Below are 144,179 nucleotides of genomic sequence, written 5' to 3' on the forward strand. Positions count from 1 at the left end.
GAATATCTCAATCTTTCCTTGGAACTCGTTGCAATGAACGTGACCATATCTTTTAAGGTCACCGATATAAAACCTGCTCATACCATCACAATCTGAATTCATAAATGCAACTTGAATGGGACAACTTGATTGCTGTATCGAATCGATCAAGGCGTGCGTGCGTGCGTGTATATGTATGTATGTATGTGTATATATATATATATATATATATAAAAACGTGGAATATTTTTAACAGCTCCGAAGGCAGAATCGGCATGGGCCAAACATTATGATTCGAAGAATCCCCCAGTAATCATTGTCGATTGGCAACTATAAATGACCGAATACACGCTTAAAGACAGTCTTCTATGTAGATACAGCTCTACATCCTCTACATAAAAATCCAATAAATAGCATTCTTACAAAATGTACAATCCAGGCCGTAAATTGACGATCAAAAGACCGCGTTCTCTCAACTACAGACACGATCATTCTTGGAATTCATCGTCTCAAAAAAAGAGACAGAGAATCCCGTCCAAAACTTTATCGTCTTAATCTGAAGCACTTCATCCTTCTAATTGTGTACTTATATCAAAAAAAAAAAAGCAATAGTACATAAAAGGGGAAAATATTCCTTCGGGGGGAAAATGATATTGCGGTTTTAGGAAATGAAAAGGAAATCAGCGAATCTTTCAAGACAAAGACTTGGTGAAAAGAATTTGATATAAGGAAAAATATCGGTTTCGAATTAACGGAACTTACAGAATTAATTCCCGGTATCAAGTGAATGACGTTATTAACGAGGGATAATTTTTTTTTTTCGTTTATCCCCCATAAGGCTATTTTTCACGACCAGAATCCTTTTCTTTGAACCTTATTATTCGTATCTACCTTTTGTTTTGAGCTTCGGTTATCTGAGGTCAGCATCTTTCATTAAGAACTGATTATTAGAAATTTTTTTTGCTTCAAGTGCATTTATTACAAAGGTATGCCCTAGGGAGAAAAATATGTTTTCCCTGTCATTATATATATATACTAGGGGGGCTTTGCCCCCCTAACGCCTACGGCGTCCAACCCCCCTCCCCAACTCCTCCAATGGAGCTAACTACTCGTCACATCTTATTTAATTATAAAGCAAAATATTCCTCAAGCACTGCAAATGCCTGCGAAATAGTTATTCATTGCCAGTTTCCAATTCTGACTTCGATAAGCAATGCAATGCCATCATAAATACAACAGAATACTCGATGCACCGCAATACATACGTGATACACCACGATAGGCAATACAGCACAATAAGTAATGCACCACTATATGCAATGCACCACCATATCAGCAATACAGCAAATTAAGTAGTGATTCACTATATACGGTGCATCACAACACGCAAAGCACCACTATCGGCAATAAAGCACAATACTCAATCCACCACTATATGCAGTGCACCACAATACAGCACAAAACGCAACGTACCAGCATCAGCAATGCAGCAATAAGCAATGTACCACTATATGCAATGCACCAACATCAGCAATACTGCAAAATAAGTAGTGTACCATGATAAGGAATGCACCACAATACGCAATAGAACGCAACATGCGATGCATCGCATTAGGCAAAGTACCATATTATGTACCACAATACATCGTAAGCACTGCATTACAATAAGCAATACAGCACAGTACGCAATGTATCGCACTGAACAAAACACAATAATACGCAATGCACCACAATACGCAATAAGCACTGCGTTGCAATAATAAGCAATACAGCACGCGATGCATTACAATATGGAATGCACCACTATTTGCAGTACGCCGCAATAAGCAATACACCCCAATATGCAATACAGCACGCGATGCACTACAGTACGCAATGCATGATAATCAGTAATGCACTACCATTTGCAGTGCACCACAATAAGCAATACAGTATAATATGCAATCCACCACAATACGCAAACGCGATGTACCGCATCAAGCAAAGCAGAATAATACGCAATGCACCTCAATACGCAATAAGAACTGCATTACAATAAGCAATACAGAACGTTATGCACTACACTACGTAATGCATAACAGTACAAATGAACAACCAGCAAAATCAGCAATGCACTGCAATCAGCGAAACATCGCAATAAGTAATTTACCCCAATACGCAATACAGACTGCATTATAATAAGCAATACAGCGTGCGATGCACTAAAATCAGTATTGTATTGGCAGTGTACCACAATAAGCAATGCAGCACAATAGCAATAACCACTGCATTAGATTAAGTAATACACTACACTACGCAATGCATTACAATAAGCAATACAGCACAATACGCAATGCATTACAATAAGCAATACAGCACAATACGCAATGCATTAAAATAAGCAATACAGCAGAATACGCAATGCATTACAATAAGGAATGCAGCAGAATACGCAATGTATTACAATAAGTAATACAGCACAATACACAATGTACCACAATACGGAATAAGCACTGCATTATAATAAGCAATACAGCATGCAATGCAATGCACTACAATACGTGATGCACCACAATACGCAATACACCACAATCAGCAATGCACTACAATAAGGCCTACAGCACAATAAGCAGTAGACACGGCATTATAATAAGCAATACGGAACACGATGTACTACGTAATACATACAATACGCAATGCACCACAATCAGCGGTGCACCACAATACGTAATTTACCATACAATGCGTATACTGCATTGATGCATAACAATACGCGATGCACCACATTCGCCATATTGCAGTGCACCACAATAAGCAGTAGACACGACATTATAATAAGCAATACGGCACACGATGTACGTACAACACGCAATGTAGCACAAAACGCAATACACCACAATACGTACTGCATTATAAAAAGCAATACAGTATGCGATGCACTACAACACGTAATGCATAACAATACGCAATACACACCATAATAAGCAATACAGCTCACTACGCAATAAAACACTTCACATTGCAATGAGCACCACAATACGCCATAACCACTGAAACACAATAAGCAAGCGATACCCTATAATCAGCAATGCACTATAATCAGCGATGCACAACTATTTGCAGTACACCACAATAAGCAATACAGCCAATACGCAATGCGCCACAATAAGCAATACAGCTCAATACGCAATAAGCACTGCATTGCAATGAGAAATACAGTACGCGATACAGTATAATGCATAACAATTAGCAATGCACCACAATAAGCAATACAGCACGCGATGCACCACAATACATATAACTGTATGCAATACAGTACAATACGCGATGCACAAAAGCAAAGCACCATAATAAGCAATGCATTAGAATAAGCAATACAGCACGCGATGCATTACAATACGCAATGCACCAAAAATAGCAATGTACCACTATTTACAGTGCCCCGCAATACAGCATAAAACGTAATGCACCACAATACGCGATGTATCGCAATAAGCGAAGCACCATAATATACGCAAAAAGTACTGTATTACACAGTAAGCAATATATCACGCGATGCGCTGCAATGCTACACCATCGGCGATTCGGTGCAATAAGCAATGCAGCACAATAAGTAGTGCAGCCTTATATTAAAGGCACCACAAAAAAACAATGCACCACTATATTAGAGCACCACAAAAAAAGAATGCATTACCATATTAGGGCACCACATTAAGCAATACAGCACAATACTTATTGCACCACATTAAGCAATACAGCACAATACTCATTGCAGCACCATCGGCAATACAGAACAGTGCTTATTGCACCACCACCATCGGCAATACAGCACTAAAACAAATACACCACCACCGTAGGCAATACAGCACAATAAGCAATGCACCACAATACGCAATGAACCATAATACACCATAAGCACTGCATTAGAATAAGCAATATGGCACGTGATTCACTAAAATACGTAATGCATAACAATGCGCAATTGGACAATATTTACAGTGCACTACAATAAGCAATGCAGCACAATACCTCATGCACCGCAATACCGCATAATATGCGATGCACCCACTAAACAAAGCACCATAATACGCAATGAGCCACAATAATCCATAAGCACTGCATTACAATAAGCAATGCAGCACTCAGTGCACTACAACACATAAAGTATCACAATCAGTAATATTAAGCACCACAAATAAGCAATGCAGCATAGTATGTAATGCATCGCAATAAGCAAAGCACTATAGTACGCAATACACCACAATACGCATTAAACGCGGCATTACAATAAGCAATACAGCACGCGATGCACTACAATATGCAATGCACCGCAATCAGTAATGCACCATTATTTTTGCAGTGCTACAATAAGCAATGCAACACAATGCGCAATGAGAAGCAAGTATTCATCCTCGACTCAAAATGAAACCTGTCAATTTCCCCATAAAGAGATCTGTCCAATGCCCCGCCCTGGGTACCCGGACCCTGTGTGTTGGTAGCACTGGTGATGTATACATACCTCTGGGTACATGCACAAAACTTGATCCCTACAGGTCAAGCGGTTCCCGATGTCCTCAGGAGTTAAATGAAAACTCGACCCAAAAACGTAACCGACTTCCGTAACACAAAAGCGTAACAGATTTCCGTCACTCATTTTCGTAACATAAAATCGTCAATAATTTCGGTTGCTTAGAAACAGGCCCTTTTTGAGTTTGTGATTTTATATTATAGAATAGATATAGCCAGAGTGACCTAGGGCAGGCTAACACTGAGGGGGAGGGGGATAGCCCAGGGTTAATCCCCAACCAAAATATTAGGAATTAGCAATAAAAAAAAATATATTTGCTTCGAAACATGGCTAAAAAAGGCGGCAAAATCGAGTTTTTCCTCTTCTGAGGAAATTCTAGTTGGGCTCTGAGGATGATCATTGTTTTGATATTAAAAAAAACGCACGCACGCACACCTAGTATATCCCATAGAGTATTCTTTACTTAGACAAGTTGCACGACCAATGTCTTTTTCTTTACATTGATTTTGATTTCAAGGAGTCCGTGAGCTTGGATGGCAAAACAATTATTTTTACATAATAAAACATGAATATTCTTCCATGAAGGGTTCCCGGGGGAGCGAGTTTATTTTATTGGCAAAGGTGTCCAGGGAACACAAAAGATAAAGAGCCCCTGGTCAATAATTTTCAGATTATTTCTGTCAGTACGTAATATGCGGGAATTTTAAACATTGTCGACACGATTGCCTTCTGTGCGGAGCAAGATATCTCAGCTCTGAGTGAGTGGAAGAAAGCTCGCTCCCCCTTCCTTCCTTGTATATTAACAGAAACACAAGATTTGGAGATTTATTTCTGGTACTTGAATTTAGATCCTCCAAATTTGTTGCTATAATCCTTTACAAGTGAAGGAATAGGCTCACATTCGCTCATAGAAGTTGGAAACCCACCGGCAATTCACCCGTCGATTTGTTGCTTCCGAATCCAACAGACAGATGGCAGCACATATCGAACACATTTCACGCATTTCTCCAAAGCAGTGGTTCTCAAACTTTTTTGACTCGCGGAGCCCTTTTCGGTCTATAATTTCTATGGCGGAGACATGCTTGACTCGAGGAGCCCTTTTTGTGAATAGTTTTTATGATGGACCCTGTAAGCCTCTTTTTTATATGTACTTATCAAATTTTCTAATTTATTTTATTTCCCTGGAGTGGTCGCGGAGCTCCTGGGAATTGCACACGGAGCCCCAAGGGCTCAGCGGAGCACCGGTTGAGAACTGCTGCTCCAAAGCAATTAATTATCTTTATAGCCCCGTTTACATGGGGAAATAAATTATCCCGGGAAGTTACCGGTAATAGGGATTTTCGCTACAACCCGTTTACATGGCCTTTAGTTTATACCGGTATCCCCCCCCTTTTCCGGAAGTCGTCACTGGTCACGTTGGTTGAACAGAAGTGGCTGGCTGAAGATGCTGACAAAGGAGCTAATAGAGTTTTCGCGGCGCAAAAGAGAGAAGGTCGGAGTCACCCACCATTATTCCGCAACAAAGATGGGCCTCTTGACGGATCTTCCTCTCACCTTCCCCCCCCCCCCCACGAGAAAAAAAGTTGCCACGCAGATAATAATCATTAAAGCAACCCCCAATCCAATCTTGCGCATGTAAACGGGGCTCATGTAAGGTACACAACACAAGGCACTTTCCAACATGCAACAATTCATTAGAAATTCCTCACAGGAATGTTTATGAGGTGCATGTACGGACTAGCTGTATTAGCACCAAAGGAAAAAGAAGAGATATATCACATTTCTCACTTCGGTTTATAAATGATGCAGAAAAGACACTGTATTAATTCCGGATGACAACACGATGGAGAGATCCAACATCCCTGTCTCCGTTCATAAATATTTACTGCTCGGCTCCTACGACGTGGTGAAACTACATCAGATAATTCCAGTAGAATTTACGCTCCTATAAATATGTGCTTTTAAAAAAAATGACACATCTGCGAGAAGTACACAGTGTATATTTCTTGAAATCGATACATCAGAAGCTACAATGCTCAGACTATTCTTGGTCATTTCCATGAAATTGACTGGCGACAAACTCCAGTCTAATGTGATGTATTCATTCCATATGTGAGAAATACCCTATATATCCTCCTCGCTCTAGAGGAACACATTATATCTTGTATTAACAAGTGGAGAGCGACATTCATGTCATATATATAGCCCTCTGGTGGCTCGTCGTCCATGAGCTATTAGCTGATCGGTTTCACCGTCCATTGCACGGTTCCGTTCGGCATATATACGCTCTAGCGAAGGAAAAATCTCTATCTCCTCTGTAGCTTGGTGGTTAGAGCACTCGTCCGGCAATCGAGGGACCCGGGTTCGACTCCCGGTAGAAGCAGAGATGAGTTTTTTCCTTCCTTAAAAAGTTAACATCTCAAACAATAAATATCTTCACAACATCCAGTCTTCTGTATATCTTGTATTAACAAGTGGAGAGCGACATTCATGTCATACATATATATGTGCCTCATTTTTAATGGTTTTAGATAGCTTTTACAATAAATCGTTTTTTCTAGTTAAAACCTGTACTACACAAACAGTCGGCACCGCTTAATCGGATATCAGAGATTCCAGAACATAATATTCGATTAAGCAGAGTAATCGATTGCACGGGGAACAAAAAATTAAACTGTTGTTCTAAACCGTTAGTATAGTTTGCATATTTGAAACTGATGTGAAGGATCAATATTAATACAGCTTCCCGAAAAAAAAAATTAGACATCAGAAATGAAATGAAAAGTAAATTCAATTACAATGATTGCAATACCCAAGATTTTTACTTTCGATAAGGGAAGTTAGCGCCCTCTATTAAATGTACGTATTGAAGACAACTTGAATACTTGGAGAGGCTAGTATCTACTCTCAAATCATTTTTCTTTTAAAGGACATTCTGACGTATAATAAACACAAATGAATCAAAAACATTTTTTTTAAACAGTCAGTTTTGGCTTAGGTGTGAAGAAGATACAGGTGGTATTATTATCTTTAGCACGCAAGTTATCACAGTTTAAATAATAATAATAACGAAGGAATATTAATCGTGGGAAAGAGGATTATCGATATCATCGGCATCCAGATCGGCAGACCAAGGCCACTGCATAGAGTTATTGCTTTTCAGAGGTTCGCGGCCATCGGGAACCGAGTTTTGGAGCCTCTGCCATCTCGATGGAGGCCACACGATGTGAGACGCCTTCGCCGTTATCAGACCGACGGAAACCTGCAGAAATGAATTAAAGGAGTGAGAAAAATTTTTCAACCGATCAACTTAATTGGTAATTTTTTTTTATGCAGATGAAAACTTACCGGTCCGAAAAAATTACTATCCATGCTCTGAGCCCGGTGGTCGCCTTCGACCCAACAGTGACCAGTTGGCACCTTAACGTATCGGAAACGGTTGGATGATCTGTAAAAAGAAACGCTCTGAAGTAATTTGAACAAAACAAATTAACAATTTAACTATCAACATAATTACAGGATATACAGGTTCATCGAAACTTGACTTCCTCAGCAATGAGGAAGAGCAATTAATTTCACAATTAAAAAAAAAATAGTGCAAAAATTTGCCAGTGGGTGGCAACTGCCTCTTGAAAAGTCACTCCGCTCATGTTCAATATGTCCCTTTTAATCACGGGTGCACAACATTTCCAGTCAGAGGTGCCAGAAACTGGCATATGCGTTACTGCAAAAGCCCGAAATCTGCCAGTTCGCAAATTGGAAAATTTCGTTGTAAATTGACTTGGAATTTCGGGTTTTCGCCAGAAAATTCAGGAAGTGGCTGGAGATCCCTGGCCAAAGTCCGAAAAGAAAAGAGATCCCCCCTTTTTTTTTCTCTCGGAGAAGCTAATCGAATACAGCTACCATATATAACAATGTATCACACGTTAGGGATGAAAAAAAATAGATGTGAGGCCTACCGGACTGTCTTATCACATCAGCACATGGCAAGATGTGATAAGGGAAGGGATTTCCAGCTAATTCGGGTTTTGCCAGTAACTTATATAAGGTATGACCCATATTTTACGGGACATTCTTATAATTTTGGTCGTCCCGACTTTTTTAGAATTGTTTTACTAATTCAGCAGCCCTTATCTGATTGAAGCTTAGAGGACCTCTTCCTACAGAGTATCTATCACCAGCCGCAGAATCAATAATATTTCGATGAAACTGTTCATTCATGTAACATCAAATTTCAGTGGATTTAAATTTGCAATTGAAATTGTGATGTAAAATAAAATATATCAGGAAACACGTAAAGCAAAAACAAGTTTATAGGAAGGGCAATCACGCAAAGGATTGATGTTTTGTATTTTGTCAGAACTTCCGAAGAGAACATCAGAACAATTAGAAAAATCTTTTACACTTTTTGGAAACTTTGTTGAGACTCATTTTTCTAAAATGTTACTGAATTCATTGCTGAAAAAAAAATTTTTTACTTAACGCATAAACATTTTAGGTTAAAAACATTTGCCAATGGATGCAGATAAGTTGCCAACATGATTGAAATAAATTACTCTAATACGTACTGAATTATGTCTCCCTCTACAGCGATAATCCGTTTGATTAACTTCTGATCAGGATTTTTTGGGCAACTGTGGAAAATTGAAAAAGATGTACATAAATAATTTTCGTATATCAAATTTTCTAAAACAACAGAAAACAAAACACTGCATTTATATACATACGGTGAATCCTGCTTATAACGTTTTTCAAAAAACCGTCATGGAAAAACTCTGTAACCGGGAGAACACTTTGAACAGGAAATCTTAATGAGAATTACTTACAGTTTAGACTAAGAAAATAAGCCGTACTAAGCGGGAAAACATTATTATCGGGAACGTTATAAGCAGGATCGACTGTATTCATTGCAAATAACATAACAGTGAAAAGTCTTAGTCATAAAGGCCGAGATCTCATTTTTTCGCTATCTGTGGTCTTGATTTTTGAAAGAAGGCCTGCCGTTGTAAGAGGTAAATTGTTTTAAAGAAGTTCTTCACCTCAGCGGTCAAGGCTTCTCTCTGTAACTTCACAGGTGGATTTTGCAGGTGGGTAGGTTGCACAAACAATCTACAGGTTCGGACTGTAGGAAAAGTGTTCCAACACTTTACAACTAAATTCGATGAGGAGGTTCGTTTCAAAAAAAGCAACGCCCCAAAATGGAGATTGCAGAGCATTCTTTAACAATAGTCCTTAAGGAGCGCCACCGAGTGCCTGTTGAGGTTGATCTGTGCTCATACAAGGCAATCAGCACCTTGGTATTCAATCGCATTCCCATTATGTCTGAGATCTATCAATAAAAACATTCATTTTCAAAAAACAGACCTCGCCCATAACTTAACACTTAGACTACCGGCAAATTTCTATGCCTCTCAGTACCGATCGGGACCCACACTGAATATTTACATATTTTCCTCAATTTACTACGCAAAGATGTATGAAAATGATTTAGAAAGAATAATAAACCGAATAGCAGTTGAGATGACATTCATTTATCAATACAATGGGGTTTTTAATTAATGAAATTGCAATATGTATTACATAGTCTTTATATGACTAACGCCCTTCATACAAAACCTCGGTTTTTCTGGAAAAAAACACAGGTTTATACCGTTTGAAACAAGTTCTGAGGTCCATTTCAATTACTTTTCAGCAATGCAGTCGAATATCGTTATAGCGAAAATCTTGTTTTAACGAACAATTTTCTAGTCCCCCCATATCAGCTTACAAAGGAGCAATGCAAAAATCTGATATTCCTTTATAACAAAATTTCGTTATAACCAAGTGGTTCCTCCGGTCATTGGAGTTCGTTATAGCGGGATTCGATCATTTCAATATGCTCAGTACATATGTGAGCATTACATTTCTTGCAACGGGTTCTTATCTTGCAGCTCTTTTTGATGAACACATTCCACGTCGAGCTTTCTTCTTAGGTGGCTCATCATCATCACCATCGTGGCTGTCTGATGGAGCGTCTTCGAAAACTGTCAATTGTTTTCCAAGTGAAATCAGAAAGCATTTTTGTGTTTCTGAGATTCATTTGCACTACCTTCTTGAAATGATAGTCAATCGATGTATGCGTTGAGACTACTCACATCGACTACGTATCATTGGTCACATTTTTGTCTTTCTATAGCATCGAGTCGTTTGATTCATGGTATGTATCTACACAAAATTTTGTTTTGTTGTAATGCAGGATTATATGTGACTTTTCTTCTTTGTGGTGTTGAATTTTCCATCTCGGTTTGACTGCGCATTGTTCTCAGAAGAGTGACCGTTTCATTTTTCTTCGGACAGCTGACCGTTGCATTTGGACCAACTACCATTGAATCTTTTGCATGTTGAGCCGTAGCAAGTGGCCCAGAATTTTGTACCATAATTTTTCTCGTTTATTGGGTATGTATTGCCTAAAAGGACAACGCCCTTTGAATGTAGATAGATAGAACCGCTCACAACCCCGTACTGATGCAAAGCAACTTACTTCCGTTACTAGTTGCCTTTGAATGTAACCAACTGCTCGTCCTCCATTCCGTTATAGTTGAAATTCCTCGGAGTTTTTCATTGGAAAGACCACCACGTGTCATTATCTGCAATGCAGAGAACGAAGTACCATTCCTATACTCTCGCAACTATTTTCAAAAACCTTGCTTTGAACAAGCACCAAATGTAGCCTTGTCCACTTGATTATTTGACTTGCCTCGGTGGCACCATCTACATTTTTGCTATGCAAGAGTGGGAAATAAGGATTTGGACAGGGAGACGAAAAATTGTGCTATCTGTGTGGTGAAAAATCAGATCTTCCATTGTTTTTTTTCATAAAATCCCCATAAGGGTCCAATGGACCCTATTGGTATTGAAAGCTACAAGTTTGAATAAGTTAGGCTTAATTGAAAAAAAGGATGAATGCCCATTAAAAAAGAACGAAAAATAGAAAAAGTCAGTGAAGCTTGGATCTTGGAAACGCACAGTTTACTCACAAATTGAGTTTTAATACATGAGGTTTATCCAATGGACCCCCATCGGTAATCTAAGGGTTAAACCCTTTAAATAAATCCTTCATCCATTCACGCCACGACCAACAGCCGCTATGCGGATCTGAGCATCGCGAGATCCCTGGTTCCATCCCCACAGACGCCACAATGAAGTTGGTTTTCTGCGGTTTTCCAACTTCCAGGCCGCAAATTCGTGCCGGTCCCACATTTAAAGAGTCTCTGCACTGAGGGCAGGAATATCTTCAACATGACACTAAAATAAAATACGAAAATTCAGGCACCTGCTTCTTTCACTCGAGGAACACAAATGACAGCAGTTTTATTGAAATTTTCTTTTGGAATATGGACTGGGCCGTCGTTCGGTTGGCGAGCACTTCTCGAACACAGAACACGAATAACTTCGGTATCTTAACTACGTTAGTGCCCCACATGTACATACACAGAACTTTTCGGCGAGCACCACAATTCATTAGAAATTCCCCAGAGGAATGTATACGAGGTGCATGTACGTTTTAGTGGTAGTATTACCGACAACCTTCAATAAAAAATCCATAAATATTAATCTGATTACACAGGACCTATGCGTTCTTAGACCGTAAAAAACTTAAAAACAAAGCGAAAATAACAGAAATTGTTTCGAAAGTTCTTTCCCAACGTTAATTACTTCGCTAATCATTCCTTTAATTAATTAAGACAGCTCAGTGGATACATTAACAGGGGCAATGATTCTCTTCCCCCCCCCCCCCGCAGCACCGTGAAATAATTTAGAGTAATTCCCTTAAGATGACGACGACGGCGGTGATGACCTTATACACATACTGAAAAAAAGCATACGGATAAACGATAAGATTAATTATCACCTCAATAACCGAATTCCATCAGCTTGTGGACGCAAAAGAACACAATCTTGAAGCTCATAACGATGCGTAACCGGTGGAGCGTAGAATAAAAAAAAATGTTTTTGCCATCATAAAATTGTAAATTTTTATTCGATTTCCCTTCCGGAAATACATATTATAAATCTTCTCAAGACGTGACGTTTCTATCAAGCGTAGAATTTTTTTTTTACAATTGAATTCCTCGAAAATGATAGAGAGTGAGAATTCCCTTCCATATCTTTAACATGAACGTCGCTCGAAGTTACTTGAATTTGATAAAAGCGCTTTGAAAACCGCAATCGCAACTTCCAGAAATGCCAGCCAGCTCAACGTTTGCATATTGTGTGTGATGCACATTTTTTTTTCCCCCAATTTGAAATATAAAAAACGGAACAGTTATTTTCGAGAAATCGCACTGATTTGTAAATTCGGCAAAATACTGGCTGAACCCCACCATCATTAACGAAGTCAGAATTGGCAAAGCAGTGACAAAGAAAGAAATTTGTCTCAGGCGATGACAAATCTGGAAATAAGTCTTTAGCGGAAGAGAAGAAAGAACAGTGTTTCCCAATGTGAGCAACATCGCCCGTTGGGGAACGATGCAACATGATATAATACGCCACAGATGTAACATGAGATCTTATGGGATGGCTTAACACTGTGGGGGGGGGGGGGAATTCTGAGAAGAAAAGTTGAGGCAAATAATTTAGGGAGATCATAATCCACGCCGGTCATCCACTGGAAGAGACTTGAAGCGATAAACAAGTCGCACGCTATTGCCTGTATTCGCAAGACTGAGCCCAATGCACAGAAATTAAGGGAAAGTTGCCCACAAGAAACGATCGTGAGCGAGTGACTTCTGGCGACATCAGCAAACGCCCGACCAAATCCACAACAAGTGGCATTTTACGAGTCTTGCCTTATCTGCTTACTATTTTTCCCCCTCTCCTTTTTGGTCTCTCTTTTCCCGCTTAAACACGGAAACTAAAAAAATTGATAATTGCCTTCCATGGGTTGCGATGGTATAAGTAGTAATCGATTAAATATAATTTGTTTACTATCAACACGAACGCCTTTTTGGGGAGTTTATGTGCCAAAAATGCCTCATTAATAAATGCATTTCCTAAGGCTCCATTTCCCAAAAAAATTAGTTTTTCAATATTTACTCAAGATTATAAACGAACACACTCGTCTTCACGAAGTGCAGTCGTGAACTGCGAGCGTATTAGGGTCGATTTCAGACGACGTCAGACACCTCTAGTCGTGTGACTCAATGTCAGTTGTTGTCGTCAGCGTTGCTTGCCGCGTGTTGTCGCTTCCAGTGGGCGACCAGCTTCAAAGTTCATTCTCGCTCCCCAGAATACTAGAAATCCTTCAAAGATATAAATCCTTCAAACTTTAACATATGATATAAGACACCTAAACAAGCATTTTTGGGCATAGACTGTGTAGTCGAATGGCAATAGCAAAAGCGGTAGAGATTATTTTTAGAGAGTGTAAAACAAGCACGTTATATACTTAAAAGCAAATACTTTATCATATTTTTCCGACGGATTTGTTGCGATATTTGCTACCAACCATTCGAGGGTACAAGGGGTTGTAATGTGGTTGCACCACATTAAGTTAGCCAATATTAATCACAAAGTCAATATATCACAAGTCATTGCTTGCCACAGCATGACGTTGATGGTTCTCGCACCAATAGAAACCAAACTCCAAATGGAATTTTTAGTACTGCCATATACTACTACTGGTAGCAGTAGTACTGCTATCTATTTTCCAAACTACGAATAAAGTGTACTAACAATATTTGTACTGTTATACGTCTGTTGCTTTCTGTGGCGAGAACTTTTAAAGCGAAGATTGGCTCGCATTCACACCTCGAAGTTCGGAACCACAGAAGTCAACTTGAGCCGACCAGCAACTGTGCCACCGGTGGGATTCGAAGCTGGTCCTCGCGATGCGAGTCCGTTGCTATGATCATTCGACCGCACAGCGGCACTAAAATTTATTGCCGAGCGTCTCTCTCCGCTTATATACATCACCAATTTCACTGTTAATAACAACATAGTTTAGCCGAAAATATCGTTCTGCCTTCGATATTGGGCACTCTCTTTTTCAGAAGAAAAGACACGAATTAATAGCAATAAGATGTAAGAAAATAAAAAGGAAACATCTCACGCTACACACACACGGAAGAGAGAAGTGACAAAGACGGATGTGAGAATTCTTAATAAAGAGAGACCTACAGAAGAAACTACTCAGCGTGGAAGTAAATACCGGAAATTACAAGGATATCGCGACGAGACTTCCTCTCAAACACAAAGGACAATTAAGAGATTCAGGACCGAGACATGAACATGTCAGCAGCTTTCAACACACACACACAAGAGCAGCCCGGTTCTCCATACATCTTACCAGATGGAGAGATCAAGCGAGAGTCTCTTCTTTTCGTGTGGACACTCACCAACATACAAACTTCCTTTCTGTTTCGTGTTGATATACAGTTCGTACTTTTTTTTTTGTTCACTTCAAAACATGAGTGATGAAACGGAGAACTTTCTTTGACATTTTCGCCCCATTTCCGAACACTCGAACGGCAGACGGGAAGTTCGATAATAACACCAAGTTTCTCTCCGAGAAGCTTTTCCGATTCTGAACCAATTTTTCCTTACTTTCTTTTTAACAGAGTGTTTTGAAAAACGTGAGCCAAGCCGATATCTCATAGGGTGAACGGAAAATGAGTACGAAACTTTGAAGGTGAAAGAACGATTACAGGTAGAAATGCATTGTTTTGTTGCATTTTCATATTTTCATGGGGGTGGGGCAGTAAATCTTGACCGTCATTGAACATTCGAATTAGTTGCAAATTTTGCTGACAAACGATATGTGTGGCCCTAACGCATACATGCTCAACCAACGGCCCACTACCTCCAACATAATTTCGTAAAAATGAACTAAGCGGCATATATAAACAGATCTCTCAAGAGTGACCCGCGGCATATTTACATATCAAAACTTGAGTGACATGCGGTACAGTTCCAGAGCACTAAAGTTCGCCGCAACGTATTTCTAAATCACTAATTGACATTCGAAACATTTCCAGATTACTCAAGTGACCCGTGACACATTCATAAATCACTTGCGACTTGCGGCGCTGTTCCAGATCACTGAAGTGTTGGTATGCAAGCAAAGTCAATCTACAAACTCCTGGGCTAGAATCCGTAAAGGTAGGATGTCGATATCTCAACGTCATGGGCCTCAGACAGTCATTTTGGGACCTCGTACATTTAGCTAGAAGTCGCATATATTTACATATTCACTCTCGAAAATCATAGTACCATATCTCATCATGGATGGGGCCAATGTGTTAAGATGGTCCTGATTGTGTAGGCAATTCTATTGGACACAATCATTATTTTTCCCCAATATATTTTACTTCGAAGCTTCATTTCTTAACATCTGAATTTTTTTTTTCTTTCACAGCTATAACAGTGGCTCCCTTTCCCTTTGTTTTCCCCGCACCCTTTTAGAATATCCGAGAACCTCAAAGGAGAGCCATATCACCTCAGGTTGAAGGTTAACCACTACTACTTTACCGCACACCAACTCCGGTTATATATAGCCGTACGGCAATTTCCAACCAGTGGAGTTGAGTGAGAAATGAAGGTCATCCCAAGCTCGGTAGGTAAAGAACTTGTTTCTGATTTTCTTTGCCTGGATTCGAACCCGTGGTCCTTGACGGTAACCTTCATAGTGGGAGACGAGGATGTTACCACTGCGTCACTCGGGCGCTACTGCTGCATAACTGCACATGCACCTAATACAAACTCCTCTAGAATTTCAAATGAATAGATAGACAATAACCAAGAGACACATGCCAAAAACCTTTGTGTGTATGTATATGCGTGAACCTAACGTATTTATGTTGTCAGAGCTTTTTTTCGTGTTCTTGTTAGTGCTGTCATCTTCTTCAATATTTTTAAGGGTTGAGAACCACTGTTGTAACTAATGTAATTTAGTTCGAGAGTAATAACCATTTATCACTTTTTCATTCTTTTTTAGCTAGCCCTCGCATTTTTAACATGTGACATCATGAACACGCCCACAAGAAAAAACCATAAGAAGAAAACTTCTGAAAAAAGACTGTCTTTGTTTCATTTGAACAATGCTTATTCATCCTACGTGTACATAGTAAAGTATTAAAACCTATTCATTCTGTTCTATCCAATAACAGCAGCACCGCATATGACTCGCAACTATTTTCTACCTTAATTACTTTTTCTCCAACCTACCTAATTCCTCTTTCACCTATAAACAGTACATACATACACACACAAATATATATATAATTCAGCTCGCTCGGAGCACACAAATCACTATGCTACGGATTCAGAATCTTTAATTTTCGAGAAATAGTAATTCTAAGGGGAGTTCCCACCATTTCTCAAGAGACATTAAAACCTAGAGGAAGCAGGTAAAATAGGTCTTCAAAAAAATTTTTCTGTAAAGGAAATTAAGGTTTTGTGTGTGAGAAATGAAATTTCGGAAGAGAAATGGTGATCCCGGAAAGAGCGGCTCCCTCTATTTTGCTCGAGAGAGAGAAACGGAGAGAAAAAAAGAGCCTTTTTCTTCAGGGAGAGAGAGAGAGAGAGAGGTACGCAAATTAGTTCTAACTGGAAGAGACAAGATTGTGTATGCATCTTCCTCTTTCTTAATGCCATTATTATTCATGGCAGAATTTTTCCTTACGGGACCCTCCTCTTTTCATAGCACGAAAATTCTCTCATAAATTGAACAATAAATAGGCACGTGTTAGGAAATTAATGTTGACCGATTCTTCACGTAAAGAGCTCTTCAATTAAGTCCGAAACGATCTCTTTGTTAAAGAGTTGGGACGAGAGAGAGAGAGAGAGAGTTTTTTTTTTCTCCTCTATATTCTTCTCCAAACGCCTCTGACACGTGCTGAATTTACTTTAAGATGCGAAAGAAATAAAAATAGAGCTCCCTCTTTTTTTCTGTGTTAAGTTTAAAACAAATTAAACGACCATCGAAGAAATTACCGATTCTTTTATAAGGAGGTATGGACGACGACGACGGCTGCTTTTGAAACCGAGCGCGACGCAGAGAACAGCAGTTTGTCATCTACAACTCATATTTTAAGGATCCCACTGTTATTATTTACAGCTTTTGTAGCCTTCATATTCTTCTGTATATTGCGAACTACAGGGTTTCCTACGAATTCGTAAATAGTTTAAAAATTCATAAAAACTGAAGGAATTGGTACGTATTTGAATGTGGTTTGTGAAAAAGTTATTGTAACGAAGGTGGATTCAAATTTTTGCCAACGGAAGGCGCTGCACGAGAGCAAATCATTGGAAATATGCAAATCAGTCATAAAATGCCGGGGTGTACGATTAACCCGTCCAATGTTTCTGACGAAACATTACGTCGGAAGTTCTATGGAAGAAATACAAGTCATTATTTTTCACTTGCCTAGGTATGTGCGTCGATTTGAGTACATAGTTACCGAGTACACTATCAAATCAGAAATTATATCAATTACAATATGCAACAGCGAAAAGTTATTTAAAATATTGGAAAGGCTCACACAAATACTGTGAGGCTTAGTTTTAAAAACTCTCGTTTAAAAGGGGGCAACAATAAGAAACCACGACGCTTGGACGAACGAGGAACGAATGCAAATATAAATACTCGTTCTTCGGCCGAAAATCGCTACCTACTGTAATGACTAGAGCCCGGATTATATGCACTAAAAAAGGGGTAAAATATGCTCTAAAGATATGCAAAAATATGCACTTAAAAATTTTAAAAATGCAAAAATATGCACTTAAAAATGCTATAATACAAATAGTGCACTTAAAAATGCTATAATACAAATAGTGCACTTAAAAATGCTATAATACAAATAGTGCACTTAAAATGCCAATATATGTATTAAACACCCCAGAATATGCACTAAAAATCTTGAAAAGTCAAAAATTTCGAAATATGAACAGAAAATGAGAAAATATGCATTAAAAACATTACCATGCAAAAAAAGCAGATGCAATTTTTAAAATGCATCTTATATGTATTCATTTACAAACAAATATCTCATATATATATATATATATATATATATATATATACCGCATATGCAAATAACTTTATTCAGGCATTTTGTAGTTTTTAGTTTGTTGTAGCTGCTGAATAACGAAAATACCAGTAACAAAAGAATTTTGACACTATTTTCTAAAAAAAAATTAACACTTTGACATATCTCTAGAAATAGCCTTACAATAAAACGGTTAATATTCGTAAAATACTTGATAAATATGAATTAATTCACTAAATTTCACCTGCGGGAAAAAAATCGATGTTATGAAAATATTACGAACAATATTTACTTGAAAAATTATTTAAAAAATTGAGTGAGCTTAAATAAACCTTAATCACAAATATGCTTCAAAAATATGCACTTATACTGAAAATTCTTTGATTTTATGCATTTATATGCATTAATGCTAAAAAAGGACAAAATATGCAAATGCATATGCATATAATCCGGGCTCTAGTAATGACGAATATGCACACACACATCCCCCTTCTCCGTTTAAACAGGGTTTTCCGAGGAGTAGGATTTCTGCGTCGTGTGCAGCGTGAAGGAGGGGATTGGTCTGGACCTGAAATTCAGGTTTTTTAACCAATCAACGTTTTCACGCTGCACGCAGCGAAGATAACCTGCTCCTAGGAAAACCCGGCTTTAGTAAAACCGTCTCGAAATCCTGTTCCGACACCAAGAATGTATTTGAAAAAAAAAATCTAAGCAGAATGATCTCTTTTTTCCCCTCGGTTTTTTCGATATGATCGTGAATTTTCCACTCTTGGCGAATCTTTACTAGAGAAAGAAAAAAAAAAATGCGTTTCACTATAAAAGGAGGAGAAAACAAAAAACCATTCTAGGGGTTTAACAGATCATTTCTGAATTCTCCTGTTACTACTTCGCCACACACCAACTCCGGTCACATCACCATACAGCGAATTCTCCTATTACTGGGGCTCACATAAGTTTTTCATTGTGATGTTCACATTGGTGGATAAATTCGTGTTTTTTTTTTTTTTTTTTACTTCAACCACGAATTGCCGGCTAAAGCTTTACGTACGTTTCGGTCGCAGAAGAGATTCAAGAAAGGTTCTGATCCAATTACTCCTGCCGGGAGGGTTTTAGCGCCCTCTATCAACAAAAATTTGAACTATTTTCTGTAAAATTTTTCGTTTTCGCAATGCGCATTCAAATGTTCCAATTCCTCGAATTTTTTAAAATAATTACAACCTTATAATAGAGAGACTACTATTTCCCTTGTGCAGTTTTAGTATTTGTTTTGTAAACTATGTCGCCATACACATGCCCTCTATGACCGGCCGGGACAGCCCCCCCCCCGCATGAATTATACGTTGTTTGTTTTATTTTGTGAACTTGGTGTATGTAAAGTGTCGTCGCCGTTAATTGCTGTTTTATAACTACCGCTATGTATGTGGTATGCACATGGACAGTGCAGTTTTCCCGAATCAGCCCCCCCCCCCCATAACTGCGTGGTGGTCGGCTGAATTTGGTTTTCTGTGATTTTCTAGCACGAGCCGACCCCCTTCCCCAACGATAGAAAGTCTCGCCTCATTCATAATTTGAAATACAGATGACAGCATCATAAGCAACACTGGATACCCATAAAGACTGTTACGTACACTTCCGGTTAAAGCTTACTAACCCCTGAAAGGGAATAAAGTGGTAGTAAATTGCTCAGTGACGATAGATCGGAGTTGTGTTCGGTTTAGAGCAAGCCTCCCGCAACTGGGGCAATGGTCCAAATTTGCTATTGTCGATAGAGCCTGGGGGACGGGGGGTGTACGGCTCAAAATTAAAAACTTGTTTTTTTGAAAGTTAGCCTGAAATGAGCTTTTGAAAATGTCACTCACCTTAGACTGTCAAAGATTTACACATGTTTATACTGAGTGTACACTGATGAGCCAAACAATTATGTCCACCGCATTCTTATAGCAATTAGACGGAGACAGAATAACGGGAGAGGCATGTGTGCTACATGAAGTTTAGGAGAAACTTGATTGCAGGGTTGATATTTGCAGAATCAGTAAAGGAACACAGAGTACTTGTAGTATGCCAAAAAAAAACTTTGCGAGTTCTTCTGTGTATAACAAACTCCGCCATAACGCTCCGGGATTTTTAACTCCTTTACGTACACGCTTTTGGCAACAAATTTGGACAATTTCCATTTGCCGATCGGCGATGATAAAAAAATGTTTCATTGTTCGGGCATGTTAGAAAAGGTAAGAAGAAGGGGGGAGGAGGAGAAATAGAATGGAAAACGAAGCGTAGATAAGCGGGTACTCTTCTGCCCTCACTCTCTCTCAACTTCCCTGTGTACGTGTTTTTTCTCTCTCTCTCTACCTTATATACAATATATATAGCAGAAAGATACATTATTTGTGGGAGAGGGGATCACCAAACACACAGGAGTGTGTAATGAACAGGGAGGAAACAAATAACTTACGTTCATAGCGTTACAATGAAGCGTCGTGATGATGAAAACGAGGTAAAAAAACGGAGAGAGATGGAATAAATTTCTTCCACTCGCATTGGGACGAAAAACCTCGTCCGTGATCGTTAAAGGGGGTTAACGAACGAAAGTTTCAGTCATTCCCCATTTCTTATTAGATCAAGTATAGTGTAAAATCCGTCCCTTGGAGTTAGTGATAGTGATTTTAAAAACTGCATTATCATTGGTCAAATAATACGCCTAAAATAGAATTTCGATGGAATCACAAACATTGGCTCCTTCAACACGATTTTCGAGCATAAACAGCAATTGTGAAGAGAGAACCCCACTTTTTTTTTCCTTCCTCATCCACACCTTCATCCTTTTTTCATATGTGAATGATTAGGCTTTACATATTTACGTTTTCTTAGTGCGGAGGAACCTAATTAGGGACGAGAAAAAGGGGGGGGGGAAATATATATATATATAATCAGTAGCATCAACAAAGTAATGAAGTAGCGACGCGAAAACGAAAAGTTGCGCGAAAGGAACGCGATGACGTCACCTAATAACGCGAGTAGTACCAGCTACTAGATGGATAGGATATTCAGCTGGGAAAAACACACACCGTACTTAATAGACGTACAGAAAAAGAAATACCACGGCTTATAGAAATAAGTCATAGCCTTTCTTCCAGCAGTAGGTCTCGGGATCGATTCTTTCTGCACAAGAGTGAGGTAAAAAAAAATAAATAAATGAAGACCTCCAGGGAGAAGATTTCTCTCTAGTTTTTTCTTTCCACTTTCATCTTTCGTAAGAGAAGTTCGTGGGGAGAAGAAAAAAAATGTTCATGAAAACATATAACGATTCTGTCAGACTCAGATGATCCGAACAAGCAGAAAAAATGCACGATGAAAAAAAAAAACAAAATGATAGCATAAGAAACTGTTTCCAGAGTTTCTTCTTCAAAAAGAAAGATGTTTCATCTCTTATAATACTGTATATCCAGTCAACAGAAAAATGCAACTATTCTTATTCTATCTTTGATTCAAGAAGACGTTACTTGAGGAACCCTGAATTGAAAATAAGGAAGGAATACACCTGTACAAAAAATGTTCCGGACTTGATCTTGTAACATACAGGGATGTCTAAAGTTGGCGTGTTCCAAGCTATCCATCAGAAAACAACAAAATAAAACTATGAAACTTTAGGAGAGTCTTAATGAAAGAATACAAAATAGACATTAAGAGCAGAAAGAAAGAAAGGAAAAAAAATCACTTCTTCAGAGTGTTTCTATGTAAATTTTAGTGCCCAAGCTAATTATCGGCAAACATGTATAACCAAACTACTCAAGCTTCGTGCAGTGGTATCCGAACATATTTAGCAGAGACATTCACTAAAGCCAAGGGTGCACAACCTCCGGCCAGCGAAGTATGTTCCGGTAGAAAAGTATCCATGCACACAACACGATAACTAGGCCAACCATAATTCAATCATAACACATCACTCACTTCACTTCTGAAATATAGGTAGCTTATATTTCAAAAACTTCTGAAAATAGATAGATAGCAGCACTGAAAAATCAAACACAACACTAAATACGCACTCAGACTGTTAGGTACACACACTTCCGGCACAGCTCACTAGGTAGTAAATTGCCCATAGATGGTGATAGATCTGAGTTGTGCTCGGTTTGAAAAAAATAAAAGAAAGAAAGAAAACTGTGCTCGAAATCCATACGTGATATCACCAATTATCGCGAAAAATTACAACCAATTACAACCAAAAATAATTGTCAAAGGCAAGTAGAGTTGCAAATGTATGACAAAATAATTGTCAAAGACAAGTAGAGTTGCCAATGTAAGCCAAAATAATTGTTAAAGACAAGTAGAGTTGCTAATGTATTAACAAAGCATTGTCAAAGACAAAGTAACGCTGATAATTGCAGCCAAAAAAAAAACATTAATACATAAGTCACAAAACGATCTCTATTCTTGATTTAAACAATTAAAGCAAGCTTAGTTGAAAATAAGGGGGAAAATGGGATATTTTATGAAGTTGGGACGACTAAAATTATGGGGCAATATGTCCCGTAAAAGTCCATACAAGTCATATGGTCAGCATATATATATATATATATACACACACACACACACACAAGTTTCTGGCCTGCGAACACAGACGGTTGTTCACCCCTGACTAAAGCTGTGTTTTTTCAATCTGGGGTTCGCGAGTACTTTGTAATACGTTGGAGGGATCATTTCGTTCACTTCTATTGCGTATGGCACATTTAGTGCCGCGAAATTGTAATTTTTCTTCAATTCTCATGATATGCAAATTGAAAAAAAGAAGAGAAAAACATTGCGTATTAGACTTTAAGGAGGGGTGGGGGGAGGAGAAAAGCTTCGAAATTGACCTGCAGGGATTGCGCGTTGCCTCAACTTTCATTACAGGGGGTCCGCGACATAAAGAAGTTTGAGAAACGCAGCATTAAAGAGTATAAAGCAAGGGTGCTCAATATTTAGGAGAGTCATTTCATTGGTTTAAAAACGTATCGCTAGTCCCTCGAGTGGTCTGTAAATGTGTCGCGGGCCACCGAAGTCACGTGGAAGTGTGCCGTAGTCCGCTAGAGTGATCTGAAACTGTGCCGTGGGTAACTTGAGTGATGTGGAACTGCAAAGCGCGGGAGACTAAACTGCTCTGTAACCTTACCTTACATGTCAGTGATCTGTAAATATATCACGAATCACTTGTGCGATCTGTAAATGGGCTACGAGTCACTCAAGTGATCTGGAAATGTGTCGCAAGCCTCTTGAGTGACATGAAACAGTAAACGGGCCACTTCAGTGCTCTGTAACTGTTTAGCGGGTCACTTCATGATATGTAAATATGCCGTGCGTCACCCAGGTGATCTGAAAATGCGTCGAGAGTCACTAAAGTGATCGGTAAATGTGCCACTTGGCTCATTTTTTCAAAATCAAGTTTGAGGTCACGGGCCACATCAGATGACTCCAAGGGCACATTTGGCTAGCCGCCATGAGTTGAGCACATATGGTCTGAAGAAGAGTATGGTGTGTAGTTCACAAGAACGTGCTTTACTGGTGATGCTCTTTTACGAACACATTGGTTTTCTCCAAACACCTTGTGGACAGTTCCTAAAAAAAGTTAAAGCTGTAGACAGCTCAGAAAAAAAAAATACGCAAACTTTAACTTATTGTTTTTTCAAAAACGTTTGCGGCAAATAATATCGAGAAAAGAAAGGAACAATAACTTATAACGTTGTGCAAACAAGATAATACGAATAGTTGGGGCTTAGATGAACATTTATAGTATTCACAAACATAGATTTTCAATAGATGGAAAAACCAAAGGGGCCAACAGAAATTTATGAATAACTTCTCGTACAGACGTTGTACTGTATAACGTTTATTGCTATTCTTCGCAAAGGATCAAATTGGAAACATTTAGTTTAAAGCCACTTTACGATCACGGGCGTAATATTACGTCCAAACACCAACGGAATAAATTCAAGCAAATTCTCTTTGTTTTCTTTCCTTTCTCTTCACCTTCGTGAAGTTTTACAGCAACCCTATTATCTACGAAAGTTTTTTCTTTCCCTCCTTTTTATACAATGTATCTTCCTACTATATACGCGTAAGATTGAAAGAATTCAGGTGGGATGAGTTTGAGAAGAGGACTTGCAAAATAAACTCTTTTGTATCTACCTTATTTATCATATTTTTTCCCTTTATATTTTTTTTTCTTCACCTTTCTTCCTTTTTCTAACGTTCGGTTAGGTTAGGACAAGGTTACCATATTTATCGCTGATTATTTAAATAGAGATAATCCAAATTTCTTTTGCCAAAACCTTGTGCGTGAAGTGGTTAATGTCTAGGGGGGGGGGAAGAGGAAAGCTAAGAAAATAAAAGACCGTCGATCATGGGATTCGAACAAAGGTTCGAATCCCATCGATGAGCTGACGTGACTACTATTATAACTAAAACGTCAACAGGAATTATAACAGATTCTAGTCCCGTTTCGTAAGAAAGACGGCGAACCCATTGTCGATAAGAGAGATTCTCGACAATCCCCGCAACATACAAAGACACAGACAGTCTATATAAAGCATAGTATTGGTACGTGTACGTAATGCAGCAGCAAGCACACTCAAAATGGACGGTGACAAGTGATGGGAAACAACCAACACAATGGTTGCAAGATCTTCAAAGAGAGCGGGGAGATGAAAAGTAAGGAAAGAGAAGAACGAGCCCATCACCGAAATCTCTTCGTGAAATTCGAGAACAAATAACCATTGGGCAGAGATCCAGTAAGAAAAAAATAAAAATGTCTCTTTTCTCTTGAAGTGCTCACAATGGAAGGCCTGTTCAGCAATATACGACAATACATCCTAAAAAAAGGAGGAGGGGGGGGGGAAATAGCTAAAACTCGAGAGGAAATAATACCACGGAAAAGAAATAAATACATAAATAAAACATACGGAGGACATGAAGAAAAATAGAGATCATCTTCCTCCTGTAATAAAGGCCGCATCATCTGTCACGGCTGGAAAAAAATGTGTACAACTTGGAATAGAGAATGAAAGGGGTGGGAAACAAAAAGTAAAATAAAATAAGAGAAAATCGTACGAATTTTTGTAGCCCCGAGTGGCTGCCGAATATTGCGGTCGATTAATCACCGCAAAGCTGAATTATTATCCTCATCGTCCTCTCATAACATTCCGAAATTATTCGTTACGCAACCGAAACAGCTTATTAAATGAACATAACGGAGGTTTTCAAAAAAATGTTTTCTCTCGGCTCAGGACACCGAAATCATCGTTGATGCCCCTGAAACCAGTGGTGCAACAGACGGATTTACAAGTGGATTTGTGCGACCCATGCCACCACCACCTGACAAGAACATGACTCCCACTTTGTCCCCAAAGGGAATATAAGCAGTTAAGAAGTCATGGTGCAAAAGCCTTTCAGCATCCAGGCTGGGAGAGCCACCACACAGAGGTCGCAACAGTAGTAACCAAGCCCCAGAGCAATCAGAAAAGCCAGCACAAAGTGACGTCTGACATCACTTCTCTAGGGGAAGAAAGAAAAAAAACATATTATATGACATATTGCTACAAAAATCTGCGACCCATGTCAAAAGCACAAAGGTTAACGCTTTAGCTCCCCCCCCCCTTCAAACCGACAACACTCCGGTCTATCGCATTGTCCAATTTACTACCGAAAGAGTTCTGCCGGAAGTGTGCGTGTATTCCTAACACCCCGCGTGCGTATCTAGTGTTCCACGCAAATTTTTAGCACTACCATCTACGTTTCAAATTGTGAATGAAGTGCAATGATCGAATACAGAGTCGTCCCCACTTAAACAGATAAAATCCCCCGGCACCAAAATTTTTTCAAAACATCATTTGATCATTTTTGTCGCACCACCGTCATTTTTTATACACGAGGGCTAATTAGACCGGGACCTACAATTTATTGCCGATTCCGAACGGCAGGCTTGTTTTTTATACCCATCGAGAGGTTGGTGCGCTAACCCCTCGATGGTCATGTGACCGTTTCTGTTGTCAGGAAAGTTATCTGACAAGCACGAACCGGGTATCGAACTCGCGACACCTCTAAACATCCTTTGGTACTTTAATCGAGTATCTTATCGACCTGGGCTACCGCGCCCCATTAATTCAAATTTGAGTGAGTGGGTGAGTCAGGTATTTGGTGATTGCGCGAGTGCGTGAGGGGAGTTGGCGAATGAGCAAGTGAATGAGCAGCTGATTGTGAGTCACTCACTAACTCAGGCCAATCGTTCACTCATTTGGTCATTCATACGGTTACTTACTCGGTCACTCATCAACTCTACAGCTCATTCATCAACTCATCACCACCGGAAAATTTACGGGCAAGCAATTCATTGACAAAGTGGCATAGTGGATGAGTAAGTGAGCAGAATTGAGTGATTGATCAAGGAGTTAACGAGCGAGTACTTGAGCAAGTGAACGAGTCAGGGAGTTGGTGAGTGAGCAGGTGAACAAAATAAACTCATTTGACCATTTTTTCGCACCACGGTCATTTTCTGCACACGAGGGCCAATTAGACCGGGACCTACAATTTATTGCCGATTCCGAACGGCAGGCTTATTTTTTATACTCGTCGAGAGTTTGGTGCGCTAAACCCTCGACCTCGATTTCACGCATTCCTCGCATTCACGTCTTGAATCTGAGAACTACAGGAAACCAACTTCAGCCGGCCAACACCGTAGCACCGGTGGGGTTCGAACCCGGCCCTCGCGAGTCGTCACTGTGACGACACAACTGCACGGTGACACCATTTTTCTGCACAAAAAAAAAAATTAATAAATAAAAATTTCCAAGCCTTAATTCAGTTTAATAAACCTAATTTAAAAATATATTCATAAAAACATTCAACAGAACTCATGTGTGGAAAAAACAAACTTACTGCAAAAAAATCTTGAAAAGTCTAGCAGTAATACCTTAGTATGAAAAGAAAAGCCTATCCTCGATCCTATTCAGTTATAAAGAAAAAAAAATAGACCCCCCCATGGTCATACTAAACATAATACAAGTCATATGAATCAATAAAAAAATAACAACAGAAAATACAATAGCGGAAAAGAAAAAAACTCGAATAAATGAAATGAAAAACAAAAATAAATGAATAAAAAATGATACTGAAAACGAAAAAAAAGAGAAAATATTCCAAAGTATATGACAGAAAAAAAGACCGGAAAAAAAGGAGAAGCAATACGGATACAGCAAAAAAATGGACTCGGAAGTATACAGTACCATAGGAAACAGCACAAAGGGACGGCCAAAAAAAAAAAAAAAATAAGGAAAATAAAAATTTAAGAATTGCTTGACGGTCCCGAAAGAAACGGCCAACAAGAAAATGAAAAGAAAACCGGAAGAAAAAGGGAAAAAAGTCAAACACAACAGCACTCCAAACAAAGGGCGGGGAAGACTCTTCCATGTTTTTCCCGAGACCATATCTTCCTTAGAAGAGAACAAATTCATGTTTTTTCTCCCTACTCCGCTATATTCCGGGTATGTATAGAACATCGTTATTTCGAGCGCAGCATCTGTAAGAAGTTTTCCGGTTTATTCCAGAGGATTGTATGCATGGAAGAGATTCAGAGCAGAAAAAAAAATATAAGGGTGTGTAAATATCAGTTCTCTCGTACCGATAGGATGCTGAGAAACGCCTCTTTTTTTTTGTTTTTACTATACATGGTAATTACATGCCACAACAACGAAATTAATCATCTCGCTTGACGAGATAACTCACAGCACTTTTACGTAGCCGTTTTTATACATACCCCCACAAAATGAGGCAATCGACATCATTAATTACAAAACGATGGCAAAGGAAAAAAAAATCAGGACATTTTAAAATATGTCCATGATTTGAATAAAATATAAATTTTCATTTTCAGAACTTTTTCAGAAATGAAAGCTTGAAGAAACGGATTCTAAAATAAGTATTCAAAATGATCCATGTTTAATGCTGTTTTCTAACGAATCTATTCACATAGAAAATACTTTTTTTTTTGTATTTCAAATACGAATACAGTATATGAGTAAAGCAAGGGGAAGCATAACCTTTGCAGTCCGTGGGCCAGAAAAACTGGTGTATATATATCGGAAATACATGACCCATATTTTAAGGGACATTACCAAAATTTTGGCCATCTCGACTTTTTTTAATCCGTTGATGCCGGGAATAGTCGGAGAAACGCTTTTCTCGCTGGGAGAGAAAAAAAAAAAAGCGCCCCTTTAAAATTTTTGTTCGTGAAAGATAGGTGGCACGAAAACTCTCAAACGTTGCAAATTCAGTACAACCGAAAAAAATATATATAGAAACAAGAACTAAGTTGTGTGGCCTAGGTATAAGTACGAATTCCTACAGAACATCTAATTAAAGAAAAAATTGAGGATGGAATATCAGATTTCTGCTATTACTCCATTCGACGGAACACCGACTCCATATGCATTATTTGACATTTTTCTCGAAAATTGTTGGTTGCGGAGGTCTTTAGACACTCTTTATGAGTTCAGAGAGAGTGTTATCTCGTTTTTTCCACCTTGAAGGAACACCCATTTTTAATGCTAAGTCGTCAAAAACAAACTGAAGGAAGACTATATCAGATTGTAATGTACAAAAATACGAGTATATGTAATAAAGATACGGTGTGTTCAACTAAGAGTATCTGGAAAAGATTGTAAAATTCTACGTTCGATTTTGAAATTAAAGTAAAATATGCGGAAAAAAAGGCTAAAATGGGGGGAAATCCAGTTGCAACACCTTCATATAAACGTTATTGGGGTAAACATAAAATTCAAATACATCAAAACCTGTCCAACTTGGACACATACGGTTCCATTCAAATCTGTCCAAGAGGGATCAAACGATATTAAAGGTTGCAATCACGAGTGTTGTCAGTTTCTCTTATTGAGGAAATCCATCGAAAAATATGATATTTGTTTTTGTGTGAAGTGCTGTAGAGCACTCTCTAAACACACTCTCTCGCTTTTGCTACTGAGATTTGACCGCACACATTCTATGATCAAAATGCTTGTTTAGGTATCTTATATCACCTCTTAAAGTTTGTGCCATGAATTTAGAATCGTCCCGTATTTCAAATTGTGAGTGAAGTATAATGATTGAATATTTGCACCGTTTTCAGGTCTGCTGCTTTCTATGAAAAAACTTTTTAACGGGTACATCGGTACGCATTCACGCCTCAAAGTTAGGAACCACAAAAAACCGACTTCAGAGGACTACCACTGTGCCTGTCGCTGGTGGGGTTCAAACTCGGGTCGCCGACATGCCAGTCCGTCACTGTGACCACACGACCGCACAGCGGCGACAGTGAAAAAAAAAAAGCACCGAGAAGCTTTGCAATACTCCATGGGTATTCAAGATAAATGACGAACGATTTTTCATTCCTAACCCATGTCTACAGCATCAGTCAGAACGTATAAATATTGGCACATTCATTAGAATATTAATAAGAGGAAAATCCAAGAGCATACTGAAATATTCAGAAAATAAAAGTTCCTCGGGCACATACACAAGTTTTCAAACTTTAATTTATTGAAGTAAGAGATAAAGTAGCGGAATATATGCGTGCGAGTGTGAGATCTAGTTTCGGTCAATCGTATCTCGGGTTCTCAACAGCAAACCGACATCAAATCACTGGATAGGAAACAATCTAGATATGACCTATACCCGAAAGGCATCAGCAGCAGAACGCGATTTCCCCCCACAAACTCGCATATACGCACAAACTGATCTCACCGCACTCCAACCCGACCTATCGGCAGGAATCGCCTTTCCCCGCCCCCCCCTCCTGGATCCAGTTCTTTTCCAACGATTCCCAAACTAACAACTCCTTTTTGCAGTTCTTCCAATATTTATCCGCGAGGTCGCCGTTCGGTCGCGCTCTACCCTATCTTCTCCTGATCCTGGAACGGGAGAAGAACATACTGCTCATGCGCTAGCAACCTGCATCTCTCTCTCTCGCTCTCTCCGGCACTGGATTTGGCCGTCAGTACGACGTCGGACACAGAGGCGTCTCGTTCGTCCGCTCCACGAGCGGGCAACCCGATGACATCTGCGACGAGAAGGGTTTTTTTCGGAAGGGAAGAAAAAAGAACAGGAAGACATATACCATATTAATGGCAAATCCTGCAGGAGTTATGATGGCAAAAGAAAAGCATCGATGGCTATAACTCGAGTTATAACTCAACTGGTGAGAGACCATTACTTTGAATTCAAGGTAAAGCAAACATTAAAAAGAGGTAAGAGCACTATTGGAGCGCATCGCTTTTTTTTGATTTTCACATACTTTACATTTTTTATTTCTAAATAAAAACCAAAATATTTTTGATCAAAAATATATATATATATTCCCGATATCAAACATAAAATATGTTTCTTATCGAGATAGATTAGGCTCAATTTTTTAACATTCTATACAGTATAACTTCCCACATCAGGAAACATCCAAAGTAATATTTTGAATGTGCACATTCAAAAGTGGAGGGCTTTAGAGGGTGTACGTGACTTCAGTAATCAAAGAAGCAATGCAAGTGATTTTTAAAACTAATTTTAAACAGATTTACGTAAAATTTATGTGTAAAGAGAACAGTTTCGAAAATTTTTAACCCATTACTATCTTAAAAACTCTTTATTTTAGCCCTTCTTACAGCTTATATTTACTCATTTCTATAGGAATGGGATCCAATCCCACTTTATATCGGATAAGAGATGCTCTTCTTTCATATCCACATGTTTAAGAAAAAATGTGATTCGAATAGTTGTAATAATCAAGTGTAATAGAGAATAAAAAATAGACAAAAATCAATTATAATATTTAACTCTTCAAGCGGCACAGCAGAAATCACAAAAGACCTTTGGAAATGTCACATCTTTTATAATGAAGAAGAATTTCCTACGATTTGCAGCAGGTGCAAACAAAGGAATATAGGGGGAAAAGTGTCTCCCATTGAGAAATCCACTTTATAATAAATCTCGTCTCGTCAATTCTAAAATAAGAAGCTTAGGAGGCAAGATATCTCGTCAATGCCGCTTAAAGGGTTAAAAAAAAACTTCAAGTCATATCGGAAAGTAATGAAAGCGCGCAATATGATCAATTTGTACTTAACAGCTGAGTATCCTGTAAAAATATATCCAAGATATATCGTAAGCATAATTGCTATATGTTTTTACCGAACGACATACCAAGAATTACTGATTCGACGGAAAGTATTATAATATTATTACGGAAATTATTTTGAAGTGATACATAATTTTTTTCATTTTCTTTACTTAAACATCTGCAGTATTCATAGCATATACTCAGAAAGGAAAATAATGAAATTGCTTAACTTTCTATCAATTTTTATTTTTGAATAGTTACTAACTAATAACCATAATAGTATTCGAATAATACTAAACAATGGTTTTTTTTAATTAAAAATGCATAAATAATATGAAGTGATTGTTACGTCTCAAATTTGAAAAAAATATTAAAAAAATAACCAAATCTTTTTAATGTCAATCATTGGTTGAAAGCGCAACCGAAATCTGAATATATATAAAGTTCGATCAAATGAAACTCGTTCAACTGAATTTATGAAAACGGGTGGAAAAATATATCCGATTGGTACGGCAGAATTCAACAAAGCAATCCATAAGGACTGCACTTATGTTGTTCAGGATAAGTGACAATTCACATGCAGAAACGCATCCAAATTCTTTGGGAGAAGAAGACCGACGATTTTCGGTTGTTTTGACACAGTGACATATTGGGCAAAAAAAAAAGCCCCTGTCCAGAAAAAACAGTACTTCACGCGAAAACACGCTGAGTTGCTTTTCCTTTATGCAAATTGAGCAACTGTAGCGGACTACGAGGAATCACGGTCTTTCGTTGACGTTTCACGAAGCGGAATGTGCAACATTCTTCTTTCTTGTGATATTTACTGTCAAATGAATCGAGTCAAGAAACTTTCTCAGCATAGAAAGTACTTCCAGAGCAGAGCGATTCTCAACCTTTTCTCACTCGCGGAGTAATTCAAAGAATATAATACATATGGCAGAGACCAGAAGGCTTCTTTTCCCCTTTATATTTTCTCAAATTTACTAATTTATTTACTTTACTCGAGCGGCCGCGAACCCCTTGGTATATGATAGAATGATAGTATATCTATGTAGAGATGACCGCATCTCTGTTTTCGACGCAAGAAATCATCGTGTTTGTGTTTGGAGCACTCTTGTTCTCAACGGCACAATATGAACCCGACCATCCCATATGTTGCATTTTTGCTCTTCGGAAGTATTAGGGTCTGCGTAGCCTAGTCGGTTGTAATTTAAAGGTGTCATTGTCAGTGACATCCACTTCAAAAAAGTTCCGTCACTGTGAGCAGAACACCAAATATGCATTCAGCTACAAATACAGAGACCACAAAAAGGCAACGAGGTGGCAGAAAGAGATGGGGTAAAAATGTCCATAACAAACTGGAGCGAGCAACACGTGTGTACGACAAGGCAGTGTGATTAAAAAACATAGCTAATTACTATCGTCACTAGAAACAATGAATATAAATGGTCCGCTAATCAGGTCTGCAGTGGAAAATGATTGCTTAAATAATGGTAATATATAAAATAAATTTAATACACAGTAATTTTAACTAGTCGCGGGCTGCATAAAATCACCTCACGGGCAGCATGAGGCTCAGGGGACAAAGCTGTTGGCCATCCCTGATCTAGACAATATTGAAAATCGAATTACAACAGCGATAAAATCAGTGGAGCCCAATCTACTGGAAAGTGTTTTGGAGACTAGTTACCGAATCGATGCCGCCATCGTATCCATCTATCAAGGAAACATTTATTTTCTGGATATTATACTGGATATTATTCTGGATATATACTCGTCTCCGCTGAGACTCGAACCAGGGCCCTCTTGCATACCGGGCAAGCATGCTACCATCTACACCACTGGAGACACGACCCTGCCTTCCTTATTAAAAATGCCTTCCATTTAAAATGAAAACTAAATGGCAGCACCAACACAAAACAAGCGCAATTCGACACCATAAATACGTAGGATCACGCATACACTCGAAACATACATTCCGGCATGCACCAATTCGTTAGAATTTCTGTAGAGGAATGTATATGAAGTGCATGTACGGTTAAGTAGTAGTAGTAGTAGTGGAATTGAACATTCGTGAGATGGTAAACATACCTTCATGCCTATGAAATACCCTGACAATGCATAAATGATATTATACGCAATGAAATAACATTTCATAATGCAATAGTTCTGCTTTCTAAAGAAATTGTGTGAATAGATGTGTTCTATAATTCCTTCAAGTTTTGCCCGTGAGTTTCGAATCACCCTGTATGAAATATTGGACTGCGGGGGGGGGGGGGGAATGATTTCAAACTTGGAAATTTAAACAGAAAATAGCAGAACCGAGAAATATCATAGAAATCGGGAGTGGGGTGAGGTGGATTTCTATAATGACACCGTGGGAAGAGAATAAAAGTGAGAGGGGGGAAAATGGAATTGCGGCAATTAGAAGCAATTTACGATGTCCTGCGCCATCATCATCAAACCGGCTGTTGCCAATCGGACGCTGCTGCTGCTGTATATTGAGTTTCACGATGTTCAGTTTCTCACTATGTGGATGTAAGGGGGTTCCAAAAGAAATGAAAAGAAAAAAAAAATCAATTCTTCTTGCTCTTCAACATCAACGTGAGGTAATGATCGTTCCACTTTTTTTTTTTTTTTTTTTGCTTTTCGCCATTACTTTTGCCTTATTTTCTGTCTGAGGAAATAGGGTACGAAAAAATTTTCCTCTCACATACGAAATAGAAACCGAAAAAGAAAAAAAAACCGAAATGCATCAAAGGAGACGGCAGAGAAAAGGAAGCTCGGCAAGGTTCCAGGAAAAATAGAATGACGGAGGTGGTGGGAGAGGGGACGGAAACCAATCCCGGAAAAAGGAATAGAAAATAGATTATTTCTGCACCCGGAAAAGTTGGAATGGAAATGCGGTTAGTATTCCATTACCGACGAAACTAATTAAGTTATTGTTATGATGGTGCCGCGTCTAACGCATACGAAACGAATTTCGTATTTTATCTTGTGTGGAGCATGACGAAGATTGGATATTGATAGGATCCGAGAGACACCCAGGCTCTGCCACACTCGGTGCGAAGATTGGATGCATGCTAATAGCCTCGATAGGGGGGGAAGGGGCGTCACGATTCAACTGGGTGATGTAATTCATAATTTGAAATTCCCCTTACTAGGGGTCAGCCTGGACGTTTTTTGGAGAGTCCTGTTTACGTGAACATTTTCCTTATTTTTGTGAAAAGGGTGATTAATATTGTGAAAAATATCTAGTCAGTTTATTACAAAAGAAATGCAAAATTTATGGTTTTATTAATTCGTATTTTGTGAAGGGTCTAGAAAAGGGTGTCACCCTCTCTAATGCTTAGATTTTTTACTGAGCTTTCTATCCTCTTGATGTCAATGTCAGGATTAGAAAATTCAATATAGTAATTCTTAACCCTGTCAACGGCAATTACGAGATATCTCGCCTCCTTAAAAGCCTCTTATTTCGGCAATGACGAGCCCAGATAGTTTCATTGTTGGCTTCATCTTCGAGCATGATTTCCATCCCACAACCTGTCAATCAACATCCAGTGGACGGAGGCAACTGTTCGCGTTTTAGTAAAAGAAGAAAAGAGACAGTGTTCAAAATATATATATAACTTTTCTTTCCCTTTCCTTGGGAGTGTTTTTGGAATATGGGTGCAGTAAATGATATAAAAAAGAATATTTCTGTTCCTTGTTTTTTTTCTATTATTATTTTTCTCGGAGTTTGAGGGAAAAGCACTATCACCTGCATAAAATCGGGAAAAAAAATGCGGCATTTTGCACAGAATGTTTTGTTACTTTCACTGTGTGCCAATTATATAATCCGGGTGAGTAAAATTTATAAAACCTCTAAAAGGGTTAAATCAAAATCGGCCTTAATAAGAATCGAACTTGGATATCTGATACATCGAGGGGTAGTGCGAGACATATATGATCGTCCAGGAGGTCCTAGTCAAGTCTCGTACATTCATTCAGAGGACTACTCGAAGGAGAATATTGATATCTACACTCAGTGGCACAAAAATTAGGAATGGCTCCCACTACAACTTCGACTCGTCCGTGCAACACGTGCGCTGAAGTAATAAACCGGATTTGCAGATAAAAAGCTTTTTCCTGGTCAGAAGCCCCAGTTAACGTTGCAATTTTCTGGATCATAAGGGAAAATAACAGATTTGAATGACTTTGAACGCGGCATGATCGTGGGCGCCAGAAGGGGCGGTTCCAGTATTTCCGAAGCCGCTAACCTTCTTGGTTTTTCTTGTACAACAGTATCTCTAGTCTTCAAAGAATAGCAGCAAAGAAAAAACTTCTGGCGGAAAGCGGAATAGTAGGAGGAAATTGCTTGTGAACGAAAGAAGTGCCAATCGACTGACACGCATTGTGTGCAATAACGGAAGAGTTGTTGCGCAATACAACTCAGAATTATTGCAAAGGATCTTAAAACGAATTGGTTTTACTAGCCTGCGACCAACAACAGTTCCTTTGATTTCGCTGCAAAACCGAAGAAAACAGATTTTGTGGGGTTGAGAATGCCGAAATTGGACACTTGATGAATAGAAGAAAGTTGTCCCGTCTGACGAGTCAAGATTTCTTCTCCATGACGTTGATGGCAGGATTCGTGTGTGAAGCAAGTAGCGCGAAGCCATGGATCCAGTATGCCATATGGCAACTGTTCAAGCAGGTGGCGGAGCAATCACGGTCTAGGGAGGGAGAGTATTTTCCTGGTGTACTCTCTTTTGGTCCCTTATTTTTATTACATGCCTTCGTCAATGCTAGGCGCCAACCTCCAAATCATTGCTGACCACGTGCACCTTATTTCCAGCAGGACAATGCACCTTACTACAGGGATGGAATTATCTCAGAATCGTTTGAGGAATATGATTCGGAATTTTAATTGCTTCAATGTCCCCCCCCCCCTCAGTCACCCGATCTCAACCCAATTGAGCATTTGTGGAAGAGGTCCGAAACACCACCTTCTAATCTGAGGGAAGTAAGAGCTGCCATTTCGTTAGGATGGGCTAATATTCCTCCTCAACAGTTTCAATAAGAAGTTGTAGAGTCCATACCTAGGAGAATAACTGCTGTCATCAAAACCATAGGAGGTCCCACACGATATTAGTAGCGAGTAGCAGGGTGTTCCCAATTTTTCGGCCACTGGGTGTATACCAATGTCACTCAGACTTTGATTCGGGAAGAGAACCCCTTCGTGAAATTATCTATATGATTGACAAATAAAAACAATATTTGTATCAACTTTATAAATATTTTTTTTATTAACAATCTTTTTATAAATAAATGAATGTTTGTAGATGTATCAGGACTTGCCATAAACTTATGACGGCTAAAAATATGTCATTGGTGCTTGAAATTTTATAGACAAGATTACTGAATTGGAATCTGAGAACAATACAGATGGAAATTATGTGTGTCTACTAATACGGAAAGGGTAATCCGAGTCTCATTAAAGTCGGGAATCATTTCATCTTTTTTCATTAAAATAAAATATGTTTGTTCCTAAGAAATTTGACTGACACCGCAAATATATTTTTTAACCCATGAAGCCCTTATATATAATACATAAAAGGTGTTTCATTGGGGGGGTTCATAACTTTTAACATTGTGAAAGACTATGCTCTAATAGAAATACCATCAAAAATACAATTTATCCATTTATTCATTTCCAATGTTCTACACATATTGTTGACTGTATGTGCTATATCTTAAGCTAGTATAAAGTTTACACATCTCTGATACTTACTTCTTTGTGAATTTTCAAAAAAAATATTGCTCGCATGATAAAACATCATGACATGAATGTAATTGAATAAAAATTGATTCGATACTCGGTGTATATATATACACATATTGTATATTGAATCAATTTTATAAGCAAGCAAAAGTTTGAGATGTCATTGGATCAACCTCATCTAAAATTAAATTTAAAAAATTTTGAAATTCAAAATGCAAATTTTTTAAATAAGATCGAGTCAATGAAATCACAAATTTTGCTGCATCTCATGAACTAAGCAGTTTCCTTTATATATATTTAAAGCTATTTTTAGTCAATTACACTGATGTCATGGTATTTTATCATGCGCACAAGCTGTTTTTGATGCATTTTTTTGAAAATTTATAAAAAGTTAAAGTATCAAAGATATGTAAAACTTTATATCACCATACGGTAGCATATACAATAAAGAACATAAAGGGTACATACAAAGGGTATGAGACCCCTTAAAACCTTTGTGAGTACATAGAAACTTATTCAAAAGACTTACGTACTATATTTGAAACTAACAGTCTCACACATGCTCAACCCATGACTTGTTGGCTAAATGTAGCCCTCAGAATCATCTGATGTGGCCCCCATGACTTTCATAATTAATTACTGATAACCCAATTTGATTATCAATTGATTCCATGTGAACCAGTGCCGGCTGATTGAACTCTGAAACAGAGTTTCTAATATAAAGTGCACGAAGTCAGTGTTAAATTTAGTGCCATTCAATACTTTTTTTTGTGAATAAATAGTCACTGTCCATGTATCATGGATTTAAGGACCCTCGATTATAGTTTCCACGGTAGATGCTAAGAGCCCTCTGATGAATAAATACTGCATCGAAGTCTAAAGTACTGGGTTGGAATTAAAAATAATATTTACTCTGATGACTGGTGTGAGTATCCATTTTCTTATTCCCCTTTTGAATGAACAAAGTCTGAATCTGGAACTCCCCTGTTCTGATTCGACACCAGAAGTCACACACCCTTCCCTAGTCATGGTTCTGCTCAAGGAGATAAGTTAAACAAAATATGATGGCACAATTGCGTAATCATCAATACGTTTTTCAAAATTGGAAAAAAAAATCTAAAATTATGAATTCATATATTGTCACATTTTAATGAAAATCTTTCACACCAAAAATTTCCAACTTTATAGAAAGAGCAAAAAAAGGATGGGACGTCCCATTGAATAACACAAAACAGGGTTTGTTTTTCCTCTATAGAGAGCAGATCGTTGCAGACTCTTTTTTTTTCAAAAGCGGTAATAGGTGAGACTTGATGTTATCGATCTCAAACTGTGAAAGAGTAACTTTCGAAAAAAATTGGTGCACGAGGCTTTCATTATAAGATGGTGATATTTCATTGTGGCCCGCGATAAGTTATCAATTCAGCTAAGTAGCCCGCACTCTCGAAAAAGGTTGAGTACCACTGCACCAGATAACCACTCACATAGATTTGAGTCAGCCAATTCTACCGTTCCGAGCACCTATTGGCGGTCATTACAATTTAAATGATTTCACAGGTGCATGAAACACTCATACGTGAGAAAAAAAAACTAGATCTGCCACAAGTGTTCAAAGTAGGTTTCGCATACAGTATGATAAAGCTCCTCCCAACCCGGTCAAAAAAAGGACTAACCCCTTTACGTACAAAGCTTTTAGCCACACGACGTGTAGTTGAACCAACAGAGATAAATCTGAAAAACTGGTATCATTATTTGCACAGAGGAAATGAAGGAAAATAGAGGAGAGCAGGTTTTCGTTATTTCTCCCCACTCCTACTTACCCTGCCACGCTGAACAGTAATATTAAATAAAACCGAGAAATACATTAACATCCTCTGATATATTTAGAAAATCTAAACATTTATCAAACCAAAAATAAAACGTCAGTAAAACATTTATGGTGAAAAAAAAATGGAAAATAATAATATTTTAGATCAAGAAAACAACTAACCAAATGGCATCGCTAGGAAAATCGAATATTTATATAACAGCAAACAACATACTAATAGGAATGGGATTTAAAAAAAAGAAAAGACTTTCTTTCTTGTAACGTAAATGTTCTCAATGATATTAATCCCAAGAGAAGAGAAACATTCGAGTATTTGAAACAAAACGCTTCGTAGAGTTTTTTGTTTTTTCTTTCTTTCTTGCTTCTCTGCCATCTACAAAAGATGATGACATAAGGTGAAAGAAGAAGAAGTAGAATAAGAAAATAAAATAATAAAAAAATCTAATTTGCAGAGCTTGTGAAAAATTGAAGTGTCGAAAGGTTAAAAAAAAAATGAAGTAAAACACCTTTTCAGTTGCTTTAAGTAATAAGAATTAAAATGTAAAAGAAGAAAAATGGATAGAAACTAATTTGCACGAACAGAATTTTCTCGTCGTTTTTTTGTTAGTTTCTATCAAGCTTCGTGTTACAAAACTCTTTTCCTTGGAAGAAATTCCTCTTTTCAAAAAAGCTTGGTTCCAGTGAGGAAAGAGGAAAAAAAAATAGTGGAAAGAACCAACTACAAGTGCCCAAATCGATCAAATGTACGAAGCAAACAAGGTTTATTTTATCGCTTTCCACTTACCTCGAGAGGAAGGTGAGCAGCAAAGAAAACAAAACAAAAAGTACGCTAATAATAAAAGAAGCGAGACTATTTTCTGGATGTCTGTGCATATACTGTACACTCTTATACGTATAAATCTCGAGGAATGCTCCCTTCCACAGAAGGAAGGCCTCGAAACGGAACCCCTCCTCCTCCCATCCGTTGCTCTTTAACATTAATCCTCGCGTAATTAACTTTATTTTCACGCGCTCGCTAGGCGTAATTGAATTCTGAGCAGCGACAGGAACAAAACGTCGGAATAACACGATGTGAAAGGGCTACACACACACACACAACATTTTAGAAGCGTTCCGAAAAACGGGCGAATGAAAACGAAGCAAAAGCGCAAAGTAATAAAAGAAGTACGAGCTCGCTGAGGAGGACGTGACGTTCACTTGGAAGAATCAAAAGGCTGGGCGATAACTCGATTCCGCTCAGGAGTACGTTACTTGATTCAGGCTCATGCTGAAGAAATTATATTTTTACGCATACTTTTTCTTTCTGATAGCATAATTGAATACATCTACGAATCAATTTAAATTTAAAAAGAAAAAGATGGTTACTAACGAATTACGAACTATCTGATATACCAGTGATTCTCAACCTAAGGACGTATGGATTCCTTGTGGTGCCTAGGAGATCCTGGGCGGCCAGGGGTGAAAAATCAAATGAAAGGGAGCAGTGGCAGATGGTTGGGGAGGAGCCACAGAAAACTTTCTTTCCAACCCAGTCTATCGCCTTGGGCAATTTACTACCGATTGAGTTGCGCGGGAGTGTGTGTGTGTGTGGTACCTAACAGTCTGAGTGCGTATCCAGTCTTACGAGGGAATTTTTAATGCAGCCATCTATACTTCAAATACTGAGTGAAGTGTAATGATTAAATATTTGTACCGTTCTACGCCCGTTGCTCTCTGTGGGGAGACTTTTTAACGGGGGTATCGGCTTGCATTCCCGTATCGAAGTAGGGAACCAATAGAAAACCACTGTGGCACCGGTGGAGTTAGAACCCGGGTCCTCGCGATGTTTATATATGTGTTTATATGTTATCACACATATGTTTACATACATATAATGTCTACAGTTATTCGTGCTGCCCATCGAGGCGACGTGCGTATGCACCTGCCCATGTAACCCTCAACCCTGTATCTTCTTGCCCGCTGATGGTCTTTCGGTGCTTAATGCTCCGGACATCGCATCGCTCTTCTACCGTGACCCAAACATCTGGCTTACCAGCTTATATCCCCTATGGGGACAGTGCGGGAGTCATGGTCGGTTTTCGGATCTTCGCGATGCGAGTCCGTCACTTTGACCACTCGACCACCACAGCGGCGGCAACAGAGAGGTGTGAAGAAATGACGCTTTTCAGCAAAATATGATGCTATAAAAATGTAATCACTTTTAGAATCTAGAAGAGCTACCATTAAAACCTGGGCCATCTTGACAAGTCGACCCATCCGAGAATGAACCGGGAGATACGCAACCATAGGAGACCTGCATGATAAAATCTGGTCCTATGATTTTCGAGACTAAGTGTTCATATATGTAAGCTAATACGAAGTATAGATGACTGGATACGTGCTCTACCGTCAAGCTACAGAGGATACATTTTCTTTCCCAAGAACACTGTGTTCCTTTGGGCTGAACGGGACTGTGCAACAGACAGCTTCTTAACTCAGCGGCAGCTCGCGCCGAAATTATTCCCCACAGAGGAATGAGACTTCTTTCCAATTATCTTCACTTGGTACCCAGTCATCTGTACTTCGTATGATTAGAGGAGTTCATTGTTTCGTTATATGTAAGCTGTTGATGCTTCCAGCTAAGTGCGGAGGCCCCGAATATCACTTTGCCCCGAGTTGATCATGTTGAGTGGAGGACCTACATAGAACAAGTGCAAAAGAGAAGCTGAAGCTCACTGACCTGAAACTTATTTCTTTGACGGTACAATGCAAAAAGATCTGTTGAATTAAACTTGAAGTTATATTTACATGAATGGCGTATCGCCGGATTTGTTTGAATAATACGTATTCGTGGATGTGAGCCGTTTTTGTAAATTGCAGACTTCTTGAGATACGAGTTTTGATTAATCTTACACGACTTTTCAAAGATTTATTAACATGAAAAAATAACGTGTTATTGGAAAGCTGGGGAAAAATAGAACCAATCAAGTTCTTGGGAAAAGAAAAGAAGATCTTATTCAAGACATATGAGCAATGAGCTCTAATCGCACAGAACAGCATTCGGAGATATGTTTTTTGATATTTCCGCAGACTCGTTACGCTCAGCTGTGGAACATATAGTTTTGTGATTAGAGCACATTGTTGAAAATAAAGGGGGACTTACTGAGCAGTTTTAGTGCAACATATTTAAACATTTATATGTGTAAGCATATTCAATACTTATGTGTGTGTGTGTGTGCTCCAGCGCCACCAACCGATGGATTTTTGTACTATTTTTTTATTTAATAAATGACAAGCGCATCGTTTGAATTATCAGTAGTATAAATTTTGTCTCATTTGAAGTAGTGGAGTGCACTCCAGTGGTCTCTAAAGTAGGGAACTTATTTCTCGCTAACCCCCTCCCTGTAAATTTATTCACTATAAATTTTTAAGACATGCGATGTCCTCTTGGATCTTTCTCTTCACTTTTTGGAATTAGTCGCATTTTTATCAGTTATATCAATCATCTGCAGATGTATCTTCATGAATATTAACTTTAAAGCCAAAGCTAAATTTTATCACAGAAATTTTTTTGAGCCCACAACTCCATGGCTCTCTTTTTTCATGTCTTTTCAGCTACTTTAGCACACATATTTTTAGCTTTATTAAACGTTTATTAATTTATTCTCTCTCACCGGCATCAATAAGTTTGACCAAGTCCTAATTTTCCGCTTATTAAATCAACTTATTTGTCGCATGCACTGATGTCTTCGAATTTTATTTCTCTCACACACACTATTTTCTAAAACCTTTTAAAATCCTTTACGAATGTTTTGGAGTTTCTCTCAAATATAGAGTAGACGCCGTTTATTAGAATAACGGATAATGTTATAATTCAGGTATTTTTGTCACTTTTGTAAAGTACGAAACGTGCCAATAATTATAAAATACATACTATCGTATACCAATAATCATAAAATACATACTATCGTATACCAATAATCATAAAATACATACTATCGTATACCAATATCATAAAATGGGAAACAACTCGTTTGTAGTCATCAGCACTTCGGTTTATGTTATCAATTTTTTTCGTCAAAAGTTTTTTTTACATATTTTGAAGCTCAGGTTGAAAAACTCATTTTTCCCCCTTAAAGTTATTGTTATCAATCTGCAAGACTATGAAGGAGGTCAGAAAAGTCTCCCTAATTTACAAAAATTTTCGCACTCAGTTCACAATGTCCTGATGGGGCTGTAATTATCGCTATTGTACATGTGTGTGTGTACCTCTTTTTCATCTTTCCTATAGTAAAGGCATATGTAAGGTGAAAACATCCCTTTCTCCACGGTCAGATTATTTGAGTTCACCGCATTCATAGTTTTCTGGCTGGAAAACTCACCAGGGAATCTATAGAACTTACCGAACATTATAAAATGTATCGTAATTCATTATACATATCAGACAGTTCCAATCTAACTCCTCACAGTTTTGGAAGTAAGAAAAGGGAATTTAGCTTAAAGGGGAAAAAATATTCCGTTTTAGAACAATTAAAAAAAATACCCGATTTAACATTTTGATACCTGTTACGTGGGAAAGAAAAACGGAGTTATCCCGTTCGACCAAACGGGACGCATGGTCATAATACAACCGGGATATTTTCGAGAACAATTATCAATTGGTTATTGTTATCAGAAACCCAGAGTCGAGATGTGATCACATTAAGCGGCGTGAGCTGTATTTTTTAGGAACGGTACAATAACTTGTTTTTCTCTAGATGTCAAGTTACGGCACATTCACTTTCACTGGTTAAAATATTTTTGCCAATTTTTATTGAAAAACCGACATATTTTTCGCTAAGAGCGCTGAATATTTCGGTTCGTAATTCGAAAATTCCGTAAGTCAAAAACGGCCGTAATTAAATACTAATCCAATGAACATAATTACATACAATATAGCGTAAGCCCTACAAAAGACGTATCGCAGCACAGGATTCAATTACGACCAATGATTGATTGAATCAAATTTTGATATAGCGAAGATCACACAAACAACGGGATAAGCTATTGTTCACAGGAACCTGCTGTATTCTTGAGAAATCCATTTTATATGTGCAACGCTGAAAGGTCGAAATATAGGGAACTGCAGGAGCTGAGAACGTACCCATTCAGAGCTGATGAAATGGAACGGGTAATCAATCATTACGATTCATTCAGCTTTGCAGAAACTACTCCGAGATCTCATTATTCGAGAGTGGAACCTATCCAGCTCTTACAATAACTGATCGTAGGAAACAGGCCTTTCCTCTCAGTGAGTATTAATGATTCCTTTTGAGTGCGGAAAGAGATAGATTACCAGTGATTATGGGAAATTCTGTCCACATCCCCCCCCCTCCTCCACCGTTGGCAAATCCGTAGACCAGAACTTAATTCTTCCGAAATATCGTCTATGTAACGAAAGTAGAGAAAGGCGAACCTTGTAACGTTACATATGAACAATTTGATATGGAAGTAACAAAGACCTGATCCTATCTTTTCTATTTTCTTTTTATACGCTACTTAAGGAATTAACTATCAAAAATTCACTCAAATATGCAGTAAAACCCCTCTTAACGGTCACCCTTCTTTCAAAGCAAAACACAAAAAAAATATTTTTCATAATAAAAGTACGCATATATTTCAAACCCCCTGATTAACAGTCACTCATTTCTCGCGGACGAATGTTTTATTTTATTTTTTTTTTTGGTCCTACCGGTATATGCAACGGTATCACTTTACGTTAAAACAGTTTCATAGCAAAGCCAATAACTATGCAGAGAAACCAACGATCACCAATCAATGCATATTGTTTTCCCGATGCTGAAACGCAAAAACATCATAACTTCTTTGAAGGAAACCCTTTATAAAGAAGCCTATATACAGTATAAGGGCAGTTTTCTCTAATGCACTAGTTATTCTCTATTAGAGGGGACACTTTTCTTTCAAGAAACGAAGAGTTTTTTTTTGAGAGAGAGAATTTCATTGTATTTATTTTCTCTCGATCTAATGTATATGAACAGTGCATGTGAAGAAAAGTAAGGCAAAGTTAAAAAAAATTCTATCACATTTTCGAGATTTACAACTGGGATCCTTTTTAAGTTGCGAGCCTTTTTAAATGTCCCATATCAGCAAAAAAGCACTATGTCAAAGTATGAAACATCTTTACGATCAAGCCATACAGATGTAAAGACTTGAATACGGTGATTTGATTAGACTAATACTACTAAATAACAGTACATGCTACTCGTATACATTCCTCTGCGGAATTTCTAACGAATCTGTACATGCTGGAATATGTGTTCTGAGTGTATGTGTGGCCCCCCTGAATCGGAAATGTGCTTGTTTCGTGTTCACGCTGACGCAGCCATCTGCAGTCCATATTTTGGAATGAAGATGGTAAACGCTTGAATTTCCACGCTATGTAAGTATCGTGTTGAAGGTATGCCTGCTCTTGGAGGAGCGGCTCACATTCGAGCCTCGAAGTTGAAAAACCGCAGAAAAACAACTCCTGCCGACCACCACTGTGCTACCAACGGGTCTACTACTACTATACCACACCTGCACCGCGTCTATAATCCGCTGCGGAACTTTTAACGGATTGGTACATATTGGAATGTGGGTGCACGTATTGTCAACCTAACGTGCCGGTTGTTTCTATGTAAATGCTTGTTATAGTGCTGCCATCTTCCCATCTATTCTTCGAAATCACAGTGGAGTGCAATGATTAAATATTTGTATTGTTGTAGGCTTGTTATACTCTCTGCGGCCAGAATTTTTAAAGGGGAGATCGGCTTGCATTCAAGCCTAAAAGTTGAGAACGGGCTTTGAACCTGGATAATCTCGATGAGATTCAAGCACGATTTAATTAGGCTGACAACCAAGATTTCACGAGCACTAAATTAGGAACAAACAATTGATCACTCTTGGGTGGTTCAGAGAACACCAGTGTAAAGATGCTTGATTCATAGCAGACGGCAGAAGCTGCCTAATTAAAGTACTATTGTTACGTAGATGAAATGCAATTTTTATTTCTAATTTTATTCGTATGATATTTTTGATTGCTATCTATAATATCAATTAGAAATATAAATCAAGCAAATCTAAGCTGTCTTTTGAGAACTGCTTAATTTATCAGAAGCAATGCATTCTCCAAAACATAACACGATCCAATTGTGCTTGGATTTCGAAGCAATATCGTACTGCACGAGCTCCGAAGATGTGAATCTAAATCACGGATGTACAAAATTTTCAGCTTGTGGGCCGTATTTCATGCAGGATTTCTCAATTTGGAAAGCTAAATTACTTCTTGAAGGTCAGAATGCGAATGAGAGACATTATTTCGTATCCAACTGAATATTTTTGCTTCTTATCTGCATCCTTAACGTCCCACATCTTGTCTTAAGCTGATGTTTTTTTTTCTGCTTACTTCGTGTGAGAACAAAATTCTCGAATTTGTGAGATTGGCCTAGGAAGCTAGATATCCTGCATCCATAACATATGTCCGTGGTTCTCAACTCAACCTGGAGCTATATGGCCCCCATGCGATCCTAGAATATTCTAGGGGGGGGGGGGCGAGGATAAAAATCAAATGGAAAATGAGCAGTAGCTAAGGGGGAGGGTCACAAAGGGGTATGAAAATTTTCATTCGTGAAGAAATGAAGATTATAAGAGAAATATTGTGGGAAAATTGCGACAACATCCACATTCCAGCAGTAACCCATAAATGCAAGGCCATCTCAACGCATACGTCGTCATGGCCAGGAGGGCCTGCATGATGATATCTGGTACCATGCTTTTAAGAGTAAGCATGTTGATGTGTAAGCTGTTACTTCAAGCATATTACGGGGCCCGAAGACACCACTTTACCCCACTTTGCACATGATATTGAGAATCCCCTGAAAAGAACGCTAGCAAGAGGGAAATTCACAGAATTCTTGACCGAGGGGTCCAGTGTGACCATAGACTAAAGATATAAATTATAAAAAATATTATTCTTACTCTGTGAGTGTGACCGCGTGTGACCTTACTTAGACTCAAATTTTTGCTCAATAGTAATTTACTCAAAAATCAATTCAATGAGTAGAAATGGTCTCGCTCCTGGATGAAATGGGAGGGGGGTTGAACAAGCCAGGAGGAAACGAGAAGAAAATATGGTCGACAGGGGGAAGCAATGGGCGAAAAAAGGTTAAGAAACACCGATCTAAATTATCACACATAAGTAGGGAAATCCTATCCATGAAATGCAAATACAATAAAAGATTAAAAATATAATTCAATTACGAATGGAATAATTTATGTATAGTGTAACCTCACTACAATGATACTCGATATAATGGTAAATCCCTCTTCAACGATTTTATTTTTTCAATTCTTTTGTGGAATTTCCTATAGTCTAACTCCTCTCCACACAACGATATCTTTTACTACGACAAATTTCTCTGTAACGATCTTTTTTGAAGAGATTTCGAAACTGGTGCAAGGATATTTTTAAATTTCGCTCAAAATCACTTTCAATACATTTTTAAATTCCTCACCAGTTTTTTTTTTTCTTTCGAGGGTGTCTAATTAGCATTGGTATTTTGCACTAACCTTTGAAAGCATTAACGAAGTAGCTGTGAAGCTACTTTTCATGCAATACACGAAAGTAATGTGCAGTAAACCACTTTACAGTGAACAACCAGTAGCTGAATTTAATTAATCCACCAATCAATTATAATTTTTTTTCGCGAATAAATGATTATAAATGCATTTTTATGGTGATATTAACAAAGCCAATTCAGAAGAGATGCCAACAATGGCATAAATTTGGTGGTGACTGATGATAATGTCCCCTCTCGATATAACGATAACCTCTCTACAATATTTTTTCTTGATTCACGGGAGTATCGTTATATCGAGGTTTCACTGTTTTAAAACACAAATTTACATGGGAAGAAAACAATCACAAAGAACTGAAATTTTAAAAAATTTAAACACGTTAAATTTCGTACGACAAAATACATGTCGACAAAAATGCGAAGTGGGGGGTGGGGTACATGTAAATAAAATATTACACGCATCAGCATCTTCCTATATTTCTTTCATTTTCAAAGCGGAATTCACTCTACCAGACTATTACGAGCATTCTCTCTTTTTACCCAGCATCCGTATAACGAATAAATGAATAAATAAACGCCCGCCATATTTAGATGAGACACAAGAGCTCCAAATTAAATATTTAGAAAGCTCCATTGCGAAACTAAAATTGTAAATTTAGGGGATGGGGAATACATTTTAGGGGGAATATAAAAAGAAGAGAGCTCCACATCCTGAAATATAACTTTCTCTGAGCTTCTGAGAAAATATAAAAAAAATGTGGACTCTAGATATATACGAATATTTTTCTTCTTTTTTTTTTTCAGACTCTTTTCCTGTCGGTACTGATAACGTTCCGCTCTGAATAATAAATGAAAATATGCAAACAAAATGCTGCGCAGAATAATTTTCTAGAAGTTATAAGCGTTTCGCGTTCTGTATATCAAGAGGAAGATAGTGGGAGGAGGGAAATGCAAACAAAACTTTATTTATCTTATTTCTTTAGCGAGAAACTATACAGAGAAATGTTGCAAATCTTTGCTTTTGATGAGAAAAATACCGTGAATGAACGACGAATTGTCGAATTCACTAAGGCCGGAATTACAATATAAAAGTTTGATAAAAGTTACTTTATCAAACTTTAAAATGCAACCAATAAGCGTATTAGTTAAATTCGAGCGAATGTTACCAATAGATATTGGTCGCTGTTTGTTTTAAGTTTGGTGAAACATCTTTTATCAAACTTTTATAATGTATTCCCGGCCTAACAGCAATCGCCGAAATTCATTATCTGATTCGCATAATGTGAAACATTCCGACATGAATACTTATTTGAATTGGGGGGAGCTCATACCTTTTATTAACATGGGGGAGAAACTAAAATCTAGTACAGGAGTGAACAACCTTTTCGTTCCATGTTGCTACCACTCGCTGGCCAGAAACTGGTATATGCTGATGACCATACGACCCGTATTTTTCAGGCACACTTTCGAAATTTTGGCTGTCCTGACTGGGCCGTTGTATTCGGTTGGCTAGTCATTTCATAAAAATGTCCCGTTTTTTTTCCGTATTTTCAACGAGGCTCACTCGAATTTTTATTCTTTACTAAAATCATGGATTAAGATCCATTTTATAACTCATAAATTAATTACTATGAAGGCTATAATTACATTACAGTTATATTTTAGACTATAATTATCATAATTATAATTCTATAATCAATAAATATTCATCTCACTATCTCATATTGGTCAAAAATTGAATGGGTTTTTTTTCTCGTAAATTATATTATAATACATTGCGATTTTCAATAGTGCTTCATTTGAGGCTTTTGGGGAATTTCCGGTGATAAATGGAAGAGCAGTATTAACCTGACAACTTTTTTGGCGATAGCTGACGATGTCGAGTATTTTTATCGACGAAATACGGTCAATAAATATACAGTAGCCGCCAGTTACAAGAACCAAGTTTGGTTCACCCATTTTGATTCTAATAAGCGGTTGCAATGTATATATCGTCTTGTATGTATTGATAGTTTTCTACCGTTACACCTTTCGCGAAGAAGAGGGTGTGCACCCCTGCTCTAGTAGGAATATCAATAAAAATGTTATTTAATCATTGATTGATTTCAAAATTGTTTGATGAATTCAAAATAAAGGAAACTGTTCAGTTCATGAAATGAAGCAAAAGATTTATATTTCTTTGAATTTTTGAAATTGAATTTTGAAATTTAATATTGTCGTGCGAAAAATATTAAAATCTTAGGATAAAATTTATAAGTTAATAAAAAATTGAAATTATGTAGTAAACACATAATTTCACACACATTATAGTACACTCACACAGCAATTTTAACATCTAAGGCAATTCGTGTTAATCGTCAAGATGTGTTTTTTGAAAGGCTAAATCTTCTTTGCCTGTTTCTACGCATTTTGCTACTTTCAAGAGCAGCTAATGACAAATTTCTAAAAGGAAGTACCATTAGATGTCACTTGCTTAAAATTATTTATTTTTTTTGCGAGAGAATAACATAAATTAATGCATAATTACGTTAGGCAAGTCATTTTCGAGTGCAAATTACATCCGACACAAGATACATGAATATACCCGAAGCAATAACTATAATTAAAGAAAACAAAACGGTCATATAACTAACAGAGAACAAAAAATATTAAGACAACTTCGAACATAAATCTCAGTAAATGGGGACGAATTTATGGATGGAGCAGCAACGATTTATGACCGAAAAGGTCACTTAAGGAAAATGAGACCCAGAGTTATTTCTGCGATGATGAGGAAGACTCTTCCTCTCCAACGAAGATTAGCGGAAGATGACACGAACGAAAAAAGAGAGAGAGAGAGAAAAATAGATAAGCATAAACGTCCAAGAGGATGGAAACAGCTTGTACGGCCATAACGGCTAGAACTACCGACAACATCTGGGAGAGTCAGGGATACGAGAAGATGGCGTTGATGATCCTCGGGTTAGAATAATCTGCGACCATAATGTCGGTACGAAGAGATCAGAGAGGCATACGAGAGAGAGAGAGAAAAAAAATCACAAAAAAAAGTATAAGAACGTATCGACAGAGAGATAGAGCGATGCCGTCCCTCACCCTCAGTCCAGCTTATCTCGCTTCTGCACAGTCATCGAGATGGCATATTGGTGGCCGCGATAATGCTTCTCATGTATCAAGATTGAGATTTATATGGAGACGACTTTCAGCAGTAGATACTGTATTAGTTTTCAAAACAAGCGTAACTCCGAAAACATAAATAAGTTAGGGCCACGCAATACGTTTCCTGCATGTACCAATTCGTTAGAAATTCCCCACAGGAGGTGTAGTAATAGTAAATATTGGTTGGCAAACCTGTCTTCCATTTGAGAAAGACTCTTCGCAAAGAGCAGGCAGACCGTGAGCACGATACTTACAAAACGTGAAAATTCAGGCATCCGCCATTTTCACTTCAAAATATGGAAGACGGATGGAAACACCAGTGGAACACGAAACACGCATAACTCTGTAGTAAAATTAAATTAAAAAAATAAATACAATGACCTTGGATGTAACGGCACGTTTTTTCAGCACTTTTCGCCTTGCAATTTTGTTGTGGTTCCCCCCCCCCTCCAGAAACTTTGAGAATTTCAACTCAACTTATTGATGTTATACTATACAGGGTACATAGCTAACAGCTGGCATCGCATTTTATTGGTGAACTGTAGATCTTAGAGGTACTCTTCCAATTAGAAAAAGTATCCAAATAACGTGTGGATCTCAGAGCACATCATTCACATTGCGACGATGATTATTAAAATAAGAGAAAATTAGCTTTTTATACGGACACCCAGTCCACAAAAACCCAATTGCAATATCAGCAGAGATATTAGAATTTAAAAAATCGGGGGCAAAACAGCATAAATAAGGGAAAGAAGCGTTGTTAGTTTTTTTTTTTTGCTGTTTTTCCTCCAATTTTTAAATTCAAATTATCTCTGCGAATATTGCATTTAGAAACGTGGAAATTTTTTTCCGCAGGCAAAATAAGGCAACAACTTTCTAATTGGATTTTCGAGCACAGGGTCGCCGTATAAAGAGTTTTCATTTTATTCTAATAACTATACAACCCCTTACAATATGAATGGCGCGTATCTTTCTTTCTTTCAAACTGAGCGCAATTCCGGTCTATCACCATGGGCAATTTACTACCGATTCAGTTGAGCCACAAGTGTAAGCGTGTGTGTATCTAACAGGTTGATTGCGTACATAGTGTTGAGTTGCGTGTGAATCTTTAGTGCTTCCATCTATATTTAAAATTGTGAATGAAGTGTAATGATTGGATATTTGTGCCGTTTCTCTCTGCGGCGATGAAATTCAATAACGTATCTGAGGCCCACACGTTATCTGGATACTTTTCGTAATTGGAAGTAGGCCTCTAGGATCAAAGGTTCATCAGTAAATTGTAGTGTCAGCTGTTAGCTATGCACCCCGTATACGTCTGCGTTAATATACGTCTTCGAATATTTCTTCCAAGATCGTTAACCGCTCACAAACAGCAATTTACTAAACATGGAAGGAAAAAAAAACCTTCCAACAACCATGAACAAAATCAAAGGAGATAACAAGATAAAAAAAACTCTTACCGATTCAATGGTATAAAAAAAAACTGCAAACAAACAATACATATTATAAAAGTATGCTTTAACAAGAGAGAGAGATCGCGGTGCTACTCCTCATTATCATTGTTCTCGCTGAGAAAGTTTGGCACTGAATTCCGACGAAAAACTAGATGATCCTTAATGAACCAGTTCTGAATAACTTCCACACACACAAAAAAAAAAAAAAAAAAAATAGGGAAAAAAGGGTTTTTTTTCCCCCCTTATACACATCTGAAAAAAACACTAGTGTAAAATTCCTCGATTCGGAATAGTATCATTAAGAGGATTTCAAAAAAAAAAAAAACAACAGCAACTTTAAAAATGTTTTTCCTGAAAAAAAAAATTAAAAGAACGGATAAAGGAAGTTTTCTCTAACAATTTCCATGTAAATTACTTCATTCTAAGACATAGTGAATTCGTTTTTTTTTATCTCTGTTTCGAACGGATTTATTTACTTTTAATTTTTTTTCCCCCTTAAGATGATGCTAAAGAACAGGGTGAATTTCTAACCGGGGGATTTTCGAGATCTTTAAGAATATATATATTTTTTTTAAATTACATGTGCGAGGAATCGTTAATTGAGGAATAAAAAGATATTTACTTGAGGTTTTTTAAAAAAAAAAACATGCTTAGTTATCATTAGGGCTCGGATTTTAATGACAAATCATATGTTTTTTTACGACAAGTCTTATTTTGAGCATTTTGAGCCATCGGTCATATTTTAAGCAATAGCTCTTTTTGGTCATTTTCTCACCGAAAATTTTAATCTAAGGGTATTTCCTTTAAAGGTGTAGTCACTTAGAACGAATTCTTACCCCTCTTTTTTTCGAAAAAAAAAGAAGCTTTTTCATTTCCAGTAGCCACGCTTTTAATCTCGGAGGAACCTTTTGCTATGCTTCGAAATGACACGCTAAGCACTTGCGAAAGACTTTCTTCAATTCGACTCGATTTCATTCGGCTTTAATTTTACTCGAAATGTTTGCGTTCAAGGCAATTTCATCGTATCTGAATACACAGATTTTTGTCAGGAGGGGCAGACTTCAATTTGCCACCGCTCCCCGTCACTATAAAAGTCTACAGCTCTATAACAATATTCTTTTGCATTACGTTTTTAAGTCAAAATATTTTTTCCGTTTTCTCCCCACCATCCAAAATTGCCATCTCCTCAATCTTGGTAGTTGCTTCCTTTGTCTCTTTCTTTAATTCTGGCGCTGTCTAAAGTTGAGTGTTCAGAGTAAAAAGTTACGGAATTTTTTCCAGGAGAACATTTTCAGCACCGACGGTAGCAGCTGTGCGGTCATGTGATCATCGTGAGGGATGCGCATCACACGGACCAGGGCTCGAATCCCATCAGCAGCGCAGTGATGGTTGGCTAAAATTGGTTTTCTGTCGTTTTCTAGCATCAAGCTAAAATGTGAGTCGATCCTCCCTATGAAAAGTCACGCAACACATCCTATAACCATGGTTCAAAGCAAAAATCGACACACTACCGGGGCCAAGTACACATTTTGTCAACCTTCCTCGTAATTTTAAACGAACAAAACGACTCGAATTCTTATATGAATATTGATAAATGAAAAAAAAAAACTGAACACGTGTACAGCAGGGCTGGACAAATCCCAACCGCCAGGACACCATAGCGACTAAAAAATTGCTGTTGGCGCCTGAAATTTTCTTCGTGCAGTTACTAAATCGCAGGCTGAGAGCAGCACAAAAGGTTTGAAATTTATAGCAACACTTCTTCTGCCAACATGAAAGAGGGTCACCATGTGACCCTCATGTCAAAAAGTGAAAAGAAGCGTTATTTTGGACCTTTTTCTTTGAGTAAAAAAATTTTTTGGCGGATAAACTTTTTTTCTGGAGACTAGATTTTTTTTTGTGATTTATCCAGCCCTGGTGTATAGGAACACTCTCTATTGTTCAGAAAACGGCCTTTTCTCGGAAACTAATTGCACAAACTTTCTGTTCCTTAAGGAAAGGGGAAACAGGAAGAAGGAAAAAAACAGAATTTTCTGCTACACGACAAGAAGTAAACTGATTCGGAAGGGGAAAACTCCGGAATAAAATAAATTAACATATATAAAAAGAAACAATCAGTGATCATTTGGTATAAAAAAAAATCAAAATTCTAACCCCCATCTATGGTTTATCCCCAGAAAAAAAGTATGGAAAAAGTTTTTTTTTCTTACAAGAACGGATACAACGCAGTGCCGTTAGCATATTTTTAATTGAAACAGTACATCAGCACAGCAATTAAATTAATTAGAGAGGATTTTTTAATTAACTAAAATGGCTAATTAAGGGTAAAATATACAGTCTACCTTGATTTTAATGTTATCTATAAACAGGTTTCTCCGAGGGCCATAGGTTGAGCATATGCGTCATAGAGGATTAATATTATTCACCCCACCATACGCGATTGTTGAATATTCCAACCATGCCTAATCTGAATATATGACATGAATGTCGCTCTCCACTTGTTAATACAAGATATACGGAAGACTGGATGTTGTGAAGATATTTATTATTTGAGATGTTGATTTTTTAAGGAAGGAAAAAACTCATCTCTGCCTCTACCGGGAGTCGAACCCGGGTCCCTCGATTGCCGGACGAGTGCTCTGACCACTAAGCTACAGAGGAGATAGAGATTTTCCTTCGCTAGAGCGTATATATGCCGAACGGAACCGTGCAATGGACGGTCAGAGCACTCGTCCGGCAATCGAGGGACCCGGGTTCGACTCCCGGTAGAGGCAGAGATGAGTTTTTTCCTTCCTTAAAAAATCAACATCTCAAATAATAAATATCTTCACAACATCCAGTCTTCCGTATATCTTGTATTAACAAGTGGAGAGCGACATTCATGTCATATATATAGCCCTCTGGTGGCTCGTCGTCCATGAGCTATTAGCTGATCGGTTTCACCGTCCATTGCACGGTTCCGTTCGGCATATATACGCTCTAGCGAAGGAAAATCTCTATCTCCTCTGTAGCTTAGTGGTCAGAGCACTCGTCCGGCAATCGAGGGACCCGGGTTCGACTCCCGGTAGAGGCAGAGATGAGTTTTTTCCTTCCTTAAAAAATCAACATCTCAAATAATAAATATCTTCACAACATCCAGTCTTCCGTATATCTTGTATTAACAAGTGGAGAGCGACATTCATGTCATATATATAGCCCTCTGGTGGCTCGTCGTCCATGAGCTATTAGCTGATCGGTTTCACCGTCCATTGCACGGTTCCGTTCGGCATATATACGCTCTAGCGAAGGAAAATCTCTATCTCCTCTGTAGCTTAGTGGTCAGAGCACTCGTCCGGCAATCGAGGGACCCGGGTTCGACTCCCGGTAGAGGCAGAGATGAGTTTTTTCCTTCCTTAAAAAATCAACATCTCAAATAATAAATATCTTCACAACATCCAGTCTTCCGTATATCTTGTAATCTGAATATACCAATGGAATACTCATTTTGCTTAAAAAACATCAAAAAATTCAAACTTTCAAGTTCTTGCTTTTCGTATTTTCTCTTCCAACTAAAGCAATTTCTTCCGTGTTTTACCTCTCCTCCTTCTTTTTTCATTTTACTTACAGGAGAGCGACAAAATTTCTCGGAAACTAATTGCACAAACTTTCTGTTCCTTAAGGAAAGGGGGAACAGGAAGAAGGAAAAAAACAGAATTTTCTGCTACACGACAAGAAGAGACTCCCGTTTGTCATTTTGGAAAGACGACACCGTAGAAGCCATTTTATGTTTTTTAAAGTCGCCAAACAAAATGAGCAGGCAATTTCCAAAAATTTAAAGAAGTGAAGGAAACCACAAGATAATTTTCCACCGAAAGTCCCCCCCCCCCTGAACGCGAGTCGGAAAACAAATATTCACTAACCTAGAAAATGTATTCAGGCTTTACGCGCCCACTGAAGCATTAAAATTAATAAAACCTCTCTGGAAACCAGACATTCGGATACCACATTGGACATGACGAAGAAGAACTTCTCGCAAAAGTCAGTTTCCAAGTTCGCAAACACATCGTTTTCTCGAGATTATTTGAAATACCTAATGTATTCAGGAAAACACAATGCATCGGAATAACTTAAGTTTTAATTAATATGCACTTGTTTTCGAATCAACTCGGTCTGAATCTTTTTCGAAAAGTGGATGAAATTTGAAAAAGAAGATGTGCCTTCAGTTAATTATTAATTTTCTCCGTCGGTATTGATTTGATATAAATTGCAAATATTCCGGATTAAATAATAATTTTCTCTTCCGTTCATGAATGGAAATGAAGAACACATTAAGAAAAGATTCGAGGGGTAACCACCGGAAAATTTTCGAACAAAAATTTATGAACTTGATAAATTACAAATTATTCTTCTGGATATCTGAATACAAAGGATATAGAAATATACTGGATCTGGCAAAAATGGTCTGTGGATTTTTAGCAAAATGCGAAATTGAAGCCTATCGTGCATCTTGAAAAACCAGGGATAGAAAAATCCAAAGCAAAATTTAGGCACCAGCTAAATTTCTTAGGAACCAAGAAGGGCTTTCTCTCAAGAAAAACATGTTCTCAAATAATGGGGGGGTTTTTCAGACTTTTCCGGGACTTGAGGACTTCTTTTCGAATTGGAAGAAAGTTTAGTCACTGCTGCGGCCAGCGACGCTGCAGCTGACCATTATGTTGGCCCACGAACAGAAAGAAGATGGCCACCCTCCTCGACTAGACCAGTTTCCCAAAATTTTTTGTGTGTGTTCCATCAACCCCGTTTTCAAAAAATTTTATTCTCATCACCCCTTCCAACTCAAGTTAACCCATAGGATCCTATACAAAATCTATAGCTTCTACTTCCCCCTCTCGGATCATTCCATTGTCGGTCCGTCCTCCCGATGGCGATATTGCCTACTTTGGGGAAGACTGGGCTAGACTCTAAATAACCGGATTTCATATGACTAGAGGCGTATTTAGGTTGTATATTTTCTAGGTAGTGAGCATTTCAATCAGCCAGAACTGGGCCCTCTTGTAGATGATACTCTTTTGAATTGGTTGGTCAGCTTCTTGACTTGTGTGTCAGAGCTTACGATTTGCAATTGACCGATATTCCAGGACGATAATTTCCGAGTGTATCGGGGCCCCGACTGTCTACAGTTGGCGTGATGAGCATTCAGGAAAGCTCTCAAGTCTACAGTAACTAGCAAATCGTCCTGATTCAAACCTATATGGAATTGGTGGTACTGTAACAATAAATAAAGCAGAATCATAAATATTCAGAAAAAGTTGCTCATCTTTGAGAGACATCGGCTGATGATCCAGTGCTCCAATCTTGATTCCAACCTCATTCCCACACTTTTGAAATTAACACCGTAGGCGAAATACAACTACTTTACCGCACAAAAACTCCGGTCATATATCGCCAAATTTCCAACCAGTGGAGTTGGGTGGGAAATGAAGGTGCTTATGGCATCCATCGGTGGTCACCCCAGGCTCGATAAATAAAGTTCTTTCTAATGCTCTGTGCCCGGATTCGAACCCGTGGGCTATGACGGTAACCTTCATAGTGAAAGACTGCACCGCTCAGGAGCAGGCAAAATACAATTGTTACTAGCTCATCATAGGGTGGGGTGACGCTTAATAGGTATGAGTATCCATTTTTTTTTTGTTCAGTGAGTTTAGTAGAATCATGCTTTCTGGATCAGTTGCATGTTCTAAAAATGTTACCAATTATAAGCAAAACATAATGTCCGGAAAAATCTCCCAGGGAAATTTTTATGTTAAAAAACACGATTATTTTCTTTTCCGTTGGATAAATGGCACCTAACTCTTCGCTTCTTTTCAGATGTGGCTTCAGGAAAGCTTGTCCACCGCAAGGCAACAGTGACGCATCGACGTTGCCATAGCATCAGCACGATGGCATAGTGACGAGATTTAAATGCTGCGATCGAATACCAGAATGGACCGTCGTGGTCCGAGATGAAGGAATCAAGTCTGCGCCAGCGACAGCTACTAGTTCTCTCAATAATACTGCCGCCGCTGCTGATACCCAGCCATTCTGTTTACGCCGCTGCTCCTAAACCCACCTCACCTCCGGCTTTTTCTCTCGCTGCAGACTGGCCCGGATCAGACAAGCCCTGCCCACAGCGCTGCCGCTGCCAAACCGTGCTTTTCAATCAACCACTTAGAGCCCAGCTGCGCAACGTCGACTGTTCGAAACTAGAAATCCACGCTGTACCGTCAGGCATTCCTAACGACACGGAGGCTCTCGTACTCCGAGGAAATAACCTGACGGACCTTTACGGGCAGTTACCGGCCCTTGAGTACCTGAAAATACTGGACCTGTCACAGAACCAGATAAAACAACTCGGACGGGGTGTGATATTTCACAACTTTACAGAATTGAGAGTTTTGAACCTATCGAGAAATGACTTCCGGACAGTTTTCAATGGGGTCTTCAGAGGCATTCACAGGCTGCAGTTCCTGACAATGACCCACGTGCAGATAAAATTCATTGAAGAGCATGTGTTTGATGGCCTTGAAGATCTGCGATACCTATCTCTGGCCAACAACCACCTCAGCGCCATTTTTCCAGAATGGTTCCGGGATCTACCCCAGCTTAGGGAGCTCTACCTCGAGAACAACCACATCGCTTACGTCAACGGTGATTCGTTTGCGTCTCTCAGGAACCTACGGTATCTGTCGCTCAGCAACAACAAGATAAGAGGAGTAAGTGACCAGGCTCTCAGCGGCTTGCGCAACCTATCCGCGTTGTACATGGATAACAACGTTCTCACGAAAGTGCCGTCGACAACGCTGCAAGACACTAGGAAACTGAGGTTGCTGAAACTCGGGGGTAACTACTTCCAGCAGCTTCATACGGGCGATTTCAGCCACTTGGCACTGGAAGAGCTGTTCATAGAGGACATCGCGGATCTCACGCTGGTGGACCGTGGGGCTTTCTGGGACCTTCCTCACTTGAAGGTCTTACATCTACACCACAATCCGAAATTGCAGTATGTTGACGCTCAGGCTTTTATAGACGTGCCAAACCTCAGGATATTGTCCCTACACAGCAACAACTTGTCCGCGCTCAGCAAAGAAATAGTGCACGGTTTTCGCATGTCTCTACAGATAAGTTTGTACGAGAACCCTCTGCTGTGTGATTGCAACGTTAAGTGGATACATGAAATGCTGCAAGGATCGGAAAACTTCTCTCACGTCAACATGTTGCAAGACGACTTGATGTTTTGTGACAGGCCTAGGGAAGTGCGCCAAGTGCTCGTACGGGACTTAGAAAAGTCCAAGCTCCCGGACACGTGTCCCCCTGTCCTCGTCGGACCCACCAACGCAACCGTCGACAAAAAAATCGGTGACACCCATTTTTTCCAGTGTAGAGCACACGGAATACCCGCGCCAAAGATCCACTGGATTCTGCCCAGTGGTGCTGTCCTCAATAAGACGTCCAACAACGATATCCACATCCACCTCAAGCATCCCGGAAGCTTAGCTATTTATCACCTGAAGCCCAAAGACAGCGGAACTTACGTCTGCGTCGCCGAAAATACTCTCGGGGAAGCTCTCGGCGTCACAGACCTCGTCGTGGACAACATAGACATCAACATATTCCCCCTTGGAGTGGCATCGACCTTCGTGACGGTTGTGTGGAACGGCACCGCAAGGAACGCGTTCCCGGAATACGAGATAATCTACCGGCAGGAAAGTGGTGGTGGTGGTGGCGGCGGCAGCAGCGACGATTCCGCCTCTAAAACCAACGAGTACCAGTCTGTCAAGGTTAGCCAGTTCTTCCGCTCGTACACCATAAACAACCTGAGACCGCACAGTAAATACAAGTTCTGCATCGGGGTGAAGAGCCAGGAAGATGAGCAGTACGTCCAGTTCTCGTGTACGTGGGTCAGGACCCGTGACGAAAGCTTCATGCTACAGGGCATACACCACACCAGCAACGTGGCGGTCGCCATAGTCATAAGCATCGTGGCAACAATGCTGGTAGTGGTGTGCATGGTGACCGTCGCGGCCAGAAAATACCGCCAGAGGCACTACGACACTCCGGAGAAATCTCTGGTGAGTCACATGTCCCAGATACCCATGGAGAACCTTCACAGTCCGCTCATGTCCCACGTTGGCCCCTGAGCTCATCGACCCGCCAACGAAAATATGAATCGACCTACATTCGACGAGAGAAACTTGTGGCTTGTTTTCAAACCTCTCGTGGTTTCGAGGGAAAAAAAAAGAGATCAATTCAATGAAATGCTCACGACAATTCATCGACCGAGTCCATCACATGACCTGATGGCCATTGAAGACACAACCATCGTGAGACTCGAACAATGTAGGATGCTTGACACACTGAGCAATCACCCTATACTGCCACCTAAAAAGATGAAACTTTTAGTTCCCGCCAACCAACTGCATATAAATATGGTAAGCACGTAGTTTTATTTGTAACTACTGTACATGCTACGAAAAAATTAATAATAGTAAATATTTATTTATTTCATAGTATATACACAAAAACAAAAAATGTATCGAATGTTTTTAGGATTAGGCTGCAAATTACTCGAAACATTATATCGATTGATTTCTTGATTAAATTGAAGGTTTTCTTTTGAAACAAGACAACAAAGATGGAAATAAAAACCAGTATATGAGTGAATTTTTTCAGTTTTGTCAAAGTTGTGATGAAAAAAGCATCTGAAGTGTATTATTATCATTTGACGGCTGAAAGCACAATTTGCTTATGTGTACAATTCCAGCGCTCAAAACTGAAAAGCAGTGAGAGGAATATGAAAACATTGAATTGAGCTACATGTCACCGTACTGACACAATGGTTATGAGCAAGAACGTATCTGAAAATGATATCTAAATCATGTCTGTGATTTTTTGAAATGCACAGAGCCAACAGAATCAATCACAAATGCAATCCCGGAAGTATTGGGTCGTCCTAAAAGTTTCGAGTGATTCCGGTATGCTTCAGATGCTTAGGTACCTCTCTATCACAATAAAGCAGGGTTTCTCAACTTTTCTGAAAACAAGGATCAATTAAACGTCTGAAACAATTTGACGGACCACTGGTGTCCCGTATTACGGGAAATTCCTTCAATTTCCATTGTTCCGATTCCCGATTTTTTTAAAATACATTCGTCACGTTTTTTCAGCGATATTTATTCGAATTTGTAATATTTACCAAAGTCGTGAACACTCTCAGCGTTTTCATAAAATAAATAATATTATAATAACTATGGCAAAAATTATAAATAATATTCATCTCATATATTCGTCAGGTTTAACGTTTATTCTCATCATTATTATTATTTATTTAGTTATAATTATGATTGTGCCTATTTATGCAAATGTGATGGCAATTAGCTTGGCGATGTCCCGCATTTTACGGATTATTATTTGAGATCGAAGTTTACCGTAATTTTTGAAATGAAATGTGGTCATCAGATAATTTGAATATTGTTTTTCGTAAAATACATTTTTCTTTACTGCGATTGCAGCAACCCTTTATTCCCACACCCTTAGCAATTTTATCAGCAATCAGTAAATTGCATTTAAAGCAATGAATTGTAATTTTTGGCAAAATTTAGCGATATCCCGTACTTAGGATCGTTATTTCCTGCATTCTCCTCGAGGATGTATGGTTGAACCTAAGTATGAAAGTGTAATTTTATTTGAACCCATATGGGTATTACTAATACCAATTACAACGGGTGAATAATTTTATCAAGTCTGCCTGTGGACCACCTATGCAATCGTCGCGGACTATAGGTTGGGAAACGCTACTATAAAGCAAAACTTTTTTTGTAACAATACGGAGAACTGCAAAGTCCGCGGAGATCAATATGACTATCATCGTAATCAGCGCAATTTTGAATACTTTTACAACGTGTTTAATAATTCGATTCCCAGTCGCAAGGTCGCTATGGCGACTAATAAACTGTCATTGACGCCAAAATTTCCCATGCGTGCTTAGTAAATTTATGTCTGACGACAACACAAAATTTTTGAAAATTACGTCATTGCAACTACATAGAAAATGATAGCGCTCATTGAACTCCTCGGCTGCCTCATCCGTCATCCTTGAGCATAAGTGTGGCATCAGTATTATCGCTATAGACAATAGTTTTTGAATGACGCAGTCCCAAACGGGGATACTCGAGTCCGATCATCGGACATTATCCAGTCGAGACTTAGCAGAGATTCTACGCATTTGTGAAAGTAGATTTTTTTTTTAAATCGGAAACCATTCCTATGAGAGAAAAACTTGATTGTGAAACTGACCAAACTCCATCACAGCAACTTATATTTTATTTCTCTAAATTCGAAATTCTGTAAGTGCAAAATAATTTGAGGATTTAAGTACTGTCAAAAACAACTAGCAGACCTTTTCTTGACTTCAAAGCCAATCAAATTCTGACGGAATTTTGAAAATATTCGAAAAATAGCTAAATGTTATTGGGAAAATTATTGAATTTTTCGAAGAATAGACGTTGCTTTTTCTTTTTCTTTTTTTTTTACTTTGAGCAAAAACTTATTGGGAATAAAAGCACAGAACGCGTTCGGGACGACCTAATTATTTACTTTTTCTATAAAAAACGAACAAACATGTTTGGCTCCACAGAAATTTGGCTGGCAATTATGTCCCTCAACCCCCCCCCCCCCAATTTGTGAAGCCCTGTGTTAGTCAATTACACATGGACTAAAAATGTGCATTTTCCTCTTCATTTCAGTTCGGATTGAATACATGTAATTTAGCCATGTGAAATTGAATCGTGAAACATATGGACATTTATCGTAACATCACTCCTATGTCAAATAGAGCTACTGAACAAATAAGTGAAACTTGTCAAACATCTACTGTATTACATAATGTCTTGAAACAAGCACAAACCACTTATAGTGTACAAATACGAACACAAAGGCCTTCACAGGCAAATCACCCAACAAGGTGGCTGAAAAAAAAGATTCCCATTAAAAATATAGATGCCAAATATAACCAAATGCAACCCAATGAAATTGGGTTTGTATTAGTATAACAAAATATATTTATCTAGAATCCAGCTGTTTTCGGAAATTTCACAATCGCTCAGAAGAATACGCTCAATTCACTGGAGAAGAAAGACTATCCCGATCACAATTATCAATAACACCAGATTAAATGGATTTTGTTTTTCGTTCATATATTACAGTATGTATTCACACACACATTAATTTATATTAAGGTTGAAAATTATATACGTATATAATATGATGCCGAAAATACCGATTCCTGATTACTACAGCAAAATTCGAAAACCTCTCGATTTCATAATACATTGTGCATCAAAATATAATCATATCATTCAATAATAAAACCATATTATTTCCTAAAAATAAATCAAAACGATTTGAAACTGAATTCTGTATTAATAATTCAAATATAAGAATACTCATACGTGCATTCATCAAAGAATCGAAAACTCTCGCTATATAGGGTCTCAATATAACGCTTACAGATTACGATAGATATTTAAGAGAAATATCCAAAGCGATGTATTGGCTAATAAATACGCGATAGTAAGTAACGATTACCCTCTGAATATGTATGTATGTATTTAGTGTATGTATATATGCTGTTGGAAAGAAGAAAAAAAAAACTATGGAAAAACAAAAGTGTTCAAAGTTGTTAACAAGTTGAATAAAGATTATTGTGAAAGAAAATTGCATTCATTCACTTCAATGCCGAAATTTATATTCATTGTATCTATTAAAAATACACTGTATATATGTAACTTTTTTCAATAATGATAATGCCCTTTTTTTTAGAAGAAATTCATTTTCTTAAGAGCTTTTCTAATCAATTAACATCATTTCCAAGAACAAATTTTATTTCATTCTAAAATTTTCGAATATCTACATGTATGTTGTTATTACTATTATGTCAGAAACTAATATTACAATCGATAATAGAACACGTTTTACATAGAAAATCACATAAATCATAATAAAATTTATAGCAATATCAAAAATGAGTTATGAATATTCATAAAATATGAGGCCCCACCCCCCACACACACTCTTTCTCTCTCTCTCCCTCCCTCTTGCTGTTTTGATCGAATCGATTTACTAAGTAATTGAATGGGAAATTGGACCTCTTAACCATAACTCAGGGGTTCTCGAACTGTGCGCCGTTGGGGGCAGGAGATACATCTCTGGGGAGACACGAATAAGCGTTGATTGAAACAAAGGGCACCACGGATGGAAAAAGTTCGAGGACCTGCTATAACTAGTTTTGAGAACAAGAAAAAAAAAAGGAAAGTTCAAATGATCAATTTAAGAATAAAAAACATTAAAAATATTCTATGTTGCGGTTTGATATTGTTAAAAAAACACGGGTGTTTTTTTTACTTCCTTTCTAAATAAATTTATATGATGTGCAACGAGTCATAACTAGATGAGTAAATTGAAAGATGAGATGCAAAACATGCATCGCAAACTACAGTAGTATCTAATAATTTGTTCACGCACAGCTCAGTGTACACAGATTTGAAACACTGCTACTACTACTCAACCGTACGTACACCTTGTACACATTTTTTGGAACACTGATAGATCTACCGCGATCCAATAATTAATCGATCCAACATTCCATCAAGTGTCTGAAACACTTATAGATGTCCGTTTATGCATTTCAAATATCACTCTGTTCGTAAATGTTCGTTTAAATACACTGAAGTGCCAGAAAAACTGGTACAGACGAGCGTTTGCAAATAAAGAAGGAATACAACCAACCTAACTCGATGCATCAGAAGCACCTATATAAGAAAATAAGTAGCTAGTTTTAAGCTATATGATCGGTTTCTGCTGCTAAAATGGCAGGTTATCACGATTTGAATCACTTTGAACGTGGCTTAGTAGTCGGGCCTCGTTAGATGGGTCCCAACATTTCCAAGGTAGAAATGAAATTTGAATTTTTGAGCACAACCATCGCAAGAGCGTACCGTGAATATAAAGAGAATCCGGCGGAGAAACATCAAATCTCTGACAAAGGTCTGAAGGAATGGGACCACCGACGACTGACAAAAATCGTTTCCCCGAGATAGACGTCACACACGCAATACTGACTCACATCACTACAGATTTCAATATTGGGGCATCAACAAGTATCAGCATGCAAACTGTACAACGGTCCTTCCTTGATATGGGCTTTCGGAGCCGAAGGCTAACTCGAGTACCTTTGATGACTTAGTTATTTACCGAACATGGCCAGGCTCTGTCGCTTGCGCAATTTAAGCACGTCGCCCCAGAGGGTGTGGCCGTGACAAAAGGATTTCATTCATTCTCACAATTTGCCTTTGATGACGACTACTACTTAACCGTACATGCACCTTGTACACATTCCTGTAAGGAATTTCTAACCAACTTGTACATGCCGGAATGTGCGCGTACGTGTAGCGACCCTAACGTGAAGATTGTTTCTGTGTAATGCTTGTTATGTGTAGTGCTGCCGTCTGCCATCAAAGTCCAATAAAACCATGGACCCCACATGTCAACAGCTGATAGAGGCTTTGTCATGGTATGGGACGTGTATAGTTGGCATTATATGCAACCCCTAATAAGACTACAAATGACTCTGAATGGTGACCAGCACCTGAAAATCCTTTTTGATCACTTATCAGCCCTTCCGATCACTAATCACCCATTCATTTTCTGTGTGTATTCCGACGATAGATAGATAGAACCGTTCACAACCCCGGACTGATGCAAAGCACCTTACTTCCGTTACCTCAAAAGAGGCAGAGTTGTGTCGGAAAAGTTAGCAAACATTTATAGTGGTGGCTCCCCTTGCTCCGTGCTCGCAAATTTCTAATCACTCGCGTCGTTCTCCCCATGAAGACAGCCGACGATGCTTGGACAATTCCAACAGAACAATGCGACACCACACACTTCGGGAGTTGCTACCGAGTGGCTCCAGGAATGCTCTTGAGTTCAGCACACATCGTCCGAAAGCCACCTAAATCCCCAGACATGAACATTATCAGGCACATATGGGATACCTTGCAACGTGCTGTACAAAATCACCTCGCACCGTTATGGAACTGTAGACTGCCCTGAGAGAATAATGGTGTGAATGGCCTTCAGGATACTTTCACTCATCAATGGAGTCCATCCCACATCGTGTTGTAGCAGTTCCGAGTACTCGAAGGGGAACTACACGGTATTAAATGGATGAACCAGTTTTTCTGGCACTTCAGTGTATTTTCCTATCAAGCAAAACATATAGTAGCCTAAATTAGGGCCCAACAAATCCCAGACGCCAGGTGACCATAACGACTAGAAAATCGGTATTGAAGCCTAAAATTTTCTATATTTGATTAGTAAATTGACGTCTAGGCTAGGGATGGCACAAAATTTTTCGATTTCATGACAGTCATCCTTTTCCATATTGGGAAACACGCCAAGCCCCAGAAAAGTAAAAAAATAAATGAAAATTATTCAAGACCATTTTTCAAGAGAATCCATGCTCATAAGTATCATGAGAAATTTGGCCGGAGAATGAATTTTTTTTTTTTTTTCGATTTATAACCTAATACATTGACCATCGATGCATTTAAAATGCTCTAGTCAATGCTTGTGTTTTTGAGTTAGCTTATATCAATGTGTTCGTAACTGATATATTTGATTATTTCAGTACAGTAAAACCTCTCATTATCCGGAACAAACGAAATATTCAATGAATATTATAAATTAATCACCACCACACAATACATTTTTTACACTCACATATTCAAAGCTAGACAGGCAGGTAACCTAGGTACAGACCGAGTTCATGAGCAAGATCGGCAGCGCAAAGGAGGAGCGTAATTAATTCACGAGCTGATTTTCTTATACAGCAATATCCCCGAAGTTTCGCGGTAGGTGGGACCGACGATAACAGCGTAAGTCGGGGTACAATTTCTTGTATACATAAATATAAATATCAGTTGATTGGGACCATAATTTAGGGAAAGCACCTGTCATTTTACTTCTTACTATGGCTGTACTACTATGGTACTCTTCTGTGGCTTAATAAAATGGCTTTTGACTTCAATCAGGTCCTTCAAAAAGACTAATAAAATCTGTATCAATGGAAGTCACGTGTTGAACGCTTTGAATATTACTAAAATATTCAAAGCAAAAAAATAACTGTAATACAGTATAACTATACTAACAAAAGAAAGCAACTTTTCGTGAAATTATTTCAGTGTTGAAGCAATTGCATTGTTATCAAAGAGCATCATATTAAACAATTTTTTTTTTTTTGCAAGACTGACAATAAAATTGGACTGCAGGTACGCATTAATTACTTTCCGTGCAAACATGGTAGATACCATACAAGCCTTGAAATTCCGTCTTTAAATCACGGCAAAGTTTTCAAGTTTAAATGTTTATAAATTTATTTATACATTTTAGCCTTCCAAAAATCAGTGTAGTTATGATTGAGAGAAACAATTTTTTTACTTGATTATCGCATAATATAATCCCCACTACCTCAGAACTAATTCCGAAAACATGCATAAATTTCAGAATGTGCACTTTTCGCAGGAAATCATTGTTTCTCGTAGCTTTTTTTAACTGCTGCTGCTAACTCCGTAATCGCGCAACTTGGGGAAGAGTAAGTGGAGGTATTTTTGTATTTATGTAACATTGTATATGTTACTGCCAAAGCCCGAAATGAGCCATTCTAAAAAATTTACAATGTCCGAATTTCGGGCTTTTACTAGCCAGTTCGCGAAGTGGCCAGAGATCCCTTGTCAAAATCCGAAAAGAAAAGGCATGATTCGGGGTCATCGTCATTTGGCGTATATTTTTTCGTGATAATTATGTCCACGTTAGCTATGGCAACGTGGTTTACGATATGGTCATTACATTTATTATTATGGCCCGATATCACCATTACGATATGGTAATCTTTTTTACTTTTAATTTGACAGTAAAAACTTTTTTTGTCTATGTATTATTATATAAATATTTTTTCGTTCAAATTTCTCTTTTTTTCCCCTATCACCACGTGGAACTAATCCAATACAGCTACTATATAGCCATATATCACACGTTAGTGATGAAAAAAAATTGTTTGGGGCCTATACCAGACAGTCGACAGTCTTAAATCAGCACATCGAACATTGGCCAGGGATCTCCAGCCACTTCGGGAATCGGCCAGCCAAAGTCCGAATCAGTTTTGTAACTCGGACTTAGGCCAAAACTCTCGGCTAATTCACGAACTGACTGCATTCCGGGCTTTGGCAGTAACAAATACGCAGGGCTGGACAAATCCCAGGCGTCAGGTCGCCATAGCGACTAAAAAATTGCTGTTGGCGCCTAAAATTTTATGTAGTTACTAAATTGCAGCCTAAGAGCAGTACTAAATGTTTGGAATTTATATCTGCCAACATGAAAGAGGGTCACTATGCCCTGAGAAAGTCAAATGAAGCATTATTTTGCCCTTTTTCTTGTGTGTGTGTAGTAAAAAAAAATTTGCACTAAAAAAATTTTTTGGTCGCCTAAATTTTTTGTGCGATTTGTCCAGCCCTACATGTACATAGAATAAATACATGTATACGATGTTTAGCTTTAAAAACCCTTAATATTTTTGTTTTCAAGGCACTACGGAGATTTTTGCCCACATCTTAAAATAGTGTAGCCTCATTTATTTTGAATAAAACCGAGTTATACTGCAGTTTCATAAACGAATTCAGACCGATCAATTCTTCGCATGCTCATTCAAACTAAAACACCGCACACGCTTGAACCGAATGTAAATATATCGCTATCCGATTGAGTTTATTTTCTCTACACATTCGCATGAAACATAAAACTATATGATTGTATATACCCGCCGAAAATAGTCAACGGAATAGAAAGAATTATTTACTGTAGGGGATTTTGATTTATCATGCTACATATGGGTATCAGTATTATTATTTGAACAAATATTTATGCATGCATCACACACACAAAATCAATATGCTGCAGTCTACAAATTAATACTGAAATTATTCTTCGTCCAATTTCATCAAATAAAGTTTTGCCGAACAAGAAAAATTTTATTGCTCAAAGAAAAATAGAAGGCGAAGTTTTGTCACGACACATTAGATACTCCTGGGAAAAAGCTAAATCTAATGTGAAAATGCTCTATTAAAAATTCATTACGGGATAGAATGAAGCGCGAAATATACCAAAAAAAAAAGGGAAAAAATTTTTCAAGACAGAATAATCTTCCGAATCTTTGAAGGAAAACGCCAAAACGATGAAGGGAGGAGGGAATTGTTTTAAAACCATTAAAAACAAAACAACTGTCCTGAGAGCCTCGGCGCAATCTCGCTTGAATAAATTAATTCCTCTAACGTCGTTATAAAGGAAAATCTGCTGGCATTTGAAAACGCTCTGCAATTTTGCTTGTAAAATTAATTTTAAAACAAAAAAAGATTTTTTTTAAAAAAAGCGTAACATAATCGGATTTTATGAGGAAAAAAAAATTTATTTGAAAGATAAAAGGTCAAAAGAGCACTTTGAATTGTTTGTCGATTTTTTGCTATCACTCGTGAATCTCTATGATAAAAATGACGTATACAATAAATCTCCGCCCAATAGCTAACCTTCCAGCTTTCGCGCCTATGAAGGAGATACGCGATCTATTTTAACCCTTACAGCGGCAATCCCGGAATATTGATCTGCTTTATTTCAGCCACCCCGAAGTATCTCAGGTTCTTAACTTTCAATTTCACTGCTAGTCACGCCGTGAGTCTTGAGCGTTTTGCTATGGGACTATAAGATAATGATAGGGGTAGGGTAGAGCCTTGATTTCTCATTCCGCAGTGAAAGTGGGCTTTTATTTCCAATGTGGCAGTTATAATACGGATCGGGAAAATTTTAAAAACCACTTAAACACTTAAAAGGTTAACGGCACGAACATAGTGCAAGCTGGTTTCTGATCATTCAAGTCAGCGTTGTTACGAATTATTAAAAAAACCTTTAATTCAATTTTTTAACCAATCAGTAACTGCGCGGACTTACAGAATCGGAAACCAGCGTGCACAATGTTTGTACCCTAATTCACGCATCTCCTACATATGAGCGCCAGCTGGAAGGTTAGCCCTGTGTGATCACGAAGTCACCTCTAAACTATCTCGATACAGCCTTAATTAAATTTTACCCACCTCCCTCTTGTTGAGTCACCCAGCTTTTTTAATTACAAAGAAAAGTCAATAATTAAGTCACAATTTGATACAAGATAATTGAAAATAGTTGGGAGTATTTCTCACCAATTATGTATTACGTATTTAATGGGTGACAGCATCATCCATTTCCCTAACATTAATTTCGTAGTTACTAGATAGCAGTCACATACATTGTAAGTTCAGTTCCATTATAGAATGGCGATACGATAGGACTTGACAGTAAAATGGAAGAGCACCGTTATAAGCAAAAAGGAGTTCCTGAAAAGATATCCACAAGACTGTCGAGAGGAAGGACTTGCCCTCACCCGGCTTCCGCCCTTAAATACAAGTCGTCCCGCTGCGAAATAAATTTTTGGGTACGACTCTCTGGTCCACAAAGTTTTCTGTTTATAGAGATAGGTGTTAAACACATAAAGTAGTGCCCGATTGGATCTAAAAAAATTTCTGAAAGCCGTTCTGAGATTCGGGATGAATATCAAAGGGGACATCAATGGAAACATTCTTCTTTATCTCCGCCAAAAGAACAGAAAAATTTGAGATTGCACTCTCAAAGGGAGTGAGATTGTTATCTCGAGAGAATCAACTGTAATCTTCTTTAAAGAGAATTCAAAATCTCAATCATTGAAGACAATAGAAATTGCACTTTGCTTATAGTCGTGAAAAAAAATGAAATTAAAAACAGTGTTTTAAGGCAAATATTGACAATAATAAAGTTACTGACGCGTTTCGGCACTAATGGGTGCCGTTATCAAAAGTTAATACTAGAATTTTTCTAGTCACGCTTAGCTCGCAAAATTATGTGCTTGCATTATCTTGACGATTCACTGAGAGCGCTACAAAATACAAACTCATTTCCAAAATCTGCGTTAATATTCAAGTATTAAATCATGCTGTGGTGCTTTAAGGCAAGTCTGGACAAATCCCAGGAGCCCAAAATTTTCTTTGTGTAGTTATTAAATGGCAGGCTGAGAGCAGCAAAAAATATATGGAATTTATAGCGACATATCTGCCAACATAAAGAAAGGTCATTATGCCCAGAAAAAGTGAAAAGCACCATTATATTTTGGACCTTTCTCTTCAAGTAAATTTTTTTGGTGCCTAAAAATTGTTCTGGCTGGCGCCTAGAGTTTTTTGCGATTTGTCCAGCCATGCTTTAGGATACGAACATGGCGCACGCTGGTTTACGGTTCTGCAAGTCAACATCGTTACTGATTGGTTAAAAGTCTGAATTTCAGGTTTTTTTAACCAATCTATAGGCCTACTTGCAGAATCGAAAACCAGTGTGCAATATATTTGTACTCTTATGAAAGATTCGGACTGCGATTTCAGATAAATTGTCCTAGCCAATAAAAGTAATGCTCCATCACAATAAATGTAACGCAAACCCCCCCCCCCCGCCCCATACACCAAGCTCAACAAAGGAGTATAAATTTAATTGATTATATATCTGTAACACCTTCCATATATTACTAACTGATAAACAACAACCCCACAGATCAGCATGGTAACAATCGGGATGGCATTCATTTTGGGTTCCCCCCCCCCCGAAGCGAGAAAAGTAAAAATCCCATCAAGCGTATGTTTGACTCATGCAAAAAATTATTAATTCAGACTTTGGAAAACGCCAGTTGAACGTCAAAAGGCTCAGAATTCAAATCCTATCATAGAGGCGTTAATTTGTGATGCGTTTACAATAGATAAATAGACAGAGGGAAGTCGAGTAGAAGCGGGGGGGGGGGGGTTTCGGTTCATCAATTAGTCAAATGTTACGAAACTAGATACTGTCGAGCTATACACGGCATCGACAGCTTATATATCATAGTAATCGAGTTGTCGACCGGCAAGGACAATTAACAACCGCCAGAGAGAGTGTGTCAATACATCAAGGACGCTTCGGGACAGAACGAAAACCTGTGGCCGCCAGTACGTGAATGACAAAAGCCATTTGCGAATGCTATTGATTATAACGCCCGGCCAAAATTTCTCCCTAACGAGACTCCGACCGAAGTCCTCGAAAAGAAATATGGCTAAAAAGTCTGAACAGAAATGAATACAGAAACGTACAGCAGCGCCAGTACTACAGCAAATGTTACGACGCCTAATACAGCTGACACAAAAATTGTACAATCGCGAAATTATACTCACTGGAAAAGCATTAATGCGCGCATATATATATAACAATATAAAATATGGATAAAATACGCACCTTGATATACAACTTCTGACAATAAAGTTCGGTGAATGAAGTCAGAACGGCCGATCTGGCAACACTGGCGAAGCAAAACGCAGCACATGCGTAGCGGCAGGTGTTGACCATCTGCCGCCACCGTTGTTCAGTTGAGCGTCGTTTGTGTTCCGTAAAAGACTTGTTTTACAAAGTGCTTGTTTAGTGCGTTGGTTCTTAACTGAGAACAGGAAAATCCACAAGGAATTTCTACCTGAGGGAACGACGATGAATGCTGCAAGGTACATTGAAATTTTGACCCGTTTCATGAAACGTCTACGCAGGGTACGACCTCAGTACTCACAACAAGGTTCATGGTTTCTTGTTCACGACAATGCTCGCCCTCACACAGCCAATATCGTCAAACAGTTCCTGGCAAAAAAGGGGGTGGTGCAAATTGAACATCCACCATACTCGCCAGATCTCAATCTTCCAGACTTTTTCCTATTCCCACGACTCAAACTCGCTTTGAAAGGAAAGAGATTTGACGATATTCCTGACATCCAACGAAACGTGACGAGGCTTTTTTAGGACATGTATAGGAGATCTCAGCGATGCATAGTAATGGGAGGTGACTATTTCGAAGGACAGTAAGGTAACTTTCGTTAACATTTCATCTACGTTAATGTTACAGGACTATTCACCGAACTTTATTGTCAGAGGTATGAAGTGCATGTACACAGTACCGTGTTTCCACGAAAATAAGACCGGTCTTATATTAATTTTTGCTTCAAAAAATGCACTAAGGCTTATTTTCGGTATAGGGCTCATGTTAGGTGCATCCTGAAAAAACACGCTAAGGCTTATGTTTTGGTTGAATAACTATCTTTTTGAACACATTTTTGAATGATGGTTACTCAAAAATCGACAAAAAATTTCAATTTCATAAAACATTTCTTTTGGGTGTCGTCATTTAAAGTAAACAGGAAGTTCGGTTTAAATTTTCAGGACCAAATGAGGCGATGCGCCCATGCACGCCGGAAATACTCGTCGCTTCATGCGGTCCTCAGCGTTGAACTGTACCGGTTGTTTACTTATGGCCGGGATCAAACTATGAAGTTATGCTAAAAGATCGTATACAAAACTTGAAAAAAAAAACAACCAATGTAACCGATATGCTTATTGGTTACATTTTTCAAGTTTTATGAAAAGCTTTTACAAAACTTTTATTGTCACAACGGCATTCATTGGGTAGCCGGAATGTCATACACCGAGATTGCACTATAAAAGTTTTAGAAAGTTCTTTTACAAGAAATTGTTTTAAAAGTTTAAAAACAATCAATAAGTCTATTTAATCACATTTGCTCGAATGTAACCAATACTCTTATTGGTTGGATTTTTTAAGTTTTATAAAAGATCTTTATAAGACTTTTATAGTTTAATACCGCCTACAGGTTGTTTTTTATTTATCATCAGAAACGCTGTGAGTAGTAATTTTCTTCGTTTTCTTTAACAAAAGTGAATGTCTCAAATGTATTTGTTTACGTAGGCGTTCATCTCTCGTCCAAGGAAGCCTACTTGGGTGTTAAAGAAAATTTAATTTTTGTTTATATTATAACTTATTTCAAGTATAAATGTCAATGATATCATTTATTTATATTTTTATTTGGTTATAAATAATAATAAAACCATTATCATTTTATATATTTCAATACATCCGTCATGTGTTGCAACGACATATTAAATGCGTCTCATTTACGATTTTAGCTAGGGCTTATTTTCGGGGAAACACGGTAGTAGTAGTTCGACTTTTCTGACACGAACCAGGGAACTCTTCTACCATGTTATATTAGGGCGTATAATATAAACTAAAGAGCCAAAAAAACTGGTACAGGCATGCGTATGCAAATAAAGAGATATGGAACCAATCAGAGTACGGCGCTGCGGTCGGCAACGCCTATATAACACAACAAGTGTCTGGCATAGTTGTTAGATCGGTTGCTGCTGCTACAATGTCAGGTTATCGAGATTTAAGTGAGTTTGAACGTAGTGTTATAGTCGGCGCACGAGAGATGGGACATAGCATCTCCGAGGTAGCGATGAAATTTGGATTTTCACGTACGACCATTTCACGAGTGTACCGTGAATATCGGGAATCCGGTAAGAAATTAAATCTATGACATCGCTGCGGCCGGAAAAAGATCATGCAAGAACGGGACCAACGACGACTGACGAGAATCATTAAACGTGACAGACGTGCAACCCTTCCGCAAATTGCTGCAGATTTTAATGCTGGGCCATCAACAAGTGTCAGCGTGCGAACCATTCAACGAAACATCATCGATATGGGCTTTCGGAGCCGAAGGCCCACTCGTGTACCCTTGATGACTGCACGACACAAAGCTTTACGCCTCGCCTGGGCCCGACAACACCGACATTGGACTGTTGAGGACTGGAAACACGTTGCCTGGTCTGACGAGTTTCGGTTCCAATTGCTTCGAGCTGATGGACGTGTACGGGTATGGAGACAACCTCATGAATCCATGGACCCTACATGTCAACAGGGGGACTGTTCAAGCTGATAGAAGGCTCTGTGATGGTATGGGGCGTGTGCAGTTGGCGTGATATGGGACCCCTGATACGTCTAGATACGACTCTGACAGGTACGTAAGCATCCTGTCTGATTACCTGCACCCATTCATGTCCATTGTGCATTCCAACGGACTTGGACAATTTCAGCAGGACAATGCGACACCCCACATGTCCAGAATTGCTACAAAGTGGCTCCAGGAACACTCTTCTGACTTCAGACACTTCCGCTGGCCACCTAAATCCACAGACATGAACATTATTGAACATATCTGGGATGCCTTGCAACGTGCTGTTCAGAAGAGATCTCCACCCCTCTTACTCCTACGGATTTATGGACAGCCCTGCAGGATTCATGGTGTCAATTACCTCCAGCACTACTTCAGACATTAGTCGAGTCCATGCCACGTCGTGTTGCGGCACTTCTGCGGGCTCGCGGGGGCCCTACACGATATTAGGCAGGTGAACCAGTTTTTTTGGCTTTTCAGTGTATATATATTAAAGAATACACACAAACCATGAACACAGAACATGGCACGCACATTCGTTAGAAATTCGTCAGAGGAATGCTAAAAAAAGTGCATGTACGGTTTAGTTGTAATGGGCGGAATGCGGTGCAATATTTAATTGAATGAGCTTTACAAGAAACACTTCACACATCTATCATCCCAGGAAAATTTGACTGTTCCAGTTCTGTTGTAAGCGCCTTACTGGCGTGATGCTCGTCTACCACCGTGAAGGTTGCTATCACGATCACGAGTTCGATCCCGTGGGAGGATATAGATACGGTATTTTCCCTAGCGAGCTTCAGGCGACCAGCGATAGACAGCACCTTCATTTCCAACCCATCTCATTAATGGCAATAAATTGCGATATGGCCAGGTTTGGTGAAGTAGTTCGGTTGTAAGATAGTTAACTGGACTATTCTTACAACAGACTATTCCAGTTAACTATCCCATGTAAAATAAAAAATTGCATTGTACAGTTGTACATTTCAAAAACACCACAAACACGATATCAAAAAAAAATCCTTCCTTGTTCACTTTATTCAATCGATTTAATAAAATCGGCGTACCAATTTTTCTTTGGCAAATCAAGAAATTTTTCCTAATAAAAAGTCATAAGCTTTATATTAAAACTAAAATTATTGTTTTTCTCACCAAAGAGATAGAAATAATCAAAAGCATAAGATTATGACGAACTATTCGAGAATAGAAGATTCCAGAAAGGAAAAAAAAGTCTAGATTTTGCAACAGAAATATATGAAAACAATGTTTTTCCCGAGAAAATTTCCACAACACCCGGAGCCATTCAATTTAGTTTCCCAACTCGCAGAAGTAAGAGGAAAATGGCCAGTTTTTTATTATTATTATTCCCTTCTTCGAGTTTTTGATTTCATATTTGGAATTCCAAGCCTTTTTTCAAGCGAGGAGAAGGTTGAAGGAGATGAGTTGTTCGCTTCTGTGTGCGGTCTCAAATCTTTGAAATAAGCTTCCGACCACATGAAATCCTTTTTATTTTCCCCCACTCCATCTTGTTTAAGGGAACAGAACATTTTCCTTCTATTTCTGAGATGATTTTACAAATGCCTCGTCTTTTACAGGCTTGGATAAGCAAAACAAATATAATAGAATTTTTCTTCCTTTTCTTTTTCTAGGATTTAAATTGTAAAGCGAAAGGATCGCTGAACATACAAACTAATCCGAAATTAATAACTTTTCTATTATTATTTTTTTTTTTTTTGATGTGGAAGACACAGCGATAAGAAACTACGGCTATACGGCACCCGCTCGAAACTATTTTTCCACTGTAGAAAACGGCTACCTCCTCAAATCCACACACTGGTTGATGGGATTCAGTTTTGGTGAATTTAAAGATCAGACAAAAAGAATGTACCGGTAAAATTTCATAGTATTACTTATTCATATAATATAATCGAGTTTATGCATCCCCCCCCCCCTCCAGCAAAGGAATAGAATGTATTCTTATAAAAAAATAAGCAATTTTCTGCATAGACAAGACAAAAACCAACATTATTCGATTATAAGCAAATCGATAGTTTTCCATCAATGACAAGTTGATTAAATTTCAATGAAACACAGCAGGGGTTCACAACCTCTGGTCCGTGGGCCGGATGTGGCCCTCCAGGGGCTTCCATCTCACCCGCGAAAGTTTTTTCTCGTAGAAAAGTAACAAGATACGCAAAACAATAAATACCTAGGCTGACCATATTGCTTTCATACAAAAACGGAACATCGCCAAAAAAAAAGTTTGTCGAGGCAGGTAAAATTGCGAATCACAGACGAAAAAATTGATAAAGATAAGAGTAACATAGCCATTTACAGCCAAAAAAATAGTCAAGGGCCAGTAAAGTTGCCAATCACGGTCAAAAAAAAAGATCGTCAAAGTTGCTATTTACAGCCGAAAACATTAGGTAATGTGGTATGGCACGCATCAAAGTACGGCAAGTAAAGTTGCCAACTATCGCTAAAATTGCTGAAAAATCGCCAGTCGCGGAAAACGAGTAGAGCCCGGATTATGCATTTGCATATTTTAGCTTCTTTTTAAGCATCAACCCTTTCCGACCTCACACCTAAAATTCGTTTTTCAAACACTGAAAATTAACGATAAGTAAAATAAAAATTAGCTTAGGGATTAATTTGAACCTTCTTTATCAACACTAGATAACAGCACCACACAAGCCGATCCATACTTTTGGCCTGTGTTTATTTTTTGAAAACTCTTATTTTTCAAAGAAATTGATTAAAATTCCTCTTTTTTCTTTTCTTGGATACAAAAAGGATTTCTGGTAAAAAAATGTTAATGTTATTATTATTCATTTTATTTTATTTCTTTTTTTTTTTGCGCCTGTACAATAATCTCTTTTTTCTGTATAAGTTTCAACTTTTTACATTCAAAGCTTGCCTAAAATCGAGTCCCGAATTCAAGGTTGGGCGCGCGCACACCCACAAAATTACAACTGTATAAATGCAATATTTACAAAATTATACCTGCGTACTCCTCTATTCCTGAATAGACTGCCTACAAATTCTCTTTGTGAAATTCCAATTTTAAAGAGTAGCGTGCAGGAAAGGGTTCGTGCATATAAATGCATTGATTTTAATCAAAGAATTTTCAGAATAAGTGCGTATATATATTTTTGAGGGTTAAGCTAAATCTCATTTTTTTTTATAATTTTTCAAGTAAATGTTGCTCATGATATTTTCATAACATCGGTCCTTTTTCCCCCCGCAGGTGGGATTTAGTGAATTAATAGAGATGGTTGTAATAGTGTTTTCTCCAAATATCAATCGTTTTATAGTAACGCTATTTCTACAGATACGTCAAAAGTGTTCAATCTTTTTTAAAAATGGTGTCGGAATTCTTTTGTTATTGGTATTTCGTTACTGAGCAGCTACAATGAACAAGAAATTAAAAATGCCTTAATAAAAAATATGCAGAAATTATTTGTACGTGCAGTATGTACATATATGGGGCGTTTTTTTTAACTACATATAGGCCTATATGGTTTTCAGAATTTGTGATACAGGAAAAATCACCGAATCTTAGCATTTGCATATTATCCTCACTTGCGTTAGAAGTAAATATCAATAAACTAACCCAGTTCTACTCATAAACGTTTATCAATGTTTACCAGTGGTTCTCAAACTTTTGTCGCCCGCTTCTCGCTTTCCCAATTCATGGTTTATCTGCGTCTTGCTAGAATAGTTTAGTGCAGGACTTGTCGAACTTTTCCCACCAGCGGCGCTTATCAGCTTATTTCCTAATCAACGCTTATCGGCGGCTCCCCAGAACAGTTTAACAAAGAATCTTCGAAAAACTTTTGTCGCGCTTCTGCTTCGAAGCGCACACTTTGAGAATCCCTGATTTAGTAGATACGTGTATTTTCAGTTATAAAATAACGACTTTAAAGTATAAATAGGGATACAAATCAATATCGCAAATGAAAATCTTCAGCTCACCACGACACCCCTAAGAGCCCCGACACACACTTTGAGAAACACTGTAGGTTTGACATCATCCGCGTCACTAAAGGTGCGCTCGTAGAAATTTACTCGTAAGTTACAAAAAAACTCTGGAACCATGTGTTTTAAATTCTTTTAAAGCCGTTTGTCTATCTATAATAGTTTTTAAATTTTTTTTTTTTTTCAAAACAGATCAGAACTTCTGTACCACCCTGTGTATATATGTTACGGTAAACGCGATAAATCGGTTATTATATACAAGAACTGGTTATTATGCATACTTACCAACCGTTTTGGTAAGTTGATAAATTTATCCCTTTTAACGGCGAATATGCATAACACCCAAGCGTTGTTGGTAAATTTGATAAATACTAAAAAAAATTATCATTTTCACCAGCATTGGTGAATTTGATAAACACTTGAAATTTATCGTCTTTATTTGTGATTATGCATAATACCCTAGTGTAATTGGTGAATTTGATAAATATTAAAAACTTATAAATGAGTGTAGTACAGTGATGACTAGTCTTACCCCGATATAATGACATCAAATTTCACGATCGTACCCTGATATAAAGCCAACAACTTTTACGATCGTACCCTGATATGATGACTACAAATTTTACGATAATACACGAATATAATAATATGATACGATACATGTATAAATTATCATGTATAGATTGATTCATGATAGACATGATTTATCATGTTTATCAACGACGCGAGGCTTGGAAATTATGTACAATCGTCTTTAAAAGTGATAATTGTTTAGTACTTGTTAAATTTACCAACGACGCTTAGGTACTGTGCATAATCAATGGTAAAAGTGATAAATTTAGCAAAATTTATCGATCTTACCAAAAGCCTTGGTAAGCATGCGTAATAACCGGTTATGTGTAAAAACCGCATTTATCTTTACCTAAACATATATACACATACACACAGTATGTATACGATGAATTGAAATGTTTTCAAAGATAATCCCTGACCAATTTTAATTAATAAAGCATTAAAATAAATTTATTATTAATTAACAAATTAATTAATAAATTTTAAGACTTGCTTTCATGGCGTTAAAAAAAAAGAGAAAAAAATCCTTCTACTTGATTTATACTGTATTATGCAAATGCGTTACACGAATTTGAATAAGTGATACGAATATGACATTGAGACACTGGAAGTCCATTATTTTAATGTAGGGAGTGAAAATATACGTCCCAAAACTGTCTTGCCATGTAAAAAGTAAAAGTAACTTTTATCAGTTTGCCGTTGGCCAAATGCACAAAAGACTTCATCTTTACTCCATTAGCGAGATCGACCGACTCCTTCCTAGAGGAAGACATCAAACCGGCTGTTTCTATTCACCCCTGTCCTGTGACAGTTCTGGTCAATTCCTGATTATTTATCAGGTTCCAACACCACCACCCTGTTCATGGCGTTTATCGGAAACGTGGGAGTTTCCACGGCGAACAACGACAATCCTTTTCCTTCCTTCAAACGTAGAAAGTGATTCGGTAATGGCCGCTGTTGCTGCCACATGACTTCCTTCTCTCTCTCTCTCTGTATATGGAAGTGTATGTGTATGCGAGCGTATGGATTCAGTTTCTGTGCGATTTGGTACAGAGCTACTGGCGCGTGTTATTTGCTCGAAAGTTGAGGGCGGAAAAATCATTAACGAGGGAGACTCGCGGAGTAAAGTTTAGGAACTAGTGACGGCGCTCGCTCTGTCTCTCTCTCTCTGCATTTCTGAACACAGTTTCCGTCTACCTCTGGGGACGAATTGGACAACACAGTACATGCATGAGTATGTGTATCTTCCTTATTATCGAAGATGTTTCTACTGGGATTTCAAACTGATTCGGCGTGGCATTATTAAATTTCTGCCCGACATCTAGTCAGAAACGTTATCGTAAATTAAAGGGAAATGCAGAGAGAGATGCTTGTATATATACATAAAAATTTCCAAACGATCAACTATCATGAAGAAAATAATCAAAACGTCACGTGTTTAACGGCTGTATTTTTCTTCACTGAAATGTGATTTATTTTTGTTTTTGATCAAAAAGCCAGATTTTATTATATTTTTTTTAATGTCAGACTCCCATATTTAAATGCTTATTTCAATTACAATACAGAGTGGGCGGAAAAAGAAATTCGACCATTTTTTGTTTACTCACCACTGTGAAGGGGGGAAAAAATCATTTTATGCCAGTTTCTCACTTCCGATTTGGGAGATAGATGGCAGCATATGAACGCATGACATTCACGACACATTCACATATGTGGTGTTTGGTCAGAACATGATAACTCCAAAATCACATTTTTGAGATATAAACATTTTCATTGTCATTTAAAAATCAAAAATAAAGCATAGACACAAATACAAATGAAAATATCGTACATCAGCATGCTGTTTAGTCGTACGCACGTATTTGTTCATTCATCTCACTTCTAACTAGTTATATTTAGGAAGACTTACTTTTAGATCAAAAAGCCATTTTTTGGAGTTATCATGTTCTGACCAAGCACCACAGATATATGCAGTTAGGCAGCTTACCACATCAGGGGTCTGTCCACCCAAAATTTTTTTGGTGGAACTTTACACCCACTTTAAAAACTTCTGGATCGGAAAAGCCCTTCACAAAATAAAAATTAATGAAACTATAAATTTAACATTTCGTTTCTTTTGTGATAGATTAATCAGATTATTTCGCTTCCCACAAAATTACTTATTTTTCACAAAAAATTAATAACCCTTTTCACAAAAATAAGGAAAATTTTCAAAAAAACAGGACCCCCACAAAAAAAAGTCTGGACAGACCCCTGCACATAATGATAACACGTAATAATATCCTGACTTTTGTGCTTATACTTTCTATGTTTTAACTGAGCTGAAAAATGTGATCACACACGGCAATTGAAATAATTATTGATGCGTATACAACAGTGTTTATAAAAGTGTGAGTCGCGAATCCTAGGGGCATCGCCAACCTTTGTCAGGGGTGTCGTGGCGAGCTGGAGATAGTGATTTCTGTATCTATTTATGCTTCGAAGTGGTTCTTTAAAAAGGGTGTGAAGATATTTGCTACACTATTTCATGGAGCAGCAGATGAACTTCATCATGAATTGGGCAAAGGAGCCACGTGTGACAAAAGTTTGTGATCCACTGATACATCCACTCGCTTGGAAAGCGGAAACCGTCATCACGTTCTTCAAATAGGGAAAAAAAAAATCACAAGCATTATGAGCTCAATATAGTATAACTAGATAAAGTAAAATAAAAATACTATAGCACCCTTTAATAGAAATGCATGAACTCTTGCATTGAACTCTTGCATTTCCAAGATAGATGAGAAGCTTCCATGAAGTCCCCAAATGGATTTTACAGGCAGATACAAATATATTTCTACAAATTTTAGACTAAAAAAACCATTAATAAAAAAAACCCCCGTAAGTATGGCACGTGAAAAAATTACATGCAGTATACATAAGACATAAAATAATGTAAACCGCACACTCACTTTCTAGAATGTTCCAGAATAATCGCAGGTCACGATGTCGTAAAGCTGAGGTGTAATTCACAAAGAGAAGTGGAATTAATTTAACCACTATAGGGAGCCATTTAGGGGGAGAGTAGGCAATAAAATATATAAAAAAAAGAATCTTAACGGTATCTAGTCAGCGACGGCCATCAAGATTTCTTTTAACGTCTGTTCCCTTAACTGGATGAAGCAAAGGAAAAATAAAGAAGCACAAATGGGTAGTAAGTTTCTCCAAAGAAATGGCTTTCCAAAACCAAAGATACGTGCTATACATTCTACTTCTTTCATTTTATTTTTCCCTGAACGATAAACCCTAACCCCTCCTATAAAATAAAAAAAAAGAGAAGAATAGACCTAGACGTAACGAGACATTTCTATGGGTAATTTCTGTAAAGGGAAAATGTAAAACTTGTAGCTATAAAAAAAATTGTACGTGTTCCTCCAGAGTTGGAGGAGGTGATAGGCCTTTAATACTATGTGTATTAAAGCTGGGTAAATATAAATTCTTTAACCGCTTTTTGATGTGCGTACTTCATATTTCCAAGTACAATCGGCCAGCTTAATCGGGTAACGTAGTGTTTCCCAAAGTGGGCAATATCACCCCCCTTGGGGGCGATGGAAAGGTCTAGGGGGCGGTAGAAGCTTTAAGTTTAGTGCAGGATCCTATGCGTTGACTTGGGGGTGGGGGGGTGATGGGACGAAAAGTTTAAAGTTTCGGAAACTATGGAGGTAACGGATAAATCTGATAAAATCCTCTGGAACACCGAAATTTCCCATATAGAGATAATGTTCAAATTCCCCCTTAATGTGATAATTTAAAAAAAAATTCCCGCTTAATCGAATATTAGAATCCACACAACTGTAATTTAATAGATAATAATAACTATTTAACTGTTTCACGGTCACAACTATAAATACATATCAACCGCTATGCACATAATATTTGTATTGAATAAAGCATTCAAAAATTAAGTAAAATATGTGAACAGTTAGAATTTATGAAAAATCCATAATTGGTGTCCTATAATGCCAAAGTTATCTTCAGTACGTTTAATTATTTCAGTTGAGTTCTTTGTTTAGCCCATAGAGGGAACGAACTTAAATAAAAGAACCAATCAAAAAAATTTCACAAACGCCATGGCTTTATCCCTTTAAGACCAAGCTCGATCGATCGTGTGGGTGAAATACTTAACAAACATTCATGTTCTCAAAAATTTCCCGTTGTTAAAGGGCTACGCAATGTCTTAAAATTAAGAAAAATTACGCGCAAAAGCGAAACGAAGTAATTTCTGTTTATGAAACAGATTGGAAGTTTTGAATGCAATAATAAAAAAACGCAAAACTGAAATTCCCAAAGAGCATGGAATTTCTCAAGCTCGGGATCAAGCATTACAAAAAATGTGGATGAAAGGGAAAAACATTTGCGAAAGTGCGGAATCCTGATCAGAAAACGGAACAGAAAATTAATTTCGACGGTGTTGAAAAAGTAATTGTTGCAAGCAAAAAAAATTGAAAAAGCACAACCAACGCTTAGTTGATGATGATGCTTCTTTCATCCGTGTAAATTATCTGATTGGTTTATGAATTGGTGACGTGTCGTAACATAATTCGGTACAAGAAATCGATTCCATGGAAAAGAAATCGATAGTGTTGATTTCCCATCGTTAACTAATACATTATGTATGTTTTAACTTCCTTCGTAGAAGTCTAAATATGCTGGCGATTTTACTTTCTGAATGATCCTAGCTTTAGAGAAACTCAACGTATGATTTGCACTCCAGCAATTAGACGCGACAGCAGCTTTTCCGATGTCCTGATTTTCATAACAAATCTGATAAGTCCCTTTAATCGTATATCCGATGACGATTTTGTTTGCCCTACGTTCCATTTGAGCATTCAGCACACGGAATAAAATAAATTATTAATATAAAATTATTTAATTAATTAAAATATATAAAAAGCCCCATTGTTTAACCTTTGGTAAGAGATTTTTAGAGACGTCTCAGTGAAAAATTCTTGCTGGGTATGGAAGGAACGTCGATACCGAAATAATAAAGTGTAAATTTGATTTTAAACAAAAAGTATGGATGAAATGGTATAGGCTATACCATAAAGGTGCGACCATACGTCCCGTATTTCCCGGGACAGTCCCGGTATTTTCTGTTTTTTTGCCCGTCCCGACTTTTTGGCAAAAGTGTCCCGGTTTTTCCCGTATTTTACACGAAGCCTACTTGAATTTTTATTCTTTATTGAAGTCAAAGATTGACATTATTTTTCAACTCATAAATTATTTTACGATAATTACAACTATATATGAGAATATTAATCTCCCACATTTGTCTTGAACGTTTGTTTTTCGTGGAATACATTTTAATCCACTGCAATTTGCAGCGATGCATCATTTCCCGCCATTGTGATTTTTCCGTAATTTCAACAATATTTGGCAACTTTGTTTGGTTTTGGCGATAATTGGCGATGTCCCGTATTTTCCCGTATTTGAAATCCCAATATCCCGTATTTCTCTCGAGGAAATATGGTCAGCCTAGGTATAGCCAACACGTGTGTGTGTGTGTGTGTGTGTGTGTGTGTGTGTGTGTGTGTGTGTGTGTGTGTGTGTGTGGCATCATTATCGAGTCTCCTCTCCCCCTTCCCCCCCCCCCTCCGACATCCAAGTCTATCTATGCTTTCAAATGAAGGCAGGTAGTGTACATTTTCACTATATCAATGACGTACATCGTTTCTTCGTTTTCCATGGGACCGATAAAACGGTGTTTAAATGTTAACGACAACCTTTGACACACATAAATGATATTAAATTCATTTTAATATAAATGTCCAAAACTAATGACATACGTTATCTAAAAACACGTTGAACCATCTTCTGAACGTGTGAACTTCAGAAAAATTAACTTCAAATCATTAACTTCATCAAACTGCGGAAAGAAAACTGTAACTTCATTGATTTGACCTGGTCCTAAAGGAATCCGCAACATTATCATTTAGCATTATGAAGCAGATAATGCGAACCTTTTATGAACTTGAGCTACTTCTGTTACCATAAACTGGGGTGACTTTGTGCCAAAGTTCTGACTATGTGCCACTCACGGATTTTAGGACACAAGCGCTTCCTGGGAGCGTATAGGAAACTATGGGTTTCAAGATTTTTCATGCCGATTCAGGCATTTATTGCATCATCTCCTGTCAGCTGTTGTCTGGAGAATTTTTTTAGACTATATTGTGATTTACACGAAATTTTTCACCTGCATGTAAACCTCTCCTGGTGCAGGCAGTGTGTGTTTCGTGGAAACTAGGTAAGTTAATATTTCCATGTAGTAGTTACTTACGATTAGAAATACCTATTTGATTTGCAAAAATGCTGCATTTTCTGGCAGAAATATGACGCATAAACGAAGAAATGGGGATACAAATGGCGACTTTGAGCAACCTGTTTTTTCAGCGTTTTTTACTATTTTTCACTAGTTTACTATTTTTTATTGTTCCAGCAATGGTTCGCAAGTGCGTGCGGAAGCTAGTGCTCGATCCTACCGCAATTACTCAAATGAAACACTTGTAGAAGCTCTTCGTGCCATAAGAAACGAGCAGATGCTCACCGATTTGAATCATATTGGGGAGGCGTGTGTAAGGCCATGAAGAAAGTTGGCAAATTTTATTCATGGCCTGATCCAGCCGATGAAATTTGGTATCCGAGGAGCCAAATTAAAATAAAATCAAGAAACCTCGACGAATTGGCAGAGACAACAAGTTTGTGGTGGGTTTGAAGAAAATGAATGTTATATTTACAGTTATTTTTTTAAGAGCCTTATATTTTCAAGTTTTGAGTCTTCTTTATTCTTGTTCATATGTTTCAGCATATTAAAATATTTCAAAAAAGTGAAAATAAATGTTTTCTTTACTTAAAAATGTCTATGAACTGTTTTTTTTTTCCTTTCGGTTTCGGAGACCTTTGTTTTATTCAAAAATTCGAAAATGACCTTATTTTGGGAAGAAATCATTTTTTCATAGGATTCCTAGTAAAGTTAACATCCAGAATTCAATGAAACTGGGCGCGACAATGTGCACTTGTTTCCGGAGGAGAGAAAAGCGATGGCACATAGTCACCCCCTGGGGAGGCGACTATGTGCCACGCGAAAAAAAATTCCTTGTTCCTTCCTTTTCATCATACATTTTTTTAAAACCAAAAATTGAAAGTTGAGATGTGAGGCTACCTTTAGTAAAATCCTCAGCATCCTAGGCAAAGTGTGTAAGGGAAAATATCAAGGAGAACCCTCAAAAAAGTGGGACAAAGTCATCCCAGTTTACGGTACCCTTGCATTAAAGTTAACGCAATTCTTGGTGATTTCAAACAGTAATGGTAGGCATTTTTAGCCCAAGTACACTCGTTCATATAACGCGCTAAATCTAATCAGTTGCTGTGAACAGTATGTTAAGCTGCACACGTTAGTACTATGAGATATGTGAAACTTGATATTTTTTATACGTAATTTATAATGTTCTGATTTGATTTGATGTGTTTCAGTTCATTTTCTGAGAGTTGAATGTGCATTGCAATGCGTAATAACCGTGTAGCCAACTAACTCAATGACAGGTTTTACGAACGAAAAAAAAATTAAACACAAAAACCTTTCCATTGAGTGTAAAACAACACTGCAATTCATGCAATAAATGTGTATTTTGCAGAATCCTTTAGGAATTACTATGCATCAATAAGTTTTCAGTAAACTCCTATAGAGTTGGCCATTAAAGCATAATCAAGTTCGTTTGAAAGAAAAGAAAAAAAATCTAGAACTTTTATATTGTGCCGGAGATTCGCACAAAATATATAACCTGTCAATGTGCATAGAACCAACCATAGGAGTCCATTCTGTGGTATCGCAGCCTTGGAATGGGCTTGTCAGAAGGGGACTCAACGCTCGCACGTAAATAAACATTACGCACGAGATGGTCTCTTCTTCTCTAGCGGAGTGTACACACACATTTATTCCGTCAAACTGCCAATATGTCTCCAATGGTCACGACAAGTTGATGGTGGGTGAGAGAAGTAGAAAACCCCTTGCCAACATAAACAACATAAGTGATGAGGACAAACAAACGATTGGAGAAGAGGAAGGTTCAAAAGCTGTACCAAACACTTTCCCCGCTGTAAGGCGGAAAAAAAATAAAACACCGAGAAAATTGCCAAAGCAAAAAAAGAGAAGAATAAGAAAACCCTCTCGGAGTTGAGCAATCAGCCATGAAATGGCGATCCTTGCACATTTGCTACCCCATTAGGCTCGTTTCCGCTAGAACGGTTTGGTCACCAGAAAATGGAATGGGAATGACTGTTCCTGCAGCAAGAGGGAAAAAAAATTGAGAATAAGAAAAAATAGATTTAAAAAAAAGCAAACATTTGGAGAAGACAAGGGAAAAAGAAGTAGAAAAAAAAATTTTCCCATCCTATATCTTCCAGGCAGTTTTTCCTTCATAATTTCTTCAATGGGAAAAAAGTGTGAAAGACACAAGAGAGGTGATTTTTATCCTCTTTGGAAAATGGCTCCAGGAAATGGCTCCAAAACTATTGACGATGGCGATATAGGAAAGTGTTGACAGGAGGTGACAAATAATAATGACGCCATAAACGGGAATGAGAAAGGAAAAAAAAAAGATTATAAGACACAGACTTTCTTAGAATCGTGAGGGAAGGTCACCATCAATCACAAAGAGATCAGTTTTCATTTTCTTTCTTACCCCTCATAAGTCCAAACTCGTAGAAGAATAAAAGCTTCACCAAAGTATTCGGGGCGTAAATTGAATAAAAATAATAATAATAAAAATACACGTAATACTTTCTCTTTGAAGGAATTTCTATCCCCTCCCCCCATATTGGATTATTAGTTCTGAAAGAGAACTCCAGGGAGTTCATTGCACTTAGGAGAGAGAGCTCTAAAATTTCACCTATGGCTAGTTTCAATCAGCTTTGACGAGAGAGATTGCGGAGGACAAACGGGCAAGTTCTGAATGGAGTCATAAAAGATAACTTTTTTTTTTCTTATCAATATAAAAGATCTCGCTAGAGTTCGATCGATCGATTGTCATCATCAAAGATGAGAATTCTTCCCTCCGGCTGAAAAAGTAACCTTACATCGAACAAATGCGGAAACTAAGCCGATATTTCTCCTTTCGGAAACAATTAAAGCTGGAGCATTTCAAGTCAAACAGACAGTTCTTGCTAACAAGTATTGACTGCCATGAGTTCGAAAGCATGGAATCTTTCTGGAGCACACCGAAAAGAGAAGGGAAAAATGCACGGTAAATTCATTTCATTCAATTTTCCGTTTTCTCTCAAGCACTGCGCACGGGAGAAAAAAATAGAAGAGGCAGAATCGCATTTGCATATGCATGGAGAAGGTACGCCAACGACATCGTGTACCCTGTTGAAAGGAAAATAGAAAAAGAGTATGAAAGAGAAACGAAAAAATTGGGATATTAAATCGAAGCCTTGCTACTGGAAACGAAAACGCAAATATAAAAGAAAAAGGAAGACAAGAGAACAATCGATCCCAAGGAATTCGTCGTAACGATTAAACTCGTCGCATACACATCCATATAGAGCAATATATACCGTGTGCGTGTGTGTGGATGTATACACGTATACGTGTGTGCGAGCGTATACAGAATCGATGGAAAAATGATTGGATGCCCGAAAAAGAAAGCAGAACGTAAGAAAATAGTCTTCACGATCATTGGACTGTATAATGATTTGTTGTTCTACGTCAGACAGCGACGTATCTCAAATGAGATTTTTTTTATCGATATCAATATAAGCTTATTGAATGCTACTAGTATACAGTAACAACCTGTGCGCAGCACTTGCTTCGTAATTTTTTTTTTTCAAAATTTCGCTATCAAATAATCTTTTACCTTAGACTGGAAATCGAAAGTATGCCTTAATAAGTACAGTTTTTATTTCAATGTATTCCGCTTGTCCTAGGTTTTCAATTTATGGCCCGAGAGCAATGAAAGAGAAGCCCTCGGAGCTTTTCGCCGTGACCCGCCGACCATTTTTATGAAATAGATACTGAAACACGATTCAATAAAAATAATAATAATTTGATGCAGCCAGCATCCAACTACCATTAGCATCCGAAGCATCATGAGGGCAAAGGCGGATTAAGGTTGGTTGAAGCCCCGGGAGCAGAAGAAAATCTTGGACCCCCCTAGATTAAAAAAAAAAAGTGCAAAGTGGGGTTTTTCAGGGCCCGATGAGCCTGCCCTTAAATCCGCCTCTACATCAGGGTCATAGTAGCAAGTTTGGGAGGGAGGGGCAAACACATTTTATAAGGCATTAATTTCATTACCTTTGAAAGGTAAAGTCAGCATACATAATTACACAATGACGGAAATACTACACTTGAAACACCTTCACGAAAAAATAACAATTTCAGAATTAGAAAAAGAAATTACTTCAGAACTAATGAAAAAAATAATTTCGAGAAATATTGAAAGAAATAATTCCAGAATTATTTAAAGCAGTATCAGAATAATTAAAAGAAATAATTAATCAAAAAGTAATTTCAGAACAAATAAATCGAACAAATAATACACGAAGCAACGTGTGAGTAGTTCACTTGAACACAACACAATATTTCACATAACACCTGTACTATATTTAATATATACACACGTTAAAAAGTAGTTTTTGATGAAATATTCGGGAAGAAAAAAATTGGCATTTTTGAGCTAAAGTAGTTGAACTTCAACAATTTGATATGAAAAAAGGAATGAAAAAAAATATAACTTTAGAAAGGATATAAAAGAAAGGGTAGGAAAAAAATGGCCACACACAAGAGGGACTCAGTTGTGCGTAAATGATTCCAAATTGCACTTGTGCGCAATCCGCACCTGAGTGGAACCCCATTTATAGGCTAAGTCTCTCAATTAAATGAATTTCACATTTATGAGATGTTTGACTTCAGTTACGATTCTATACTATACCTTTTAACGTTCAAATATTTCATCTATGCGAAGCGCAATTCCAATTATTTGTCATTTTCACTTCGATTCGAACTCCAAATTTTTGGAATCTATGAACAGACATCATTTCCAACTATCAAATCAGCGCAATTTTTGCAGATTGTGAAAAAACGTCATTGAACAAGTTTTTCATGCGTATTATCATCGCAAAAAACATTAACTCTATGTTGAAAGATACGAAGAGACGCATTGAGCCGGTTATGAACATTTCAAAGTAACGCTTAGATGAGAATTTATTTCACTTTTCTGAGAAAAAAGCAGATGCAACGAATCTCAAATAAACAGATTTAAATTGTTTGAAATGTGACAATACGCCATTTTAGATTTTTTTCCCCCCTTTAATGTCCGCCACATTGTTCTTGCAGGGTAGGAAAAGTGCATTGAAACTATTTGAGGATTCTGCAGGCCTGTTAATAAGAAACACGTACAATATCAGTAAAAAAAACCTTTAAAAAGTTGCTGGTGGTGTCAATCTTAAAGGAAATCTCAATACATTGATTGGATATAGAAACCAATAAGAAAATCAAACTACGATAAGACCTTGTTAAATACTTTCAAAATTATGTTTTCCTTTGTTAAATTGGAAGGATACGAATACTTGAGATTGAAACAACTGTAATGTTGTCTTACTATGCGAGAAGACGTTCTAAGTGTGAACGTTATAAGCGGGATCAACTGTATATGGGGAGGGGACTTAATTTCAAAGAAGTTTCAGTTGTGCAGTTTTCGCATTATAAGTTTTGACGCGGCCTCTCAGCAGCTGTTAAAAACCTTCGTATGGATAGCAGAGAGACATCATCTTTGAATAAGTCACCATTTGGCGGGAGTGTCAGCGATTGCAACACCATCTATAGTAGAAGGCCTCCGCGCGAAGCTCGAGACGTGTGAAGAAGGTCATCTCACCTATAGCCATTGGATATAGCAGGCCGACGTATGCGCCATCTTTATCCCTTGTTGTAGTATATCCAATGACTATAGGTGAGATGAACTTCTGCAGTGACGTCACGAGCTTCGCATGGAGGCCTTCCGCTATAGATGGTATTGACAATTGCGAGCTTTGGCCTGAATTAGGTCCGACCGTCCAGTGCACGGGAAATTCGCACACAAATTCGCCTTTGTAACCTAGTGTGCTCACCCGGCAAGTGAGAGGACGTGGGTTCCATTCTCCGCAAGGGCAGTTAAATTTTTTCTTTTTCCTAAATATATCTTCGCATCAGCCAGCTGTTAAAAACTTTCGTATGGTGTCATCCTCCCTTCTTTTATTTTCCCAGCAGTAACTGCCAACACCACTATATTTCTTTTCAGCAGAGACAATGGATCTGAACTCCCCGCCCCCCCCCCAAAATTCATATAAAATACCCCGCAGCTGTCACTCTTTATTCAAATTTTTTACCCCAACAAACGTTTTATCAGTGTCCGGCTGAGAATAGCTTCGTGCTTCACTATATGGCTATCTATCTGTAATTTCTGTCAAATTGCCAATGAATGGTCAACAAATCTTTTGTCTGCCTTTTTAATGGCAGACTCTTTCTATGAAAAGTCATGGAATACACACAATTTCCTGTCTTTACAGTTCCATTTTGCTGAAGCCTCTTCTATAGTTTGTGTCATGGCTAGGGATACGTAAATTTCGCAAAAAAAAAAGTTTTAAAATCAGAAATTTCGCATTTATTCGCAAAAACAATTTAAATCAGAAATTTCGCATTTATTCGCAAAAAAAAATTTAAATCAGAAATTTCGCATTCCAAACGGCAAATTTTACATTCGTTCACAGAAAAAAAAACTCTCGAATACAAAAAACATGGCTGAAATAAAAAAATTTCGCATTTGAAATAAAAATCGGCCATATTACTGGAAAGAGTTAAAGTACTGAGTTGAAAGCAACATTAGTAATTAAAAAAAACTTATTTTTTCAATACATTTTATTTTTTTTTGCTTTGAAAAAAAAAGAAAAAATGCCATTAAAAGTTTAATGCCAGTAAGTTTGAAACACTGTTTTAATTTTCATGGCGCTTCTCGGAACAGCATTTGAACGGCGTCCCAAAACAGTTAAATTAGTTTCAACTATCTGTTACCTGTCCCATACATCCATGTCCTTTAGAGCTGTATTTGACATGTATTGTTCCTTCCTTATTTTAAAGGTCAACAAAATATGACAGCATTTTGAAATAATCCCTGAATGTCTGCCCTCAGAGAAAACATGATTGAATCATGCATATGAAATAAATGTTAATAAAATTTATGCAAATGTAGAATTAATCATCAGAATGTGATATTCGTAGATAAAAGCCCCAGAATTAAATAAGGAAAAGCAAAGAACGTGGAACGAAAAACATCGTGATTCTGTATTAGAAATAATTTTTCTCCTCTGGGATTAACTTGTCTTCTATCTCATTATTTCATCTTTTAATGGAAATATTTGCATATTTATATCTTTCCTTCATCTGGTATAACTGACAGTTTAATTATAAATTTGAAGAAAAATTATATAAAATAATAATGAGAAATACAGAATATTGAAGGATTTTAAAAGAAGAAATAAAAATTGAAAGAATACCAAAGAGTGGAGAAAAAATTTCAGAGTATGTAGAAGAAAGAACATAGAAATCAATAATACAAAAAGGATGAATGATTCAAATACACTCATGTCCATAAATTAAGGATAATGCCAGCTCCGGCAAATAAAGGTTCAGAAACAAAACAAACGTTACTTATTCATAAAGCCCATTTATTAAACAAAAGATAAAGAACAAAAACGATGGTTTATGTATGATACCATTCATAAAAACTACGATTTTTGCTCCCTGGAGCAATTGTAAAAAAATATCTCCTTTACAAAAACTTACTATTAAATGGTTGGTATGATGGTTAATACATTGTATGTCTCCCATGCGATGAAATACCAACGCCTAGGCATGCTGAGTATCAAATTATCGATCTAATCTTGGGGAAGATCACTCCACTCAGCAAGCAATGCTCTCCGAAGTTCCGGTACACATGTAGGAGGTGGTTGATGGGCTGCAACTCGTCGGCCAAGCATGTCCCACGCATGCTCTATCGGATTCAAGTCAGGTGAGAATGCTGGCCATTCCATACGGGTTATATCCTCAGATTCAAGGCATTCGTTTACGATGTTTGTTCGGTGAGGACGGGCGTTGTCATTCATAAACACAAATTCCGCGCCCATGGCACCCCTAAACAAACGTACGTGTTGTTCCAGAATGATGTGCCGATAAATTTGGGCTTTCATGGTTCCGGTTTGAACATGCAGATCTGTTCTGGAACCCAGTATAATTCCACCCCAAACGAGCAATGCTGCACCACCGTAACGGTGTCGTTCAATGATGTTGTGTTGGTGGTAACGGGTACCTGGCGTTCCCCATATGAAAGTCCGACGTGAATCAGAGTGCAAGCTAAACCTGGACTCGTCGGAAAACATCACACAAGCCCACTGTGACGATGTCCACATTGCATGTTCTCTACTCCAGGCTAATCGCTGCCGACAGTGAATTGCCGTGAGCGGAACACATCTGACAGGCCTGCGAGCATATAGACCAATATCTCCCAAACGTCTGTACACGGTTTGCCTTCAAACTGTGGTACCCGTGGCTGCAGATAGCTGACGAGACAGGTCGGATGCTGTGCTCCGTCTGCTTCTTTTGGCAGTTACTGCCAAATACCGGTCTTCATTCGGCGTTGTAACTCGGGGGCGACCTGTACTGTAACGTCTACTGACATTTCCGTTATCTTGGAATCGTTGCCAAAGCCTAGAGATGACACTTTGGGCAATTCCAAGCTCCTCGAATACTTCCATCTGAGTACGCCCACATTCCAGGCGGCCGATAATTCTACCAAGTAAAAAATCATCCACATGCGTCCTCTGTGTCCTAACTATTCGCTTATGGCACTGAGCGCCTTACTCTTGTGAATAATTTCACTTCTTTGCCACCATTCCTTATATACCCCCCTCTTACACTCTCGTCATTGTGACGTACTATCGGTATCATCTGGTGGCTTCCTGAAATTTGCATATCATTCTTGCAGATGTGTGTGATAATTCTACAGGTGAAATTTTTACTTTAGATTTCGATTTCCGTGTGATTATGAATTATCCTTAATTTATGGACATGAGTGTACAATAAAACCTAATTCAGACACTTACGGTTCAATTGAAACCTGTCCAAGTTGAACAAGAGTCCAAGATATAGAGGTACATACAGGATTATGGCCGGTTCCATTCAAAACCATCCAATAAAGGGGAATACAGTGGTGTCTGAACTGACAGATTGAATAGATTGAACCGAGCTCGATCCAGCTCTGCCGCTTGAGCGTTATAAGCTCATTGGCTTAGAGGGCGTGGTTATTTATGGCCGGAATTATTTCCGCCCATAGAACCGTCCAGAATAAAAAAAAACGGAGGAAAGTTCGGGGTGGGGGGGGGGGGGAAACATTAAATGGGTACCCGTATTTGATGCTGTTTTTTCCCAACTTCCTTCGTTTTTCCGGACAATATTTCCAAAACAGGCAACCCTAGTTCTTGTGGCACTTAGTTTAATCTAAAAATATATCAACATTTACACGCAGTAGTCACTATCCGCTACCATACGAAGGTTTTTAACAACTGGTTGTTGCGAAGATATATTTTGGAAAGAGAGAAAATTCAACTGTCCCTGCGGGGAGTCGAACCCACGTCCTTTCACTTTCCGGGAGAACGCCCTAGACTACAGAGGCACCGAATCTCTCAATCTTTCCTTTGAGCTCGTGTACACTGAAAGGGACCGTACATGGACGGCCAGACCAGACTCAGGTCAAAGATTCCCAGCAGGGGCAGTTGAATTTTCTCTCTTTCCAAAATATATCTTGGCAACAGCCAGTTGTTAAAAACCTTCCAATGGTAGCGGAGAGTGACGTCATCCTTGTATAAGTCGCCACCTGGTGGCAGCGTCAGCAGTTGTGAGCTTGACCCGAGTCTGGTCCGGCCCTTTATGTACGGTCTTGTCTACGCTCATGTACGGTCCCTTTCAGTGTACACGAGCTCCAACGAAAGATTGAGAGATTCGGTGCCTCGGTAGTCTAGGGCGTTCTCCCGGAAAGTGAAAGGACGTGGGTTCGATCGGATGCTTACGTACCTGTCACCTGTCAGAGTCGTATCTAGACGTATCAGGGGTCCCATATCAAGTCAACTGCACACATTCCCCATACCATCACAGAGCCTCCACCAGCTTGAACAGTCCCGTGTTGACATGTAGGGTCCATGGATTCATGAGGTTGTCTCCATACCCGTACACGTCCATCAGCTCGAAGCAATTGGAACCGAGACTCGTCAGACCAGGCAACGTGTTTCCAGTCCTCAACAGTCCAATGTCGGTGTTGTCGGGCCCAGGCGAGGCGTAAAGCTTTGTGTCGTGCAGTCATCAAGGGTACACGAGTGGGCCTTCGGCTCCGAAAGCCCATATCGATGATGTTTCGTTGAATGGTTCGCACGCTGACACTTGTTGATGGCCCAGCATTGAAATCTGCAGCAATTTGCGGAAGGGTTGCACGTCTGTCACGTTTAATGATTCTCGTCAGTCGTCGTTGGTCCCGTTCTTGCATGATCTTTTTCCGGTCGCAGCGATGTCATAGATTTAATTTCTTACCGGATTCCCGATATTCACGGTACACTCGTGAAATGGTCGTACGTGAAAATCCAAATTTCATCGCTACCTCGGAGATGCTATGTCCAATCTCTCGTGCGCCGACTATAACACCACGTTCAAACTCACTCAAATCTCGATAACCTGCCATTGTAGCAGCAGCAACCGATCTAACAACTATGCCAGAACACTTGTTGTGTTATATAGGCGTTGCCGACCGCAGCGTCGCCGTACTCTGATTGGTTCCATATCTCTTTATTTGCATACGCATGCCTGTACCAGTTTTTCTGGCTCTTAAGTTTATATAAAATTTTTTTTAATTTTTGCATTTCTCTCAAATATTAAGGATGAAACTATCACAATTGAATTTTAGCCGGCGATTTGCTGTATTTAACTTCAACTTTCAAAATGGGCCAGAAAGTAAAACACCTCGTACATGTGCGAGGGCTACTCCGAAAAGTTTTAGCGGCTCTCAGAGACAGCATGACTATTATTAAGTTGATCTATATTTACATGCATTGAAAGAACAATGAAAACACATTCATGTCCTAACTCTTATTTTTTCAATACAATATTTTTTTTTGCTTTGAAAAAAAAAATTCCACTAAACGTTTAATGCCATAAAGTTTAAAACATTGTTTTAATTTTAGTGGCGCTCCTCGAAACAGTATTTGAACGGCGTTCCTAAATTATTTTTGAGTAACAGAGCCTTATAGTAACCAATGAGTTCAGCAAGAGTGGAACTATCTTGGTTTCACTATATTGTTTTCTAGATTGAAGGGCTTGGACAGCCGCTTTCGTTCCGGTTTTCAGATTCGTTCTAGTCCGAAGGGCTATAACAGCCGCTTTTATTCGGGTTTGCAGTTTCGTACTGCTTGGAAGGTCTTCGACAGCCGCTTCAGTTCAGATTTGCAGTTTTGTTCGGGTTTGAAGGGCTGGGACAGCGCCGCTTTCTTTACTGTTCGCTTATTACTTACACTTACGCACAGTAACTTACATTCATATGCGTGCCAGGGCGGCAACTACTTTCGCTCTTGTTTGCGTGGCGGGAGTGCCACTTTCGTTCTAGTTTGCGAAGGTGGCAGACACTATCCGACCCTTAAGGCCTCCTCACACGAGGATACTCAATTTGAACTCTAGCAGCCACAACTTGAGAATTGAAATAAGTTGTTCATCAATATTTTTTCTTAACATGGAAGTTATAATGAACATATTTTTATTTTATACAAAAATTGCCACGTTTTTAAGACAAATAAATTACACTGGTCGAATGGTCGACGCGTTTCGGCTCTTCAATGGAGAGCCGTCATCAGGACCTCGTGGTCAGAACTCACACGAATGAAGAGTGATGTTTACGTCTGGTCGTCCGAAGAGTTCGCCTTTGTATTTGCTGCGTCCGAGTGGTCTTTGGATGCGAATTGGGGAGCCATCTGTTGTAAAGTGTTGAAAGTTTTTTCACGACTGAGGTTAATAAAGCCTGTCCAAGCTGACGAAATAGGTGGTGTGTTTCTTCCATCATTAACGAGGAAATTCTGGCATGTTCTGATGAAGTATCCCTCGAGAAAATTCAATTCCGAATTGTGTGTTGCTTTTTTAAAAACAAATGCTTTGTCAAAATCAAAATGATGTGAATGTTGCCAGCAGTGTTGGGCAATAGCCGAATTATCCGTCCGTCCCTTCTCAACATGCTTTCGGTGTTCGAGCTCGAACACCGAAAGCATGTTGAGAAGGGACGGACGGATAATTCGGCTATTGCCCAACACTGCTGGCAACATTCACATCATTTTGATTTTATATGTTATTATATATGATATGTTATTATATATGTTCGAGAACTCGAACACCGAAAGCATGTTGAGAAGGGACGGACGGATAATTCGGCTATTGCCCAACACTGCTGGCAACATTCACATCATTTTGATTTTATATGTTATTATATATGATATGTTATTATATATGTTCGAGAACTCGAACACCGAAAGCATGTTGAGAAGGGACGGACGGATAATTCGGCTATTGCCCAACACTGCTGGCAACATTCACATCATTTTGATTTTGACAAAGCATTTGTTTTTAAAAAAGCAACACACAATTCGGAATTGAATTTTCTCGAGGGATACTTCATCAGAACATGCCAGAATTTCCTCGTTAATGATGGAAGAAACACACCACCTATTTCGTCAGCTTGGACAGGCTTTATTAACCTCAGTCGTGAAAAAACTTTCAACACTTTACAACAGATGGCTCCCCAATTCGCATCCAAAGACCACTCGGACGCAGCAAATACAAAGGCGAACTCTTCGGACGACCAGACGTAAACATCACTCTTCATTCGTGTGAGTTCTGACCACGAGGTCCTGATGACGGCTCTCCATTGAAGAGCCGAAACGCGTCGACCATTCGACCAGTGTAATTTATTTGTCTTAAAAACGTGGCAATTTTTGTATAAATTAAAACCAGGCAAAGTTACTCATTTTTTTGTGATAATATTTTTATTTATCGGCATTCAGCTTTGTAATCATTATCAAATTAAAAAATGAATACAATTAAAAAATTCAACATGAGAAAGAATTATCAGACACACCAGAAATTCAGCACACAGATTGTATACCATTAGCGATGCAAATTATTGAAATTTCATCCACCAAATATGTCCAATAAAACTTCGGATTATGAGTAACTTGGTTTATGAGTGATTCGCTCACTAGAAGAGCAAAAATGTTTTGCAAATTCTGGCTTCAATATTTCACAAGACGAGTAAAAGTTTAAGAATTTTCCACCATATTTTGACTTGATAAATTAGATTATTTTTCACAGTACACCTAGGGCACATAACAGATTACTCTACTTAACCGCCCATGCACCTCATAAACAGTCCTCCGGAGAATTTCTAACAAATCGGTACATGCCAGAACATGTCTTGTGTGTGTATGCGTAGTCATATCGTAGGGTTACCAGATTCAAAAACTGAGAAAGGAGGACGTGTGTGAGCATTCTTCATAGCGTCATTTTTCCCAATTTTCACAACAGATTCACTTTCCTTGAAAAAAAAAAGAAACCTACCACCACAATAATTACTTCGAATTAAAATGGAACCGCTGTATATGCTATGGAAATTTGATAAATCCTGTTATTATGTATAATCACTGGTTATTATGCATAGTTACCAACCACTTTTGTAAGTTTAATAAATTTTGTTTTCACATTTACTGGTGATTATGTGTAATCCCCAGCTCATATTTCATAAGTAAGATAAATCGTCAATAAATTATTTAAATTTACCAGAAATTTTGCTCAAATTTCTGTCTAGTATGATGAATTTGATCAGTGATGTTGCTTATGTTTGAAAATATTGAAAAATGTCAAGAAAGCTAACATTACAAAGCTGATAATAATTTATTCATTTGTTTATATTCTCATAAGCACTTATTTTCATTTACCAAATTTTAACATGTATAAGAAACCCTCTCTGCCAAAAAATTGGATCTCAAAATGGGAGGGGTTCCTTACACCTGATAGTACAGCAAAACCCCTCTTAACGGTCACCCCCCTCTTTTACAGCCAAATAATCATTTTTCCCCTTGTATAATAAAAGTATGCATTTCAAACCCCTTATTAACTGTCACCCCTCTTGTACAGATGAATTTTTTTGTCCCGCCAGTGACCGCAGAAAATAGGTTTTACTGTATTATAAATATATCTTTTAATTTTATTTCCAAATTTTAAGCCCAAAAAATCTGGGGGTTCTTTATACACGTTAAAATACTGTAGTTTAGTTTTTATGGCAAAATATGTGTAGCGTATCCTGTGAGGAAAAACTTATAAGTGGTTGAATCTAAGTGATATTTTCACATGACTTCTTCCCTTATTTATATATATTCTACTTCATACTTACAGGGTGATCAGTGAATAAGCCCTTATTTCAAAATTAAATATCTCTACAACAAGGATCAATAGAATTATGCGGTAAACGGTACGTTTATTAGCAAAACTGTAAGAATGTTGTACAGAAATTTCGAAAATTTAGGTTTTTTTTTAATTTTTTAAAATTTTAAAAAAAACAAACAAAACTGGAGATTTTGGAGTTCCGAAAATCCTCATTTGTGTGAAGAGAAACCACTGCATTCGCCTAAAGTTACTGCATGGGCTGCGGTATGCGCCATGTGTGCTGACAAATTGTTTCAAAATTGTAACGTAACGTTCAGTAGTAATCGTTTCTCGCACGAAGAAGGGGCCGATAATGCCTCTGGCGCATACCGCAGCCCATGCAGTAACTTTAGGCGAATGCAGTGGTTTTTCTTCACACAAATGAGGATTTTCGGAACCCCATAATCTCCAGTTTTGTTTTGTTTTTTTAAATTTTAAAAAATTAAAAAAAAAAACTAAATTTTCGAAATTTCAGTACAACATTCTTACAGTTTTGCTAATAAACGTAACGTTTACCGCATAATTTTATTGATCTTTGTTGTAGAGATATTTAATTTTGAAATAAGGGCTTATTCGCTGATCACCCTGTACTAACTTCATTTGGGAATCATGCATAATTACCGGTAAAAGTGACACACACAAATGTAGGAAAAAATCAAACTTACTGAAACGATTTGTGGTTATGCATGATTGAGATCATTTAATGTTACTGTCCATTGGTTAATTTTTTTTCCCTAAGAATTTCAGGCCAGGTGGAAGGAGAAGTAGGATGATGATGGCCAAAGAGCTGTACAATAGTCTTGGACTTGAACCGTCTCTACATTTTGACATGTCTAGCACAGACATTATGAGTTGGAGCAAAAAAGGATCTGTCTCCCCTCACTTTTAATGAATTGTGCCCACCATTTGGTCAGTTTTATTACTGTGCCTAGAGCAAGGAAGGGATTTCCTCTCTACACCTTCATAAGTTTTATTGTTTTTTTAATACTTCAGCTGTTTTCTTGTTTTTGTTTGAAAAATCCTGAAATTCAGGTTTTTCAATCAATCAGCAATGACATTGAACTGTTAGAGCATAAAACTACTAGCCCTTCAATGACATTGGTGTGTGGCTGTAAATAGATTAATAACCTGAATCTGTGATTGAAATTGGTTCATGATGGTAACTCGTGGGGGAAAATTGCCTAAAAAAGGGGTAAATGGGGGAATTTTTTAGCGTTTGTGGAAAATTTTGAGTTTTTATCAAATAAAAAGAATTATTTACTTATTTATTTATTTTTTAATTTTGTGCTTTTCTGAAGCAAAATACATTACTTGGCTATGTATTCTATTCTTGGCTCCACTGTTCTATTTTCACCTATAGATGGCAGCACATTACTTCTGAATTTGTAAGGAAAAACTTGCTCAAAAAGGAAATTTTTGAGGGAAATTTTGGCTCAATGAGATTATTTAGTACAACAAAGAATTTTCTGTTCATTCAATTAGAAATGGTTCAAAATAGTCGAACATAGCATCAACATTTCTCATTATCATATTTTAGTCTGCTAAAACTAATGTTATTTGAGATAGGAATGAAAAATATTTTAGGGCATATTTTTCACTTTACAGGGCATATCTACAGTTTTTTAAGAGCATAAATGCATATTTTATAAAGCATTTTTTAGAAGTTTTGGGAACATAAAATCCTAGTAGCAAAGTTCTGAAAATCAGCTTACGATTAATAAAATTTAGTATGTTCTTTTTTATTTTTATTTTTTTTGCTGAAGGTTTTAAAAAACCTCGTTCATTCACACGGTAAATGCAGTGAAATGCAAAACTAACTATACTCAAGGAACAGGAGAAACGTTCATTATAAAGGAGCTACAGTAATGGATGGAGTATAATAACACTGTAAAAAGTGCATCGGGACCACATAGTTACATTGTTATACAGGGTGATTCTAAATTCATGGGGCAAACTTTAAGAGGTGTTGCAAGACACCTAAATAAGCATTTTTGGTCACAGAATGTGTGGTAAAATCACAATAGCAAAGGCAGTAGAGGCTTTTTTTAATGAATACATAGCAACACTTTACCAAAAGAGAATATCATATTTTTCCGACATATTTTCTGCGGTAGGTACGTGCATTTTGCCCATGCCAAATCTTTCAAGGATGAAGGGGGGGGGGGGAGTGTAATGTTGTAGGCTACCTCATGGTGCAACCTGGGTCAAGTCATTGTACCACTTGTAGGATCCCATAAAGGATCCAGAGAGGGACAATGGGGATGATCACTCCTACCAAGAGCTTAATAATATGCAAAAAAATTGCTGTGTTACATATTTTACAAAGCAATCAAATGAACCTACACAATAAATTGTCTTTCAACACATTTCTCTGGATCTGCGCCTAGCTTGTCATTGTTTGGCATAGAATGACCTTGATGGTTCACACACTGTGTCACAAAATCAAACTGTTGTTCGATTGTAAAAGAGAGAGAAGTTGTTGTTAAAATAAATTTGGTTTTCATTGGTGCATATGCACCTTTGGATTGGATTGGAGTTTGGTTTTTATTCATGTGAGGGCCATCAAGGTTATGCTGCACCAAACAATGACAAGCAGTATGTCTTGTGGTAGATTTTGCATTACCCAAGTTGCATTATGAGGAAGCCTACCACATTACAACCCCCTGCACCCTCTAATGTTTGATAGCACATACTGCAGCAAATATGTCAGAAAAATGTGATATTTGCTTTTGATGAAGTGCTGTTGCACACTCTTTAAAAACACCTTCTATTGCCTTTGCTATTGTGATTTTACGACACATTTTATGACAAAAAATGCTTGTTCAGGTGTCTTCTATCACCTCTTAAAGTTTGTCCCATGCATTTAGAATCACCCTGCATAGGTGAGTACCATTATACAGGGTATTCATTATATAATATTTTCACTGTATTATACATAAGTCACATCATACATATATTCTCTCAAACAAATTTTGTTGAAGTTACTCAATCATGCAATAACTCATGACTTCGTTGCTGTTAGACCCTCTGAATAGCAGTACAAAACATCTAGCCGTGAGTGGTTAGTACACAAAACTCCCATTCAACAAGTTTAAATTTGAATACTAGTGAAAGATGTCAAATTCCCTGGATGGATCATGCTGAGCCCTTGGGAATACGTGAAGATCACGTTGTTATTATTTAAAAAAAAATCATAACCATTCACAATAATTGTTTGAACTATAGGTTCATTTTTATAAGCCCTTGTATACATAAAAAGCACATTGTGCGACAATAACATTTTTTTAGAGACAGAAAACTGTCTATTGCTTGTTGTTTTCAACCCGGCAATAGTTATAGCTTGGTGAAAGGTGAAGATACTGAGGTGTTGTGACTGCCTTCTACCCAGCATTTAATGATGGGGGCCAACTTGTCTAAAATACAGGGTGTCCCAGAACTTTACTGCCAAAATGAGAGAGATAATAGTGCACTTCAAAACAAATAAAAATGGTAATTTTGCAACAGAACCCAAGGTCACAAACCACTTATATGGAGGATATGTGCATTACCCCACTTCAGAAGTCGTCAAAATAGGGCAACTTCGCTCAAATCAGTAGGAGAGTGAGAAGGAAATTACTTCATTCAAGTTACAGGCAATCACAGAAGGAAAGAAATATATTGGTTTTTTTTTTCTTATGAGAGCGCAGGGAAAAATGCTTTCCCTCTCATTCCCAATGTTATTTTCTGACTCTTTTTCTTTGTTTTTTTCATAAATTTACCAAAAATAGTATCTTAAATTCCAATGGAAAAATTATATGTACTGACGAGTATTTTAACCTTCCTCATTTTAGTGATGGAGGCACCTGAGGCGCCCTGTATATATATTGACATTATCATCACCATTGTTTTCCCTGCCCACAGAAAAATTGGCAGATTACTTTATTTATTCTGCAACAACAAAAAAAATGGCTAAGCAACATTTATGATTTCAGACATGATATAAAGGAAATCTGAATTTTTGCCATAACATATCTTTAGGTTCAATACACTGTCTTTTGTGCATTCATGTCGAGTAGATCCTACTACTGTACTGATGCTATCAAATTTGACTTTGAGATAGCATCTTTTATTTTATTTATTTTTGTTTTTTGCGCTCCTGCTGTGTCAGTATAAACATGACCACTCCATCATTAGTGAGCAATAAGTAAGAACAAGAAAGTAGTGACACGATTTTTCAGGTTGGGGGATGTGTCAGTGGTTGAAATTCATTAGTGACTTTAACACAATATAAGGTGTGGATCAGTACAAGTGGATATTTCGCCAGTGACTAATCTGAGTTTTACATCAAATACTGAGGCCAACTGTCAAAAAAAGTGCTGCGCATGACAACGTATACCCACACACACACCTGGCAAACTTATTGAAAGCGCCCTTTTTTGTGGTGCTGAAACAACTTGACTACACCACAGGCCTTGCCCTTTTGATTATCATGTCTCTAGCACACTCAAAGATACTTTGCGAGGTATTCAATTTTCTACAGAACAATATGCAGAGCAGAATGCAACAGTATATAAATTGTTTGACAACCAACAGAGAACCTTCTTCTCTGCAGGAATACCCACTCAAGGTGAGGTGGTGGACGACTGAACCAGAAAAGGAAAAAGACTAACACAAGTTTATAAGGAACAATAACATATTAAACCTTTTGCATTCATGCAAATAAATTGAGAAATAAAAATTAAGAGTGGAGAATATTTCTCTCACTTTTGCACAAGACATTTCAATGTATTCAAAAATAATAGAAATAGACTTACATCAGAGACACTATATCTCCATGTTTGATATCATAATTTCTTAATGCCCATTTGTTCAAGAAGACAAAATCACAAGTGTTCTTTTCACTGGGATTTAGCGATGGCTAAAAGAAAAAAAGATATGTATTATGTAGTAAAAGTGAATAACTGAGAGAATAATACATAATTTTAGTATTTTTGAAAGAAACCAAACAAAACATGAACACTGTTCTGGAAACCTTAAAATCTTATTCATAACTGTGTCATTTGAGCGCTGTTCACAAGATATCTCGCTTGCTTAAAAGCCTCTAATTTTAGCATTGACAATCCCAGATATGTGAAAGTAAAAATAAACTGTGCCAATGAAACAAGAATTGTTTGTGACCGCAGTTTAGTCAAATGATTGGTGACGCTCATCCAGCTTTTATTTTTCTGATTCTGGCACTATTGCATTGCTTTACAATGTTATTATTTTCCTTGAAATAATTGCAATGGATCAAAAAATTATGGAGAATTTTCAAGGCAAAATAATGGCTTCAAGTGACCAAGTTTCAGCCAAATAATTTATTTTCATATCAAGTTTCTCACTTTGACAGTAATTTAAAAAAATTTCGCTAAAACTGCTTAACTTTTTTGCGAATAATGATCTGAGGTCAACACATTAATTGGATACTTTTTCTAATTGGAAGTAAGCCTCTAGGATCAATGGTTCACCAGTAAAATACAGCAAGGGACATTATGGAATCACTCTATATAAATAATGGATTTCTCTATAGTTTTTTTCACATAACTTCGCAATATTAATGGGTGCCGTAGGCCAGGTTGATGAGATATTTGCCTACTGTACCAAAGGATGTTTAGGGGTGTTGCAAGTTTGATACCCAACTAGTCTTTGTTCAGATCTTTCCTGACTAAGAGGTATAATTCAAATGGCAAGTAAAATGAACTAATGAAAATGGCCACAGAACAAGCGGCTATCGTAGTAAGTCTTTACATAAGAAAAACAGTCCATCAACAAAAGAAAATTAACTACCCAAAAACTCAATTAGAAAGATGTTTTTTAATTGAGTTTTTGGGTAGTTAATTAATTTGGGCCTAACAAAAGAGATTCCATGTTTCTAAATGCAATATTGCTAATATAACAATTCAAAAAATGCAGAAAAGGTGAGAAAGAACGGCATAAACTAACAAACGATGCTCCTTTCCCTTGTTTATTCTGTTCTTTACCAACTTTTCTCTAATTTTTGAATTCAAATATCTCTGCGAATATTGCATTTAGAAACATGATACTACTTTTTTGTTTTCTTTTTTTTTTTGCCTCAGGAGAGACAGGAGCAGCAACTTTCTAATTGGGTGCACAGGGAGTTCATATAAAAAGGTTTTTTTTTCATTTTAATAACTATACAACCTCTTAAAATATGAATGGCATATCTGATGTCTATACGGTGATGAATAGACTGCATTTGGATACTTTTTCTAATTCGAAGTGTGCCTCTAAAATCAACGGTTCACCAGTAAAATGTGGCTCAGGAAATTATGAAATCACCTGGCACATATATTATTTATATCCATTCCAATATTACCATATTACGGCGAAGTTTTACTTTGGGATGTAAGCAACTTTTAAGAATAAATTTGATAATTAATGTTAAATAAGCTACCACCATGGGACTATGCATGAATAGGCAATCATTCTTGAACTAATGACCATGTATGAGACTAATAAATTCATGAAATTACCTGCATTGAAACGCCTTCAACTTTAGCGATGTATCCGACGTGGTCTAGAAATGTTACTGTCACAGGCACACTAATAACAAAGTTACGCAAGGTGCGTTTGATGAATACAATCCAAGCCATAGTGCTGATGATGCCTGAAAACATGAGAGAAAGAGAAATGAATTCATTTTGAATTCAATTTAGTATATTTCATATAGATAAACCAGCCACCATGCGGCGCTCATGTGGACATGATGATGGACTCACATCACATTGACCCAGATGTGAACCCCATTAATGGCATAGTGGTGGTTCGCTGAAGTTTGTTTTCTGTAGTTTTTCCCAATTTCAAGGCACGAATGGGAGCAAATCTTTCATTTAGAAAAAGTCTCCCTACAGAGACCAATCCGGACCACAACGTTTAAAAAATCCATGCATTATACGACAGGCAAAATAATCTGCTGAAATTTTTACTTCTGAATTCAGAAGACAGATGGCAGCACTCCCCTCAGACATTAAGTACAGAACACCTACATACCACATTCCAACATGTCCCAATTCATTGGAAGCTCCTCAGAAGAATATTTACAAAGTGCACGTGTGGTTTGGTAGTAGTAGCCAATGAGCCATCATGCTACATGTATTTGTAGTTGTTCATGATCATATGACTTTTTAGTATAAAAGTTATTCTTTCGGAATTGGACATGGCATCCCACATTGACAAAGCAATAGCTAAAATTGCCTTATGGTAATAGATCCTGTGCTGTGTTTACTGCATTGGTTTAATCCAACGGTAAGATTTGATGAGTTTGGTACAATGAATACTTGATTTTTGGGTGTGTTTCGCCAACCAGTTGTTAAAGTAGTATTTGCAATCAGGACTCAATATACATTGGAACTCCCCTCCCCACCTCGTCATCTGCCTGATGGTTTAACAACCAGTTTGCTACGGATTCCACTACTGGGGTTCAGTCATACATACCCATACATGCATCTCATACACATTCTTTTGTGGAATTTCTAACGCATCGGTACATGTTGGAATGTGTGTCCTGAGTTTTTATGTGTGGACCCTAACATATTTATGTTATGAGAGTAACGCTTGTTTTTGTTTTTTTCCTAATGAAGCCATCAGTCTTCTACATTTTAAAGTGAAATGGTAAATGCTTGAATTTTCATATTATGTATCATGTTGTAGGACTGCCCACTCTCTGTGGATTTTTTCAAATGGGAGATCAGCTCATACACATGCCTCAAAGTTGGAAAACCACAGAAAACACACTCCAGCCAACCACCACTGTGCCGTCAACTGGGTTTGAGCCTGGCTTGTCGTAGATGAAATAAAAGGAAAAATTCTCAATGTACAGTGTAATGCTGCTTGGCGATTATGATTTTTTCTATTTTGGTACTATTTGCTAGTGTTACTAGCAGAACAATAGGTACACTCAATAGCATTTTAAAATGTGCCAGAGAGGAAATGGTTTACAATACATCACTGTTTTTACATAGTCAAAAACTTGGTGACGAAAAGGTATGCTGCATACTGATTATCCTGCTCATAACATTTTTCAAAAAATTGCACAGGAAAAAAATTTGAAAAGTGGGAAAAACGCTTTAAATGGGAAATACTTAATGAATATTAACATATTAGCTGGAATTGTGTGGGACCATGTAAATAAAAATCATACTAAGCAGGAAAACATTTTGAATAGTAACATTATAAGCAGGGTCCACTATGTTGGGAATTAGCCAATAAAATGCTTCTAAAAGAGTGAGCTATCTTGTCAATGCCTCTTCTTCCTAACCAGAACATGGCCCGCTGCTCTGTCTCAATGTCAATGCTGATGAAAGAGTTCAAGTAATTGCTTTTAGCGAGAATAGTTGACCAAAGTAGATTTTTAGGTTGTTGAGAATGATGCTAATTAAGAAAATCCACTAAATGATCACAAAATTGCAAATTTCCAATGAATTTTAAACAGTTTTTTCGGTGGAAATACTTGATAAACTGTGAGTTAGGACCTAGCATGTGTTCAATTGATTGGCGTAATATGTTTTAAATATTCATGCTACGTGTATTTCTCTCATTTTTTCAAACTCAGCACAACTCCGGTCTAATGCCAATTTAATACCGAATGAGTATCCAAAAAATGAAAACATGAATGAAGCATTCATGTGTACGTAACAATCTGATTGGTATCGAGTATATTGTGAGTGGAATTTTAGTGCTGCCATTTGTTTTTCGATCTGATATACTACATGTATTTTACATGTAATCGATTCAATTAATAAATTCAAACATATCCAAATCAAAAAATAATAATAAATTTTAGCAAAATTTAGCCAAGCCTCCCGCAACAACATTTACCGGATTACGACGCAGTCAATAAATTATAAAGATGAGCCTCATTTCAGTTGATACCATGGCTTTGAAGCACATTAAGTTCTCGTGCTCATTACGTAATCAACGCACGTGGATGTACATCGCCTCTCAACGATTTTCGATGAAGTTTTGACGTTGTTTACATGCACGTGGTTTCGGTTGGTTGTTTTGATGCCACCTCTCACTTTCTAAAAGAAAAGTAGCAGGGGGAATAAACTGAAAAAAAAGAGTCCAGCCCGACCAAATGACACATTTGGAGTCGACCGTAATATCCGGATGACCATTCCTCCCGTAATTTTACATCCTGTTTTGTTTTTTTTCTACAAATTTGTCGATTTTTTTTTTTCAAGTATTTTCCATGAGGTCTGATTGAATTTTCATTCTTTATTTATAAAACAAGGATTGAAATTATTTTCTAACTCATAAATTATCAACTACAAATAAAAATATTAATTCCACACACTTTTCATGTTAAACGTTTTAATTCGTGCCCCGCCATTAGCAGTTTTTCAATGATTTCAGCTATAGTTGGAGATTTCTTTTTTGGACCTTCAGCATAACTTTTGGCGATACTTTTGGCGGTATTTATTCTCAATTTCTCATAGAAATATAGTCAGAAGAAGTATTTGTCAAATGAGGTCTGTTGTTTTTGTGTGAAGTACTACTACTAAACCATACACATGCATCTCATCCATATTCCTTTACGGAACCTCTAACGAATGTTGGAACGTGCATGAACGTGGACCGGAACCTGACGTGATGTTTATTTCTATGTAGTGCTGCCATCTGCCACCAGCTTTTCTAACTATGAGTGAAGTGTAATGATTGAATAATTTATCGTTGTAGGCCTGTTACTCTCTGTGGCGACAGTGCCGTCTTAAGGCATGGGCCCACCCGGGCACGGTCCGGGGTCTCATAAAAATGAGATCTGGTTGAGATTTTCGAGAATTTTCCTTGTAAGGACTCAGAAAAATCATTTGGCTCGGGGGCCCATGATACTCTTAAGACGGCCCTGTGTGGCGAGACTTTTCTAATGGGGAGATCGGCTCGCATTTGCGCCGATGGGGTTCGAACCAGGATCCTCGCGAGACCACTCGACCACCACAGTAGCTGTGTGATGTACCGCGAGATATTTGAAGCAGAATTTTCTTCTCTCCAACCTTCACTATGTTTTTGGCTGTTGGCAAACTTTTGCATGTTTGGCAACTTTTTTTGACATGAATTGATATTTTATTTTTAGGGGCTACATTTTTACCTTCATTTTCGTTGATGAAATATTGTCTAATGAAATTTGTAAAAAAATTCTATTTCCCAATAATTTTTGTAATAAATTAGCTATTTTCCTCAAATTTAGCATTTTTTGTGTCCTACCTGCAGTTTTCTTCATAAATACAGTCAGTTCACTCACATGAAAATTTAGTACTACTACTGCCATCTATACCCGAGTTTCTAAAAATTTCTAATCTTTGAATCTAAACTTCGTTTCTATATTTAATAGATAGCAGCACAGGTCCTAAAATGCAAATTAAAAATACTTATAAGATTGTGACGTAATGTAATTTAAACCAATTAAAACGATCCAAGTGGTGGGAAAGGCGGGACGACTCGGCAGCTGCGGCCGGAACACTGTTTACATTCTCAAACGAATTTTTTGGTTATTTTCCTTGTGGTAGCCGGTTCTGAAGACGGCCATGGATACTTTGGCCATTTTAATGACCGCGGTGGTCATTGGAAGCTGTTATTGCGAAGACGCTTGCTATTCATTCGGTGACCGGCATGTTTATCCTCAAGAAACCTCTCGATCCAGCGGACATACGTTGAATTGGAGCAAAGCGAAAAGTAAGCATCGTTACGTAGCTATTGAAGAATGTTTTGTACAGATGTGTACCAGTAGAACGGTTTTCTGAGGTTTTCCATTTTCGAGGAGCGAATGCGAGCTGGTCTACCATTTGAAAAAGTCTCCCCGGCAGACTCGTATCATGGTACATGGCATGAAAAGTCAAGCATTAGGCTGCCAAACACTACTCGCACCGAAAAAAGAAATCACTAGCATAGAAAGCATAACGGAAACCAACAAGTATATTATTATAATAACAATTAAATATAATAATAATCAGCAAAACAACATAAGGTACTCTTTTATTGTATCGTGTATATATAGTTTGTAATTACATTTTTAATTGGGTTGCTGTATTTTTGAACTACAGTAGAACTTTGTTAATGAGCAAAAATTTTGAACGAATTTTGATTTTATTAACGAGCGATGATTCACATTACGAGCAAAAATTTTGTTTTTTTTATTTTCACGTTATCACAACTGAATTGATCTGGTTTTCCCTTTCATCCATACACTTGTGAAATTGTGGGTAATATTCTTTCTTAGTCTTTGGCCAGCGTGCCCTACTCGAAAAACGAACACCTGTACAAACGTGACTGTTTACGGTATGGAACTAGATGTAGCATTGGGACCACACGTATGTACACTTGAATTTGTTTTTTTAATTCTGTTTGAGGAAAAATGTGAACTGATTGCATTATTGAATGTGACTTTGTGGGCAGGGCCGTCTTAAGAGCGTCATGGGCCCCCGGGCCAAGTGGTTTTTTGGGGTCCTACATTGCAAATTCTAGAAAATTTCAAACGAGTCTCATTTTTGTGGGGCCCCTCTTCTGAGGTCCCCGGCCCATGCGTTAAGACGGCACTGTTTGAGGGCTAGCTCATGAACAAGGGTCACCATTTCTGAAGAGATTGTCCTTGGAGAGAGAAATGAGGAGTTCCTCGCTTCAAATGAGATTAAGAGATGTGTGGGGCACACACACATGGGAATCTTTGTAGAAGAGAACCACCACAAATAAATCTAGCAGTGTGAGCAATAAATTTGTCCAACAATAGTGTGGTTTCCCATTTCCGAAAAAAAAAAAAAGACTAAAGCAAGTCAGAGTTCATAGACATAAGGTATAAGTATGATAGAGGGTTAATTTTCATATACATGCACATACACAGTTTACAGATTGTGAGAGTGTACGTTGTCTTAAACGATAGAGGGTTAATTCCTTTTTCTGGTTGTTTAGAGTAACTTAATTTGTAAACATTATTGTATGTTTATTTATGGCATTATTACTTTTTAAATAGTTTTTATTTATTGTGTAGCACTATTGAATGAATGATGTTTTTATTAGTCATTTTTATGTGAATGAATTATCAGGTTTCCATTATTTCCTATGAGGAAGTTTGATTTGAATAACGAACATGTTGGCACACCGAATTAAGCTCGTTAACCGAAGTTCCACTGTATATGACATCCATATTTGTTATGGGCATCTGTTTCTTAGCCACCTCGTTGGGTATTTTGCCTGTTGTGGCGTATTTGTGTTTAAATAAACACTTCTTCCTGTTGTATGAATAAATGTTTTGGTAAGAAAAATTAAAAACTGACTCTTTTAAATAATAAACTGATCAGGGTATAAATAAAACCTGGACTTTCTTTTAGATAAAAAATAATTCAAGTAATAGTTCTTTTAAATTAAAAACGTTAAAGGTACAGTCTGATTGATTCATATCCATTAATTGGAAAAGCATAGTATAACGGCACGCTGGGAAATGAAACAACAAAATGGCTGTTGAAATTTTAAAACTCGCTGTGGTTTTTTCTTCAAGCCGAGCACAACTCAGGTCTATCGCCATGGGCAATTTACTACCTAGCGAGTTGTGCCGGAAGTGTAAGTACACATACTAACAATCTGAGTGTGTATCTAGTGCTGTGTACGATTTTTTAGTGCTGCCATCTATATCTGAGAAGTGAAGTGTAATGACTCACTAACATTGGTCAAGAGGGATGAATTTTCTCAACAGCAATCGTTCTTATTTTGCTGTTACTGGATCCTTGACTGAACAAAGGCAGACATCTTCAGCTGCAAATGGAGCGGAGGCAGATGGATCCAGGACGATGTGTCTGAGAAGCAACATATTGTGTTGTGGATCCTCCTGTATTTTATAGAACAGAAAAATTTACCCCATATTATTTGACTCTTGGGAGGATAGATCACCCGCCTCTCTAGAACCACAACTGCCGCTTGCTCCTCCTCAGTTGTGGCCATGCTACATAGGCAGGGATACATATGAAAGGGTGGGGGAAGACTTGATGATGCCAATTTATATATATATCTATATGCATATACATTAAATCATTCAGCTTCATCATTGACGCTGGGGGAGGATGAGACTCCCCATGTCCTGTTGCCTTCACTTTAAACTATAGAACACAAATGGCGGCACCAGCAAGAACACTAAACTATTACAACTCTGACAATGTGAAATACATGGGCCACACTTACCAGGGGTCTGTCCAGCCGAAATTTGGGTCCGTTTTCCAGACCCTTCACAAAATAAAAATTAAGAAAACTGTAAATTTGGAATTTCTTTTGTGATAGATTAACTAGATTATTTCACTTCCCTTAAAATTAATGACCCTTTCCACAAAAATAAGGGAAACTTTTACAAAAACAGGACCCTACAAAAAAGTCTGGACAGGCTTCTGCATACACTCGGAACGCATATTCAGGCTTGCTCTGATTCATTGGAAATTCCCCAGAAAAATGTGTATGAGATGCATGTTAGGATAAGTGCAGTTTACGTATAATTTTGCGAATCTCCAATGTACAAACAGGTTTTTTTTTTTCGAACTATATTCGATCCAACTGATATGCTTTTCCTTTAAACGTTCTTCTCATTTATGAATTTTCAATTTTACAAAAATTTTCATATCAGAACTGCTATTGTATAATCTCTTTTGATGATGTCTTGGTGATTTTTTTCTTTGTCGAGAAAAACGTTGAAAGCATGATAAGTCGCCAAGAGTGAAACAGTCATGTTTTTGGCAGTCTTTCTTTCCAAAAAAAAAATCTCCTAAAAGATATAATATGGCTGATGTTGGAACAATGACATTAGAAATGAACAACAGAAACAACATTCTCAGATTGAATAAGGGATTGAGATTAAAATATTCTACACTAAAAAAATGCCAACGGAAGAAAATGGCCTTGAAAAAAAGCGCCAATAGATTAGAAAGGAAATTGCCAAAAAAAGGGATCATGCTCAAGTGTTTCCTTCATGTCCGTACAGTACAGGTTTGTAAAACTTGGCATCAAATAGTAGTAAAGGGGAAAAGATAGATTCCTGGTGTGATTTCTGGTACAATTTTTTCCCATTAAAGTTAGCCACCATGATGTGTCTTTATTGGTGCCAGAGCTGCAACTAGATGCTTGGTCATCCAGGAGCGAGCATGCATATATTGGTACTGCGGGTGATGTTGATTGAATGGTCAGAGAAACGCAATTCCTAAAATTATAGAGCCCCCCCCCCCCCATTCTTGTATCCGGGCACGATACCTGCTTACTAGCCTCCTCTAGTTGCAGCTTTTTTTAGTGTGAAAAGAAAATTAATGCAAACTCTGATAAAATAAAGTTTTCATTTCTCCTTGAGTAACTGTGAAATGCAATGAGCATTTTGAGTGTCAAAATTTTGGTTCTTTGTATGCAAAGAAGTGGTTTTTTTTTTTAGCCCTTTGTGTTGTTCTATGGACCTTTTGTGCAGAGCTGCAACTGTCGGAGAGCAGTCAAGCCTGGTTCCTTAGGCACTGGGGCCAGACAGGGCACTAAATTCACCATTTAATCGTCATTGCATAAAAAATTATTGTAAAAAAGGCTAAGGTTTTCTGTAAGCATGGTTGCACTAAATTTGGCGATTTCCAGTTTTGCCAAGCTGTTTGTCCATTGGTGACCTAGCATTATATTGCACTCCAAACATCTTTAACATCATGGAAATCGAGATAGCAGACAAAAATTAAATTAAATTTTTTTGCAAACTGGCAATCGCAAGGAGCGGAATTCTAGTGCCAATGGAGAAAGAAAGCATTGGCCACTGGATTCATCGACCAATCCAATTGGATTTTGTGTTCTTATTTCGCATCTTAACGCCAACTGAATTTCTTGGTGCAATTGCTAATCCAAACCATGCTAGTGGCATATTTTGGGCAAGAAACTACAATTTCTTTTACAAGTATCACATCAGATTATCTATTCAAAACTGAAGTATTTTTTCATCTGACTGAAGAATGCTCATCCTTGAAAAAAATTGAAAACTTCACAAGCAAGGTGTACACGATGACAAACAGGGTTTCGGCCTATTGCTCGATAAATTTCAATGGTGGTGAACACAATAATGAGACCTAAAATGCTGGTGTTAACAATGAGGCTTGTGGCAGTCAAAAATGAATTTCTGCAAAAATAGATAAAGATAGTTCGTTGACTTGAAAAACATTCTTGTTGCCAATAAAAAATATTGAAAGAGCCAAAGAATGCCAAGGTAACCTGTTTGCGACAAAAAATAACTGCCAAATTTGGCGCAACCCTGTATATAGAATTTTACCCGTAAAAAGTGAATTGTTTTTTATTCTAATTTTTGTAGTATCCAAGCCAGCACCAGAATGGGAAGGAACAGCGGTTGTTAACGGCGAATTCAAGGAACTCAAGTTATCCGACTTCAAAGGAAAATATGTTGTTTTCTTCTTCTATCCTCTGGACTTGTAAGTTGGTCTGAATTAAATGTATTTACTGCATAATAACGGGATCTTCATGTATATGTTGTTGTATACCATGTGACAACTTATGGGGAAACATTCTGTTTTTACTGAAATGCTTCGGATTGTGAGCTTGTTTTGAGAACAAAGCATGTTAATAAACCTGAGGTGTCACTGTTGTAAGTTATACATGTTGATTGATTTTTATTTTCTTGCTATCAATATTTCAAGTCACCAGCTCTCTGTGTAAATATTAACCTGTATCCTATGGAGGAAACCTACATATTTATAAGTAAATTTTATTCAAGCTATATACCGTACTCTCCGGCATGCCGAGAAACAGGTGGACCAGGAAGTCATAATTACAGATTCTGGAAAATTCTTAACTATATTATAAAAAATCCATTGAATTAGCTGAACGCATACTTTGGTCCTTAAACCTTGTTTTTACTATCATGCCAGAAACTGGCTAGACCCCAACATTTTAAAAGTCTGGTTCCCTCGAGTTTGATGATGCTAAGCTGGCTAATTTCTCACGATTTCACTTATGTTTTCCCGCTTTTTTTATGTATTTTTGTGGTCTCAACTGTTACTAATACATATAAATTTACTATTATTTTTCTATGTTTTTCCTATTTAAAGCATTTTTCCTGCTGTTTTTTCATTGTGGGTTTTCTAAAAACGTTACTAGCAGATGCACTGTATTTCTGACCCTTTTAAGTCACATATGCTTAGCTCCTAACAAATTTGGCTGGCGCCTAAATTATTTTCCTATTTGTCAAGATCTAGCTTACATGAAACAATGGGTCAAATGAAAACGGAAGTTATTATATGTTTTTTTGTTTTTGTATGAGTGGCGAAACTGTGTGTAGAGGTGAGGAAGGCACTTCCTCTACTGCCGACTTGTCCTAGGTAGTCGTGCAAAATAATGTGATATGTGCTGGCGATTGGTCAACAGTATCATTCACCAGGCAATTGCTGTTTTTTATCTGAATCTGCATAATGTTTGTGAGCAAAGAAGGCAAATGTGGTGTGTGTGTGTTATTTGCTTTGTATTGGCAAAAGGAGTTTGGAGTTTGAAAAATTCATTGGCAAATAAAGGCAGTATACGGAAAGCATGCACTGTCATTGACCCATGTCCAAGATTAGCACAAATGTTTCTGCAAGGTATGGGAATCTGTAAATGATTATATGTGCCCTGGTCAAAAATCAGCTCATCACAGATGCTTTGGTGAATGAAGTTGATAAAATAATTAACCCAAACAGACAATGTGCAATAAGGGATATCAGCAAGAATGTGAGTGTTTCGGTTCCATTCATGCTATCATTGTAGAGAAGCTCTTACTAGAAAGTGAGCACACAGTGAAATGCTTGTCTCACTCCTGCACGAGTCAATGACAATGCATGTTCACTGTACACAGCTTTTGTTTGCAGATCAATTTTGCAAACCTAAAACTTCTTCAGTCACTAGAAATCAGATAACAACACATTGTTCTTTTTTACTCGCAAACATTCTGCAGACAAAAAACACAATGATTGCCTGTTGGATGATACTGTTGAGCGACCGCCAGCATATATCATGTGATTCCGCAGGACTACCTAGGGTAAGCCCATTCTATAGTGGAGGTTTTGCCTTCCTTATATCCCGCTCTATTTCTACACGAAGTTTTGCCACACTCTTACAAAAATAAACCAAATTATGACAACTGTCTATTTTAATTTGATCCCCCCCCCCCCCCCATATAGTTCTAAAAATTTTATTTTTGTTCGTAGGCTTCCATTTGGTAACCCCTTGTAAAATGCTTTAGGTGCCAATGTCTATATTTTTTGTATTACCAATGTAACCTGGAATTTATTGGTTCCTGGATATTGAAAATAAGATAGTTTGTTTTTAATTTTTTTTCCCTTTGCAGCACATTTGTTTGCCCAACAGAAATCATCGCTTTCAGCGATCGTGTCAAAGAGTTCCATGCTATCAATGCTGAAGTTATTGCATGCTCAGTCGACTCCCAGTTCACTCATCTCGCCTGGATCAACACTCCAAGAAAATTAGGTGGGCTTGGACCAATTAACATTCCAATCTTGTCAGATCTGACCCATCAAATCTCGAAGGATTATGGTGTTTTCTTAGAGGATTTGGGCCATACGTTGCGAGGTCTCTTCATCATAGATGACAGAGGAGTGTTGCGTCAGATTACCATGAACGATTTACCTGTTGGAAGATCTGTTGAAGAGACCCTTCGCCTTGTACAAGCTTTCCAGTATACAGACAAATATGGTGAAGTGTGTCCTGCTGGTTGGAAACCAGGTGGAGATACTGTAAGTTTGTTTTTTATTACTTCATTCATTTTCATACATAGTTTTCTTTTCTTTGAATTCCTAAACTGTTGGGACTACTGTTAGTAAACTTTGAAGTCAAACCTTCATTATCTCTCTAATGAATCACTTTTTAAAACTTGGTGGTTATGCAGAGTAGTTTGTTTTGTTGCATACTCATCATATAAATAATCGTCAATGATTTGAATTATAACTATATATGCCACAGCCCACAATAACTTAGAGCTCAAACATATAAGGTGTGACCCAAAATGATAGCCACATATATATGCAGTATTCTATGACATAATTTTTTTTTTTTAAGTGAAAATTCTGTTTTAACTAAAAATTTCTGGCTGCACAGGATTAAAAATATAGTAATAATTTAACATATATCTGCATTTCTTATGACAGAAAAAAAAATTAGATTGAATAGTGGAAGCAAAACTTGTCCCAAAATGATAAAGCCGATTATTTAAAAAAAAACTTGTGTTCAATTATGTTTTAAACGTCCAATAAATTTTCTATTGTTCTTTATAATTTCAAATGGCATCGATTCAACAAGTTTTTGGCAATGTTGCAGAGGAATATCTTGCCACACTTTGAAGATTGACCATTAGTTCTGAAACACTTGTATTGAAACACAGTATTGCTTGCCATATTCATACATTTTACATGCCACTGTAGCCCATATTTTCCGTCGAATTGAGGTCTGGAGAACATGCGGCCAGTCCATCACTAGAATTCCATTTGCAAGGAACTATTTCTAGGTCGAATTTGCATTGCGAGTTGAAATTGAGCTGTGGAGCCATTTTGAGATTCAAAAAATGGAATTAGATACTGATTCAACAGTTCCTGATATGTCTGAGCATTCAGATATAACAGCTAACTGCACTTTTCCACTAGCATTGAACATATTCCAAACAATTGCACCTCCGTCGCCTTGTTGATGCTCTTTTTTGATATGTCAATAATGCAGTAGACTCTCTGTAACTCGACACCCCAAAAGTATACTTAAGCAGATGTCGAGTTAGCTGGGTTTCACTCTAAATTTTCGTCTGATCGCTTTTGTGTATGTAATTATATACATTTGAACAATTCCATTAAGTAAAATGCTGATTCTCATTAATTTTGATTCAGGGTTGTTTCATAATAGAATCGAAACGTATAACAAAAATTTACCTCATGGAAAAATCAAGTATATTTTTGGATATGAGCAGTGCAGTTATCCAAAATAAATAAAAACTTTTTTCTCATGTGAAAATTTTCTATCTAGCTTCTTCAACCATTGTTAGAAAATCTCTGATGTTATCCATGCCTTTTTGTTGCCATCATAGTCCACAGGAAGAGTTTCAACATTTTTAAAAGCACTGAGATTTTTTTTTTGATTTTCCTATAAGTAATGGTTTTAATTTTTCTGACCCGTCTGAGAGTTTGCTGCCAAAAGAACTGTGCTTTTTACATCCTTCACATTTTTCTCCTTTGAAGGCAAGAGTTACGCAAAAACCGAAAAAATAAACCTGTATCATTACAATTAAATGCATTTGCATCTTTGATATTTTCAAACCAATGATAGAAGAGTATATTCTTAATATTTTCAACGGTTTCTTGAGATTCAGATGCGGTCTCTCCACAAACTTTCCTAAAAACAATCCCATGGCGTTCTTTGAATCAGGTCAACCATCCGCTGCTTGTACTGACTTGATTGAGACTTTTTGCACAGTTTTTGCTTTCTCTTGAATTGGTCCTGATAATGGGACTGAGTGAGATCAAACGGATTTGAATTATAAAAGAGTTGCTTCTTGTACATTGCTTGTCTGATTTCTTATGCATTTTGTGCTTGGTTTATAAGAAGATTCAAATGCTGATAAAAATTTCTTCTTATTTTTACCAAATGTTGAAATGGTGTTTCATGCAACTCTATATTCTTTGGCGAGTTTTTCTGTAATTTTAGTTTTTTGTTTTTGAAATTCCAAAGTATGACGTTTGCATAAAACCATTGCATTCATGGCCATCGGTACTCACGATGAAAACAAAAAGCCAAATGCCAAATTCAGCATCTTACTACAGGCTTTTTTTCTTTTACTCCTTTTTCAAGAAATCATTCCAAGAACACAACTTTCTGAAACTGAGTTCTGTCAAAAACATTCTCTGCAACAGACGATATCAAAACTCCCAATAGATGTGATTTTTATCCCTATTAAATATTTACAATATCCACTTTTTTTGATCATGAAAAGAAAAAGATCTTTCCTATAAACGTCACTAAAATGATAAGCCAGTCAAGAGGTTTCAAACATTCATTCTTCACAAGCATGCCCCACCCCCCTCCCCAATGCATAAAAGGGACCCATCATCCAGAACAAACAAACAAAAGATTGTTGAAATACCCACGAACAGTGTATAAAAATTCTTACAACTGGTAATATACTGGCAATTTGAAAACCAGTCTTGGTAATGGGACAAAAATCGTAGTCGACTTAAGTGGAGTTAAGCCAAGCATGTGTCGACTTAGAGTTTCCCCTACATTGAAATTAGTATTGTGCCAACCAAGAGAATAATAGATGGTGAGCTATCCACATGTTGAGTTATCACAATTCTACTGTATTTCCAGCCATCTGAACCATTCAAATTAAATTTTTTTAATTACTTCAAATGACATTATGCCACTTGGAAGTCCATGACATATAATATTTCACCCAACAAAGTCTTTCCTGTTTATAATGCTCACTAAGTAAGGACGAGTAAGCATTTCGCAGTGGCAGATGTATTTACAACACTGAAGAATGTGATGAACTGTAGATTTTTATATACATTCACATCAAGAAAAGATGCTATTTTCCTTAAACTTATGTATTGTCATTGTTTTGGCGCAGTTTGACCAAATTGGTCCTTGCACCAATATGTTTATAATCTAATCTTAAACTTATGGAAGAGTTATTTACTTTACATAGAATAGCACTTTCCTGACATTTTGTCAGTGCAAGAGGACCACCTTTAGTCTTTCTGGTGCTATAGTCCCTTTTTAATTTCAAATAATTGAATCATGTAAAAAAATAATTGCAGTATTTAATTAATTATTATTTGAATTGTATATTTAAGTAAGTTTTTTATTTTTCTATTCCAGATTATTCCTGATCCAGAGAACAAGTTAAAATACTTTAGCAAGTATGAGCTATAAATTACCCTTAGTTCCAGGAGTTATGTGAACCTCTTCTTTATTTTCTCCTTCCCAATTCCAATTTTTTATACGTAATAAAGTTTTTTTGTTAAATAACCTGTACAAGTGCTTTTTAGTTCCTTAGGAGCCAGGCATCTCTTTTGTTTTTACTTCAAGAAACTCCAGAAAAAATTTTCAGCATTTTATAAGTCGTGGTGTATCTAAAGACAGAGAAAGTGGGTGTCACTGATAATCATTTCAAAATAGCATAATTTCCTATTGGAGAAATAGACTTTCTGGATTTTATCACTGTAAACTGGAAAGAAAAGTTTGCTGTTTTTCCCGAGAATGAAACCAGAGTCCTCTTGCAATCTGAAGCAAGAACACTAGGCAATACATCACAGACCAGGGTTTAAGCTACGGTCGCATTTTCGAAAATCGCAGAATGCGAAAAAAGTAGCCGCCACTTTCGCAAAAATGCGTACATGAGGTACACAACGAGTAGACATCCAACCATCAATCATTACATTAGGGGTTATTAAAGTATTACGTCAGCATCGGGGGGAGGGGATTTCGGATTTGCAGACTTTTGATGACAAGGGGGGAGGTGTTTGAAGGTTGCTGACATCATCAACCACCTTTTTTGAAGGTATGAAATATTCTAAGCTGCTGACGAAATTTTGCCTACAAGTGGTGGAGGGGTCAAAAATGGCTAAAAATCTGCTGATGTAATACTTGAATGGCCCCTTAGCATTGTTATTGTAGCATTTTGCTAAAGCTTTTCCCCTCATTTTCACTTTTTTGCGAAAGGAATTTTTTATCCAGCTTAAACCCTGTTACAGACACTATTTGTTTCCTTATTATTCAAAAACCACTCACAGTAGCGCGATGGATTGGGTAAAGGTAGCAACCTCTCTTATTCAGTGATTAACCTCCAGGTGGCAACAGCAGGGATGGGAACACTGCGCCAAAATTAACATCTTGCGCCATCCTGTTCCAATAGTGTATTTTTCTGCGCCAAATAGTGAATTTTGTTTCAGTGTGCCCGGAATTTCGGAAAGGACGTCAAAATATTTTTGTTCCTGCTTGCCGCGAAACGATTCTTTCCGAAAAGAGATAGTTTAAATACAGTGGAATAAAACAATCGGCCCATCATCGGGCTTTCCATCGTGAAACCCCAATAATATCCGTGATCGTGCAAGGGAGGATGGTTTGCAATGGTCTTTCAGCTTTAAAGCGCAAATGCGAGTCAGTTTCCGTTTTCAAAAGTCTCCTTTGGAAGCAGCAGAAATTACTGTAGTTGATCGTCATTGCGTCAGATCCTGATGTTTCGTGAAAAAAATATTCCGGGAGTGAAAAGAGCCTGTCCGCCGAATTATGATTGCTAATTTATAAACTTTGCCAAATAACGAGCGTTAAATCGCCAATCTCGCCAAATAATGAGTGCTGAATTGCCAACCATCGTGTTGATTCTTCCGAAATTCTCTCCTATTTTTCAACAATTTTTTCCTGAGTATAAACAAATTGAGAACTTGATATAGAAAATTTATAATATCTATAAAGACTAGAAAATGTTTAGCCCATTTGAAGGGCTGCTGTTCCAGACAGCAAATAATGCCCTCAGTAAGAAAAAAAATCATCTTAAATAGACTGGTGCGAAAAATTTTATGACAGCCGCTCTTTCAAACAAGGTGTCAAAAGCCTGAAACAACAAAAAACAAGCTGATGAAAAGATGTTTGATAACAAAAGACAGTGCAATTGTTTTCTTTTGAAAAGGGGTGAGGGTTAACGAAAATATTGTTAATTTCGTTGCTCCAATTTGTAAATATCTGCTTAGAATCCTATATTTTGTTGCTCCGAATCCTGAATTTTGCTGCTCCGAAATGGACTTTGTCACTTCCCACCCCTGTAACAGTGATTTTCACTGATTAGCATGCTCTTCTGGATTGCAAGAGGACCAGGGTCCGATTCCCAGCTGGGACAAATTTTTCTTTCCAAAGTTCATCTCAGCATTAATAGACGGAATGTCTTTCTTCAATGTGCTGTAATACTAATTGCTAAGAAATTAACATCTCTCTATTATTTCCCTATTCACCGCTCACAGGCTATTCAAGGAGAAAGTTGTTTTAATATTTTGTGAGCATTCTAATGACCCCCCCCCCCAACTCAAAGTAGAGGTTTTGTATTCTGAAATAATTCCTCAGCTAACTGAAAATATTCAGCTGTAAAAATGTTTTGCACAATTGCCACCACAGTATTTGATTGCTAATTATTTTTGTTATCATTCGTATGTATTTTGAGATTTCTACAATTTTTTTCCATAACATTCAATGAAATGCAGAAAATATTTTTTTTCTTCTTTCAATACCCACTTCCAGACTTCTGTTGCAGGGTTGATTGTTTAGCGACGCACATCAGTTTGTGTTAATATTCTGATTTTTGGGAATGATAGTCAGTATGACACTGAACAAAAATAATATCTTACAATTAAATTTTGTTTTTACCTGTTTACCTGCAAAAGCATTGTAGAGAAGAAGAAATGGTACGTACCTGCAAATGCATGTAAATGACTATATAACCTAAATATACAGTCAAATCCCATTATAACAAACTCCAAGAGACTGGAGAAATCACTTCATTGTAACAAAATTTCGTCATAAAGGAATTCTAGGTTTTTGCATTGTTCCTATGTAAACTTATCTGGAGGATTAGAAAAAATGTTTGTTGAAACGAGATTTTCACTATAATGATATTCGTTAAACTGGAATTCGACTGTATATAGTTTTTAAAAATTTCAGTGGGTATTTTCCTTCTTTTGGCACTCTATTCACAGAAATTTTCAGGCTCTAAAACTAGGTGACACTGATTCAAACCAAATGCTTGTAATGATTTTGATAGGTTTCTGTATGGTGTGCAGCTTTCTTGTCTGCAATCATATGTAGTTCAATAATGTAAATACTTAGAATCGGTAAACTGAATATATGGGTGGATCCTTGAAATACCTGTCTTGGGGATGGATGGATGGGCTCTCGTACTACTAATAGACTGGAGTATTAGAGTTCTGGTAATAAAGGATATTTTCTCCCTTCCACGTGGAAACTGTTTAACCCTACAATGCATGATTTTTTATTTTGAGCCGATAATTTTTTACATAATTAAGCCTATAGAAAGCCGAAAAAATATTCAAAAAAAATCTATTCTGAATTGTATTCCTTATACAGGGTCTGGACGAGAACGTACTGAGGACTTAAAATCACGTATAAAATAAATGTATTGAAGTATTATTACTTTCAAATACATAACTACCTTCTTTGTGATTCAAACTATACAAAGAAAAATTGGGTTGCAAACTTCAACGTAAAAAAAAAAGAAATGCAAATAAATCTCACACATTTTGTTTTTTCACAACCTACAGTGCATGATTTTTTTTTTTTTGACAGGTTACAGAAGATTTATATTTCTTTTTTTTAATTGAGTTTTACTGCCATCTATCAATAGCTTTTGAATGAAAATGAAATGCAAATTGGGAATAATGAAAGTCTCAAACATGAAGTTGTCAATTGGCAACGCGAAAAAAAAAACTTATTTCTAGTAGATGTTACCAATTGGTAACAGTATGCACTGTAAGGTTAAATGGTTCTGGAAGGACAAAACGCTTATATGAAATGCTGGTATAGACCATTGCTTCTAACTTTTCGTATTTCAAGTACCCATGGAAATGGATAGAACACTTGTGCTTACCCCATTAAAAAATATTGTGTACCTCTAAAAATTTGGTTGAAGGCACTTGTACCTCCGCCAAGACATGCTTGGAATGCATGTATAAGCACTTTTTATGCCAGAGACTTCTGTGTCATCAAAAGTAGTAGGTGTGTGTATACGTCTAGAAATATGTAAGAAGTTTGCTTATATATTGTGTTTTTTCCTTGCAGTTGCTGATTATTTTTCACGTATCCTCGAATAGCCAATCAAGTATTTCCCAGGGGTTGAGAATAGTGATGCAGACCACACACATAAGTTTCAGATTGATGCATTACAACACCCTGATTGCTATGCCAGAAAAAAATAACCACTGTTTTATCTGATACATGGCCCCACAAGGGCAGGGCTAGAGCCCGGGGCAATTCTCATTATTCTTTGCTTTTTCATGTTATAAATTAACTAGAGAAGGGCCCATGAAAAGTTTGATGGTGGGAAGATTCCAGGATGTGGGCACCATGGTCAGATATATTTTGTTTAAAACATAAAGTGGGGGGGGGGGGGTTATATAGCTCTTGAGTATTGTTATACAGGAATTTCACTGCATATACAAACTTATTCAATGTTTCTATCAAAATACAAATGCATATTTTTTAGTAGTAGTTACTTCAGATAAAAAGTTCAAAATCTCTGACTGGTGCTCTTTAATCCACACAGAGTGCCCTGCGATAGACCAACAGTATTAAAGAGCAATATCAAAAAAAGCTTAGCGTTAAAAAAGTAATTCTGGCAGAAGGTTTATTGGAGAGAGACGAATATACCCTAATATTTCAACTTAAATCGAATGGTGAAAGATCTGTATTCCAGAGCTGGCCAACCTGTGGTGCCACACCATGGTTTGCCACCTCACCACACCCACGCTGAGTTGGTCTCTGGCTATGTCATGAGGTGGTGGGGGGGGGGGGGGTTCTGTTTATCTTCTTTTGGTGAAAAGGAGCAGGTTGGTATTTTCCGTTCACGTCTTTTGCGTTATTTTAGTGAGTTTTTTCCCTCATTGGAAAATGAACTCTCCCTTCGCATGTCAAGGTCAGAGGCCAACTCAGTATGGGCATACAATATCAAGAATGGCATGTAAAGGGGTTTTTTTTTTTTTTTCAAAAACAAGAAATTCTATTTTATTTTTTTTTAATCAAACAAAATTCTCTCCAATAATTTGGAACAAACCTTTTTTCATAGGTTACTAGACCTGTATTTTTTTACAGTTGGTAGTTTTAATTATAATTACTTTTTAACCAATATGCTTCTGTTTGAATTTTCGTCTTTGGGGCCGTAATTGCTGGACGTCCCATACTTGTGAGATTCATAGGCATAGGGGGCATGCATTGCATATCCATAAATTCCTAGAAGGGGGCAGCACTCTTATACAAAATTCATTGAGGATGAGGAAGGGGTGAGGTGTAAGATGACATGGTGTAAGTGTCATCTTACCAAGCAACCTGAGCCCTGCCCAACCTGTGTAGGTGAGATGAACTTCTATCAGTACATGTGAATCAAATTTACAACTCAAAATGAAACAGTTTTGAATTTAAAAGAGTGTCATGATGAAAATAAGACAGCCCAACAAAAAGTTTTGGGTGAGAGAAACTCATATCCCCCGTAAAAACAGGACGTTTTCATTGAAAGTAATCTTAATTATAGCAAGGCTTAGAAATGGTTGGTCATCCCTGATCTAATACGACATCCGATTTTTTCGATATTTCTTGAAGGAGCAATTTGATGATCGAGTCATTGCACTAAACTGGTGATTCCCAATGTGGGGTAATTTGAGTTTTTCTATAAAAAGGCTTGGAACCCCTTTCAAACTCCATTTTTTTTTCTTTCAGTTCAAATTTTTAAACAATATCTTGATTTATTTCTTTCAGTGGAAGGGGTTTACCCTAAGGGTTCTTAACCTCTTTGCTCCAGAGGTACCCATATACAACTACCTTCATTCTTAATGGATGAAAGGGTTTTAATGATTCTTTTTTCAAGTTAAAACTTGAGGTATGTATAAGAGTACCGAACTCAAATGGTAATAGTAAAGATGACTTATAAATTTCTTTTTTTTTCCATTTTAAAGGTATTTCGACATACAGTAAACATGAATCAGTTGAAATTTTTTTTTTAATGGTTGGTTTTTTCTTGGGTCTGAAGAGGTTAATGTTCCATGGAAAATTTGTGCCACTAAGATAAAGTCCACAGAACCCCCTCCCACCTCCGTGCCAATAAAATAAAAATGAAGGCTGCAAACTCCTGTAAAAAAATTATATTCTATGTATAGCAATGTAAAACCAATGAGTTAATTATTTTCTCATCTTTTTTTTTATAATGTGGATATACGCCTTAGGCCAGGGTTACAGTATAAAAGTTTGATAAAAGATCTTTTATTAAACTTAACAAAAACAACCAATAAGCCTTGGTTACATTTGTTGATGTAACCGATATGCGTATTGGTTGTATTTTTCAAGTTTTATAAAAAAACTTTTATAGTGTAAAACCGGCATTTTACACTAAAAGTTTTAAAAAGTTATTTTATAAAACTTGAAAAATACAGCCACTAAGTGCACAGGTTACATTCGCTCGAATATAACCAATGTTTTTCAAGTTTTGTAAAATGTATTTTATCAAGCTTTTATAGTGTAATCCCGGCCTAATGGATACATTTTTTGTCTCAGAAATTTGTTGAAAGGGTTATCTTTTTAATGCAATTTTCCGATATTGCTTTTTTTTCAAAATAATTTGTATATTTCAGGGCATCCCATTTACACTTTAGATGATTGAAATAAGTATTCAAAACTGGCAAAAAAGTGCCTTTAATTCTAAAATTTCTGACATTAAATTTCATAAACAGCTGTATAATAATAATAAGGGGAAAAATAAGATATAACAAAAAAAATGTATAAAACATTTGAAACGTACCACACATAAACATTTATAACTCAATGAAATAGAATATGCGCCAAATTCAATATCACTGCATAAACATGAAATTTAGAATAAAAACACAAATCATCTTGATTTCTTATGCATTATTTGGATTTTAAATCTTAATATCTTAAACTATATCTTCAGTAATTTCTAGATCGGCATGAATGGACACTTCAGTTGCAAGGTGTCTGCTCAAGATAAGAAAAAATCGCTAGTTAACAGTCGGTTCTAGAGTATGCAAATATTTCTCTTAAATTGTTAAGGTAGACATAAATTTATTAAGGGAATTGTGTATTTTTAATAGCTGATTACATAACACCCCGCTCAACATATCACTTTCATACGGGCAGGCATATATGATTAGCAGTATTTATAAATGTGTTTTACCAGTGAAATATGCTTTATCGTGAGGACATGAAATTGAGATTTTCCAAATTTCATATTCATTATTAGTACAGTAAGTGTAGATACATCATAAAGTATTCTAAGTCTGTTTTTATAAGAGTTGATTAAATGAAAGGTGATGAGAGTGCCTGACTAGAAAATACACATACCAATTAGTAATTTCTTTTGCCTGAAGGCAAGGATCCCATTGTTCTTCTAATCAGTGTATGTCCATCTCAAAGGACCCCTTGGGCTGCACAAGCAACTGGTCATTTACAATGTCCTCAGAGGCTAATGTTCATTCTTTTTTTGAGAGTGGGGGCAACGAGCAAAAGTAACATGCCCAGACTACTACTTAACCGTACATGCACCTTGTATACATTCCTCTGAGGAATTTCTAATGATTCAGTGCATGTCAGAACTTGTTGCTTGTGCATGTGGTTGAATTTTATTGTTATGTAAGTACCAAGTTAAAGGTCTGCCAGCTATCTGCAAAGAGATTTTCAAATGGGAGACCAGGTTTTCAACTTTGAAGCTCTGAACAAGTGGGACTGTAAGATGCCTTTCCCAGTTCTTTCTGGAGAAGTTTTTCGTTTTCTTGACAAACCTTTACTGCATGAACAGTACACCCACACTCAACATTCCAGAACGTTTTTTTTTCTTCATGATGCGTTGCAAACATTGCCATGCCTTATTTGCCACTTAGCAGTCAAGTGGTTGGGGAGCTAACCTCTGACTATGCAGGTCTGGTTTGAATTCCGGTTCAGGCATGGATGTTTACCAACACCAACAAAATTTTCTGGACAGATCATGCGGATCTCTTGGGAATACCTGAGGATCATATTTATGGTGTGCCTGATTTTTAAAAGTGAATGAGTGTGTGAAGAACTCTATTGGCAACATCCTTGGCGAAGCTGTTAGAGTAAACTGGAAGACCAGCTATGATGCCTGAGGTGTGCAATTCTCATTTTCAAGATGCTGCCTGAATCTTCTGAATCGGAAGTAAAATTGGTACATTTTTTTCATTTTGCTGGTCAGCCTACTCTATTTGAGATCATTTTTTAAAGACCAGCTTGCACACTTCTGATTATGGGCTCCTCTCTTAAATTGTATAATGTGCTGCATAAATAATACCCTCATCCAGTACAGAGCACCACATTCAACTTTTGCAAAATATTCCCTACCCCCCCGTAGCCCTCGTCACATTTTCATTAGATCACATCTAAAATACAATTCTAATATTACAACATGACAAAGAAAACTTATCAAAGATAATTCTGGAAGACAAATGAAATAAATGGAATCCAGGACTGTATATAATCATTCTTGACATGTTCATGGAGAACTTCAGAATTTTGGCGAATTAAAAAACTTTTCAAGTAAGTTCACCAACAGCAATCGAATTGTTAAAGAACCTTAATCGAAATGCTAATTTTAAAACTATAAACTTGAAACATCTTGATGGAAATGACTATTCCAAAGAAAGCCTATTATTTTTTCCAAATACAGCTTCACGCATTCTAGCACAGTAGTTCTTGACTAGGAAAGGGGGTGTGCATTGGACTGATACAATCCTCAATGTAAATAAAATAAACACTGATTAGTTAAAAACATGTGATATCATGTTTTTACTCAACCGTGTCAATTCATTCGCTTTGTGGATCATATCGCTTATTGTTTGGGGTCTAGTACATATCCTCTGTCTTAGGAGTGTGAGCTGTGAAATATTTGGTTCAAGTTATTGATTCCACATAGCTTGATTATTTGAAATGGGTGGTGCAAAAATGTAAAGTTGCTGAGGGCAGGGTAGTAGCTAGACAGGTGCACCCACACAGGGTTCATGTGAAAGGGGGCCCAGAAAGGGCCTAAATTAAAATTCTTGCATATGGCACAGGAATGGCTAGCTACGGCCCTGGCTGAGGGGTTGCGAAAATTTTTGACCTGAAGTTCACAGGAAGCATAGCCTAGTAAAATGGTTTAGAACCGCTGTTCTAAAATGTTGATTTTTTTTTTTTATGTTAATCAAAGTTCAACTAAATCGTCCCTTATAGCTGTTTTGTTATCTTTTGAAAACTTAGACTATGGTCTCACATGACGAGACAGTTTAGAAAGCCCATTGTTTCAGTCAACACATTGGGTTTGTAATATATGATTCCACCAGGACTAAACAAATCTATTTTCTGACAGGCCCACAGAATGTAAAAATTTAGACCGGGCATACAATTTTTTTCATCTACATGCCTAACGGTGGCATATGAAATATTGATTCGGGCATGCAGAATTTTGGAGTTTGTCCAGCCCTGGATTTCGCCCTCCTTTTATAGATGGTGTTAGTAACACTGCTTGCATAGTAAATAGTATTTGGCATCTTTTTAAAGTGTAAACAATTATTATTTGCCTTTTACAAAATGCTGAGTTTTGTGCCAAATCGACAGCATTTGTAAGAAGTTCATCATATATTCATTGGATGTTAGACATATACACTGAACGTTATTAGGAACAGTTAATCAATTTGAACGAAGCATTCGAGCAGAAATATCTATAATATGCTGAGAGACGACACAAGGTTATTTTCCAACATTGCAAGCCAAGTCAAAGTAACACTAAAAGCACTAGGTTGGGAAATGTTGTATCAATCTCTGTATACTTTGCATGTTGCTCCTGTGGATTAAGGTTTGTTTCAATCCACACACAGCAGCATTTTCAGAGAGCAGTTCTTATGAGGATATGAAAATTTGACATGATGGATTGGTTCAAAACAACTTGATTTCTTTCATGGGAACCTATTTTTTGCTAGACATGTGGGCGAATGGTATAGCTTCTATTGCTAATTACTTTGTACACACAAATCTTTTTCATTTTGAAAATAAGCAAATGTCTTTTGTTTACTCAAAAACTGGTGGAGTCGTATTTAAACACTAAATACATACCTATGTCATTGAAGAAAAAACTTTTTTAATGATTTTAATTTATTTTTTTAAAGAAATAGTTGAGTTGTTAATTTCTGTTGTATCTGTTTCTATCACATTACGGGCAAATTAAATCGGTACTTACAATTTAAAGCTAAACATTGAATTGTTATAACCTAGAGATGTAACAAGAAACAAAAATCTCCTCTATCACACAGGAAAAGTATGTACAAGGACAGTAAGAAATAAGTTTCCGACTTTAGAGAGGTCTATAATGTCCTACTGTTCCAAATGAGACTAAATTTGTACGACAGATTATTCAAATTATGCGCTTGTGATTTATCAAATAAAGTACAAAAATCTGTCGATAGGTGACGCTGTAACACAAATGGTATTTATTTGCATATATATTAACAAGTGAAACACCATTAACATTACAGCGCATGCCCCATTGCCATTATTTGTTGGATAAGAAGTCTGATTGTGCATGAGCATTAGTTACTTATCTGCACATCATGCCTAGGTTGCAAGAAAAAGCTTTACTGGTAAAATTGTTCTACTAGAACCAACAAAACTTTGTTGCAGCTGTATGTGAAGCAGACATGAAGTCCAATGTCTCTGTGCACCCTATGGTATGATGATAATTGAGATTCTTTCAGGCCATCATTTTCATGCAGGCTGACACCTCACATTGCTGGGCCCGTAAAGCGACTGCTGAAAAGCATTTCATAGATGCATGGGTGATCAGTCGGCGCTTTACTACCGCATGGCCTCCTCACTCAGCAGGTATCACTCCGCGCGACTTCTGGTTATGGTGTTTCCTGAAGGACACCGTCTACCATAGAAGACGTGCATCTGTGCCAGATCTCACAAGGATAGCATTCATCGACATGTTCTATCCTATGACAGACTCGCTATGCTCAGCTGTTGAAAATATGGTTTTGACCGTCGTATAGTAGGACCGTCATTTCAACTTTTTTCTGGGGGGGGAGGGGGGAGAGAGGCAAAGAACATATACTGAATGTATGCATATATATATACCATTTTTAGTGTATTTTCTAAAGCCACCGCCCCCCTCCCCTAATGAAAGGCCTGGATTAAAGCACTCCCTCTATTTCGATGTCCTCTCTGTAAAGCTGATCTAATGATCAAGGGAAAAGAACGGCAGAGTTGTGCACCATACATGTGTGTCCTTTCCTATTTTTCCCATAGCAACCCTGGTTTAGCCTTTGTGCCAAAAGACCAAACTGTAACTGCAGTTCCAAAGCAAGACAATGATGATGGGGAAAAAAAATGTTTGAACAACTTAACAATTATATTTTCTCATCTTTTAAAATTATTGATATATGAGGCTAACCATGGTTTAAAACTTTCTACTGTAGATGCATAGATTTATGATTTTTGAACCTTGGCTGATGTGTGTGTGTGATCCCACTTGACAAAAAAATGCATTAGAATTTGCCTCAATAATAGGGTAACTAATACAGGTACAGTTTTTCCATATATAAGTTTATTCGTCGTCGACTCCTGTCGACATTTTTCTTGACTATGCACTCACACATTTCTGTGTAATTAATGAAGCAGTAAACTTTAATAAAACATAACTTTTGACTAGACAGAGAAGGCAGAAGCTTTACAACAATGCCACACTCAAAGTGATTGTGGTTGCTATAACCGTAAGTTTCACTTCACCACAGATGCTGGAACACCTTTTCTATTCTTTGGCACAAAAAAAAATTATCGGGACAGCATTCCGCCGATATAACGTTTTAAAGACACCACACACAATCCATCAATTTACAAAAGAACACATAAATTAGTAAACTCTATATAACTGCAAAATTGTTTCATGTATAAGATCTACACCGAGTATTGATTTATAAAGCTAGAAGCTACTGGACATGCACATAACACAAATTGAGAAAGACATATAACTTCACAATCATTTTTTCCTCTCTAAACATCTAAATTTGCTGTCAAACAACAGCGTGTGGGAAAGGGAATGAAGAAGACAAAATAATAATAATGAATATTGTTTCACTTCCAAGGTTTAGTCCTGCTTCGTATCCTTCATCATACTGATGTCTGCACTTCTAGGAAGGTCTTTAGGCAAAGTTGGTTTCGAGAGCTGGATAGCATTCTTCCTTTCTTTCCTCTTAACTTGAAGGTAGACCACGAGACGACAGCCAAGCATTAGAGCAAAGACGATAGAAGGAGCTGTGCGCTCAAATTTGTCTTCCAGGATGCTGTGAGTGTAAAACGCTCCCGCCATGAAAACCAAGAGGATTACATTGGCGAGCTGTTTCAACATTCCTGGTGAAGAGGTAATTAAACTGTTAAATATAGAAGACTACACAAAAAGATTAGTTTATTCACTATGAATATACCATCAACGGGATATGTCTTTCTGCCATTCTGCCAAACATTTAATCCAAAAGGTTCTATATTTTCTTATCTAAAGTCACCTACATTAAGGATGCCCACCACCAAAGGTGTATTTCAGAAGAGGGGCACCCCCCCCCTCCCCAGCATCAATGATGGAGTCGACTGATTTAATTTTTATCAATTAGCATCGTGGCTCTCACAAGGGTGGGGTTGAGACGATTCTGATTTTTTATTATCATGCAATAAATTCTTTATAGAAGGGCCTGCAAAGATCTTGGGCTAGGGGTCCAGCTGAAGAAGGGGGAAGGGCGCCCTCAGCCTTTCAAGAGTTATCTCTGCCTATGTGAGGGAGGGCACTCTAAGCGAGTTATAGCCCAGGCAGGCAAGTTCAGATGGAAAGTGAAATTTTAAAAATTGATAGTTGAGAACATCAAGTTAGAATAGAGAAGGATGGCAAAGCCCTAAGTCGTTGCTCATGGTTTGAACTAAATTAAGTTGATTAATTTAATTTTTTTATATTTTAATTAAAAACAGCTTGATTAAAGTAATTCTAGTCTTAACATACTTTTAGGTTTTTAAACACTTATTTCATACTGGCCGTACCAGGTATAAAGAGCAGTATTACTCCACAAGCGACTTCAGACCAACCGACGACTAATCGGTAATACTTAGATGGCATTTTGAACCCAAGCGTCTTGGCCAAAGGAAACACTTTTGAATACTGAACGAAATTTCGCCTCTGGAAAATAAATGAAGTAGTGTTACAAAATAAGAGGAAATACATTCAGACAATGTAAAAAATAACATAAAAATAAGGGTGAAATAAATACAATGTAATGAATTCTTATCAATATGTCTGGCCAGTCCATTTTTGATTTACTTCACCACCACCACCACCACCCCCCCCCCCAAAACCAGCATTGTTCATAGAAAAATGAAACTAAAATTCATTACAGGCTGGATCCCTTGTGCTAACGCGAGAGCATATGATAGATACTATATTCAATTAGAGGTTAACATTCCTATCAATGGCTGTTTGAAAAATTTTGTCCTAAAATTGAAGAGAGAGTGAATGATGCAAGTATCGACAAATTAATATACCTCTGGTTCATCTAGAGCCGTAATCAGAAATTTCTCTTGGGGGAGGGGGCAAAGTGAAGAACAGTAAACTTTAGACTTAACTATGTTATTCCTTATATACTGGTCATTTATTTTCTCGCCAGAGAGGAAGGACCAAACATCCATAGTCACCTACCCTCTTGTTATGGCCTTGGGCTCATCCTGTGAAGAAGAAAGGTGATGTAATTTACTGTTCCCCATCGGTGCGAAAAATTGACAGACTCTGAGAGTTAGCGATAGTCATATATTGGTAAATGACCAGAAGAGTAATGCCATCAGTACAACCTTGATTATCAAGAGAAGAAGTGAACCCAGAGTCGTCTAAGATAACAAGAACCTCAGTTAATAGAGACGATCCCAGACAATATTGAGAATAATAACCTGTTACAAACAGCTAAATTCATTTTACCTGATTACGTCTCTTTCTAATTAGATTATATATATATAAAACTTTGGCCTGCCATTACCAATTTGTCGGACACAATTTTTATTGAAGATCATTGTTGCATTATTATAGTGTTGCCATTTTCCTAGGATACATTGTAGTCCGAACCGAACAAAAGCCTGCTTTATGAAGCTTGTCTGTGTTTATTTTAATTAATATGCACTTTCTAAGCAGTCTTTTTTTTTTCACTCAATCTTAGCTTAGAACTCTATAATTCAGTTAGGCATAGTTTTTATTCTCTAACGTTTTCCCATCAACTGCTTAAAGAGTTAAGAAGGCTTTCTTTCAAATTTATGCAGGTGATAGCGTTTCCCCCCCCCAACTCTAAGAACAATAAACAGAAAAGATAAATACTCTATTGTTCTATTTTATACTGTATGCATCTTATGCTATGCTGAAGGGGAAGAAAAGCTATATCACAAAGGCTATCTCTCTTTCTTCGACAAGTTACACTGTATATGTACTGAATGAATGAACGCCAGAACTCTGCCACCAGATTTATCCTTTTACCAAGATCTCTTCCAGCCCAGCTTCGTGGCAGAGTCTGGAACACTTTATTATTAAACCATAAAAGTATATATATATACACAAACAAAAAAAAAATTATATAAAACTATAACAATATATGACCAACTGGGTCGACTCCTTCCCTCTCCTCGTGAGGTTTGGTACTATGATTTTTCAAGAATATGTAAATTGACTAATAAGTACTTCACTGGGTAGGTGGCAGATTATTACTTTGCCCTAGGGGCTTATGATGCTTTTGAAACGGCCCTGCCCTTAGAGAGGTATACATACCACAGGTTGGGAACCACTAACTACAGCATGGGGAAGAAAAAGAGAAAAATTATTTAAACACAATCAACCAAAGACAAATATCTTTCCTTGAATTATAATAAATTTTTCACACTATCGCACATTTACAACAAAAGGAAAAGATCATTAAAAAACAATATATGATTGAAGAGAAAGTTAATGAGTATATATATATTATTATAGATTGTGGGTGTGTGAATTAGTGTTTCTTACTATTTCTCTGTGCATTTCTCTATTGATGTTCGGCGTTACTTTCATGGAGCCAACAAATATGAAGAAAAGTCCTAAAAATATTGAAAGGGTGCTCAGTACTATGGACCCCATCTTTGTAATAAAATTCACATTAAAGACTTCTTCAACCCGAGTTTCAACTGTGTCCAGCCATAGCCTTTTTAATAAGAGGGACGCGAAGTTGGCTTTGCTGTAAAGCCGAAATCACAGCCGAGGTCGCATTCACATCATTACTACGGAGTTCGTAGACCGACACCTGTTTTGTGTCCCATGATTGGTGCCTATATCAATCATTCTCTTCAATCATGAATTAATAAATGACGTCATCGATCAGTGGTTTTTTTTTTTCAGCATGAAGTCCGTAGAATTAAAGAAAGGGGTACTTGGCCTTACTGAATCTCACTGGATGATTTTTTTGTGTGAAGAACTACTACTAGAGGATTTTAGATGTGTGGATTATAAGATAGATTTTGTGAAATATGTCATAATTCAGTGTTTTATTTTAAGAGAATATAATATATCATCAAAGTTATGTTCCTTAAATACGGAAAATTGAGATGACCATATAACCTGTATTTCCCGGGACAATACCGTATTTTTTCTGTATTCTCAACGAAGCTAACATGAAATATTTTGTCTTTTATTGAACTCAAGAACTCCAGTTATTTCCCAAACTTATAAATTATATGACAATTATGACGAGAATCGAATATTCATCTCGCATGTCATTTTGAACTTTTTTTTGTAGAATTCAAATCTTTGCTGCGATTTGTACTAGTGCTTCATTTCTGACGTTGATTTTTTAGTAATTTTAGCAGTTTTGCTTAATTTTGGCAATTTCTGATATTTGGGGTATTTTCAGATCGAAGTATTTTTCTCAAGCAAATATGGTCAGTCTAGCCATTCGCTAATTCAAAAGAAAAAAAGTTGACAAGATAGTGTTAGCATTCACACCAAAGCGTATTAAAAATAATTAATAATTAAACGCTTTGATTCGCACTGTCCTTCACTCACGATTCTTATTCCAGTCATGCAGCTTATGAACGCACTCTCCTGCAATCAGCAGAGTTATTTGCCGAGGGGGTTGTTGCTGAGTTATTATTACGCAGGGAACTCCGGCTCGTACCAATCAAGGTTTAAATCACAATACCAAGGAAAATCTCGACTTTTCGAGTTACATGCGCAAAGATTTGCTGCCTTTGGTAAAGTATATAGATAGATCTCGCCAAGATCTAGCATAAATGTTTGGGGCGTTTCCTCCCTCCTTTCTGTTCCTGATCACAAATTAGCGATTAGACGCCGAATCGAGAAATGATTTCGACTTATGGACGATTCTCTGGGATGAGATACGGGAGTCTTGACGGTTTCCAACACACCTTTTCTCTCCACTGACTGGTCGAGCCGCATTGTACGCATGTCTTTTAAATCGACATCATTATCATGCCTCTGCCCTTAGCCTCTGAAGTCTACCTCCGCCTATATAGTCGGAGTCTATTTCCAGTCACATCTCACATCGCTATGGTATAACGGTTGGTTGCCTGATGGTTAGCAAGAGGTCCTGGGTTCGATTCCCGGCAGAGCAAACGAAACTTTTTCCCAAGTTCACCTCAGCATAATATCCAGGAAGTCCATCAATTTGATATGTTGTAATCCGAGAAAAAAAAAACCATTATCCATGTGAGATGAATATACTTGTTCATAGTTTTAATGATCATAACATGTATAATAAATGTATGGGTTGAAAACTAATGTTAACCCGTGATTTCAAATGAATAAAAATTCAAGAAGCCGTCGTGGAAAATACGAGAAAAAAACGAATTTTTTTACAAAAAAAGATTGAAATGACAGTAATTAAGAAGAAATGTATGTGGGCACTGCAGTATGTCCGAAAGTAACGGGCTTATTAAATTATATGTATTATGGTTAGATTGGCCATATTTCCTCAAGAGAATAATACGGGAAATTGGAATTCCCAATACGGGACATCGCCAACAACAACGCCAAAAGTGTACAAAGTTGCCAAATATTGCTGAAATTACGGAAAAATCGCAATGGCGGAAACGAAGCGTTATTGCAAATTGCAGTGAATTTAAATGAATTCCAGGAAATAAAACGTTCAACAAGACAAATGTGGGAGATTAATGTTCTTATAGTTGTAATTATAATATAATTTCTCTCTTAACGCAACTTTGGTCCTGATTGTCCTGAGAAATACGGGATGTATGGTCATTCACATTATGGTCAACTGGGGGTAGAATGCGGATGATCTAGTACGGCCTTCACATGACAGTTCAGCGATCTACCCACCACCCTATAACCACAACTAAACGTGTAACTAATGTTTTGTTTTACGCAATTTCGCGTAATATCGAGGATGATCCGTTAAATATTAATTTCGTTTTTCATGTGGTGAATATTTTGTTATCTCTCTCTTTTAATTTTGAAACGAAATCTTGTCTTTGGTGAAATTTTTTCATGTGAAATTATTCAAAGGTTGTGTTGATGCAATATTATTGCGTGTTTACGTATATAACTCGCGTGATCTCCCCTAATAATAAAAATAATAATTAATACTATAACTCGTGTACGTGATATCAGTATTTGAGTTGCTTTGAAGTTATATCGGTTTTTAAGTACGAATATAATTTTCATTTAATTTTGTAATTGGGGATTAATATTGGATAATATTTTATTTTATTTGGATTAAAATATCTTGTGAAACTACTTCTATATAAAACAAGAGCAATAAAATTCTTATCCCAATGACAAAAAGTGGTAATGAATGTTCAAACATGGCTAAAGTGGGATTTTTCATATAATATGCTACAAATTTGAATTTATATCTCAAGTTAACCTCTTTAGAAAGATCTGTGTAGCTTGTCAGAAAAGTTTTTAGCATATATGATTTGTGTCTTTAATACTGGTTGAATGATAACCAGCGAAATGCCTATAAGGTGCCAAATATTGATTTAGTGGCGAAGATCTATAAGGCGCCGTTCAAGTATTACGTAAGCAAATTTTTAGCCATTTTTGACCCCCCTTCCCCCCCTTGTCAGCAAAATGTTGACCCCCCCCTCTTCCCCCCTTGTCAGAAAAATTTCGCCATCAGCTCTGCCCCTCTAAATCCTAACTCATATTTTCATAAAGGGTGCTTGATGACGTAAGCATTATCCAACCCCCCCCCCCCATCGATGATGACGTAATACTTGAACGGCCCTTAAGTGAGGTTGCACCGAATCGGCAATTTCCAATTTCGCCAAGGTTTTCCCCTTAACGATGCAGAATTTTTTTTCTTGCCAAACATCTTGAAAATCGTAAAAGTTCTCTCGTATTTTTACCACCAAAAAAAAAAAAAAAAATGTCTCAGAGTTGTATTGCCTTGCCGGGACCACCACTTCACAAATCTTGCGGCAAAAATTTAAATAGTTGATATCGTTTCTGATGAGATGGTGGTGCTTCACCTCTTTCTTTGTCAAGCACACACTTGATTGAAAATAAAGGCTTCAGTAATTTCATGGAAAAATGCAAAAACATAAACAGTAGTTAGTGGTGTACCATTATAGGTATGTTGCTCTCTGTGGTGAGACATTTTAAGTATCTCTCCGTTAAAAAGTCTCGCCACACAGAGCAACAGGCCTACAACAGTACAATTATTCAATCATTCAGTTAAAAAAATTGATGCCAGATGGCAGCACTACATATAACAATCAATGCACAGAAACAAACTTCATGTTGGGTTTGCAAGAAGTGCACATATATTATGGCACGCATCAATTCGTTAGAAATTGAGGTGCGTATGTGGTTAAGTAGTAGTTATTGGCACATTTCGTAGAAAAAAACTATGGTATCTTTTGTTAATATGATGCTGACTTTCAGAAACAAGCATTTTTTTCATCTGATTGTAGAATGCTCATCCATGAAGGAATTAAAGAAGTCATTAGTAAAGAATGCATGATTATCACTGCTGCCATGAAATTTGTGGCGCTTATGACAATAAGAATTGAAAATACTGTAGATAAGAATAGCCGTGGCTTGGAGTTTTTTTTAAAGAACTTATGTGACAAGGTTATCTATTAAAAACATTAAAATTATCTTCACAAAAAAATTCCTTAAGCTCTCCACAACCTTGTTTACACAATCTTATCTCTCTCTGATTTTGTATTCCTGTGAACTTATAAATGTGTTATAGTTGCATGCATGTGTAAATGAAAGGTGCTCAAACTTTTGAGTATGTTGTTGTCCCCCCCACCCCCGGAAAAAGTCTTTATGACGGGCCTGACAGTGTGCCCCAGGGCATTTAAGTATTTAATATTTAAGTGATCTATAAATATATGCTGCGAATCACTAAAATTATCGTGAACTGCACTGTGGGTCATTGTGCAGTGTCTGTGGTGATCTGTAACTTAAATGTCTCACGGGTAGCTTAAGCACTCTGAAACTGTGCTGCGGGTAGCTTAAGTGTTCTGGAGTCTGCGCTGCAGGCCACTTACAAGCTCTGTAGGGCACCAAAGGTCCCTCTGCAAATTTGCTGAGGTTCACTCAAAAGATCTGGGATAGGATCTTCATTTCAACTTTTTTTGGGGGGGGGGGGCGAAGAACATATACTGTGTGTGTGTGTGCAGGGCTGTAACTAGGATTTTTACCGCCCAGGACAAACATGATTCACGTGCCCCCACGACTTTACAATTTTATCATTTTGTTATGGTGTTCTTTGTAGTTACGGCCCTGTGTGTGCATACATATATTTGTATATATACACCATTTCTAGTGTACTTTCTAAAGCCAGTGGGTTGATTCACCCCCCCCCCCCCCCCCCATATGGCAAGCCTGATCTGGGAATGCACTACATATAACTTAAGTGGTCTGCAGCTTAGGTCATTTTTACAAAATTTGTTGATTTTGCCGGCCACATTCGGCCTGCAGACCATGGATTGTATGGTTTAAATTAGAGGTCTTCAACCTTTTTATAGTTACGAGCACTGCCCATGCCCATCATAAAAAGAAAAGCACCCCTTATGGCAAGTTTGACGTATGGATGCATGAAATTGGGATGATTTTAATCCTTAAATGTAATTTGTGCTAGGTTTTTAAATGGGATGGTTATGAAGTGCTCGTGAGCATGAAATCGGACACAAGCTTCGAGCACTATGGATGCATTGGTGAGCACCGTGGTGCTCATGAGCAACAGGTTGAAGATGCCTGGTTTAAATGATAGGTATACTGATTGCAAAATTCCATTTGCTATTATGACCAATAAAAAATAGTGCTCATGCCAACAACCATGAATATGGTCGATCAACCCTGAACTCACCAGTGAATACTCGTATCAATAACTTTTTTCCCCCCACTAAGGAATGTGCTCGTTAAAAGAACTGTTTTCCAATGAACGTCGACTAACAGCTATGGTGTAAAATCCTTTTGGCTATTGAGAGAATGTAGTATGTCCCTTTTGGTAACAATTTATTTATTTGTTGCCAAATTCACTTTGCTGATTATAATTCAAACAGAACATTTTGGTACTCTTACGAGTTCTGTTTCGTTTAAAAGCTGTAAGCGCTTCACCCTATCTTGGCACAAAAGCAGAGATGGGCTTAAAGGGCTATGGGAAGGAGGACATGATGTCACTTCATTTGATTAGTCTGTCTCATCATTGGGGCTGGGGTATGGCTTTCCATATCTACATATAGTTTTTCCTGAAGTTCGTGGTATCATTCCCTGGTGGGACGATGGGACTTATCTGGGAGGGGAGAAATAAAAGTTTCGAATACAATATATAGGATTCTATGGCAGGGTTTTAACAAATGCTAGGTTTTCAAGGGGCTGGGAAATGGAAGAAATGGGTACGCCTACTGGTGCCTAAAATTTTCTATTCCTGATTGATAAGTTTGAGTATGAAGCCATCACAAAATTTTCTGAATGTAGGCTATCTGCCAGTGTGGAAAGTGGCTCGAAAGTCCCATACAATTTGGGGAGAATATTATTTTAAAACATTTTTCTTGCGGGAAAAAAACATTTGGCTCTCCAGGGAATTTTATGTGGCGCCTAAATTTCTTTTATTTTTTTATTTGTCTAGCCCTGTGCTATGGGATCGCTTGAGAAAAAGGAAGATTAGAAGAAAAAAATATTTTCTTTGAGTAAGTGAGGCAATGAATAAAAAAGTTTGAGAAACTATGATCTAGATGGCCCCATTGGAGTGCTTGTTGAAATCAGTGTGATTAAAAAAAGCGGGCGTGGTAGCCCAGGTCGCTAAGATACTCGCCTAAAGTACCAAAGGGTGTTTAGAGGTATCGCGAGTTCGATACCCTGTTCGTCCTTGTCAGATAACTTTCCCGACACAAGGGTACAACAGAAACGGCGACATGACCGCAGAAAAAATTGCTACCGCAGGGGTTAGTGCACCAACCTCTCGATGGGTATAAAAAACAAGCCAGCCATTCGGAATAAGCAATAAATTGTAGGTCCCGGTCTAATTTGCCCTTGTGTGCAGAAAATGACCGTTGTGCGACAAAAATGATCAATAATTGAAAAATGCTTTTGATAGTATCCTAGTGTTCCTATTCATGTTTGTGATTGAAGCGCCACCTTCTTTTTAATCTTGAACACTCCCACATAAGGCTTGTCTGGTTTTTTATTGCCAGTCGCGGGTGATCTGAATGACTGACCAGGGCATGTTTTTATGTTTGCAACAGTTCCAATGTTTCAAATGATCTAAAGGGAGATTAAGGGTAACAAAATTTTCTGAATTACATTACATTATGTCTTTTAACTTCGGGAAAGTGAAAGTTATTTAGGATCCAGTAACGGTTGGTTCTTGTGTTAAATTACTTAGGACTGTTTTTCTTGAGCAAAATACTGTGCTTGGCTCCAACAAAATTGGTCTGGTACCTTAATAATTATTTTATATAAACCCTGAGGTATCTTGTTATATCTCTCTGCGAATCTTTTAACATATATGCATATTTAATGTTAATTTTTTATCTCGCAGCTGAAGCTTGTCTGAATGCCAAAAGTTGCAAAATGCTTCACTTAAAACCAAATGCAGTTGATACAGAGCTGCAGAGAAATTTCAATAAACTGAACTGCACTGATGAAACTGGAAGTAAGAATAGCGGAAGCAGTCAAAACACTAGAAGCCTTCCTCATGATATTACTAGTACATTCAGCGTGGATAGTGACAATGGCTGCGGTTCTCCTCAAATTAATACAAGAGTATCTCAGGCACATACAGCACCTACTGCTTCAACAAATTACTATGGATTCGCTTATCCATACAACTATCACTATCCTAATAACTTTGTGTACGGTAACAACAACCAAATAGTTTTACCTGCAACCTCTGTTGCTGATCAGAACTCAAAGTTTCTCTCTGCCCAGGCAAGCTATGCAAGGCCGATATCTCCTGTGCCGAATTCGGCACCAGCTCCAGTCGAAGAAAATGCTTCCAAGAACCCTGGTGATGCAAGACAGAGATTGTCTCGCAGCCCTCAACCAGTGATTCCTCCTAGGCCCATTGGGTACAGGAACAACACGATTCCAAATGTTCCAGGAAACATGATGTACATGCCACATTTCCCTGTGCCTACTTCATCTCATCCAGCAAACCATGGGACTCATGCTGAATCTTCTAATGGTGGTGTGTGTTCGCCACCCCCACCGACAATACCTGAAAGTCCAGAGAATTCTGCATCTTTTCACTTGCAGGATACCGACAAAGATCATATGTTGAACGATGCACCTGGGAAAGACATGAACTCTCAA

The 144,179-nt window shown here is 37.5% G+C and overlaps 5 protein-coding genes across 5 annotated transcripts in view; 3 read left to right on the forward strand and 2 right to left on the reverse strand.

Annotated features, from left to right (window-relative positions):
• Nucleotides 1–7,289: 7,289 nt before the first annotated feature.
• On the reverse strand, nt 7,290–109,597 carry LOC149064654 (mitochondrial inner membrane protease subunit 2). The gene is made up of 6 exons (XM_089254767.1): nt 109,400–109,597; nt 107,056–107,189; nt 105,337–105,440; nt 9,055–9,120; nt 7,835–7,934; nt 7,290–7,748 (listed from the first exon to the last, which is right to left on the reverse strand). Exons 2-6 carry the CDS (start codon nt 107,173–107,175, stop codon nt 7,566–7,568), a joined length of 573 nt encoding a protein of 190 aa, XP_089110893.1. The 5' UTR covers nt 107,176–107,189; nt 109,400–109,597; the 3' UTR covers nt 7,290–7,565.
• Nucleotides 30,532–61,069, forward strand: LOC149064655 (leucine-rich repeat neuronal protein 1-like). Its single transcript, XM_089255014.1, has 2 exons — nt 30,532–30,782; nt 58,283–61,069. Exon 2 carries the CDS (start codon nt 58,417–58,419, stop codon nt 60,589–60,591), a length of 2,175 nt encoding a protein of 724 aa, XP_089111140.1. The 5' UTR covers nt 30,532–30,782; nt 58,283–58,416; the 3' UTR covers nt 60,592–61,069.
• Nucleotides 109,598–110,896: 1,299 nt separating the features above from the next.
• LOC149064656 (peroxiredoxin-4-like) lies at nt 110,897–121,582 on the forward strand. Its single transcript, XM_089254766.1, has 4 exons — nt 110,897–111,253; nt 115,878–115,995; nt 117,903–118,308; nt 121,433–121,582. The coding sequence occupies exons 1-4, from the start codon at nt 111,106–111,108 to the stop codon at nt 121,484–121,486; spliced, it is 726 nt and encodes a 241-aa protein (XP_089110892.1). The 5' UTR covers nt 110,897–111,105; the 3' UTR covers nt 121,487–121,582.
• Nucleotides 121,583–128,002: 6,420 nt separating this feature from the next.
• LOC149064657 (putative acetylcholine receptor chaperone) lies at nt 128,003–136,654 on the reverse strand. The gene is made up of 3 exons (XM_089254757.1): nt 136,404–136,654; nt 134,414–134,549; nt 128,003–133,738 (listed from the first exon to the last, which is right to left on the reverse strand). Exons 1-3 carry the CDS (start codon nt 136,512–136,514, stop codon nt 133,476–133,478), a joined length of 510 nt encoding a protein of 169 aa, XP_089110883.1. The 5' UTR covers nt 136,515–136,654; the 3' UTR covers nt 128,003–133,475.
• Nucleotides 136,655–138,725: 2,071 nt separating this feature from the next.
• Nucleotides 138,726–144,179, forward strand: part of LOC149064658 (uncharacterized) — an 11,614-nt gene continuing 6,160 nt past the window's right edge. The window contains exons 1-2 of the mRNA XM_089255515.1: nt 138,726–138,830; nt 143,407–144,179. The exon at nt 143,407–144,179 is cut by the window's right edge and continues 316 nt beyond it. Of these exons, the coding sequence (XP_089111641.1) occupies nt 143,439–144,179 (741 nt within the window). The 5' untranslated portion in view covers nt 138,726–138,830; nt 143,407–143,438. The remainder of the gene's footprint in view (nt 138,831–143,406) is intronic.

Source organism: Pholcus phalangioides, unplaced genomic scaffold (assembly GCF_987345545.1).
Source record: "Pholcus phalangioides strain wild (caught in Gottingen) unplaced genomic scaffold, Ppha-v1.0 ptg000042l_1, whole genome shotgun sequence".
Lineage (NCBI taxonomy): Eukaryota > Metazoa > Arthropoda > Arachnida > Araneae > Pholcidae > Pholcus > Pholcus phalangioides.

Excerpts from the sequence above, each read along its gene's own strand:
- LOC149064655 (XM_089255014.1), top strand. The coding sequence starts at position 58,417 with ATGAAGGAATCAAGTCTGCGCCAGCGACAGCTACTAGTTCTCTCAATA.
- LOC149064654 (XM_089254767.1), bottom strand. The coding sequence starts at position 107,175 with ATGGCTTGGATTGTATTCATCAAACGCACCTTGCGTAACTTTGTTATT. Across the intron at positions 7,935-9,054 it reads GTAGAGGGAGACATAATTCA|ATCATCCAACCGTTTCCGAT; the intron begins GTACGTATTAGA and ends TTCTTTTTACAG. Across the intron at positions 7,749-7,834 it reads ATAGTAATTTTTTCGGACCG|GTTTCCGTCGGTCTGATAAC; the intron begins GTAAGTTTTCAT and ends TCATTTCTGCAG.
- LOC149064656 (XM_089254766.1), top strand. The coding sequence starts at position 111,106 with ATGGATACTTTGGCCATTTTAATGACCGCGGTGGTCATTGGAAGCTGT. Across the intron at positions 115,996-117,902 it reads TTCTTCTATCCTCTGGACTT|CACATTTGTTTGCCCAACAG; the intron begins GTAAGTTGGTCT and ends TTCCCTTTGCAG. Across the intron at positions 118,309-121,432 it reads GGAAACCAGGTGGAGATACT|ATTATTCCTGATCCAGAGAA; the intron begins GTAAGTTTGTTT and ends TTTCTATTCCAG.
- LOC149064657 (XM_089254757.1), bottom strand. The coding sequence starts at position 136,514 with ATGGGGTCCATAGTACTGAGCACCCTTTCAATATTTTTAGGACTTTTC. Across the intron at positions 134,550-136,403 it reads GAGAAATGCACAGAGAAATA|AGGCGAAATTTCGTTCAGTA; the intron begins GTAAGAAACACT and ends TTTATTTTCCAG. Across the intron at positions 133,739-134,413 it reads AATACTGCTCTTTATACCTG|GAATGTTGAAACAGCTCGCC; the intron begins GTACGGCCAGTA and ends CCTCTTCACCAG.